General features: G+C 39.9%; 1 protein-coding gene, 2 long non-coding RNA genes, 1 pseudogene and 15 gene segments (V, D, J or C); all 19 read right to left on the bottom strand.

The window, feature by feature from the left end:
- Positions 1-15,026: 15,026 nt before the first annotated feature.
- On the bottom strand, positions 15,027-23,961 carry LOC125261763. The gene is made up of 6 exons (XM_048180324.1): positions 23,640-23,961; positions 21,731-21,969; positions 21,331-21,400; positions 20,445-20,610; positions 17,682-17,803; positions 15,027-15,153 (listed from the first exon to the last, which is right to left on the bottom strand). Exons 1-5 carry the CDS (start codon positions 23,959-23,961, stop codon positions 17,683-17,685), a joined length of 918 nt encoding a protein of 305 aa, XP_048036281.1. The 3' UTR covers positions 15,027-15,153; position 17,682.
- A 65-nt stretch (positions 23,962-24,026) lies between these two features.
- Positions 24,027-31,644, bottom strand: LOC125261777. Of its 2 annotated transcripts, XR_007183429.1 has the most exons (6): positions 31,344-31,644; positions 31,000-31,034; positions 29,865-30,103; positions 29,465-29,534; positions 28,580-28,744; positions 24,027-25,105 (listed from the first exon to the last, which is right to left on the bottom strand). It is a non-coding gene; the product is annotated as an uncharacterized LOC125261777 (long non-coding RNA). The 2 variants fall into 2 exon arrangements; XR_007183430.1 differs by lacking the exon at positions 29,865-30,103 and having other exon boundaries at positions 31,344-31,643.
- Positions 31,645-31,908: 264 nt separating this feature from the next.
- Positions 31,909-32,616, bottom strand: LOC125261776. The segment is given in 2 exon segments: positions 31,909-32,308; positions 32,457-32,616. Coding segments are annotated over 2 exon segments (360 nt in total).
- A 1,439-nt stretch (positions 32,617-34,055) lies between these two features.
- Positions 34,056-35,150, bottom strand: LOC125261762. The segment is given in 2 exon segments: positions 34,056-34,369; positions 35,105-35,150. Coding segments are annotated over 2 exon segments (360 nt in total).
- A 3,225-nt stretch (positions 35,151-38,375) lies between these two features.
- LOC125261775 lies at positions 38,376-39,637 on the bottom strand. The segment is given in 2 exon segments: positions 38,376-38,898; positions 39,008-39,637. Coding segments are annotated over 2 exon segments (357 nt in total).
- A 3,494-nt stretch (positions 39,638-43,131) lies between these two features.
- Positions 43,132-46,107, bottom strand: LOC125261773. 2 transcript variants are annotated; one of them, XR_007183428.1, is made up of 5 exons: positions 45,861-46,107; positions 45,110-45,165; positions 44,744-44,854; positions 44,182-44,281; positions 43,132-44,066 (listed from the first exon to the last, which is right to left on the bottom strand). It is a non-coding gene; the product is annotated as an uncharacterized LOC125261773 (long non-coding RNA). The 2 variants fall into 2 exon arrangements; XR_007183427.1 differs by having other exon boundaries at positions 44,182-44,854.
- Positions 46,108-49,907: 3,800 nt separating this feature from the next.
- LOC125261761 lies at positions 49,908-50,459 on the bottom strand. The segment is given in 2 exon segments: positions 49,908-50,224; positions 50,316-50,459. Coding segments are annotated over 2 exon segments (366 nt in total).
- Positions 50,460-62,098: 11,639 nt separating this feature from the next.
- On the bottom strand, positions 62,099-63,550 carry LOC125261760. The segment is given in 3 exon segments: positions 62,099-62,409; positions 63,353-63,431; positions 63,545-63,550. Coding segments are annotated over 3 exon segments (396 nt in total).
- A 4,476-nt stretch (positions 63,551-68,026) lies between these two features.
- On the bottom strand, positions 68,027-68,534 carry LOC125261759 (annotated as a pseudogene).
- Positions 68,535-77,272: 8,738 nt separating this feature from the next.
- Positions 77,273-77,884, bottom strand: LOC125261765. The segment is given in 2 exon segments: positions 77,273-77,708; positions 77,819-77,884. Coding segments are annotated over 2 exon segments (366 nt in total).
- Positions 77,885-82,304: 4,420 nt separating this feature from the next.
- Positions 82,305-82,983, bottom strand: LOC125261768. The segment is given in 2 exon segments: positions 82,305-82,632; positions 82,745-82,983. Coding segments are annotated over 2 exon segments (351 nt in total).
- Positions 82,984-85,994: 3,011 nt separating this feature from the next.
- Positions 85,995-86,934, bottom strand: LOC125261766. The segment is given in 2 exon segments: positions 85,995-86,365; positions 86,476-86,934. Coding segments are annotated over 2 exon segments (366 nt in total).
- Positions 86,935-91,831: 4,897 nt separating this feature from the next.
- On the bottom strand, positions 91,832-94,113 carry LOC125261767. The segment is given in 3 exon segments: positions 91,832-92,324; positions 92,413-92,508; positions 94,026-94,113. Coding segments are annotated over 2 exon segments (363 nt in total).
- On the bottom strand, positions 94,046-94,653 carry LOC125261770. The segment is given in 2 exon segments: positions 94,046-94,383; positions 94,496-94,653. Coding segments are annotated over 2 exon segments (351 nt in total).
- A 2,891-nt stretch (positions 94,654-97,544) lies between these two features.
- LOC125261758 lies at positions 97,545-98,042 on the bottom strand. The segment is given in 2 exon segments: positions 97,545-97,858; positions 97,949-98,042. Coding segments are annotated over 2 exon segments (360 nt in total).
- Positions 98,043-116,810: 18,768 nt separating this feature from the next.
- Positions 116,811-117,453, bottom strand: LOC125261769. The segment is given in 2 exon segments: positions 116,811-117,157; positions 117,270-117,453. Coding segments are annotated over 2 exon segments (351 nt in total).
- A 754-nt stretch (positions 117,454-118,207) lies between these two features.
- LOC125261764 lies at positions 118,208-119,022 on the bottom strand. The segment is given in 2 exon segments: positions 118,208-118,686; positions 118,780-119,022. Coding segments are annotated over 2 exon segments (366 nt in total).
- A 659-nt stretch (positions 119,023-119,681) lies between these two features.
- Positions 119,682-120,617, bottom strand: LOC125261771. The segment is given in 2 exon segments: positions 119,682-120,094; positions 120,208-120,617. Coding segments are annotated over 2 exon segments (345 nt in total).
- A 9,049-nt stretch (positions 120,618-129,666) lies between these two features.
- Positions 129,667-130,277, bottom strand: LOC125261774. The segment is given in 2 exon segments: positions 129,667-129,997; positions 130,110-130,277. Coding segments are annotated over 2 exon segments (351 nt in total).
- Between the last annotated feature and the right edge of the window lie 5,638 nt (positions 130,278-135,915).

The following is a 135,915-nucleotide window of genomic DNA, read 5'->3' as shown; positions in this document are numbered from 1 at the left end:
AGTGGCTGTGCTCTGGGATAAAAAGCTTGATGCTGTGATAAAACCGATCAGGCTTGATGTTGACTGGTGTATTGGTATACAATATACTTATAAATGTAATAATTTTGTCATTTTAAATGTTTATACTCCATATGAGTCTAGTGAGAATGAGGTTGAATATTTAAATAGAATGGCTTTTATAAATGCTTTCATTCAAGACAATAGCATCTGCAGTGTATATGTTGTTGGGGATATGAATGCTGATATCAATGACAGTAACTCATTATTTGCTAAGCATCTGATCTGCTTCAGTGAAGATAATAACTTCACTCTATCAAGTAGAGTACTGTTGCCTGCAGACAGTTATACATACATAAGTGAAGCCTGGCACTCAACATCATGGCTTGACCATTGTCTTAGTACAGCTGATGGGCATGCAGCCATAGAGAATATGGGTATTAAGTATGGGGTCACAACAACAGATCATATACCTTTGGCCCTCACAATTAACATTGAAGAATTACCATCTACAGTCAGCAATGACAGTGCTACCAGTGGTAATGTGAGTACTAAATTAGACTGGTCAACTCTTTCTGAAGAGGATCTTTTGGCTTATTATACTAATACAGACCATTATCTAAGTAATGTTTATCTGCCCAGAGAAGCTATTATGTGTAAGGATGTCAACTGTCAGATTGAGGAGCACAAGAGTAATCTATGTGGCATGTATGATGATGTTGTGGCTACTCTGTTGGAGGGTGGTAAACCTCTTCAAACACACAGGAGAAACAGGGCCTATAATATTAGACCAGGATGGAATGAGCATGTAGCGCCATATCACACTGAAGCTCGGGAAGCTTACAAGCTTTGGGCCATGGCTGGGAAACCTAGGCAGGGCCCTGAGCTTGAGAATAAAAAGCTTGCCAATGCCAGATATAAGTATGCTGTTCGTTTTATATCTAGAAATGAGCAAGCCATGAGGGCTGACTCTATGGCCAGTAAAATGATGAGCAACAATATTACTGACTTTTGGAAGGAGGTGAGGTCCCTCAATAACTGTAAATCTTCCCTTCCTTGTACTGTTGAAGGAGTCTCTGGAGAAGATAATGTTGTTGAAATATGGAGACAGCACTATAGCTCCCTTTTTAATTGTCTAAAACATGATCCATATGTGGAGGACTCTGCTATTAGTAATGAATCAATAAGTATTCTGACACATGAGGTACTTGGTGCCATATGGAAATTACCTAACAATAAAGCATGTGGTATGGATTCAATAACTGCAGAGCATCTGAAAAATGCCAGTCTTAGGCTTGTTTCCCTCTTAGCAATCAACTTTACTGGTTTGTTGATCCATGGCATACTTCCAGATTCAATGTTATCTATTCTGCTTGTCCCAGTTATTAAGGACAAAGCTGGAAAAGTTGGCTGCCTGGATAATTATAGACCTATAGCATTGGCCAGTATTTTATCCAAGGTAATGGAAAGAATCCTCCTTGATAGAGTGAGTGGGTATATCTCTTCCCTGGATAATCAGTTTGGATTTAAGCCAAACCATGGCACAGACATGTGTATTTATGCTCTCAAGGAAATGGTGAATTTGTATAAGTCAAAAAATTCCACTATTCTCATGTGTTTTATTGATGCCTCCAAAGCATTTGATCGAGTGAATCATAAACAGCTTTTTATTAAGCTAAAACAAAGGGGAGTCCCTGGGTATATTGTGAGGGTTCTTGCCTATTGGTATGCCCACCAGCAGATGCATATCAAATGGGGGGGTAGTATATCTGCCCCCTTTAGAGTATCCAATGGTGTTAGGCAGGGAGGTATCTTGTCCCCTCTTTTATTTAACTTATATATGGATGAACTGTCAAGGAGACTTATGTAATGTAATACTGGCTGTATGATTGGTGGCATGTTGGTGAATCATCTTATGTATGCAGATGACCTTGTTACTTTTAGTCCGAGTAGTGCTGGGCAGCAGGAGCTTCTTAATATATGCTCTGATTATGGGGTGGAATTTGATATAAAATACAATTCCAGCAAAAGTGCTGTTTTAATATGCAGAACGAAACAGGATAAATTGCTTAATTTTCCTGTGTTCATGCTAGCCAATAATTGCCTTGAGGTCTGTAAAAAGATTAAATACCTTGGTCATTGTATTGCAGATGATATGAATGATGATGATGACATATACAGACAGTGTTATAAGTTATATGCACAGGCAAACACCATAGCACGTAAGTTTAGTTACTGTTCTACTCGAGTTAAAGTGGCTCTGTTTAAAGCTTACTGTACACCACTCTATACAGCCCATCTGTGGTCTTCTTACAAAAAATCTAGCATGCAGAAGTTACACGTTGCCTACAATGATGCAATGAGAATTTTACTCAAGGTTCCCAGAGGAGGGAGTGCTAGTCAGATGTTTGTATCTGTAGGAGTAATCACACTGAAAGCACTTTTAAGAAATTTGATGTTTAAATTTATGCAACGTCTGGATGAGTCTACAAACAGTATCATGGTGGCACTCTCAAATCCCTTAGTGAGTTGCTACAGGTACACATCCAGACTGAGAGTGCATTGGCTGAAATGTCTGTATGTATTTTAATTATTGTATTTGCTTTTTTCTTACTGTCTGTTTGTTTGTTTTGTTTGTTTTTATCTGTCTTGTCTTGTGTGGCTTTTGGACATGAGTCTGGCAAATAAATTGATTGAATAAACAATGACAGGACAGCTAATGTTGACTGCTGGAACCAGCTCTGGAAGTCAACAGGTCGAAGAACTACTGAGGAAGTAACTGGGCCAGATGGTGGTTAGACAGGGCAAGGCACAATGATGCAAATAACTTGCTGCACACAGAATAAACTACGCCAGGCAGAAGGAGCAGTAAACCAATACGAGACGTACACGGAACAAAACAAGCAAAACAAGAGACAACAAAAAAAATAGCAAAGAGAAACAAAATAAAAAATAGAAATAAATAATAAACAATAAGTATATATATATATATATATATATATTGAATATATATATACAGAACTAGAGCAAAAACACTTGAACTAGACTAGAATAAAAACATGAACAAAGGGGAAAAATAGAAATATATCAAAAGAAAACAAAAGCTTGTGCTGAACAGGGAATACTAATGCCTGGTTTCACAGACAGGGCTTAGACTAAGCCAGAATTAGGCCTTAGTTCAATTAAGAAATTTAAAGGGTTAGTTCACCAAAAGTGAAAATCATTACTGTCATTTATTACTCACCCTCATGACCACACCTACATTCATCTTCAGAACACAAATTATTTTTAATAAAATCTGGTTGAGGTCATTGCCACAAGATAATTAACTTATGCCCAGAAAGGTAAAGACATTAAAACAGTATGTGAAGTGGTTCAACCTTATTATTATAAAGCGACTCTCTCGAAAAAAAAAAACAAAAAAAAAAAAGCAACTTTATTCAACAATATCTAGTGATGGGTGACTTCAAAACACTGCTTCATGAAGCTTCAAAGCTTTTCTATTCTTTTGTTTCGATGCATTGGTTCGGAGCGTGTATCAAACTGCCAAAGTCACGTGACGTAACAAAGCCTCGTTTACTGAAATTACGTGATTTTGGTGCTCTGAACCACTGATTCGAAACAAAAGATTCGTAAAGCTTCAAAGCTTCATGAAGCAGTGTTTGAAATCGCCATCACTAGATAATGTGGAATAAAGTTACTATTTTGTTATATTTGGCGCAGAAAAAGTATTCTCGTAGCTTTATAATATTAAGGTTGAGCCACATGAACTGTTTTAAATATGTCTTTAGTAGCTTTCTGGGCATTGAAAAGGGGAGTGTTATTGCTGTCAATGCAGGCCACACTGAGCCATTGGATTTTATCAAAAATAATTTGTGTTCTGAAGATTAATGAAGGTCTTATGGGTGTGGAACGACATGAGGGTGAGTAATAAATGACTGAATTTTCATTTTTGGGAGAACTTACCCTTTAAGTTAACTGAAATAAATAATGTTAATTAAATGCAACATAACCCAGTTATGTGGAACCTGCTGACATAAAAAAAAAGTTAAGTAAATCCAACATTTCATTTTTTTGAGTGTACAAACTTTGGTATTTTTTCATAAGCTATACTAAAAGTCTGAAGGGTCTAATATTATGTCAACAAATAAACCTTTTTATTGAAAATGGCGAGCACAATAATACACAGCTGTGTCTTCAGTGTTGAAGTTTTGTCCTGTTAAAATGACTGCATTCAGATGAGAAACTGATCTTATTTTTCAGTGAATCTATGGCACGATTGCTACTGGAAGTGTAGAACCAGCCAATCCATTCCATCGGTTTTCCACTTGAATGTCTGATCCAGTTTGTGTAGCCACCGCCTGAAGCTGAATATCCAGTGATCTTACAGGCGATGGTAAATGTTTCTCCTGGTTTTACTACCATGACAGGAGGCTGATTCAGCTCAATACAGAAAAGACCTACAATCATTAAAGCATTTTTAGTAATACAAATTGAACTTGATTTATTTGTTTTTTGTGTTGAGCTGAAGATACTCACAGGGTGCAGTTGCCAAAACCAGCAGTATGGAAATGCAGTCCATGATTCTGGTTGTATTTTCACTGCACTGTGGCTCTGTAAAACACTAAGAGCCTTTATTACGTCTGTGTGCTCCTGTTTACATGAGAGAAGGGTGGAGATTTGCATTGACGTAAAATGTATCCGTCAATAGTTTGTATGATAATTATTAACAATGATGCAAATTTAGTTGTCTGACATTATATTCTTGATTTATAAAATAAAGTCTCAAAGAGAAGCAAGATACACGTTTATTCATATTTATAGTGTAAATATCTTGCTACTACTGACACATTTTATCCAAAGAAAACATCTAATGTACATATTGACTTTTTAATGTGTATTGTTTGTAGGACCAGAGGAAGTAAGTTATGGAGAAACATGAACATTTAAGGAGATGTTTTGTGAGTCATGTATAACAAAAGATGTTTTGTAAGAGTCATGAGGATAGGTATCAGCAGGACAGTTAGCTGTAAACATATTTATGTATTGCATATATCTATTGCATAATTTGCAAGATCAGTGTATATAGTACACTTTATATATGTATATATATAAAGTGTATATAGTACATTTATATATATATATATATATATATATATATATATATATATATATATACAGTTGTTACTTGTTAAAGAATTATTTGTATATGATCTTAACCATAAAAATGAGTTCTGTTGGTATTGTCATGTATTCAGTCATGTTAAATAATATTTTGACTTAATTAACCAGTTAAACTGCTGTGTATTTTGTTTTTGTACAGAGATGTGTCTTGTTTAGTCACAGTGTGTATCTGGCACAGTAATACACAGCTGTGTCTTCAGTCTGAAAATTATTTCCCTGTAGAAACACTGTGTTTTTGGACGTGTCCTGGGTGAAACTGATCTTGTTTTTTACTGAGTCTGTAGTGCCAGTGCTACCACCATTACAAAGATATCCCAGCCATTCCATTGCTTTTCCAGTGGGTTGACGTATCCAGTTAATGCAATAGCTTGATTCTGAAATCCTGCAGGAGATGGAAAATGATTCTTGAGGTTTCACAACCATAGATGGAGGTTGAGTGAGCTCAACACAGTAAACACCACCTGAAAAGAAAAAAAACAAAACAAAACAAAAAAAACAATTAATTAAATAATGTGTTATTAAATATGTCTTATTTCATTGCTTTCAAGTTTAAATAAGCCATCATTGAAGCTCACAGGATGAAGCTGCTGCCAGCAGGAGTAGAGCTGATGAAAGAATCATGATTTAAGATGATGTGAATTTTTCCTTCTGACCCCCAGGCACGCTTCACTTTAGTACATTGAGCAGATGGAGAATTTGCATAAAGTCATTCAGTTGTCTTGGATGTAAAACATCAATGCTTTTACCATTTAATAATTTAGATGTGATTAATGTATTCTTAAAATACAGATAAGCCTTTGAATCGTTTGGTGTAAAGGCCTGTTTATAGATTCAACAAACAAATTAAGTGTAATACTTGGTATTTAATGAATAAAATGCACATTTGCAATAAAATGCACAATTTTCCATGAAAATTGTCTTCTCTGTTTTTCAATTAATTTACATAGAACAATAAAATATTAGGTACAACATTATATTTAAGCAGAACTGTATATTTCTAAAAAGGCCAAAGATAGGCCTAATCTCAGCCATGCTGATATATAGGAAAAACATATTTTACTTTAATTTTGTTTGTTTGTTTGTTTGTTTTTACTTGTATACAGCAGTTCAATAAATAAGTTAATACTGAGTAACTTACAGTTTAGACAAGATATTGCCAGTTATTTTGTTTTTGCTCTGTCAACACTATAGCAGAACCATTGTGTGCATATCTCAAACCAGCTGTTTTGATGCTGAGGGAATCACTAGTCACTCACTCATGAAGACAGTCACTTGTCGCCACCTACTGGTGTAATAATATAAACTGCAGAAAGTGTCAGAAAAATCTGCAGCACTAATGCACAGACTCACACGCAAACAAGCAGGGTGATACAAATGGTGAAAAGCCTCAGTGATCATGGTCTGTATATCAGCACTTTCAGTCTGTTTGACCAATCAGTTTCGAGAACCAGAACTGGTTGTTTCATAAACACTAGATTTGAGTTGTCCAGCATCAGCAGTATACTGGAGTGAGGAAGTGGTTTTTGTATTGCTTTGACCCTGAACTCAGTCACTGTGCTATAGCACAATAATACACAGCAGTGTCTTCATTATTAAGGCTGTCCATCTGTAGGTTCAGCTGACCTCTGGAGTCATCTCTGGACACTGTGAACCTTCCCTGGACTGACTGGGAATAGAAGATTTGAGAACTGGATACATGGATAAATGCAATCCACTCCAGTCCTTTTCCAGGGATTTCTCTCACAACAGCTGCAGCACAGCAGATGAATAAAAAAATCAGAGGCGGTACAGACCAACCGAAAAGATTCACCAGGTCTTTTTACCACAGCCTGAGACTGAGTGAAGGTCTGACAATGAATATCTGTGGAGCAGAAACAAAATGAAGACACTAAAACATTTCCAGAATCTAAAGCAGACAACAGTAAATGAAACGTAATCCCATGTATGGCATTATTTACTGACCATTTGAAAATAATATTAGCAAGAGTGAGTGAATTAATATTGTCATTGTCAATTAATTTTCCTCCTCAGTAATTGGATCTGTGCTGTCAGCGAATACAGACATCTTACAATTGCAGCTTAAGAAGAGAAAACAACAAAAAAAACCAAAAAACAAAAAAACGTCTCGGTTACGTATGTAACCCTCGTTCCCTGAAGGAGGGAACGGAGACGTACGTCAGTAGTGACCGACGAATCGGGATATCACTTAGAGAGCCCTATCAGCTTCGTGTGAACTAAAACAAGCCAATGGAATTGGCGTGCGATATTTGCATAATGCGCACCGCCCCCGACAGGTGTATATAAATAGGAAGCGGATGCAATCGCACTCTGTTTTTCGCTGAGGAGACAACTGGTGTCCGCACTACAGCGAGGGTACAGGAACTGTGGCGACGGGACGTACGTCTCCGTTCCCTCCTTCAGGGAACGGGGGTTACATACGTAACCGAGACGTTCCCTTTCAGTCGGTCACGTTTGACGTACGTCAGTAGTGACCGACGAATTGGGATCCCAACTAAAGCGCCACAGTTACGAAACCCCTTCCAGTGCCCAGCGCAAGCTCGGCTACCCATAGCACCAGCTGGAACGGTGAAGGAGCGAGCTTACGCCGAGAGAGTTTACTGCTGTCTTACCGAATACCCACTAAGTAAACTAGACTACACTGGGGAAGCGAACCCGATGGGACGCTGCGGAGGCCACTACCTACCCAATGGGGGAGGAGTTTACGTGGAGAATACACATATGGACTGGCCCGGGGGCAGTACGCATATGGGGTCCCTGGGATGGCTCCACCTGGGTAGGGGGAGACTCATCTGACGGGTGACAGCAGAGCTGGCTCTGCTAAGGGAAAGACACGGGCTCGCCGTAGGGAGTTTAGACCCGTGGACAATTACACATATGGGACCGCTCACGTAGAGGAGTCACGACATATGGGCCCCAGCCAACAGACAGCGTCAGCGATGGATGTAGGCCTGGCATCAGACACTCCGCAATGTCCGAGCCGAAGGGGAAGGCGGAGGAACTCGACAGGGTTCGCCAAGCGGGGAACACGACTGGAGCAAAAGTATGCACGTATCCGGCCCAGGGGGCGGGAATGGCATTGCAAGCCGACACTTAGAGCGGGTACAACACGTCTACCGACTAGTGGATGCGAGTACACGTGAAGATACCGGCTCTACACGTAGGCTATAAAACCTAGCGAACGTGTTAGGTGTCGCCCAGCCCGCAGCTCTACAGATATCTGTCAGCGAGGCGCCATGAGCCAGCGCCCAGGAAGAGGCCACCCCTCTGGTGGAGTGGGCTCTCAACCCGAGCGGGCAAGGCACGCCCTGGGATTCATACGCCAAGGCGATGGCATCCACTATCCAGTGGGCCATCCTCTGCTTGGAGACAGCCTTTCCCTTCTGCTGGCCTCCGTAACAGACAAGAGCTGATCTGAGGTCCTGAAGCTTTGCGTTCTGTCTACGTACACACGCAGAGCGCGGACGGGACAGAGCAAAGCTAGGGCTGGGTCTGCCTCCTCCGAGGGCAGCGCTTGCAGGTTCACTACCTGATCTCTGAAGGGAGTGGTAGGAACCTTGGGCACGTATCCAGGCCGGGGTCTCAGGATGACGTGAGAATCACCGGGCCCGAATTCTAGGCACGCTTCGTCGACCGAAAACGCATGCAGGTCCCCTACCCTCTTCAGGGAAGCCAATGCGACCAGAAGGACAGTTTTTAGAGACATTACTTTCAGGTCGACTGATCGCAAGGGCTCAAAGGGATGACCCCGGAGAGCTGAGAGAACCAGGGTCAGATCCCAAGAGGGTACGGAGGAAGGGTGAGGAGGATTCAGTCTCCTTGCCCCCCTCAGGAACCTGACAATCAGATCGTGTTTCCCCAGGGACTTACCCTCAACTGCGTGGTGATGTGCAGCGATAGCGGCAACATACACCTTCAGGGTGGAGGGAGACAGCCTTCGCTCCAACCCTTCTTGCAGGAAGGAAAGCACAGATCTGACCGAGCATGATCGGGGGTCCTCTCGGCGAGAGGCGCACCATTCGACGAACAGGTTCCACTTCAGCGCGTAGAGACTCCTAGTGGAAGGAGCTCTAGCGGAAGTGATGGTGTCTACGACCGCTTGCGGGAGATCACTCAGAACCTCCGCATCCCGTCCAGGGACCACACGTGGAGGTTCCACAGATCGGGACGCGGGTGCCACAGGGTGCCCCGTCTCTGAGTCAGGAGGTCCTTCCTCAGAGGAATCGGCCAGGGAGGGGCTGTCGCGAGGAGGATGAGGTCCGAGAACCAGGTCCGAGTGGGCCAGTACGGAGCCACTAACAAGACCTGCTCCCCGTCCTCCCTGACCTTGCACAGGAGTTGTGCGAGAAGGCTCACTGGGGGAAACGCATATTTGCGTAGACCCTGGGGCCAGCTGTGTGCCAGGGCATCCGTGCCGAGCGTGCCGCCGGTCAGGGAATAGAACCACTGGCAGTGGGCAGTTTCTGGGGAGGCAAACAGGTCTACCTGGGCCTCGCCGAAATGCTGCCAAATCAGCTGAACCGCCTGGGGGTGGAGCCGCCACTCGCCGGCAAGTGGAGGCTGCCGTGACAGCTCGTCGGCCGCACGGTTGAGCACACCTGGGACATGAGTGGCCCGAAGGGACCTCAGATGCTTCTGACTCCACAACAAGAGATGGCGGGCGAGTTGCGACATGCGACGGGAGCGTAGACCACCTTGATGGTTGATGTACGCAACGGCCGCAGTGCTGTCCGAACGGACCAGTACGTGCTTGTCTGACAGCAGCTCCTTGAAGCGGGCCAGAGCAAGACGTACTGCTAGCAACTCGAGGCAATTGATATGCCAATGCAGGTGAGGCCCCGTCCAAAGACCCGACACTGCATGCCCGTTGTACGTGGCCCCCCATCCCGTGGCAGAGGCATCTGTGGAGACCACAGCATGCCTGGACACTTGTTCCAGGGGTACTCCGGCCCGCAGGAACGAAGGGTCCGACCACCGGACAAGGGTGCGACGGCAGCTCGGTGTCACAGGAACACGGAGCGTGCCGCGCTGCCACGCCCATCTCGGGACCCGGCCGCGGAGCCAGTGTTGAAGCGGTCTCATATGGAGCAATCCGAGCGGCGTGACTGCGGCTGCAGATGCCATATGCCCCAGGAGCCTCTGAAAATCTTTCAGTGGAGCCGCTGTCCTGCGCTTGAGCGAGCTCAGGCAGTTCAACACCGACTGGACGCGCGCCTCGGTGAGACGCGCAGTCCGTGCGACCGAGTCTAGCTCGAGACCGAGATAAGAGATCCTCTGCCCGGGGGCGAGTTTGCTCTTGTCCCAGTTGACCCGAAGACCCAACCGGCTGAGGTGAGCTAAAACCATGTCCCTGTGTTCGCACAACTGCTCTCGCGAGCTGGCCAGGATCAGCCAGTCGTCGAGATAGTTGAGAATACGAACGCCCTGTTCCTTGAGGGGAACAATGGCCGCCTCCGCAACCTTCGTAAAGACGCGGGGGACAGGGCCAGCCCGAAGGGTAGGACTTTGTACTGATATGCCCGACCCTCGTACTCAAACCGCAGGAAGGGTCTGTGTCGAGGCAGAATCGAGACATGAAAGTACGCGTCCTTCAGGTCGATTGCTGCAAACCAATCCCGGGGACGGACGCATTCGAAAATGCGCTTCTGCGTGAGCATCTTGAACGGCATCCTGTGAAGATACCGGTTCAGGACGCGCAGATCCAGGATTGGCCGTAGCCCACCGCCCTTTTTCGGTACAATGAAGTAGGGGCTGTAGAACCCCGACTTCATATCGGCTGGAGGGACCGGCTCGATTGCATCCTTCGCCAGTAGGACAGCAATCTCCGCCCGGAGAACAGGTGCACTGTCCAACGACACTTGAGTGAAGTGGACACCCCTGAAAACCGGGGGACGCCGGGCGAACTGAATCGCATAGCCGAGTCTGATAGTGCGAATGAGCCAGCGGGACGGGCTGGGAAGCGTGATCCACGCCTCCAGACTCCGAGCCAGCGGGACCAAAGGCACCACAGACGCACCGGGGGTGGGGCAGCAAGGCAGAGTGGGACCCGACTCGGACGGCATGGGAGCGGCCCGGAGTGAGGTCGGACTCTGCGAGGCAGCAGTGCGTGGGGGAGACGGCGCACGGGACGCGGCCTGCACCATCACACTGCCACCTGCTGGCGGAATGGGAGGGGGCTGCGAGCGGCGAGGCGGGGCCTGGCACACTGGCAGACGCACCCTGTTGTGACCTGGAGTTTGAGGAAACTGCTCTTTTTGTGAAAAGGTGGGTACCGCTGGACTCCGGGGAGCCAGCGGCGGTAGATGGACAGACATCACAAATTCCCCCCGGCCCTCCTCCAGGGGTGGGAGAGAAGGTGGAAAACTCTCCCGAAGAGCAAGAACCTTCCCCTCCAGGTTGCCCGTCTCAGGGCCGTGACTTCTTCTTCCGTTTGCCACCTGGCTTGGCTGAGACGGGCTGGGCACCGCGCCCGCGACCGGCACCCTGCTGTCTGGCTGGTGTAGGCTGCTGCTTTGCCGACTTAGCAGGGGCGGAGGACGACGCAGGCGGGCGCCCTCGGCGACGAGCAGGCTGAGGCTGAGCCACGGGTGGCTGGGTGGAGGCAGCAGCGGACCGCCGTGGCATGACATGTTTGATGGCCTCGGCCTGCTTCTGTGCAGCGGAGAACTGTTGGGCGAAGCTCTCCACTGCGTCGCCGAAAAGGCCGACCGGGGACACGGGGGAATTCAGGAACCGTTGTTTGTCGGCCTCCCGCATGTCCGCCAGGGTCAGCCAGAGATGGCGTTGCTGGACTACCAGGGTAGACATCGCGTGACCAACAGCGCGTGCTGTCACCTTCGTCGCCCAGAGGGCGAGGTCAGTGGCAGCGCGCAGCTCCCCAAGCAGTTGTTGGTCAGGCCCTTCCTGGGGCATCTCCGACAGCGCTTTTGCCTGGTAAACCTGCAAAAGGGCCATCACGTGCAGGGCGGAGGCAGCCTGCCCACAGGAGCTGTAAGCCTTCTCAGTCAGACCGGCTGAGAACTTACAGGCCCGGGACGGGAGGCGCGGCTTACCACGCCAGCCAGTGGCCGTTGGACACAGCTGCATCGCAACGGACCGCTCGACTGGCGGGATCCTCGCGTACCCCATGGCTTCCCCGCCGTCCAGGGAGGAGAAGGCGGACGAGGGACCGGGCCTCGCACGAACACTATAGGGTGTTTGCCAAGACCTGGTCACCTCATCGTGCACTTCCGGGAAGAAAGGCATTGGGGCGGAACGCTGGACCTGACCAGCGCGACCCCCCCCCCAAGTACCAATCATCCAACCGAGATGGGCCGGGGCAGGGTGGAGGGTTCCACTCGAGCCCGACACACAAGGCGGCCCGGGAAAGCACAGCCGTCAACTCGGGATCCGACTCGGGGAACGCTACCGTCCCGGAGGGCGGCAGCGCGTCCGGATCTTCCTCCCCCGAGGACTCTGGCTCACCTTCCGATGCAGAGATCGACATCTGCTCCGCCGCGGGCGCACCAAAGGTAACGGCTGGACAGTCCGTAGAGGGCCCAGCGGAAACCAATGGTGGCACAATGGGTTGCGGTGCTGATGAGGCGGCAGGGGCAAGGGAAGCCCTGACCGTAATCCTCAGGTCGCCCTTCCTATACACCGCCGAACCGTCATTCCGCCCGGGGCCGGAAAAAACGGTCGAACGGGGCATAGGGGAGGGGGCTTTTCAGAGATATCAAATGTTTGGACGTTTCACCATGACAGCTCCCTCTCATTTGTCATTAAATGACTGACATTGACTGAATTACTAAATTCAGCACTCTTATCAGGCATTTTAGGGAGACAAAATAAGTGAATAGGGAAGAAATTATATTTCAATATTCCTATAAAATATTAGATATGATGTTATGATGATAATTGTTGCCAAGTTACTCTCATTATTTATACCTACTTCTTTTTTCATGTTGCCCAAAAATTCAACACATTAATATGCAAATTAGAGGCAATATACATTGTATATGGGAAAATCCATTTTTAGCTATGTTTACACAGATATTGTGTAAAGTAAAATAGTATATCAAAATATTCTAGTCACACACTGTGCAGATGATCAGACACAAACACGATGATGAAGAGAGTATGCTTTAATAAATCCAAACAAGATCTTAACACACACATAACATAGACAATACCCAACCATGAGACGCAAACAGAACTGAACTTAAATAGTGGGAGGATAACGAGATGATTGATTAGTGCACAGCTGAAACTATTGAGTGTCTATGACAACAAACTAATGGTGGGAAATAGTGCAGACAGGAAAACAAAGTCCAAACTGAGTGACACTGTGACATTTCTAATATCTTTCATAGTCAAGATTCTTTGTACAAATCTTTGTGCATAGTTTGGTTCAGGTGGAAGTTTGCTGTTAAAGTCCTGAAAACCCTGATTTGCATTAAACAGCTATTAAATGCAGGCACTAGTATGCATAAAAAATACTTAACATCTTAAAAATATAGTTGTTAAAACGTAAAAATTTACTTAACATCTTTTCCCAGCATTATTCTCATATCTGTTTTACAGAGGACAAGTTATAGAAAAAATAGCCTGGAACCTAAAAATTGACTGGTATAAAAAAAAAAAAAAAACATGTTTACATATGGCATATCATAAAATAATAATAAAAAATAGATTTTTTTTTTTCACCATTTGTTTCTTATAATTTACAAAGCATTACTGAAATTTACAAAACTTTTTTTTTTTTTCTATGGGTCTCATGATGATAATCCACGTAAATCAAAAACATTTACAATGAACAAAAGAAAACAAAAGTTTAGTGAGTGATGCTCAAAACAGGGCTGGCTGGGCTGGGTTTTTGTATTGCTTTGCCCTTGAATAGACCAATTTGGTGTTTGCAAACAGCGATGACGTTTTTTGTGGGCGGAGCCTAGCTGGTTGCAGAAAATGACAGTTGAGCAGTAAAAGTCTATGGAAGCCACGAAATAAAAGAATAAAAAAAGTTAATTTCGAGTTTATATCTCACAATTCTGACTTTTATTTCTCGCAAATCTGAGTTTACATCTCACATTTCTTACAAAGAAAAACAGAATTGTGAGATATACTCGTTATTCTGTCTTTTCTGAATTGTAATTTATCCCGCAATTCTGACTTTTTCCCCTCGGAATTGTGAAATAAACTCACAATTGCGAGTTATAAAGTCCGAACTGGGAGTAATAAACACGCAAATGCAAGAAAAAAAAAGTCAGAATTGTGAAATAAAAAATTATGTTTAAAAGTTATCTATGTAAAATATTATAGGTTTAAATTATTTTAATTATACACTGTTAATTATTTGACTGTAAATTTACAATAAATTGCAGGCTAATAATTGCATGACTTTCACAGTAAGTTACTGTAACATTTTTACAGTAAATTATTGTGAAATGACAGCTGTATACTGTGACTTCACAGTAATTATGACATCGCATTACTGTGATTTAGCGGTAAGCTGCTGTAGAATTAATGTATTTAACTGTGAAATTACAGTTGGTGTCTATGTATTACTGTAATTTAACAGTAAGCAGCTGTAGAATTCATGTATTTAACTGTGAAATTAGTCTATCTATTACTGTAATTTAGCAGTAAGCAGCTGTAGAATTATTGTACATAACTGTGAATGTCTATCTATTACTGTGATTTAGCATAAATGAAGGACCAAACAAAACTGATAAAAACAGTGACATAACTTTTATTTTTTAGAAGTAAAATACAATTTAATTACATGAATAAAACACTGGGCAACAGGGATTGACACTGGGTAACAGGAACGTGTGTCAAAAGAGAAAGGAAGGAGACAGAGAAGAGAGAGTGAGGGAGAGAGATGTAAGAAAAGACAAAAAGGTGGGAATAGAGAGGGTCGCAGGTGTCTCGCTCCTTCCATCGCAGCTGGCACCTGCATAGTGTGGGTTCTATCCACTATATACAAAAGATAAGAAAGACAAAAAGTTTAAGTTACTCTGTGGTGGACTGACTCCCTGTAAGTATGGTGCTCGCATTGTAACACTAATCCTAAAATGTCTACAATTTAAGTAATTTCAACTATTTAAAAAAAATTATGTGAATAGTACTCTTAATTAATATTAAATCAACAAACCAGGACTCTTATCACTCCTGTTACTTTTACCCAGTCCTATTATTTTTCACGTGAGTAACAGGACTGAAAGTAACATGATTGAGGTTAAAAGGTTAGTTCACCCAAAAATGAAAATTCTGTCAGTAATTACAGAGCACAAATTAAGATATTTTTGATGAAATCTGAGAGCTGGATCACTCCTCCATCGGCTTCTAAGGGTTTGAAACTTGCTGGCCCAGAAAAATGTATTAAAGATATCTTTAATATAGTCCAAGTGACTCCAGTAGCTCAATCTTAAGTTTATAAAGCGACGAGAATACTTTGTGCGTAAAAAAAAAAAAAAAAAAAAAAAAAAACTTTATTCCACAATTCATTTCCTTCTCTGTGGGCCTTGAGTTTTTTCTTGTAGTATAACAGCGTAGCGCTTCTGTGTTATACGTCACACGTATGCTCACTATTGGCCGACGCTGGTCATGTGTGTGATGCATGTGACATATTACACAGAAGCGCTACGCTGTTATACTACATGAATTCACCCGAGGCCCAGAGAGAAGGAAAAAAAATAGTGGAATAAAGTCATTATTTTTGGGGGGGTTTTGCGCACAAAAAGTATTCTCGTTGCTTGGTAAACGTAAGATTGAGCCACTGTAGTCACTTGGACTATATTAATGATGTCTTTAATACATTTTCTGGGCCAGCAAGTTTCAATCCCTTAGAAGCCTATGGAGGAGTGAGACAGCTCTCAGATTTAATCAAAAATATTTTAATTTGTGTTCCGAAGATGAACGAAGGTCTTACGGGGTTGGAACAACATGAGGGTGAGTAATTACTGACAGAATTTTCATTTTTGGGTGAACTAACCCTTTAAGTAAAAATTGCATGCTAAATTGCATAGTAATTCAACACAGTAGCAAGTAATGTAAATTTACACTTAAAAATATTGTAAAGTACTGTAAATTTGACGTTTTTTAGACGTCAAGGCATGTTAAATTCAAATAAACGTAAAAACAATTAATTTTACACATTTATTTTGCAGTCTATCTAAACTCTACATTGAATCAGGAGACACTATAGAACACATTAAAGGGATAGTTCACCCCAAAAATCTTTGGAACACAAATTAAGATATTTTAAGAAATCCGAGAGCTTTCTGTATCCTCCATGGACAGCAATTATTTTACTTTCAAGGCCAGGAAAGATTGTTAAAATAGTCCATATGTATACAGTGGTTAAACCTTAATGTTATGAAGTGACGAGAATACTTTTACTGCGCAGAAACAAAACAACACAAAATAGAATACCGACTTGATTCAACAATTTTTTTCCTTTCTGTGCCAGTATCCGATGCGTTTCACGTGATGTGTTCTCGATCATGCATGTGATTGCATTGCGCACAAAAAGTATTCTCGTCGCATCATAACATTGAGGTTGAACCACTGTAGTCATTATTATTTTAACGATGGTTTTACTACCTTTCTCGGACTTGAAAATGGTTATAACATAGTAGTCTATAGGTGGGATCAGAAAGCTCTCAGATTGCTTAAAATTTTCTTAATTTGTGTAGAACAAAATTCTTGTGTTTGGAACATCATGAGGGGATGTAATTAATGACAGATTTTTCAATTTTGGGTGAACTAACCCTTTAATAGCTTCAGTAAACTTCTTACTGCATAACTACATCTAGCTTAAAGGAACACGCCGACTTTTTGGGACTTTAGCTTATTCACCGTATCCCCCAGAGTTAGATAAGTCCATACATACCCTTCTCATCTCCTTGAGTGCCTCTGTTTGACGCACCCACCGCTAGCCTAGCTTAGCACAAAGACTGGAGGTAAACAGCTCCAGCTAGCATACTGCTCTCAATAAGTGACAAAATAACGCCAACATTTTCCTATTTACATGTTGTGATTTGTATAGTCACAGTGTGTACAAATAACAAGGTCATATGAGACAACCATCTTCTAACTGTATACATACTGGGAACTATATTCTCAGAAGGCGAAGCACTGCTACTTCCCCAAGTATATTCTGAGAATATAGTTCCCAGTATGTATACGGTTAGAAGATGGTTAGAGTCACTGTAACTATACAAATCACAACATGTAAATAGGAAAATGTTGGCGTTATTTTGTCACTTATTGGGAGCAGTATGCTAGCTGGAGCCGTTTACCTCCAGTCTTTGTGCTAAGCTAGGCTAGCGGTGGGTGCCTCAGACAGATTTACGGCAAGCACGGAGATGAGAAGGGTATGTATAGACTTATCGAACTCTGGGGGATACGGGGAATAAGATAAAGTCACAAAAAGTCAGCGTGTTCCTTTAACACAGATACTGTGTTTCATTAGTCCGTTCTTAAATTGGAACACAGCTTACATTAGATTGACATCCATTCGAAGTCAATGAGCTTCCTGATAAGAGTGCAGACTTGCTGGTTCATGTGACCTCTCTGCCTCTTAGATTTTGTGCCTGTCTCTGGGTTGATGCCCAAGAAGCACCTACAAACAAAAAGACAGAAGAAACCTGTTAGTTTAATTCAAGTGTGATGAAAAAGGTGTCAGTTCCCAGTCATCACCTTCAGTGGGTCACTGCTTTTGCAGTACAGAGTCAAACTAAAGTTAGCTCAGTTTAAACAAAGGTGTAATTCAGGTGTAAGTACTGTAATTCAGAAAAAAAAATGCATGGAACTGAACTGAAAAACATTTCCATCACAAACACAGTCAAGAATAGACCTTCACCAAAGTAGAGGTGTGTGATTTACCTAGGCAAAGCATTCGCACACAACAATTTACATAATTTACATGTTCCGTTTGCAGAGGATGGAGTAAGAGCCTGTTGCCTCTCCATCTCCCTATGGCTGTTTCTACTTGTACTCTTCCTCCTAGAATTATTACCCGTTCACAGATGATATGATAAACATTTCATTTCTTATATCTTTTTCACAATAAAGCACCCAGTTTTCTAGTTGTTTCTGACTTTTTTTAAGCTTTGTCTCTGGTCTAATCTGGTCTGGTCTCCAGCACAGAAACACAAATTAAGGCCCCGTCCACACTACTGCGTTTTCGTTTAGAAACGGAGAATTAAAACGAATACGATCTCCGTCCACACCAGCGTTTTAGCTGCGTATTAGAATTGATCTCCGTCCACATTAAAACGACTGAAAACGCGGATCACGTGACCATTCACCAACACTGGGCATACGCGTGCCGTTGTAAACACAACTTCATTGATAAAATTAGGGCTGGGCGATATGACGAAATATATCGTCTGGACGATATAAAATGTCTATCGTTTTATATAAGGCTCTATCGTTTAAGCCACGATAAGGCGTTTTACGGCAGAATTTTACGTCAAGATGCACCTCACGGCATGCCCATGCACACAGCAATACATAAACAAACATGGAGGAAGACAGTAGTAGACGCGGTTCAGACCAGGGTAATTCACCCTTCGCAGGGAGCTTGATTGACAGGCGATCTAACCAATCATAATCAGCCATCCGCCATTTTGTCCGACAAAGCAGTGAGGAGAGATCATAGACAGTATATAAACGGAGAGATAGCAGATTAACATGGGAGGATTTGAAATTGAAAAACGGAATGTACTGACGCCTTTACGTGGTTTAAAACAACATTCCTTCTTATTCCATGTTATGTTCATTCATGTTTATTTGATGCTATAAATGAACTAGAAGGAAGAGATGATCAGTTCACGAGCAGCTTTAACTGATGCTGTACAGTGATCTGTCAGACACATTTAAGAGCCACAAAACGGTATGTATCGTTTAAATTTATAAAAAAAATACCAAATTCGAAAGGTGAGACTTTGTTTAATATGTTTAATATCAAAAGTAACTGAAAAGTAACCTGCTCTGTCCTGTCTGTCAGCGTGTTGTCAGTCTCCTCTCTGCTCCGCGATGTATTTTTCACTGCGTGAGAACATGGTGTGTGCGTGAGAGCAGCGTAGCTTGTCGGACATAGCGACAGTAACTAAGGGGGGCGGGTCTTCGCGAAGGGCAACCAACCCAAACCGAGGAGCTTGTACTTAAAAGAGGGGCGACTTCTGTCGCATCTCGCATGCATGGATGTGGTTTGGATATAAGAAGACCGACGTGGACCAGACAACAGTTGTTTGTAAAGTTTGCCGGCTCCCAGTGCCAACAACGGACTCCAACAATACTAATTTATTTTATCACCTGCGCAAGAACCACGAAAAATAATACAGAGAAAGTCAACGAGCAAAAGCAGCGTTGAGTGGTGACGTAAGCGCTCGAAACAAACTCCAGACACAGACGCTGCAATAAATAAACAAATAAATAAAATAAATATTTAGTCCCTACTACCTTTTATTTGTTTTGTATATCATTTCAAACTGCATTTCCAGATTACAATTTTATATTGACTATTCATGAACTGAATTAACACAAAAATTGTTATATCGTCATGTATATCGTTTTCGGGATATCAAATGAGCTATATCGGGATATGAAATTTTGGCCATATTGCCCAGCAGATAAAATAAAATTAGATAAAATTATCCCACCATGCGCTGGTTCTTCCCGGGTTAACCCAAAACCGCCGCTCCATGTGCGGTCAGTACCGCCGCTGCACACAGGAATTGTCACAGATCGCTGAAATGATAGCTTGCCTCTGGCGCATGTAGGCAGTTATAGCATTGTAAAATGCAGAATTTACTTGCACAACAGCTGCTAGCAAAGATATACGCCATGACTGACGACACCCAATCATAGAGCCGAGCGTGAGCCTCTACTACGCCATCGTTTCTAAAGTCCTTCGTTTTGACCCGTCCACACTAAAACGCCCTCCGGAGATTCAAAACGAAAAACGGGTCGGCAGCGTTTCTAAACTTCTCCATTTTGGGTCTCCGTTTTTGCCGTTTTAGTGTGGACGGGAGGTGCAAACGTAGCAAAAGGTCTCCGTTTTTAAACGAAAACGCACTAGTGTGGACGGGGCCTAAGTCTGCAACACACCACTTGTTTGAGGGGGAGAAAGGGGGGTCATCACCGTTTGGCTGCTGTGGTCCTGAGCGGATTGCAAAACACAATACATCCAAACATTCCTTGTTTAACCCAACAAATAAAAAGCAAGCCCTCAAGTACAATATTACTGTAGATATTACCTTTGGATAAATTCCAGAGTACAAGCAGCATCTTCAGCATACTTCAAGTTAAAATTGTAGTAGCTGGAAAAAATAGCAGCCAGACCAGTTGTAAAGTCAAGGTGAGGTCCCATGACCACTTGACCCTCCAACGACAGCATCCATGCCCTTGGTTTCATTATGTCACCTGAAACAAAACCAGATACACTCATCATGGACAACTGTTCAGTAAAGGAATACATTTTTTTTATTTATTTTTAATTAAGAGTAAAAATAGTTGTGGCATATTCTAACTACTGTGTGTTACATTTCTTTAAAAGAAAATGTCAATACATTCCATATGTTGAACAGTAAATAAGTAAATAAAGTTTCAGGTGTACAGTATAATTCACACCACCACATACCTTATCACTTAAAAGTTTCTTTTGGATATTAAAAATCTGTCCTTTTCATAATAGATTATTATTTTTTTTTAAAGCCATGAGAATTGCAATTTACACTTTTTTAAGACCAAGTCGTTCAATTGGGGAGTGATAGCAGATTGTTTATGTTGACTTTTTGTTTACATTTAGATCCTTTAAATGAAATTAATACATGAGCATCATACTCAGAAGACTACTCACTCTCAGGTTATCTTTTTAACAGATTTTTTTGTATATTAAGGGACTATATGGAACTTTGTTTGTGGTGCTCAAAGTGCAAAAATGTTTTTTTGAAAAACTCAACAGCAATGTCTTTTTCCAGAAATCATGACCTGGTTTACTTAAGATAATCCAGACCTTATTGTGAGCAGTTTCATGAAGGAACTATCGGTTGAAAGAAAATAGTTACTACATGAAACTGCTCACAACAAATCTGTGGATGACTTGACAGAATACATTCAAAATGAGGAAGACATCAACATTACCTTGAACAATCAAGCGAGGGGTGCTTGGTAGCATCACAGTCCCTTCTACATCAGTGGCTGTGGCACAAGGCTGCAAAAATAACAGTAGAATAAGATTCAACTGTTAATAATCTGTACCTATAGTAGCTATATTTGTGAACAAATCTTCCCTTGGCCCCCATTGATTTATCTTAGATTAGGCAGTACACATTTGGTAAAGTTTAGAATGTGATCATGACAATGTGACTGGTTTCTTTGGACTGATGAGCGGTTGGCACCTGTATGAATGGTGAAGTGTAGAGTGAATAACTTTTTGTGGTCAGAAAACTAGAAAGATGCAATATAAGTATAGTCCTATTACCATTTACAAAAAACAATAGGCCTAATGCTTATGTTAATGTGAGAGTGAAAATATACTTACATCAACATCAAGCACAATAGCATCCTTGGGCTCTTTGAAGTACGCCATCAGAAGGAGAAGAATGCATGTAGCCTTGTCTGAAGCCTCCGGTTCAAAACAAGCCAAAACATCTTTCACGCCTTGATGACAGTTGACTTCTTGGCAGAACTTCAGAATGGTGTTGAATTTGTTCTCCAGGGCCTCTCGAAACTTCACGAGGATGGAGACATCGGTCAGAAGAGTAAAGTGGGAACATATACCTGAAGATAATGGAGTAGAAGTGCTGCTGAATCTTTGTTGTAGTTATAAACAGGTGCTCTTTGGATGCTTCAGGTACATTGTGTGTGTTGCATGGATGGAATATGGCCTCAAAAACGAGCGAGTGGATTTTTGCCAGTATAGGCTCATTGTTCTCACTCTGCTGTTCAAACAACTTATAACAGTGAATTTTACATAACATGACCCCTTTAACTCATTATTGTAACAAAACAAAAGAAAGATATTGTGGACAATAACCCTACAAACACCATTACCAGATGACGATTAAAAGACAATAATTACAAACGTATATCCTACAGATACAAATCACTGCAATTACTTTGGACTGTCTAGTTATAACCAACATTAATGTACTGGCAAAACACAGATAAGTGCACATTGGTCTAACAGCGGGAAAACTGCCGCGCAAAACATTTATTTTGGCAGTGGAAAATTCCAGAGACAAGATAAAAAAAAAAAAAAAAAAAAAATACATGGACATGCGCACTTCATTTTTCTGTTGACCAGAAAGACAACGGTTGCTCCGTTTCACACACACAGCAGGGAAGAAAATTATAAAGTTACTAATTTTAGATGAATTTAATCCACCTTTGCCCAAATCCACAAACACCATAATTTATCTAGTTGATAATAACTGTCATAATACCCACATTAAGGCCACATCTTACCTTATAACTTTATGTATCGTCGGTCAATGTAGAAGCTGTGGTAAAAGAGAGAACGCTGTTAGAGTAACTAATATAAGCTTTAAGTAAAGCTAAAGTTAAATGTTCGACGGTGTATCTAATCAGACATCTCACAGTTAACTTAATACGGTATAATTAACACTACAACCAACGTCTTTTCATTCAAATTTGCGCGCTTAAACGTCGACGCGAGTCTGCTCCAGCTAAGTTACAAAAACATGACAACAGAACCTACAACTAACGCTAATTTGGTTCATACTTTTAAATTACATGCACTATCATATAAAAAACATCAAATTGATAAAGTTTGACATTTAAACACTTACCGCTGTCTGAATCCACCGAATGGGACCACGTAGATCAGAGAGCTCTGATGACGCTCTGATGACGCTGCCGCAGTTGCCACTCAAAAAAGTCAAAAAAGACGGCATTCACAGTAGTTTCTTGTAAAAGCCCCGCGCCTGCATTATTTTCACAGTAAAAGTCTAAATACGGTATTATATTGTGAATTATCACAGTTAAAGCCTGTGAAGTGGTAATAATGTAATTAACTGTGAAATATTACAGTTATATCTTGTGAAATCCTGGAAAAATTTTACAGTGTAATTATTTCATGCTGTAACTGCTATGTATGTATGTCCTCTGAACTGCATATGTAAATATTATGTAGACTTACTGACATCAAATGCAGTAGACTAATCCTTGCAGGTGTCAGTCCAGTCTAAACGTCTCCGTTTAGCTTCCGTTTTCAACGATGGCAAAAATGAAGACTATATTTTTTGCATTCCGATTCCAACATCCAGAGGCACAACAAAACATTTTTCTCTTATTCTGTGGATCTTGCACATTTTCCTTCAATTGCTACCGCTATTTTTCTGCAACCAGTATGCGCGCGCAGCTGCAAGTGACGTAGTTGTGACGTCTGCTCCAAAGTGGTCTATTCATTCACAGTGACTCTCTAGCACAGTAATAGACAGCAGTGTCTTCAGTCTTGAGGCTGTTCATCTGCAGGTACAGTTGACTGCTGGAGTCATCTCTGGACACTGTGAACCTTCCCTGGACTGACTGGGAATAGTAGATCGGAGAACTGGATGTACCAATAGTTGCAACCCATTCCAGTCCTTTACCGTGACCCTGTCTCACCACACCTGCCCAGTAGCTGCTGAAAGTAAATCCAGAGGCAGTACAGACCAGCCGAAAAGATTCACCAGGCCTTTTTACCACAGCTTGAGACTGAGTGAAGGTCTGACAATGAATATCTGTGGAAGACAGAGGGAAAAAAGACATAAAAGTCTAAATGTAATGATGTAAAACTATATATATATATATATATAAATTTTATTCTCGTCGCATCATAACATTGAGGTTGAACCACTGTAGTCATTATTATTTTAACGATGGTTTTACTACCTTTCTCGGACTTGAAAATGGTTATAACATAGTAGTCTATAGGTGGGATCAGAAAGCTCTCAGATTGCTTAAAATTTTCTTAATTTGTGTAGAACAAAATTCTTGTGTTTGGAACATCATGAGGGGATGTAATTAATGACAGATTTTTCAATTTTGGGTGAACTAACCCTTTAATAGCTTCAGTAAACTTCTTACTGCATAACTACATCTAGCTTAAAGGAACACGCCGACTTTTTGGGACTTTAGCTTATTCACCGTATCCCCCAGAGTTAGATAAGTCCATACATACCCTTCTCATCTCCTTGAGTGCCTCTGTTTGACGCACCCACCGCTAGCCTAGCTTAGCACAAAGACTGGAGGTAAACAGCTCCAGCTAGCATACTGCTCTCAATAAGTGACAAAATAACGCCAACATTTTCCTATTTACATGTTGTGATTTGTATAGTCACAGTGTGTACAAATAACAAGGTCATATGAGACAACCATCTTCTAACTGTATACATACTGGGAACTATATTCTCAGAAGGCGAAGCACTGCTACTTCCCCAAGTATATTCTGAGAATATAGTTCCCAGTATGTATACGGTTAGAAGATGGTTAGAGTCACTGTAACTATACAAATCACAACATGTAAATAGGAAAATGTTGGCGTTATTTTGTCACTTATTGGGAGCAGTATGCTAGCTGGAGCCGTTTACCTCCAGTCTTTGTGCTAAGCTAGGCTAGCGGTGGGTGCCTCAGACAGATTTACGGCAAGCACGGAGATGAGAAGGGTATGTATAGACTTATCGAACTCTGGGGGATACGGGGAATAAGATAAAGTCACAAAAAGTCAGCGTGTTCCTTTAACACAGATACTGTGTTTCATTAGTCCGTTCTTAAATTGGAACACAGCTTACATTAGATTGACATCCATTCGAAGTCAATGAGCTTCCTGATAAGAGTGCAGACTTGCTGGTTCATGTGACCTCTCTGCCTCTTAGATTTTGTGCCTGTCTCTGGGTTGATGCCCAAGAAGCACCTACAAACAAAAAGACAGAAGAAACCTGTTAGTTTAATTCAAGTGTGATGAAAAAGGTGTCAGTTCCCAGTCATCACCTTCAGTGGGTCACTGCTTTTGCAGTACAGAGTCAAACTAAAGTTAGCTCAGTTTAAACAAAGGTGTAATTCAGGTGTAAGTACTGTAATTCAGAAAAAAAAATGCATGGAACTGAACTGAAAAACATTTCCATCACAAACACAGTCAAGAATAGACCTTCACCAAAGTAGAGGTGTGTGATTTACCTAGGCAAAGCATTCGCACACAACAATTTACATAATTTACATGTTCCGTTTGCAGAGGATGGAGTAAGAGCCTGTTGCCTCTCCATCTCCCTATGGCTGTTTCTACTTGTACTCTTCCTCCTAGAATTATTACCCGTTCACAGATGATATGATAAACATTTCATTTCTTATATCTTTTTCACAATAAAGCACCCAGTTTTCTAGTTGTTTCTGACTTTTTTTAAGCTTTGTCTCTGGTCTAATCTGGTCTGGTCTCCAGCACAGAAACACAAATTAAGGCCCCGTCCACACTACTGCGTTTTCGTTTAGAAACGGAGAATTAAAACGAATACGATCTCCGTCCACACCAGCGTTTTAGCTGCGTATTAGAATTGATCTCCGTCCACATTAAAACGACTGAAAACGCGGATCACGTGACCATTCACCAACACTGGGCATACGCGTGCCGTTGTAAACACAACTTCATTGATAAAATTAGGGCTGGGCGATATGACGAAATATATCGTCTGGACGATATAAAATGTCTATCGTTTTATATAAGGCTCTATCGTTTAAGCCACGATAAGGCGTTTTACGGCAGAATTTTACGTCAAGATGCACCTCACGGCATGCCCATGCACACAGCAATACATAAACAAACATGGAGGAAGACAGTAGTAGACGCGGTTCAGACCAGGGTAATTCACCCTTCGCAGGGAGCTTGATTGACAGGCGATCTAACCAATCATAATCAGCCATCCGCCATTTTGTCCGACAAAGCAGTGAGGAGAGATCATAGACAGTATATAAACGGAGAGATAGCAGATTAACATGGGAGGATTTGAAATTGAAAAACGGAATGTACTGACGCCTTTACGTGGTTTAAAACAACATTCCTTCTTATTCCATGTTATGTTCATTCATGTTTATTTGATGCTATAAATGAACTAGAAGGAAGAGATGATCAGTTCACGAGCAGCTTTAACTGATGCTGTACAGTGATCTGTCAGACACATTTAAGAGCCACAAAACGGTATGTATCGTTTAAATTTATAAAAAAAATACCAAATTCGAAAGGTGAGACTTTGTTTAATATGTTTAATATCAAAAGTAACTGAAAAGTAACCTGCTCTGTCCTGTCTGTCAGCGTGTTGTCAGTCTCCTCTCTGCTCCGCGATGTATTTTTCACTGCGTGAGAACATGGTGTGTGCGTGAGAGCAGCGTAGCTTGTCGGACATAGCGACAGTAACTAAGGGGGGCGGGTCTTCGCGAAGGGCAACCAACCCAAACCGAGGAGCTTGTACTTAAAAGAGGGGCGACTTCTGTCGCATCTCGCATGCATGGATGTGGTTTGGATATAAGAAGACCGACGTGGACCAGACAACAGTTGTTTGTAAAGTTTGCCGGCTCCCAGTGCCAACAACGGACTCCAACAATACTAATTTATTTTATCACCTGCGCAAGAACCACGAAAAATAATACAGAGAAAGTCAACGAGCAAAAGCAGCGTTGAGTGGTGACGTAAGCGCTCGAAACAAACTCCAGACACAGACGCTGCAATAAATAAACAAATAAATAAAATAAATATTTAGTCCCTACTACCTTTTATTTGTTTTGTATATCATTTCAAACTGCATTTCCAGATTACAATTTTATATTGACTATTCATGAACTGAATTAACACAAAAATTGTTATATCGTCATGTATATCGTTTTCGGGATATCAAATGAGCTATATCGGGATATGAAATTTTGGCCATATTGCCCAGCAGATAAAATAAAATTAGATAAAATTATCCCACCATGCGCTGGTTCTTCCCAGGTTAACCCAAAACCGCCGCTCCATGTGCGGTCAGTACCGCCGCTGCACACAGGAATTGTCACAGATCGCTGAAATGATAGCTTGCCTCTGGCGCATGTAGGCAGTTATAGCATTGTAAAATGCAGAATTTACTTGCACAACAGCTGCTAGCAAAGATATACGCCATGACTGACGACACCCAATCATAGAGCCGAGCGTGAGCCTCTACTACGCCATCGTTTCTAAAGTCCTTCGTTTTGACCCGTCCACACTAAAACGCCCTCCGGAGATTCAAAACGAAAAACGGGTCGGCAGCGTTTCTAAACTTCTCCATTTTGGGTCTCCGTTTTTGCCGTTTTAGTGTGGACGGGAGGTGCAAACTAGGGCTGTGCTCAGAATATCGATACAACGATACATCGTCATGAACTCCTGACGATGCGCGTATCGATACAGCAGCTGCCGTATCGAGTCTGTCTTGCTTTTAAATCTAGCCAATCACGTGATTCAATTGACGCTAGCAAGCAATGCAAGCACACATTCACGTTTCTGTGAGCTTTCATTCGTAAATAATCAGCTGTTTTGTCGCGAATGTGAACAGGAAATGCGCTCTCGAACGGAGAAACACGCAATCTCCAAATCATCGATCAAAGCGTGCTAACGTTTTAGGACAGGTCGATGGTATATAAATCATGCCCGAACGTTAGCGTTTGTCAATCAAGCCAAACCGTCCATTTAGAAACCGAGAAATTTGGAGGCCGATCTCTCAGGTTGACGCGCGAGCTGGCTTGACTTAAGTTTTCGTGAGGATATAGTTTATGGACTGTTTTGATTTCGGTAATTACATCTAGAAAGGTAAAAGCAGTGATGACATATATAATAGAGATATCTGAAAGCGAAACGAAAGTGATATTGGCCTCGTCCAGTGGGGAGGACGCACGAGAGGAGACCTGCGCATTTAATTGGTATGTGTAGCTATACTGTAATACTGCATTTACAATGCTTATCAGTGGCATGCACTTTGATCGTGAAAGTGAAAGTGCCCTTTGCGGTCACATCACATCATTTAAATCTTGTTAACATTAGTTAATGCACTGTAAACCAGCATGAACAAACAATCAACAACTGTATTTTTTAATAACTAACATTAACAAAGATGAACTAATACAGTATGTATTGCTCATGGTTAGTTCATGTTAATACATTATCTGATGTTTAATAAATGAACCTTATTGTTAAGTGTGTATTGTAAACTCATGTAGCCCATATTTTGTAGACCACGTTAATAAAAACGTATGTGGTTCTAGAACATATTTTGAGTTGATATCCAAAAAAATCATTTTTACAGATGGAAAAAAAACAGGCAGTATAGACATTATTATAATATTATAGCCGATATAATTAACCAACTTAGTTTTCTTACAGTCAACTTACTGTTGCAAGTGAAATTAGTCATTGAGCTTTGTTGATATGCTTCAGTGTCACTATAATTGTCAATTCAAAAAATAGCAGCCAGACCAGTTGTAAAGTCAAGGTGAGGTCCCATGACCACTTGACCCTCCAACGACAGCATCCATGCCCTTGGTTTCATTATGTCACCTGAAACAAAACCAGATACACTCATCATGGACAACTGTTCAGTAAAGGAATACATTTTTTTTATTTATTTTTAATTAAGAGTAAAAATAGTTGTGGCATATTCTAACTACTGTGTGTTACATTTCTTTAAAAGAAAATGTCAATACATTCCATATGTTGAACAGTAAATAAGTAAATAAAGTTTCAGGTGTACAGTATAATTCACACCACCACATACCTTATCACTTAAAAGTTTCTTTTGGATATTAAAAATCTGTCCTTTTCATAATAGATTATTATTTTTTTTTAAAGCCATGAGAATTGCAATTTACACTTTTTTAAGACCAAGTCGTTCAATTGGGGAGTGATAGCAGATTGTTTATGTTGACTTTTTGTTTACATTTAGATCCTTTAAATGAAATTAATACATGAGCATCATACTCAGAAGACTACTCACTCTCAGGTTATCTTTTTAACAGATTTTTTTGTATATTAAGGGACTATATGGAACTTTGTTTGTGGTGCTCAAAGTGCAAAAATGTTTTTTTGAAAAACTCAACAGCAATGTCTTTTTCCAGAAATCATGACCTGGTTTACTTAAGATAATCCAGACCTTATTGTGAGCAGTTTCATGAAGGAACTATCGGTTGAAAGAAAATAGTTACTACATGAAACTGCTCACAACAAATCTGTGGATGACTTGACAGAATACATTCAAAATGAGGAAGACATCAACATTACCTTGAACAATCAAGCGAGGGGTGCTTGGTAGCATCACAGTCCCTTCTACATCAGTGGCTGTGGCACAAGGCTGCAAAAATAACAGTAGAATAAGATTCAACTGTTAATAATCTGTACCTATAGTAGCTATATTTGTGAACAAATCTTCCCTTGGCCCCCATTGATTTATCTTAGATTAGGCAGTACACATTTGGTAAAGTTTAGAATGTGATCATGACAATGTGACTGGTTTCTTTGGACTGATGAGCGGTTGGCACCTGTATGAATGGTGAAGTGTAGAGTGAATAACTTTTTGTGGTCAGAAAACTAGAAAGATGCAATATAAGTATAGTCCCATTACCATTTACAAAAAACAATAGGCCTAATGCTTATGTTAATGTGAGAGTGAAAATATACTTACATCAACATCAAGCACAATAGCATCCTTGGGCTCTTTGAAGTACGCCATCAGAAGGAGAAGAATGCATGTAGCCTTGTCTGAAGCCTCCGGTTGAAAACAAGCCAAAACATCTTTCACGCCTTGATGACAGTTGACTTCTTGGCAGAACTTCAGAATGGTGTTGAATTTGTTCTCCAGGGCCTCTCGAAACTTCACGAGGATGGAGACATCGGTCAGAAGAGTAAAGTGGGAACATATACCTGAAGATAATGGAGTAGAAGTGCTGCTGAATCTTTGTTGTAGTTATAAACAGGTGCTCTTTGGATGCTTCAGGTACATTGTGTGTGTTGCATGGATGGAATATGGCCTCAAAAACGAGCGAGTGGATTTTTGCCAGTATAGGCTCATTGTTCTCACTCTGCTGTTCAAACAACTTATAACAGTGAATTTTACATAACATGACCCCTTTAACTCATTATTGTAACAAAACAAAAGAAAGATATTGTGGACAATAACCCTAAATTACTAAAGACTACTGAACCACATAAAAAGTAATGAACAATATATACACATTAGTTAAAGATAAATGTGAAAATATAGAATCTATTAAGGACTACTCGGGTTTTTAACTTTAAAATGAACAGTGTGTAGTGTAGCTAGAAAGCTACATCACCACCCTGTAGGCTACTGGAAACTAAACTATACGGTTTGTATTTAAGTTGAATATACAAACACCATTACCAGATGATGATTAAAAGACAATAATTACAAACGTATATCCTACAGATACAAATCACTGCAATTACTTTGGACTGTCTAGTTATAACCAACATTAATGTACTGGCAAAACACAGATAAGTGCACATTGGTCTAACAGCGGGAAAACTGCCGCGCAAAACATTTATTTTGGCAGTGGAAAATTCCAGAGACAAGATAAAAAAAAAAAATAAAAAAAAAATACATGGACATGCGCACTTCATTTTTCTGTTGACCAGAAAGACAACGGTTGCTCCGTTTCACACACACAGCAGGGAAGAAAATTATAAAGTTACTAATTTTAGATGAATTTAATCCACCTTTGCCCAAATCCACAAACACCATAATTTATCTAGTTGATAATAACTGTCATAATACCCACATTAAGGCCACATCTTACCTTATAACTTTATGTATCGTCGGTCAATGTAGAAGCTGTGGTAAAAGAGAGAACGCTGTTAGAGTAACTAATATAAGCTTTAAGTAAAGCTAAAGTTAAATGTTCGACGGTGTATCTAATCAGACATCTCACAGTTAACTTAATACGGTATAATTAACACTACAACCAACGTCTTTTCATTCAAATTTGCGCGCTTAAACGTCGACGCGAGTCTGCTCCAGCTAAGTTACAAAAACATGACAACAGAACCTACAACTAACGCTAATTTGGTTCATACTTTTAAATTACATGCACTATCATATAAAAAACATCAAATTGATAAAGTTTGACATTTAAACACTTACCGCTGTCTGAATCCACCGAATGGGACCACGTAGATCAGAGAGCTCTGATGACGCTCTGATGACGCTGCCGCAGTTGCCACTCAAAAAAGTCAAAAAAGACGGCATTCACAGTAGTTTCTTGTAAAAGCCCCGCGCCTGCATTATTTTCACAGTAAAAGTCTAAATACGGTATTATATTGTGAATTATCACAGTTAAAGCCTGTGAAGTGGTAATAATGTAATTAACTGTGAAATATTACAGTTATATCTTGTGAAATCCTGGAAAAATTTTACAGTGTAATTATTTCATGCTGTAACTGCTATGTATGTATGTCCTCTGAACTGCATATGTAAATATTATGTAGACTTACTGTTTACATCAAATTCCTGCTTTAATAGTAGACTAATCCTTGCAGGTGTCGTCAGTCCAGTCTGTGAAACGTCTCCGTTTAGCTTCAAAGGACGTTTTCAACGATGGTTTTCTTTAAAAATGAAGACTATATTTTTTGCATTCCGATTCCAACATCCAGAGGCACAACAAAACATTTTTCTCTTATTCTGTGGATCTTGCACATTTTCCTTCAATTGCTACCGCTATTTTTCTGCAACCAGTATGCGCGCGCAGCTGCAAGTGACGTAGTTGTGACGTCTGCTCCAAAGTGGTCTATTCATTCACAGTGACTCTCTAGCACAGTAATAGACAGCAGTGTCTTCAGTCTTGAGGCTGTTCATCTGCAGGTACAGTTGACTGCTGGAGTCATCTCTGGACACTGTGAACCTTCCCTGGACTGACTGGGAATAGTAGATCGGAGAACTGGATGTACCAATAGTTGCAACCCATTCCAGTCCTTTACCGTGACCCTGTCTCACCACACCTGCCCAGTAGCTGCTGAAAGTAAATCCAGAGGCAGTACAGACCAGCCGAAAAGATTCACCAGGCCTTTTTACCACAGCTTGAGACTGAGTGAAGGTCTGACAATGAATATCTGTGGAAGACAGAGGGAAAAAAGACATAAAAGTCTAAATGTAATGATGTAAAACTATATATATATATATATATAAATTACCTGTTCTAATTTGCTTTCTAAAATTATTTCTACATATATTATTGTTATAATATTGAAATGAACAAACCATGTAAAAATAGTAATAGCAGGAGTGAACTGATCATTGTTGTCATTGCTGATTGATTCTCCTCTACAGGATCCACATACAGTCAGTGAACACAGACACACAGAAATATACAGCACAGTTTTGCATAAACTCCTCCTCCAGTCTGTCAATGCTTGTTTGTACCTATGTGTATGAAAAAACTGACAAAAACAAACAAACAAATAAATAAAAGAAGACCAAGAGCATAATGGTACTAGATAAAAAATAAAATAAAATAAAAAAAGCAAAAACAAAGAAAAACAGATTTGTTGCATAAATGTTTCAGAACACGTTTCATAAATGTTAAATGATTATGGCTATTATTTTTAAAGCATTTTTAGATGGATGAAAAGTGAGTGGATGGATGGAGAGACGGATGGACAGATGGATGGACAGACGGACGGACGGACAAATGGACGGATTGATGGATTAATGTGTTCAGGTTTTTGTACAGAGCTGTGTCTTGTTTAGTCACTGTGTCTCTTGCATAGTAATACACAGCTGTGTCTTCAGTCTGAAAATTATTTCCCTGTAGAAACACTGTGTTTTTGGACGTGTCCTGGGTGAAACTGATCTTGTTTTTTATGGAGTCTTTAATATTATTGCCACCACCACTGCATAGATATCCCAGCCATTCCAGAGCTTTTCCAGTGGGTTGACGTATCCAGTGAATGCAATAGCTTGATTCTGAAATCCTGCAGGAGATGGAAAATGATTCTTGAGGTTTCACAACCATAGATGGAGGTTGAGTGAGCTCAACACAGTAAACACCACCTGAAAACAACAATGGAAGAATGTGTTATTAATTATGACTCAAAACTTATGTTAACAGTTATGAAGTTTATTTCATTCCCTTAGAGTTTAAATAAACATCAGTGAAGCTCACAGGATGAAGCTGCTGCCAGCAGGAGTAGAGCTGATGAGAGGATCATGATTTGAAGTCAACGCAGCTTTATTACTCCTACTGATCCACAAAGCACATACTCCTCTTTTGTATAGAGAGCTAGTAGATAATTTGCATACAGCTCTTCGGTTTTCTAATCTATTGTGGTTGATCATTATTTTTGGTAGAATATAATTGCTTTCCACAAAATAGGACAACATCTGTGACCACATAAGAAGATGAAGTTGCAATTTAGCACTTCAAGACATTTTTTTAACATCTAGGCCTATTTGTTTTAAAGTTGTGTTAAGGTCTAAACTTGTCTGTCAGGTGTCTGATGAAAGTGTTGGTAAAATAAATCTACTGTAGTTAAAGATTATTTTTAGCTAATCCTGTAGCCAACAGGAGAATTATTTAATCAATACTTTCATCACATTCCTGACAGGCAAGTTAAATAAAGTAATATTTGAATAATGTATGAAGTACATTATATATTCTTACATTGCTTAATACATTAAATCAGCAGTCTCAGAGTCGTTTAACCATGAAACAAAAATTCATTGAATGATGCTCAAAAGAGGCAACTAAGATTGCTTGACAAGAGCGCCACCTCTTGTAAAAACAAAAGTACATCTGGAGAATAAGTGAAGTCAACAGGAAAGGAAGAGGTTTTTGTATTGCTTTGACTCTGAACTCATTCACAGTGACTCTCTAGCACAGTAATAGACAGCAGTGTCTTCAGTCTTGAGGCTGTTCATCTGCAGGTACAGTTGACTGCTGGAGTCATCTCTGGACACTGTGAACCTTCCCTGGACTGACTGGGAATAGTAGATCGGAGAACTGGATGTATCAATATATGTAATCCATTCCAGTCCTTTACCGTGACCCTGTCTCACCACAGCAGCCGCGTAGCTGCTGAAAGTAAATCCAGAGGCAGTACAGACCAGCCGAAAAGATTCACCAGGCCTTTTTACCACAGCTTGAGACTGAGTGAAGGTCTGACAATGAATATCTGTGGAAGAGAGAGGAAAAAAGACCAGATGTAAAACTAAAAAAAAAAAAAAAAAAAAAAAAAAACTGTTGTAGTGGGCTTTCTAAAATTATTTCTACATATATTATTGTTATTAGTTAGAAATGAACAGACCATGTAAAAATAGTAATAGCAGGAGTGAACTGATCATTGCTGTCATTGCTGATTGATTCTCCTCTACAGGATCCACATACAGTCAGTGAACACAGACACACAGAAATATACAGCACAGTTTTGCATTAACTCCTCCTCCAGTCTGACAATGCTTGTTTGTACCTATGTGTATAAAAAAACAGACATTTGTAAATATATATATTATACTTTAAAGCATTATTGAATGGATGGATGGATGGATGGATGAGCTGTGTCTTCAGTCTAAAAAAATTCTTTCCCTGTAGAAACACTGTGTTTTTGGACTTGTCCTGGGTGAAACTGAGTCTTTAATTTTACTGCTACCACCACTAGACATCCCAGCCATTTCAGAGCTTTTCCAGTGGGTTGACGTATCCAGTGAATGCAATAGCTTGATTCTGAAATGGAAAATGATTCTTAAGGTTGCACAACCATAGATGGAGGTTGAGTGAGCTTGACACAGTAAACACCACCTGAAAACAACAATAGAAGAATGTGATATTATTAGTTATGCTTCAAAAAAAATTTTTATGTTTTTTTTAATTTTTAATTTAGTGCTTTAAGTAATCCATCAGTGAAGCTCACATGATGAAGCTGCTGCCAGCAGTAGAAGAGCTGATGAGAGGATCATGATTTGGTGATGAAGAATGCTAAACAACAACAATGCTTTTCTCATTAAACTGATTTAATTTAATCATATTTGTCATTAGATTTGGATGACATTTCTATTCTATTCTATTAACACATTTTCTTTTCTTTTTTTCCTGCTTACTCAGAAAATTTTGATTAGATTAGATGTCTGATATTGTACATGCACTTACAACTGGCCTCTTCAGGAATTCATTGTACTTTGGTTTTAATCTATATTTGAAAGCTGTGGATGTTTACTAAGACTACAAATGAACTTAGTCTGACAGTTTGAGTCTGTATACAGAATGTTCTCATTTTAAAGTCACTGAAGTATTAATTATCAACTGTATATATTTATACAACAGTTAGTTCCAGTCCTCAGATGCTGTACAGCCCAACAGCACTGGGACTTTTCATTGTTTGAATCACTCCTCTTATCTGTGCATTAGTAATGAAGATTTTCAAAGACACTTTCTGCAAGTTACTTTTTTTTTCTTTTTAATTCCACCACACAATCAATAGAAGCAAGCATTAGAAGGACGCAGAAGTTTATGAACGACTCTTTGATTCATTTTTGTGAACAGGATGGAGCATCAAAACATATACCAGATTCCCTTACAAGATTCTGTCAGAGAAACTGTGGCAGTTGAAATGAATAACTTCTCAGAGTCAGATAATGGGGGCGTTTCACCTAAAGTCGTCTTTGTGAGGGTGAGATTTAAATGTGTTCAACATCATGTTTTGTAACTGCTTGTGTCTGAGTCTCGCTGCTTTGATATGTTCGTTACAGATAAGTGCAAGCACGTGTTTGGAACAACATGTTAGTCTATTCTCAGATTTACTCGATTAAGTTTTCCTCTATTTTTAAGGCGAGAAACAAGATGAATGAGCAAGACAGCGTGGAAGCTCTGAAGTACAGCTGACGTGCATGTAGGACCAACACAGCGGCCGTGATCGTTGCTCTAACCATCTTATTAGTCTTCATGGGTTCTTGGAGTCTTCCATAAATTATCTGGGCATCCCTCAGCAGTTTCTCATAATTTTGGCACTTCTTTATCCTCTGAAATATCATTTGACAACATTGAATGGCAAAAATCAAAACCACAAAATTCTTATGATCGTAGGTCAGAAAGCAGTGAATACGACTCTTATCAACCTAAAGGCAACATAAATAGAACTCAGAGAAACTCTTACAGTGGAGGGAGATGGAAAGACTGAAGGCAGAAATACAGATGAGGTGCAATTAATCATCTTCAGTTTTATTAAAACATCACAATCATTTTAGTTTGATTAGTGGTATTTCAATTAAAAATGTTTGATCTTTTCAAAAATTATTTTACAATCAGGGTCACTTAATTTGATTCTGATATCATTTGCTGAGAAGACTTCAAATTACCATTTCTTGATTGTACTGTTTTCCATTTATGTTTGAGTATGTTAATAGATTAGCCTGACGTGGTCATACTCAATTCTAGTCAGAATATGAGTCTGATACTGCTCCATTGGGCTTTGATTATGGGGGCGTATTTCAACCGATCCAGGAAAGACCTCAATTGGATAGACCTACAACCAATCAGAGCTACAGAGTAAGTGACGTATGTTGAGCGACGCATAGTTGTCAACAGAACTCTTCTTAGCGACCATCGGGGCCAGCTGATAAATCAAACTTTTGCCGAATCCCGTAGGAAGGACGGCAAAGACATCTTTCCCATCGATAAATGCCTTGATCGCGGTCCTTTGTTCCTCTTTTAAAATTAATGCGCTGTCGATATCTTCTATAACGGACGCGATGGCGGAATCTACACATCTCAGTTCTTCAACAGCCATCATTGTTGTAAACTAATTGACCTTTCGCAAAGACTCGCCCCCCTTAGTTACTGTTGCTTTGTCCGACAAGCCGTGGCGCTGTCACGCCACACAGAGTGGAAAATACATCGCGGAGCAAAGAGGAAACTGACAACACATCGACAGACGAGACAGAGCAGGTTACTTATGATATTAAACAAAGTCCCAGCTTTCAAACTGTGTAGTTATTAAAAAAAATCAAACAATAAAAACCGTTTTGTGGCTCTTTAATGTGTTGTGACCATGATCGTGACAGATTGCTGTAGCGCCTCAGCTCAAGAGGCTCGTGAACCGATCATCTCTTCCTACTAGTCCATTTATAGCATCAAATAAACATGAATGATCATGAGAATGAATGTTGTTTCAAACGCGGAAAGACGTCAATATGCACAATTTTTCCAAGTTTAACTCCACCGATGTTAATCTTCTAACTCCTGACTGCTTTGTCGGACAACAAGGCGGATGCGGCGTTCTGATTGGTTAGATCGCTTGTCAATCAAACTCCCCAAGCGCTCTTTGATGACGCGGTGGTTACGTAACCGCAGATAGCCTGTCCATCATCGATTAAAGCCCGCCCTGGCAATTTGATTGGCTCGGCCTTCTGGGAGCCGAGCATAATTACTCCACAATGGATCGAGTCCAGACCGAACTTCCCGTCCAAAAAATGTTGTGGGCGGGGTTCGGGCTGGCACCCAGGCTATTAATAGATAGCTACTTTAACAAAATGTGTTTGAGTAGTTTCTCATATGCTTTATAGTTAAACTAGTCTTATGAAACTATACATGCAAATTCACTTATTTTCTTAGGCAATAACCAAACACTGTTGTTTCGATATTAGTAATTATTAACATTATTTAAAGTGATACAGTTGCTCAAAATTACCTTGCTAAGAGATAGATATGACCACACATTTATTTTACTTTTTACTTTTTAGTAAATGTAGCCTTTTTTCTATTCTGATATCTAAGGCCTTTCAGATTCAGTTTACTTCTAGGGGTATCCTGGAATAAATACTGAATGTCTTAAATGTAGTCACTGTACAGGCAATAAATATTTTCTTAAGTCGTGCTGTGTTCAGTAAGTAGAAAAGCTGCTCTCAGAAACATCATGAGAATGGATCAATAAATAAATAATTCAGTGATGACATCAGCCATTATATCTATTTTAGACTGTCTGAAGATTGAGTTCTATTTATAATTCATAAAAAGAGACTTCACTATCATGAAATAATGTGTTATCTAGAGAATCCTTCTACTGAGACTCATATTGTATTTACCATGATTTAAGTACATGTGAGAACAGTGCGCCCTCTTGTAAAATGTGTCAAGAATTCACTCATAACACAATTATCAGAAGACAGGATTATGTCAGTGAACTGAGCTTTGAGTGGCAAGTAGAGAAGACAGAAATATGAATGAAATATTTGCGCATTTAAAAATAATAATCTCTATTTAAACTTTTACTAACAAATTTCAAAGGTTAGAACATGTACTGTAATTTTTTGATGATTGAATGTAATCTGGAACTGAAACTATTTGTGTTGTGAGTGACAATGTTGTTTTTGAACAAGGCAGTAACTGCTCTGTGTCACTGTGACTATCTGGCGCAGTAATACACAGCTGTGTCCTCAGTCTGCATATTCTGTCCTTGTAGAGTCACTGTGCTGCTGGAAGTGTCTCTGCTAACTTGATATCTACTTTTCAGTTTATCACTGTAATATGTGTTACCATCACTACATATCATTCCAACCCATTCCAGAGCTTTTCCTGCAGCCTGTCGTATGAAGCCAGTGCAGTAGCTGCTGTCAGTCAATGAATATCCAGAGATCTTACAGGACAGAGTCAAACCCTGACCAGGCCTTAAGACCACAGAATCAGTCTGGGTCAGTTCAACACAGTGGACACCTAAGGGAAAAAACGATGATCTGACATGTTAGATACATGGAAAAAAATTACTATAACCATAAATTCATTTTTATTATGAATTATTTCTGTAAAAACTATGGAGACTTACGAGAGACAGCTGCAAGCAGCAGAAACAACCAGAGTGATGAGGAGACCATGGTTTGAGAAGTGTGAGAGCAAGCTGTTTCTTTTCATCTTAATACTCAAAGAAAAAGGAGGAAGAGGAATATTTGCATACAGCTCTGAATATGCAACCCAGAGTATCTCCATATTTTCAATTTGTATTATGGGGTCTTTTTTTCACATTTCATTCAGAAGACAATGTTGGCAGTAATGATGGGTGTACTATAATGTGTATTCTGTTAAGGGTTCTGAAAGGGAGGACCCAGATGAAGAATGAGTGGGTGTGATGTTTATTAAAGCATGGCACAAGAAAGGGTGAGGCAGGAACAGTCCAAACAGAAGAGCCAACAATAAACAATGACAGGACAGCTAATGTTGACTGCTGGAACCAGCTCTGGAAGTCAACAGGTCGAAGAACTACTGAGGACGTAACTGGGCAAGATAGATCAAATAAAGAACTACACTAATACTGCAACTAGCAAAGTAAAAAATAAAAAGAAACAAAAGAAACAAGACTGCTACCTTGCAGAGAACTAGAGAGAAAAGAAATAAGCAATAAAATCTAAATCAAAAGACAAAACCAAAATTAAGAGAACTAGAGCAAAAAGACTTGAACTAGACAAGTTCTCCCAAAAATGAAAATTATGTCATTAATTACTCAACCTCATGTCGTTCCACAACCATAAGACCTTTGTTCATCTTCAGAACACAAATTAAGATATTGTTGATGAAATCCGATGGCTCAGTGAGGCCTCCATTGCCAGCAAGACAATTAACACTTTCAGATGCCCAGAAAGCTACTAAAGACATATTTAAACAGTTCATGTGACTACAGTGGTTCAACCTTATAGTAATAATTACCTTAAGCAGTTGTAAGGCCCGCCCAATCGGCCCAACAGTGGTTTCCCACAGGACGGGGAAGGTTTCTTGCACGTTCGGTCTTTTCAGCGTGGCAAAGTAGTTTAATTCCAAACAATGTTTTATCTGACTCCATGTTATTATGACCTCGAATTTAGTTTAGAATGTCAATTGATTATTGGTCATTTGTATAATAATTTAGATCTACATTTGAATATTGTATTTAACTCTTTACTCTTATTGTACTCGTTCATTCGGTTCTCAGTGTCGCACAGGGTCCTCGCACTGGCCATTCATTAATTATGCGGGCCCACGATCACAAACTCGCCAGTCTTGGTCACTAGACAGAGGTAATTAACAATACTGTTTAGAATGCCGCTTTCATGCTTGCTCTGTCTAAAAGTATTTGTTTAGTCCCCATAGATCTGTATACACTTGAATTAAAGTAACACTATCTCTAGTTAGAGGTCATAGCCACTACTACAGATAAGCCGACCAATATTACTTCTCTTATAGTAGCTTTAGTTTGGTTATGCCATGGTTTCCCATGTACACTTAGCTAGAGTAACATTACATTAAACAGAGGTAAGGCTCACCCTATTTAGGTTGGTCGATCAACATTTTGTTGTCCTAAATGGAAATTCCCTTTTTAGCCTTTACAGTCTAAGTACACTTGAACTAATGCCAAGCGTTAGTCGGAGCTCTAAAACCACAGTTGGTGTGCCCTATTGCTCCACTCAAAACTGGACTAACCTGACACAGATTTGCAGTAACAATGGATACATCGTAATCTACTGAAGTCAATAATTTCAGAGTAAGTCAGAACAAAATCAACTGTGACAATTTATTAGTCAGGTAAATGTATCATGCCAGTTGCATAATCAATTGAAAGATGATCAATACAAAACATCAAATGCTCAGAAACAGAGTAAGATACATACCTGACATTATAAAAATACACATTGCTGAGTGTCCTCCGCAAAGTATGCAATTCAGTAGACACATGTAACAGCCCAATACCTACAAAAAAGTCTGGGTGTGAAATCTGAAAACCCAACAGTAAGTGAGATATTTTGAATTTTCTCTGCAAATTTTGCAGTTTTTGCCATTTCCAGACTCCTCCTAGAGTTTTAATCAGATCAACATCATATTTGTTCAGTCTAATCTAAAAGCCTTTACAAAATTAAATTTCACTGAAGGGTGTGTCCGTGGAGGCTTGACAAAATTCGATGTTTCGCCATGAAACAGGAAGTTGTTGTAACTCGGGATGCAGTGTTCGATCTGCCCCAAACTTCACATGTTTTATTAAAGTCATGGCCTGAACACATCAACATGCCAATATTCAATTACAGTCAAAACGCCACCTGCGGGCAACAGGAAATGTCATGCTTTACACTATAATTCACTCCCAGGAACACATTTAAAAATGCCATGAAGTACCAAACATGCTACAAACACGTTAAATCATGCAACACTTGGCTTAGTGCTAAAATATGCGATTAACGCCATGAAACAGGAAGTTGTTGTAACTCAGGCATACAATGTCCAATCTGCTCCAAACTTCACACTGTAGTTCTGGCCTGAAGACATCTACATATTTAGTAATAGTCAAAGCGCCACCTGTTGGCAGCAGGAAGTGTGGCACGTCAAAATGACTTTACCATAATTCTCCTGTATTTACACTCTTAAATGCCTGCCCCGCTAGAAATTTTACATTCCCAGAACATTCTCAGAACGTCCACTGGTGTTAAGGACGTTGTCTAGTAACGTTCCCAGAAGGTTCAGAGACGGTCACGATGTGGAGTTCTTTTAAGGTTTGTGGAATGTTATTTGGTGGACCTTCAGGGAACATTCAGGTCGTTCTGGGAATGTTTAGGGGACTATTACTATAGGACGTTCTGATAACTTCCCAAATGTCCTCTTTGTAACGTTCTTGTGCAACCACTTGTGGCTTGTATGTATTTTTTCAAGATGGCGCCAGAATGTTTGGCAAGCCGTCTGTCTCTGTCGCATCTCCTTAGTTTGCTGTTTGCTACCGCTTTCCTTAGCAGTATATTTTGTCAAGATGTCTCTGCTTTGCTTGTTTATGATCGTCATACACTTTTCAACATTCGAATTACTGTTGATATATTGTCTGAAAGACATGACTTGGGAGACCGCTGGACCTCGAAACTTCCTCCTTGGCTGTCGGACATACCGGAGTATCTGCGCCGTTCACCTGCTGTTGTTCTTCCTCGCAAGAAACGTTACAGGAGACGGGGAAAACGCGGAGGTGCGCTGATACGATTCAAGGCTTACCTGGCGTCCACCTGTGTGACGTGTCCTGATGGATGCTACGTTCCTGCTGTTGCCGGGCGTTTGCTGAGGAGGAGAGATCGCTGGTTACATCCTGTTTTTCCTGACTCACAGATTATCTCCGAGGCTCATCCGCTGACGGTGCCATCTTCTCCTAGGTGGGCTCGGATCCACAGAGGTGATGGTGTGGATTTTTTGAACCTGCGCCCGTTAGATTGTGTGGCATCTGCAGCCACAGCCAGTGAGGATCAAACTCTTCGTCTGGCTTTGTTTAATGCTAGATCGCTAGCCAACAAGACTTTTCTTCTCAATGACTTCTTCATTTCTCGGGAGTTGGATCTCATGTTCTTAACGGAAACTTGGCTCCATGATGGCGATCTTACGTCTTTCTCCGAACTTCTTCCTCCCCGATGCAGCTTCCTCAACTCTCCTCGGGTCACAGGTAGAGGTGGAGGGCTAGCGTCTGTGTTTAAGTCTACTTTTCAATGTCGAGAGATACTGTTTGACAGCTGCTCCAGCTTTGAGTTGCAGTTGTTCGAGTTAAATTGCCCAGTGATTGTATTATGTGCGGTGGTGTATCGACCTCCAAAGTTTAACAAGGATTTTATTCAGGACTTTGCTGATTTTGTCCCACATGGAAAAAACCTATATAAACATATATGTTTCAATATAGGTTTTGATATAGGTTTTTAATATATGTGACATATATAAAATTGGCCGTTTTCCTATATTATATGTACATATATGTACATATACGCACATATATGTACATATATGTACACATATATATACACATATATGTACACATATATATACACATATATGTACACATATATATGTGCATACATATACCTATATAGGTACATATATGCACATATATATGCACCTATATGTTCACCTATAATAGTAAAATTAAAATCCATAGCTGCTAGGCAACATAAATAAAAGTCCAAAATGTAGAAATGTACATTATTTATTTACTCAAGATCAATCAAATAGTACAAAACAAAAAATATAGTACAAGAACAAAAATAAGACAAAAAACCTGCTAGGCAACATAAATAAAAGTCCAAAGTATAGAAACTAACATTTTTGTAAGTCCTTCATGATTTCAAAAACAATATAGAAACTGGAACTAAAACCATAAGAAAGGGAGCAAGAGAGAATATTGACTCCGAAATTCTACTCACAGATTGAGTTGTACACTCAATTTACAGTGACAGGAAGTCCGTCTGCATCCTTCAATTTCAAAACAACACACTTCAAAAAGGTCAGTGTCTTTTTCAGTCCTTTAGGATACTGGATTGGATTCGATTCCAAATGCAAAATATACACATAGGAGGAGGTCCAGTGCCATCAAGATGTCCTCACTCTACTCTGTGATTAACTGGCCATCCAACGTGAACAAAATGTGGTCATACTGCATGAGATGATCCTCCCGCAGGCTTTAGGCACTATCTTAGGTGTCAAATAACCAAAATAACCAAATCCTTGAATAACTACAGTGTGGTTCAAAACTGCTGTCTCTGGATCAGTGGCAGCATGAACACCGAATGTTCCGGTAGGAATCTTTGTCAAAGGTTTAATAGACGCAGGCGAATTGTTGTCATTAATAAAGTAGGATGGGTGTTTGAATTGAGATTGCGATCTTTTACGATAAATTGTGCAGCTCTAACATACACATACAAAGTAAATCAAAGGGGTTTCGGACAAGCCAGGTTGATGATGTATATCATACCTAGAAGCAGGGCACAAGCTGATGTAACTTAAGTAAGTTGATTCAAAACTTTAACTCCCTCAATGTCAGCAGATGGTTCATGAAGTTCTCCCCCTCCTTCCAAATAATGAACATCACCATGGTGAGCTGCTCCTCAATCATCTGTCGGGTTATCCTAAAATAGTGAACATAAAAAAAACAAATTTGGTCACCTTTTGCTAGCATAACTACAAAATACACAAATTTAGACTTATTTTTTCTGAAAATAAACCAAAATAGAATATTCTTACGTTCAACTCAGAAAGTACTCCTTGATGAGGTCTTCAGGACTTTCTCTCAGGAAAAAGATAAGGGCCTTCAGGACACACTTCTCAGGTGAATGTTTTCAGTCTGTGATAAAGCAATTGTGATTATTTTTCTTATTTAAAAATAGCAATATGCAATAGCAAAGGACAAGAAAATATAAAAATAATTCGTATTAATGACTGGCCAAATTTGCAATTAATATATTTATGGACAATACCAGCAACAGTTGTGGCGTTGAGGGATCCAAAAAAAAAAAAGAAAAAAAAAAAATTAAAAAAAGAGCTAAAAAAAATAAATTCTTTATTTTTCCAATGCGTTTCAGCACACAGGCCTTCGTCAGTGCTAAAATACTACAGATTTGCAATTAAGAAATGCATCTGAATCAGTCATTGGTTTCATTTAAAATTATGAATTTATAATACATAATTATAAGTCTGAAAATAAAACATGCATCAATTAATAAATTAGCTTTATACCCCAATATATTTAATAATTCTTGATTAAAGGGATATTTCACCGAAAAATGAAAGCTAGCTGTTAATTTACCATCAGGCCATTCAAGTTGACTTTTTTTTTTATTTCTTCAGTAGAACAGTAAATATTTTTAGCTGGAACTGTGATCTTCTGTGATTAATGTAATGTCAATGGTTACTGTCACTGTGAGGATAAAAAATAAAAATAAATACAAAATTAATACAAAACAACAAGAAAAAAAAGTCACATGCATTTGAGATGGCATAAGAGGGAGTTGATGAATGTTTTGGAATGGATAATTCTTAGTCTAAAGTTTGTTAATGAGGATAACATTCAAGTCAATAGACAGCATTAGATGGATTTTATTCAAACATGTCCAACATTGGTAATTCATATTATCTATTAACAATTATAGCCGTTTTTATAGAAATTACTTACCATGTAAAGTTATTGCAAAGTGTCCTTAGTCGTCAAACATTGAAGAGTTTTAGATCCTAAAAGAGGGAGGGGAATCAGTGTTTATAAATGAAAAAAACTTGTTTGCTGCAGACAGTGCAAGTAATTAATAAGTTGTGTAAATACGCAACCGTTTCATTCTACTAAAAAAAAACAGGATAAAAAAACACCTCGCGCTAGTCAAATGAAGTAATGTCTTTACTCACAGACTTTCTTCGTCATTTTGGTCGAACAAACAGATCAATAAATCAGAGCTAACGTGAAAGAGACAAATAAAAGAACTGACAAACATTAATTTAAAAACCTAAACTCAATAATTGTAATGCGAGCATCCCCTCAGCCTCGACTCGAGCGTCTCTCCCGCTCCCCACGCACTTCCTGCCCGCAGCATTTCAAATAGTACACGCTACATACACGGTAGAGACGTTTCTTTTAAAAATTATTTAGAGACATACTTACATGGTCCAAACTGAATACATTTCTTTAGAATAAAACGAGTAAATCCAACATCTTGTATAAAATAGAAAAGTTGAAATCGTAACTAACCGAATTTTTGAATTTGCGCGGCCTGCAGTAACGTTATACTGCAGGCCGCGCAAATTCAAAAATTCGGTTAGATACGATTTCGTTAGTATTCATGTTCACAAACAACGTTAATTAACTCATAAACAGCTAAAACACATGTTCAACCTTTGCATTATCGAGTATATTAATTAAAACATTTCCAACCTACCTTAATTCATCCGAGTCCAGGGGAAATTAATGGCGGCCGAGCAGAAAACTCGAGAAAGGCTCGTGAGTCATGACGTCAGAAAAAAAAACCGTCTGTCACGGGGTCCTTAAAGAGAAATTATCCTTTGGCTGAAAGTGAGATATTTGAGTAGTTGAGTGTACAATATTGAGAGCAATTCGCAGAAAGAAGAAGTAATTAGACTCAAATAGTTATAGCAATCCAACTTACACCCATATTCACTTTTACAGAGGGCTTGGTGACAAAAAGGTTGAGAACCAGGTTATGTTTAGAAAATACACTGTAATTTAATGTTGTTTTTAATCCTTTCCCCACCTAAACTAAGAGAATAAGAGAGTTAGAGAACCTTTAAAGAACTATACAGAGGCTTAACGGGTTCTTTTTATGGCAGCGGTGCTATATAACACCTTAACCACAGCAAGGAACCGCTGAAGAACCATACAGGGGCTTTACAGGTTCTTTATAAGGTAGTGGTGCTATATAGCACCTTAACCACCCAAAGAACCGCTGAAGAACCAATCTTTTTTAGAGTGTAGTTAAATTCCATAACATGCCAATTACATGTGATACCAATTTCACGTGTTCGCACATACATAAGTTCTTGCATAATTTTTTTCGTTAATTCTTAGTTTTTGCCTTGATAATAGAAAATATGAGCTAGGCATCATGTATGACAGTCAAAAATGAGATATGAGCTACAAAATGACCAGATCCTGCCATTAGCTATATAGAAGACATATCTTGTATGTATAGGGCTTATATGTGGATATGAAGAAGCAATACAGGAGACCTATATTTCCTGTATATGCACATATATGCACCTCAATTTTGCCTATATGTGGCATATATACGCATATATGCAGTATATATATATGCATATATGCAGCATATATATTATCATATATGTGCATATATGCAGCATATATGTGCATATACACTGCATATAGGTTTCATATATGCGCATATATCCACATATAGATTCTTTCCATGTGGGGTGGCTGGGATTGCGTTAAAATATGATCGCTTTTTAATTGTTGGTGATTTTAATATACATGTATGCTGCGAATCCAGACCGATGTCTAAGGATTTTATTAATCTTATTGATTCTTTCAATCTTATGCAGTCCGTCACTGGTCCGACACACGAAAAAGGTCATACTTTGGACCTCATACTGTCATATGGCTTAGATGTTGCCATTAGTGAAATATGTGACACCAGTATGTCGGATCATCTACCCATTGTTTTTACTATAGTTGTTCCCTGCCCGGACACTTTGAATGTTGCTCAGCCGCAGTGTGCGTTCTATTAACCCTCTAACTGCCTCACAGTTTTCTGTTGCTTTTAAAGACTCAGTGCTGTACAATCTTTAAGACTGTACTCTTGATGTGGATGAACTCACAAACCTCTTTGACTCTACCTGTACTGAAATACTAGATGTTGTTGCCCCACTAAGGGAAAAACGCACTAAAACGCTATCTGAACCCTGGTTAAATGACCATACCCGCTCTCTCAGACGGGCCTGTAGAACGGCTGAGAGAAAGTGGAAAAAGGACAAACTTCAAGTGTCATTTCAAATTTTAAAGAACACATTACATACTACCAGGGAGCGGTTAAATCCGCTAAAACAAATTTTTTATCTCACCTGGTTGCTAATAATAATCAAGGCCCAGGTTCTTTTTAAAGTGTTTAACTCTCTTGTTAACCCTTTGAAACAGATTGTGTTGTGCCATCCACTTTGTTGTGTGAAAATTTTCTGAAATATTTCATAGAAAAAATTGCTGGCCTGAGTTTGCTCACCTCATTTCTAGTGACCCCTTGGTTCCATCTTTATGCAAAGCTGCCTTCCAACAGTTTGACCCAGTCACTTTACATGTTCTCTCTGACATAGTTACACAGCTCCGCCCTACAAACTGCCTGTTGGATAGTATCCCTGCCCGATTACTCAAAGATGTTTTTAACATTGTTGGTTCCAGTATTTTAAGCTTGGTTAACGCATCTCTCAGCTCAGGGTGTGTTCCCGTAGCTTTTAAACATGCAATCGTGCAACCCCTCTTAAAAAAGAAAAATTTGGATCATTCGGTTTTATCTAATTTTAGACCCATTTCTAAACTCCCATTTTTTATCTAAAGTCTTGGAGAAGGTAGTTTTTAATCAACTGCAATCATTTCTTGATGATTTTTGCATTTATGAAAAGTTCCAGTCTGGTTTTAAACCTCGCCATAGTACTGAAACCGCCCTTCTAAGAGTATATAACGATCTTCTCTTAGCAGTTGATTCAGGAAAATCAGCTGTTTTAGTCCTTTTAGATTTGACTTCTGCCTTCGACACTGTAAACCACTCTATCCTCTTATCCCGACTCGAACAAAGTGTTGGCGTTACGGGTACGGCCCTGAAATGGTTTAAATCATATTTGACAGATAGGAGTTTTTTCTGTCCACCTTGGGAATTGCTCTTCATCTGCTGCACCTCTTTCTTGTGGGGTTCCCCAAGGTTCCATTCTGGGACCAATGCTCTTTTCCCTGTACATGCTGCCCTTAGGGTCCATTTTTAAAAAAAGCATAACATTTCTTTCCACTGTTTTGCAGATGATGTACAAATCTATTTGCCTGTAAAAACCAATGAGAAGAACAATATCCAACCTTTGTTAGACTGTTTGAGTGATCTCAAAATTTGGTTGGATCAAAATTTTTTATGTCTCAATGATAAAAAGACTGAAATTGTTGTGTTTGGTCGTGCGGGACATTTAAGTGATTGTGCAGATGCTCTTGGTACTCTATGTTCCCATATTCGACCTTTTACCAGGAATCTGGGTGTAATTTTTGATAGTGCTTTTAAATCTGATAAACAGATTAGTTCAGTTGTTAAAACTAGCTTCTTCCACTTGAGACTTCTGGCTAAGGTCAAGAAATACATGCTACGTAAAGACTTTGAAAGAGTCATACATGCTTTTATTACATCGCGATTAGACTACTGTAACACTTTGTATGCCGGTTTGGATCAGTCATCACTCCGACGGCTACAGTTAGTACAGAACGCAGCAGCTCGACTTCTAACTGGGACCAAAAAACGTGAACATATTACACCGGTATTGGCCTCACTTCACTGGCTTCCTGTTTGTTTTAGAATTAAATTTAAAATTGCATTAATTGTTTTTAAAAGTTTGAGTGGGTTGTCGCCTTCATATTTGACGGAGCTTCTACATGTCCACACACCTGCCAAGGTACTGAGGTCTTCCGACCAGATGCTCCTCGATGTGCCCGAGATCTAGGCTAAAAAACAAAGGTGACAGAGCATTTGCAGTGGCTGCTCCTAATATATGGAATAGTCTACCAATTTATGTAAGAAAAGCTCAGACTATTGAAACTTTCAAGTCCTTGCTTAAGACGCATTACTATGCTCTGGCTTTCAATTCTAGTTGAGCTTTGATATCTTGACCTGTTGGTTATTTTGTTTGCACTTTGTGTAAAATTATTGTCTGTATAATAATCAGTTTTTTTTTTCTGTTGGATCTTATGAAGCACTTTGGTCAATTACGATGTTTTTAAATGTGCTATATAAATAAATTGAACATTGAACATTGAACCATAAAATAACCAAATTAGAACGTCCCCCTAAACTCATATCAGGAACGTTATTAAATGACCAACAGAGGACCCTGTGGGAACATTCTGTTAATGTCCCAAATGTCCTCTTTGTAACGTTCTTTTTTTGACCATAAAATAACCAAAATGGAACATCCTCCTAAAGTCATATAAGGAACCTTAAACTGCAGCACTTTCATTACCAAAAGAGGACGTTTTAGGAACATCCCGAATCTTCTGTAAAGGTTCGGAATTTTCGTCACCTTTAGAGAACTTTTAGGGAACGTTGGGCAAGGACACGAGAACGTCACCTTCAACGTGGGTGTTGCCCACTGTTCACTGTTTTCTTAAGGCACCCGGGTGGCAGTGGCCTCAGGTGTGAGGGCCCTTTCATCGCTGCTTGCAGCTTTAATTCAAGATGTTTTTGAACAAAGCTGCTTGGTTTGTGTCACTGTGACTCTCTGGCGCAGTAATACACAGCTGTGTCCTCAGTCTGCATATTCTGTCCTTGTAGAATCACTGTGCTGCTGGAAGTGTCTCTGCTAACTTGATATCTACTTTTCAGTTTATCACTGTAATATGTGCTACCATCACTACATATCACTCCGACCCATTCCAGAGCTTTTCCTGCAGCCTGTCGTATCCAGTGAGTGCAGTAGCTGCTGTCAGTCAATGAATATCCAGAGATCTTACAGGACAGAGTCAAAACCTGACCAGGCCTTAAGACCACAGAATCAGTCTGGGTCAGTTCAACACAGTGGACACCTGGAGAAACAAATATGGCCTGACATGTTAGATACATGGAAAAAAAAAAATATATATTTTAATGGTTTCTATAGAAACTATGAAGACTTACGAGAGATAGCTGCTAGCAGCAGAAACAACCAGAGAGATGAGGAGACCATGGTTTGAGAAGTGTGAGAGCAAGCTGTTTCTTTTCCTCTTAATCATCAAATAAAGAGGAGGAGAAAGAATATTTGCATACAGTTCTGCAGATGTCAGTATGTTCAGATGTTCTATATTTTATTCATTCAAAAAGTTTTTTTTTCAAGTCTGTGAATTGTCAATTACAGTGAACAAATGGATTCAGCTGTCATCAGAGCTAATGACCTCTGTATCTGTTAAAAGCAGTGGAAATTATTTCATGTTTTTGGAAGAGAAATAGAGATAATAATGAACTATATGTTAATTCAAATATGAAAATATGCTGTTTGATTTCCGTTTTATCGTGTATTTCCTCGATCCAGATGGACTAGATTTCATTAGTGGTGGGGGAGAGCGGTGGTGACTCTTTCTGCAGGGTAAATCGTTACACCAGTAGGTGGCGACAAGTGACTGTGTTTATGAGTGAATCATTGAGTCGTTCATTCAACCTATTCATTCAAAAACACTGATTCATTCAGGAAGTAAACACCACTATTGTGTGTTGCTCTGAGATGTGGTGGTTAATCCTGTTGTGGCTTCGTTTGAAATATCTTTGTTGATACAGCGAAAATAGGCAAAGTAACTGGCAATTTTGTATCTAAAATGTAAGTTACTCAATTTAACTTAATGTTTATCAGTCTATTGAATAAAAACCACATCTGTGAATACTAATCACAGCTGTTCTGATAGCAACAGCCCTCCTGCTTGTGTAATATGTTAAGTTAGTATTTATATGAGTGTTTTGTTTTTTTTTTTTTTTTTTTTTTTTGATGACAGAGGGAAGCTTACAGTAGCTTATATGTCACTGTGATTTTGATTCAGTAAAATGCAGTTATGAGCCTCTGCAGGTCCAATAATGGCCTAGACCAGAACATAGTGTATCACAGCATAAGCATTATTCTACCAACACAAAAGGACTGTGACTGAGTGAATGCCTGACACTCAATACCTGTGGAAAAAGACACAATATTACATGTTATAAAGATGTTATAATGTTACATTGTTGCAATGATTATACTATGCAGTGATTCACATTGTCAGGAACGGAGGAATCCAAGTTGGCAGGCAGAGGTGAGGATCCAAATGCAGAGGAGTTGTAATGAAACAAACAAAAATGAACATAAAGCAGGAACAAAAACAAGGAAAACAAGGACCACAAGGACCACAAGGACCACAAGGACCACAAGGACCACAAGGACCACAAGGACCACAAGGACCACAAGGACCACAAGGACCACAAGGACCACAAGGACCACAAGGACCACAAGGACCACAAGGACCACAAGGAATAGCAAACACCTGCATACGCATTTACAACAACTGACAGAGAACCAGAGAAACACAAGAGCTATTTATACACAGGTGTAAACAATCTTAACAAGGGGACACACCTGGAGAAGACTAATCAACCGGGAAAACTACAAAACTACATCCATGGCCACAGGAACAGGACACAGGAATGAAGAGAGAAACAATAGGAACTAAGAAAAACATCAACATAAAAGTCCCACAGAGCACAAAACACAGAACCAGATCTGACATAGATGGTAAAACTGCCAGAATTACAAATAAGAAACTTTTTAAACATGGTGTATTTAAGGTTAAACCAGAAAGTCAGACTTTGTTCCTAGAGTTCAGATGTCTGTTTAGGTCATAAAGATTGACACATTCTAATATGAAATTCAGATAAAAAAAAAAAAAAAAAATGAAATAACAAGAAAAGTATGTCTACATTTTTTTAAATGAATGTAAAAAAAGTTTAAAACCACTAAAAAAAAAAAAAAAAAACAATGTAGAAAAATAAAATATAAGAAAATATCAATTCTAGTGATGCATTACTGCCATCTATTGATGTTTGGCCAATACTGTTGTAAGACTCACAGATTAAAGTGCTTCAGTTCATTGACAGACACAGATCTGTGCTGTTGAAACAGTGGCTAAAAACTCAAACACAGGGTCAAAACAAAGACATAAAACTCTTTTAAACTTTCCTTCGAGTGTAAGATGTTGCAATTGTTCATTTATTTGGTATAATTGCTTTCCAAAAAAGAGGACAACATCTGTGACCACATAAACAAATGAAGAAAACACACTAGGATGATACTTTATAGCAGTGGCTCTTAAACTTTTTTCTGCTGGGCCCCCCTTTTGTAGAGAAAAATATTTTCAAGGTAGTGGTGGCGTTTGAAGTAGATTGTCTGCTTTACATTTACCTGGCACTGACATTCATTTATATTTTTACAGGGCTCCTTGCAACACTCAATTCATGCCATCTAGCAGCCTATTATTCCAAGACAACAACTGATTCAACTGATAACAGACAACCCAAGTTGGGTACTGCGAATCATCTTGAGGTAATAAAATATGCCAAATTAATATATTGTTTCATTATGTTCTTATGTGACAAGTATAAGCATAATAAGCAGGGTAATTTGACAGTGGGGTCTTATATCACCCAAGAGGTTTCTTTTGCATAGTGTTGTATTATATCAAGAAATTGCAATTACCCTGCCTCTTTGTTTAAGTTTTGGATGTCTGTTGTTACACATTTGGCCAATGTATTAAATATTACGCATTGCTTACAATATTATTGTTATTTATTTTTGTTTCTTTCTAAGAAATGTATTATACTGTATGGCCAGAGATGTACAGTTACAGTTAGCTTGTACTTGCGAGGCCTTGAGAAAACTGGGAAACTTTGGGAAAGTTATAACGTATGACAATCAAGAAGATAACCTAATGTCTGTGATAAACAACACGAGTATAAAAGACTGATGAGTTGAGTGCCTCTTCGGATACTGATACATCAGTACCCCTGACGCCTAGAAGCCCAGAGCTGAAGACAAGAAACCCCAAACTGAAGATGGGAAGCCCAGAGCTGACTACACCTTTGACTCAAAAGAGTGATTATTGTATTTTATACCTTAATGATGAACTTTTATTTGCCTTTAAATTTTTGTTTACTATAAAAAGAAAAGTAACCAATTAAAAGAAATTTAATTGATTACAAAAGCTGCCAACTGTGGCTTGATTTATAGTGTTTTAAGACTTTGAACAAGAACGTACCACAGAGTAGTCTTCTGACCAAATTGTAAGTAATTTAAAATGCTTATAATTTAGGCCAGACTCGACTTACTTTACCTAACCTGAGAATAATAAATAATTAGGTTAAAGGTGTTAAGATCAAAATACACACCACAAAACAATAGAAATCTGCTAATCATGCTAATTAGCTTTGCTGCGCCTCCCTTTTTATAACAGTTTTACCAAACAAAAAACAAAACAAACAAAACAAACAAACAAATCCACATATAAAACATAAAAAACACACATACTTTTCAAAATTGTACAATCTTCTACTTGGTAAAGCAAACAAAAGTGATGCTCAAAACAGGCAACTAAGACTGCTTAACACAAGCGCCACCGCTTGTAAATACAAAAGTACATCTGGAGAATAAGTGAAGTCAACAGGAAAGGAAGAGGTTTTTGTATTGCTTTGACCCATGAACTCATTCACAGTGACTCTCTAGCACAGTAATAGACAGCAGTGTCTTCAGTCTTGAGGCTGTTCATCTGCAGGTACAGTTGACTGCTGGAGTCATCTCTGGACACTGTGAACCTTCCCTGGACTGACTGAGAATAGCTTATAGGAGAACTGGATGTACCAATATATGCAATCCATTCCAGACCTTTACCGTGACCCTGTCTCACCACAGCTGCTGCGTAGCTGCTGAAAGTAAATCCAGAGGCAGTACAGACCAGCCGAAAAGATTCACCAGGCCTTTTTACCACAGCTTGAGACTGAGTGAACGTCTGACAATGAATATCTGTGGAAGACAGAGGTAAAAAACTCAAGTCAGAAAAAAAAGTCAGAAAGATATAAACTTCCTAAAATTACACATTCATTCATAAATTATTATTTAGGAATGAGTTACAGACCATGTAAAAATAGTAATAGCAGGAGTGAACTGATCATTGCTGTCATTGCTGATTGATTCTCCTCTACAGGATCCACATACAGTCAGTGAACACAGACACACAGAAATATACAACACAGTTTTGCATTAACTCCTCCTCCAGTCTGTCAATGATTGTTACCTTTGTGTATGAAAAACAGAAATTTGTAAATATATATATTGAGCATCACTCTCCATCCAGCATCCAGTCTCTAAAAGAGGTCATTCTTGAAGAATGGAAAAAGACAGATGTTGCAAAATGTTGCCAATTTGATCATTCCATGCCTAGTTGGTGCATCATGGAGGCCATACTGCCCATACAGAGTACACACTGTGCGATTTATAATAGACCTTTATGATTGTTGCTTGTCAGACTGTACGAACATGATCCTTATGTCACACTGGGATCGCAGCCGTCATTTATGTCAGACTGTACGACAGTCAAGACGCGTTAAAAAACGGAAGCGTGCATGAAAACTTGTCCGGATTTTTACTTCATCAATAAACCCACACGTTTCGGTGACTGTGAGCTGTATTTCACGCGGGACTGAAATGGTGGCTAACAAAGAAATCTCTAGCGTTAATTTCTGAACACGGCTTGTTTTGAAAAACGAAGACAATTTGACGTTTGTAGTATGAGAAGTCACAATGCACTGTGCGTCAAATCTGACACTGCCTGAATTTCGTCGGAACTAGTGATCAAAGACTACAGATTTGTAAACCTAGGATTACAGGATCCTAGGATTAGGATTCTCAAAATTGTGTCTCAGACGACCAAATCGTGGCCAAAATCGCACAGTATGAACCCGCCTTTACTCACTGCGTCTGTCTTGCACAGTAATGCACAGCTGTGTCTTCAGTCTGAAAAATTCTTTCCCATGTAGAAACTGTGTTTTTGGACCTGTCCTGGGTGGAAACTGATCTTGTATTTTATGGAGTCTTTTCCTAATAATATTACTGCTACCCATTACAAAGATATTCCTGCCAATCCAGTGTTTCAGTGGGTAATGCAATCGCTTGATTCTGAAATCCTGCAGGAGATGGAAAATGGAAAATGATTCTGATGTTTCACAACCATAGATGGAGGTTAAGTGAGCTCAACACAGAAAACACCTTCCTGAAAACAAAAATGGAAGAATGTGTTGTTATTAGTTATGATTCAAAACATTTTTTTATGTTAAGACTTCTAATTTAGTGCTTTAAGTAAACCATCAGTGAAGCTCACAGGATGCAGCTGCTGCCAGCAGTAGAAGAGCTGATGAGAGGATCATGATTTGGTGATTTCCCCTGATGACCAACATGTCATAGTGTTACCTAGACCTATTAGTCTTACTTGTGTATAGCTTTGTGGCTGTAGCTTAAAAAAGACAAAGTTTTAACATCCAGAATGAAAATTAGGTCATAAAGTCCACAAATGGGTTTCACACCACAAAAGGTTGAGTTTCTGGAAACTCAACCTTTTAAATCACACATTTAGAACATTTAAAACATGCAATGCAGCTTATGGGAAATGTACATAACAGTTTTGCATGAACTCCATAAGGTAGCGGAAATATAAGTGACTGTATTTATGAGTGTGTCATTTACTCAAGACTGAGTGAGAAATTTACTTACATTACTCAAATCTTTTACTCAGTCAATTTGACACAACTGTACAGTAAGTTGCACTGAGGAAAACCAGTCTCAAATGCATTAAATAACATGCATCGCTTTACGCTGTAGCCTTATGAATTAGTTTGAAACATGTCTCGTTTCATGTTTAGGACAAATACAACATTCTGTCATTAAACTCTAGATGGCGCAGGCTAATAGGTCCTTTAACTCAACCTGCTCGTAATCCAACGTTATCTATAGGGCAAAGCTGATTGATTCCCTGCTGTATCAGTGGCCAATAAGCTTTGCGTGCTCAACCTTCAAAATACTTTGGTAGCATTGCCTTAGCAGTGCGGCATGCTTCAGAAACCCTCCACCTTCCCCAGCTTCAACCTGTATAGATCAGCTACAGGTAATTCATGTGCACTATATTGTACAGCAGCAGCATGTCTTACTTGCTCACAGTAGCGTGTCATGTATGTTTTGGCAGTAGCAAGTCCCGTACTTTCTCTGCAGCAGCAATAAAAGCAGCAGCAGCATAGCAGATGTATTCCACCAAGACCAAACATACAACATTGTCATATCCTTTACCATGTCAAACACTCCGAGATTGTCATGACAGAACATGGATTGTGCACTTTTCTTGCAGGATCTCACTCTGTGTCCTTCATGATTTGAGGTCTAAATCACATTATTGGAGCATTAATGTAAGTTTTTATAACACACAAACACACAATCTTCATACTTTGGGTATCAGCTGTTCTTTAGGCAGAAAAAATTACAGTTGTTTGCAGTATGTTGTGAACCTGTTTAATTACTGAGTTCCACCACAGAAATTGATACGTTTGTGGAATAAACCTATTGTTATAATGCATTCTTTTACACATATTTTCCTTTGATGATTTTGTACTCAGATCATGACTATAGTGTTGCTAGTATGGTTTTGTGGCTGTAGCTAAAAGGACACAAAGTTTTATCATCCAGAATGAAAAAGGTCACAAGGTTTTCACACCACAAAAGTGGGAGTTAATGGAAACTAATACCACACACTTGGAGCAACACAAGAGACCACATGCAATAGAAGAGAACACATGAACACAAGCATTAGAAGGACGCAGAAGTTTATGAATGACTCTTTGATTCATTTTTGTGAACAGGATGGAACATCAAAACATATACCAGATTCCCTTACAAGATTCTGACAGAGAAACTGTGGCAGTTGAAATTAATAACTTGTCAGAGTCAGATAATGGGGGCGTTTCACCTAAAGTCGTCTTTGTGAGGGTGAGATTTAAAGGAAAAGACCACATGTGCTGCTCTGTGTTCAACATCATGTTTTGTAACTGCTTGTGTCTGAGTCTCGCTGCTTTGATATGTTCGTTAAGGTTCGTTAAGGTTCGTTAAGGTAAGTGCAAGCACGTGTTTGGAAAAACATGTTAGTCTATTCTCAGATTTACTCAATTAAGTTTTCCTCTATTTTTTTAAGGCGAGAAGCAAGGTGAATGAGGAAGACAGTGTGGAAGCTCAGAAGTACAGCCGGCGTGCATGTAGGACCAACACAGCGGCCGTGATCGTTGCTCTAACCATCTTATTAGTCTTCATGGGTTCTTGGAAGTCTTCCATAATTTATCTGGGCATCCCTCAGCAGTTTCTCATAATTTTGGCACTTCTTTATCCTCTGAAATATCATTTGACAACATTGAATGGCAAAAATCAAAACCACAAAATTCTTATGATCGTAGGTCAGAAAGCAGTGAATACGACTCTTATCAACCTAAAGGCAACATAAATAGAACTCAGAGAAACTCATACAGTGGAGGGAGATGGAAAGACTGAAGGCAGAAATACAAGATGAGGTGCAATTAATCATCTTCAGTTTTATTAAAACATCACAATCATTTTAGTTTGATTAGTGGTATTTCAATTAAAAATGTAGGATATTTTCAAAAATTATTTTACAGTCATCAGGGTCACTTAATTTGATTCTGATATCATTTGCTGAGAAGACTTCAAATTACCATTTCTTGATTGTACTGATTTCCATTTATGTTTGAGTATGTTAATAGATAGCTACTTTAACAAAATGTGTTTTAGTAGTTTCTCATATGCTTTATAGTTAAACTAGTCTTATGAAACTATACATGCAAATTCACTTATTTTCTTAGAGGCAATAACCAAACACAGGTGTTTCCTGAGGGGCAACGCATCAGTAAATGTGATTTTTTTTTTTTTTTTCCATGTCTCTGTTGTTTCGATATTAGTAATTATTAATATTATTTAAAGTGATACATGTTGCTAAAATTTACCTTGCTAAGAGATAGATATGACCACACATTTCTTTTCCTTTTTTTTTTATTTAGTAAATGTAGCCTTTTTTCTATTCTGATATCTAAGGCCTTTCAGATTCAGTTTACTTCTAGGGGTATCCTGGAATAAACACTGAATGCCTTAAATTTAGTCACTGTACAGGCAATAAATATTTTCTTAAGTCGTGCTGTGTTCAGTAAGTAGAAAAGCTGCTCCCAGAAACAGAAATACAACACACACTTTAGTACTTAACAGATCAAACATCAAGTGTGCACTATTCACATTACTCTGGAAAAAGTTAATTAAGCTTTCATAGTCATGAGCTTCATGAGAATGGATCAATAAATAAATAATTCAGTGATGACAGTATCAGCAATTATATCTATTTTAGACTGTCTGAAGATTGCTTATTGGCCACTATTTATAATTCATAAAAAGAGACTTAATGATCATGAAATAATGTGTTAGAAGTAGAACGAGAGATCTAGAGAATCCTTCTACTGAGACTCATATTGTATTTACCATGACTTAAGTACATGTGAGAACAGTGCGCCCTCTTGTAAAATGTGTCAAGAATTCACTTTGTTACACAATTATCAGAAGATAGGATTATGTCAGTGAACTGAGCTTTGAGTGGCAAGTAGAGAAGACAGAAATATGAATGAAATATTTGCGCATTTAAAAAATAAGAATATCTTTTAATTACAAATTTTAAAGGTTAGAAAATTTACTGTCATTTTTTAATTATTGAATGTAATCTGGAACTGAAACTATTTGTGTTGTGAGTGACAATGTTGTTTTTGAACAAGGCAGTAACTGCTCTGTGTCACTGTGACTCTCTGGCGCAGTAATACACAGCTGTGTCCTCAGTCTGCATATTCTGTCCTTGTAGAGTCACTGTGCTGCTGGAAGTGTCTCTGCTAACTTGATATCTACTTTTCAGTTTATCACTGTAATATGTGTTACCGCTACCACATATTCTATCCAATCCATTCCAGAGCTTTTCCTGCAGCCTGTCGTATCCAGTGAGTGCAGTAGCTGCTGTCAGTCAATGAATATCCAGAGATCTTACAGGACAGAGTCAAAACCCTGACCAGGCCTTAAGACCACAGAATCAGTCTGGGTCAGTTCAACACAGTGGACACCTGGAGAAACAAATATGGCCTGACATGTTAAGATACATGGAAATATTTTGTGTAACCATATATCTATTTTAAGGGTTTAGAAACAATGAAGACTTACGAGAGACAGCTGCAAGCAGCAGAAACAACCAGAAGAGATGAAGGAGACCATGGTTTGAGAAGTGTGAGAGCAAGCTGTTTCTTTTCCTCTTAATCATCAAATAAAGAGGAGGAGAAAGAATTATTTGCATACAGTTCTGCAGATGTCACTGTTCAAATTGTTCTATATTTTATTCATTCAATAAAGTTCCTCATCCTCACAGTCTGTGAATTGTCAATTAGAACAAATTGATTCAACTGTCATCAGAGCTAATGACCTCTGTATCTGTTAAAAGCAGTTTGTTTATGTGGAAATTATTTCGTGTTTTTGGAAGAGAAATAGAGATAATAATGAACTATATGTTAATTCAAATATGAAAATATGCTGTTTGATTTCCGTTTTATCGTGTATTTCCTCGATCCAGATGGACTAGTTTTCATTAGTGGTGGGGGAGAGCGGTGACTCTTTCTGCAGGGTAAATCGTTACACCAGTAGGTGGCGACAAGTGACTGTGTTTATGAGTGAATCATTGAGTCGTTCATTCAACCTATTTCGTTCAAAAACACTGATTCATTCAGGAAGTAAACACCTCTATTGTGTGTTGCTCTGAGGTGCGGTGGTTAATTCTGTTGTGGCTTCATTTGGAAATATCTTCAGTGATACAGCAAAAATAGTTACTCAACTAAACTTAATGTTTATCAAACTATTGTATAAAAAGCACATCTGTGATTACTAATAACAACAGCCCTCCTGCTTGTGTAATATTGTTTAGTTAGTATTTATATGAACGTGTTTTTGTTTGTTTTTTGATGACAGAGGGAAGCTGACAGTAGACTATATGTCACTGTGATTTTGATTCAGTAAAATGCAGTTATGAGCCTCTGCAGGTCAAATAATGGCCTAGACCAGAACATAGTGTATCACAGCATAAGCATAATTCACACAAAATAGGGGCAGGACTGTACTGGAAACAATGGAATATTTAAATGCCCACTTTTTTCATTACCATCTTAAAATGTTAGAACGAGTTTTTCTAGTTGATTATTTTTATGCAATACAATGCAGCTGATAAGTTAATATTTATCATCTGTTTCATGTGAATGAGGAAGTGGTTTTTGTATTGCTTTGACCTCTGAACTCATTCACAGTGACTCTTCTAGCACAGTAATAGACAGCAGTGTCTTCAGTCTTGAGGCTGTTCATCTGCAGGTACAGTTGACTGCTGGAGTCATCTCTGGACACTGTGAACCTTCCCTGGACTGACTGGGAATAGCTAGATCGGAGAACTGGATGTGCTGATGTATGCAATCCACTCCAGTCCTTTTCCAGGACTCTGTCTGATCCAATGTAGATAGAGACTGCTGAATGTAAATCCAGTTATTGTACATGTAAGTTTATGAGACTCTCCTGGTTTTTTAACCACTGTTTCAGACTGAGTGAATGTCTGACATTCAGTACCTGTGGAAAAAGAAACAATATTGAAATGTTAGAAACATGTTATAATGTTACATTGTTGCACTCTTAATGATTATCTTATGCAGTGACTCACATGGTAAAACGGCCAGAATTACAAATACAAGAATCTTCTTAAACATGGTGTATTTAAGTTATAAACCAGAAAGAAAGACTTTGTTCCTAAGAGTTCAGATGTCTGTTCAGATCACAAAGATTGACACATTTAAAGAAGGAAGGCTGATTTGCATATATTAAAATCAGAGAAGCTGATGGTAATGAAAGACTGACGTATGTTTGGTCCAGATTTAGATTTTAATGGTTAATGTTATGAGATCTTCATAAACAGACCGTTGTTTTTGTATTATTAGAGATAAAAGTCATTTTTGTGTATTGTATTACATTTAATTTTAACTTCTTTAATGGGATTTTAATGTAATTGCTTCTAATTATAATATGAAATTCAGATATGAATATTATAAAATATATTACAAGAAAAGTATGTCTACGTTTTTTAAATAACACAACCTTGAAAGTTTAAAACCACTAAAAAACAATTGTAGAAAAATAAAATATAAGACAATATCAATTCAAGTGATACATTACTGCCATCTATTGGTGTTTGGCCAATACTGTTGTAAGACTCAGATTAAAGTGCTTCAGTTCATTGACAGACACAGATCTGTGCTGTTGAAACAGTGGCATTTTGAATTTTGTCTATTAACATAAAATTATTATTTTTCTACTCCACACAAAAACAGAATAAGCACTTCAGTTCATTGGCTGACACAGATCTGTGGATGAGACCCTTAATGCTGCTCAAACAGTGGCTGAAAACTCCAATCGCTCCTCTGAGACTTTATAACCTGGAGGCGATGAAAGAAAAGTGATGTAAGAGGTGATGCATTTTATTGACATTCTATTAAAACAAACTCTATTCATTTTATAACTTATTACTTTCTTAGTTTTTTAATGATAATTATTTTTGCAAATTCTTATGTTTTATTTGTTGTTTTTCTAACTGATTCAGTGCACATTAATTTGAATGTCATCAAATGAATATCAGCTGTGAATGATAAACATTTAATGGATTATTGGTTGTGAAAACTTTTGAGGACAAAACAAGATAAATACCCTAATGTGTGAATATAATGATGTTTTTGTACAGGGAGGCTTTTGGTGTCTGTCACTGTGTCTGTCTTGCACAATAATACACAGCTGTGTCTTGAGCTTGCATATTATTTCCCTGCAGTGTTATTGTGTTACTGGAGGTGTCTCGGGTGATGCTGAATTTGCTTTTCAGTGAATCCTTGTAGGCTAAGTCTCCATCATACCAGATCAATCCAATCCACTCCAGAGCTTTTCCTGCAGGCTGACGAATCCAGGCCTGTACTAGTTCACTAGTAACTGAATATGAGACTTTACAGTTGATAGTTAGAGTGGCATCAGGACGGACAGTCAGAGACTCAGGCTGAGTGAGTTCATATGAATGAATACCTGTACCAAATCAAATAATAGCTGTTAGTAAAATAGCATGAAGTTTAAAGATGGTTAAACAAGCTTTTTAGCAACAAAATGATGCATCACACAGAAAAGTAGACTAAACTTACAGGATACTACTGCCAGAAGCAACACTAAAGATGAAGAGATCATGGTGTGTTTCACAGCACAGTTTGTTCTTCTCTCCCTCTAGTGATCAGATGAATGTATAAACTGACTCATGTCTGGCTGTTTAAATATGCAACAGAAGATTTACATAAACACACTGAGCTACTAAACCAACTCTACATGCTAAAAAATATTTATGTTATGGTTCATATCATTGATTGCTCTCATTAGAGAATTTTATGACATCAAGTTTGTTTTTTGTCAGGATTTTTTTTCTGGACATTTTATATAATTTTCTTCTCCATCTACTTTAATTATTTTTCAGGGGTTGATATAACTTATATTGGAAAACTGGAAAGCAACAAAAGCAGTAGGTCAGTGATCACGAAAAGTCTAAAGGCCTCGATTTTGCCTGTAATAATGAAGCAAACTTGTGTTTGCGTCTAGCCCTCAAGGTTATGATTATCGACACAATCCTCGTCAGAAAGGCAAAGGGCGAGGTGTTGCTGTAATTTATAGTAATATTTACAGTATTAGTCAAAAGTCTTTCAAATACAATTCCTTCGAAGTGATGGTAATTTATGTAATGTTATATAAGTTGACATTTGTGCTGGCTACTGTATACAGGTGTCACAGACATCCCAGGCTCTACCATCACCCAACCACAGCACACTTCGTCACCCGAGTTCTAATCACACACACCTGCATCCCATCAGCACAGTCATCAACAGCAGCACAAAAGGCACACGCACTCACACAGTCACTGTCCGGTCTCGTTGGCATATAGTCTTACCAAAATGCTCACCTCAAGGACTCCTTCCAAGATACTTACCTGTCTCCAGCGTTGTTCCTCGTCTCGTGTGAGTTCCTCTGTGTCTTCTCAGCTCCAGTCCATCACCAGCCTGCGATATCTGCAAGAGAAAAGACAAGTATCACTCCAGTATCCATACCTGCCACCTGTCATATCTGCCTTCACTTACCTGGACTCTGTTTGAGCTCCTGGTTGTTCAATAAACTATCTTACCTGCATTCCAGTGTCTCTGTCCCCTTCTGTATTGTAACAACAGGCCACCAGGACACCATACAGACTTTATCAAAGAATTTGCTGATTTTCTATCGGAGTTAGTACTAGCTCCAGATAAAGTCCTTGTTGTTGGTGATTTTAATATCCATGTAGATAATGAAAAAGACGCACTGGGATTGGAATTTACAGACATTCTAAAATCTATTGGTGTTGTTCACCAATAGTTGTAACTCCATTGTACTTTATGTAATCTGTAACTTTATGTGATCTAATATTGTCACATGGAATCGATATTGATGCCATTGAAATTCTGCAGCAGAGTGACGATATCTCAGATCATTATCTAGTCTTCGTGTATACTGCATTTAGTCAAGGCTGCAAAACTGCCTCCCTGCCATAAATATGGTAGAACCATCACTTCTACCACTAAAGATCGCTTTATAAATAATCTTCCTTGATCAGTTTCATCACCTTAGCATACCAGACAGCTTAGAAGACCTCGATGTTGCATCAGAAACTATTGCCTCTGTCTTTTCCAGCCATTAGATAGTTGCTCCTTTGCGCTAAAAAAGATAAGGCTTAATCCAACGCCATGGTACAATGACCACACTCGGGCCCTAAAGGTAGCAGCCAGAAAAATGGAGCGCAGCTGGAAGAAAACAAAACTAGAAGTATTTCACATTTCGTGGAGAGAGAGAATGATTGAGTACAGAAAGGCCTTAAAACTGCTAGATTTGCCTATTTTTCAAAACTTTTAGAAGAAAATAAACACAACCCTAGGTATTTATTTGATACAGTGGCTAAATTAACAAGAAATAAAGCTTCAACTTCTGATGTTTCCAAACAGCACAGCAGTAATGACTTTATGAACTTCTTTACTTGCAAGGTTGACAATATTAGAGAGAAAATTATAACCTGCAACCGTCTACTACAGTATCGCACCAGATAGTGCATTGTAGTGTTCCTGAGGAAAAATTCAATTCATTCACTGCTTTAGGAGAGGAAGAATTGTCTAAACTTGTTAATTCATCAAAATCAAAAATGTATGTTAACCCTATACAACTAAGCTATTGAAAGAGATGCTCCAGAGGTCATAGATCCTCTTTTATTTGTTAATATTCATTTTTAAGCTGGCTATTATTAAACCTCTTATTAAAAAACCACAACTCGATCCTAGAGAATTAGTCAATTACAGGCTGATCTCAAATCTTACTTTTCTGTCAAAAAATAGAAAAGCAGTTTCATCACAACTATGTTCTTTTTAGAAAGAAATAATATCTGTGAGGTTTCAGTCAGGATTTAACCGTACATAGTACTGAGACTGCTCTCATTAGAGTTTTTTGATTTGCTCGTATCATCAGATCGTGGTTGTATCTCTCTATTAGTGTTATGATCTTAGTCCTGCATTTGACACTATGATCACAAATTCTTTTAAATAGACTTGAAAATATGTTGGCATTAGTGGAATTGCATTGTCATGGTTCAAATCATACTTATTGACCGACAGTTTGTATATAAATGAAGAGAGTCATTTCAAGTTATATCATTCAAATGGATACCGCAAGGCTATACCAGGAATTGCTTTTCACTCTGCATGCTACCTTGGGAGATATCTAGGAAGCATGGCTAGTTTTCAGTATCTGATGATACTGCTCCATATTTCTTCACGCCCAGAAACTTACCAACCAAAATGAACGGAATGCATAGCTGTAAAAAAGTGACCAGTAATTTCTACCTAAATTCAGAAAAAACAGAGATTCTAATTTTTGGACAAAAAACTTCTTCAATTAACCTAGAATACTGTTAACACTTGATGGCTGCTCTGTTGCTTTAGTTAGGACCTGGGTGTGCTCTTTGAGGAAGAATTGTCTAAACTTCTTAAATCATCAAAATCAACAACATGTATGTTAGACCCTATACCAACTAAGCTATTGAAAGAGATGCTTCCAAAGGTCATAGATCCTCTTCTTAATATCGCACCTAAACTTGGAACAATCTTCCTATCATTGGGAAGCAGACACACTCTGTCAGTTTAAATCTTAAAAACGCATCTCTTTAACTTGGCATACACATAAGACATTATCAATTTATACTTTCAAATCCGTTAAAGGATTGTTAGGCTGCATAAATTAGGTCAGCCGGAACTGGGAACACTTCCTTAACACCAATGTACTCGTTACATCAGAAAAAGAATGGCATCTATACTAATATTAGTCAGTCTGACGAGGTTTAGTAGTCAACCGGATCCGGGCCGTATCCAGGTGAGACCGAGGACCTACGCCTTGGCACAACCACAACACAGCCCTGAAGTATCAGCAGAGATCGAGTCAACTATCATCCACTGTGAAGGCCTCATCGACACGACAGCCAGTGGCACAGTTCCTCAACAAACCGTCCATACCGGCGTGATGAATACGATCCTCAACTGGATGGAACTGGAATAAATACTTTGAAAGTTGCAATCCCATTGGACTTATGATAGCTACCTGAATCCTAACAAAGCACTGTTCGGCAGGGGAGAACTGGCCCCCCGACTAAGCCTGGTTTCTCCCAAGGTTTTTTTTCTCCATTTTAACACCTGATGTCACCTGTTGGAGTTTGGGTTCCTTGCCGCTGTTGCCTTTTGGCTTGCTTAGTTGGGGACACTTGACATTTGACTTGACATTTGATATTCAACAGTGCTTTGATCTGCCTGCATTGACAACATTTTCTTTAAGAGCTGCTGTGCAGCCAAAATTATATACAAGTTATCACTGTAAAGCTGCGTTTACACAATCTGCATTGTAAAAAGTGCTATATAAATAAAGGTGACTTGACTGACTTGATTTGACTTGATAAACACAGGAGCTACAATAATCCAAAACCATGTAAATCAAAAACATTTACAATACCAGACAATGAACTAAAGAAAACTCAGGGCTTACTCAGGGCTTATATCCATGTGGAATAATCAGGGAGAACAGAAACAGGTGTGATGAACTAATAAACAACCTAAGAGACTGACTAGGGAACTAAGGGTACATTTACACAACAACTATGTACTGAAAACAGAACATTTTTCCTTTGCGTTTTTCACATATAGATGACAAAAACGGTTAAAACGGTCCCTTTTCCCACAGATCCGCAAAATCAATTAAAAATGCTGTATGCCAGGCCAGTAGTTGGCAATGTCACTTTGTAAAGAAAAACTATGCACCTGTAGACTGAACATATAATTTGCATGTGCATGACATCACCATTTTCAAAAATTTGCGTTATTGTTTTCAAAAACTTGCACTTTCAAATGCATTTTCAAAAGTTTACGTTTTCAGGCCCTTAGAACTCCTTTGTCATGTAATTAAACTGCAAAAAAACATTTAAAACATCTATGGCCTGTTGCATGAAGCTAGTTGAACACACTCTGAGTTTCAGAGTTGACAAATCCAGATAAATCCAACCTGGTTTAGATCAGGATCAGCTGTTGCACAACGCTCAGTATAAACTTTCTCTGTCAACTCAGGTTTAATCCAGAGTTTGCAAAGTGCATGCACCTGAAAGTGTGACACGTGCGACAAACAGCCAATCACATGGAACAAGGAGAATGTCAGTTTGATTTACTTCAGAGAGCCGCGCAATTCATGTCTCTTCCGAAGATTAAGAGATTGTTATGAAAAATATGAAATTAAACACATTTACAAAGCAGGAATAAACACTGATGCAGTGAAAGTTTGAGAAGGCAGCTGAAAGAAAATATCTGACTATATCAATGCATGTGAATCAAACAAATAGAACAAATAATTAATATAGTTTCACAAAGAGCTCAAAAGAATAGGCTACATGTAAGCTTAATCTGTTTAAAAGTTATATATATTATGCATGTATTATATTTATTTTAATTTAAAAGTTTAGTATAATATAATAGGCCTAATTATATGAATATGTCATATGAATTATTCATAGTTTTAATTTATTTAATATAAATATAATGAATAATTAGCAGAAAAAGATGAGCAATTTTGTCTCTAAAATGTTTTCAACGTTTTGAACCCCGCTAAAAACCAATCCACCTTCATGAGCCCGAAAAAACGGAGTTTGCTCAAACTTATCTTGAACTTACCTGGGTAGAAACTGAAACCGGCTTTGTGCAACAGGCCACTGGTTTTAGTTTAAAACAGTGTCATGTAAATGGCTCCAAGGAAAACAGGAACACAGAATATAAACAGAAAAAGAGCATACATGTGACACACAAAGTTGAGAACAGAATTAATGATGAAGCTACTCTAAGGGTGCTGCTGTACTATTAAGAATTGTTTGTGTTTCTTCAGACTTTCACATTTGTATAGTCTGTTTATTGGTAAAGAAAACAAAGGTTTATGGAGTGATGCTTAAAATAGTCAACTGCTTGACACAAGCGCCACCTCTTGGAAAAACAAATGTACATCTGGAGCATAAGTGAAGTCAACAGTAAAAGGATAAGGTTTTTGTATTGCTTTGACCCTGAACTCATTCACAGTAATAGACAGCAGTGTCTTCAGTCTTGAGGCTGTTTATCTGCAGGTACAGTTGACTGCTGGAGTCATCTCTGGACACTGTGAACCTTCCCTGGACTGACTGGGAATAGTAGATATAAGTACTGGATGTGCTGATAGTTGATCGGAGAACTGGATGTGCCAATAGTTGCAACCCATTCCAGTCCTTTACCTCCTTTGTCTCACCACAGATGGCCAGGAGCTGCTGAAAGTAAATCCAGAGGCAGTACAGACCAGTCGGAAAGATTCACCAGGTCTTTTTACCACAGCTTGAGACTGAGTGAAGGTCTGACAATGAATATCTGTGGAAGAGAAAGACAAAAAGACTAAAAAGTGTAGATGTAAAGATGTAAATTTATATAAAAATACCTGTTGTAGGGGGCTTTCTAATATTAATTATACATATATTATTGTTATTATTTAGAAATGAACAAACCATGTAAAAATAGTAATAGCAGGAGTGAACAGATCATTGCTGTCATTGCTGATTGATTCTCCTCTACAGGATCCACATACAGTCAGTGAACACAGACACAGAAATATACAGCACAGTTTTGCATTAACTCCTCCTCCAGTCTGTCAATGCTTGTTTGTACCTATGTGTATGAAAAACAGAAATTTGTATAAATAAATAAAAGAAAACCATTATGCATAATGGAAGACCGTAATGGTACTGGATAAACAGATTTGTTGCATAAATGTTTCACAACATATTTCAAAAAGTTTAAATGATTATGGCTAAATTATGTTCCCTTTCGTGGGAACTATCGACGCTACGTCGGATGACGTGATGGGAACCTTCTGTCTTTTGTGTTCGTGAAGCACCTCTGTATCCAACCAATGAAAAGACGTGACGTCAGAGGCGGGTGACGTCACGGATCAGGAAGCTATAAAGCACACCTGAACACAAAGCACGCCAGCTTCTGTTGTCTTCAGCAAGCGCTCTCTGTATCTTGTCTGTCTTATTTATTGTTGTCTGTCTGATATATATATATATATTCACACAGTGATCTCTTCGTCCGAGGACAAGAGTTTCAAAGCACAAAAATAAGACAAAAGCATTATGGCGGAAAAGCAGCAGCAGTTTAAAAAGTGTACTCCTCCTTGTCCACGCTACATAGTGACAGGAGATTCACACGACATGTGTGTGAAATGCCTGGGGGTTGAGCATGCACAGGCGGCTCTCGAGGGAGCCGTCTGTGTACACTGCGATCGGCTCACCCTCAGAGTGCTGCGATCTCGCCGGGCGCTCTTTGAGGAGGGCGCCGAGGCGAGTGTTCCCCGCGGGTCTGGTCCCGCTGCTGCCGAGGCACAGCGAAGGCTGCGCTCGTGGGGTTCACAGATGGATCTAGCAGAGGGGGAAGAGACGGGCGCTGCCCTATCGCTTCCCTTACCTGCTAGACCCAGTGTCTCTCCTTTGGTGGCGGAAGCACGCGTAGCGGTTTCTTCCCCCCGAAGAGAGGCACCGATGCTTAACATATCTTCCTCCGAGGAGGTTGATGTGGAGAGCGTCGATGAGGAACCGCCATCCTCATCCCCTGCTTATGAGGAGCTATTAGAGGTAGTGACCAGGGCAGTAGAAAAGTTAAAAATCGACTGGCCCGCGGAGAAAGCTGAAAATAAACCAAAAAGTAAGCTTGATGAAAGGTTTCTTCCCGCGCGGTCACTACCTCAGCGCCGGGGTCTGCCGTTTTTTCCCGACCTCCACACCGAGGTGTCGAGGTCGTGGAAGCGGCCAGTACAATACAGACTGTACAGCCCACAGACATCACTATATAGCAATATAGTTGGGCTGAAACGTCACGGCTATGGGGCGATGCCTCGGGTCGAGGAGACGCTCGCGAGCCATCTCTCACCCGAGTCCACATCGTCCCTTAAGACCCCGACGCTGCCCACCAAGCCCCTAAAGACAACTTCCAGCTTGGTGGGCAAGGCTTATTCGGCGGCAGGTCAGGCGGCGGCATGCCTTCACACTATGTCTATCTTACAGGCATACCAAGCCGACCTGCTGGGGGAAATTGATGACACTGGGGAAGCGTCCTTTGAGGCTATTCATGAGCTCAGAAAGGCAACAGATTTAGCTCTCCGGGCCACCAAGGAGACGGCCAAATCCATCGGCCGCTCTATGGCAGCCCTGGTGGCCACGGAGAGGCATCTCTGGCTCAACCTCTCAGACATCAAGGAGAGAGATAAAAACGTTCTCATGGATGCGCCGCTGTCTCCTGATGGCCTGTTCGGCGACGCAGTGTCAACTGTCGTCGACAGGTTTCAGGAGACACGAAAGCAGACAGCGGCATTCTCAAAAATTATTCCCCGCCGCTCTCATCCCCCGAGGCTGCTGGGCGGGAGCAGCCTCGGCCGACAGCCAGCTCCTCAGCACACAGGGTGCAACAAAAAGCCAGTGTCGCCTCCCGTGCTCCCCCACAAAGATCTGGGGGGCCGGGGCGGGTGGCACAGGCGAAGCCTTCCGGAGGTAGGACGGATCTGAGGACCGTCATTATCTCCCGGAAGGCTTCAAACAAGAGGTCCTGACCTTTATAGTGCAGGATCTCTCGAGGGCAGCCCCCTCCGGGGGGATTCGGATATCGGGTCCCTCCCAGTGCCCTCAGGGGACCGTCCCGTCAACCCTGCCACCCAGCGTGCGTCAGGGCACAGCGGTCTCCGCCGATCCTCCGAGGAGGGTCGGCCAGCACGTGATTCGCCTGTCTGCCGGTGCGCCGCGTCAGATGGATGAGCCAAGTGCTCAAAAAACACCAGAGACCAGTCTCGAGAGACTGGTTCCCTTAGTAGAATATTTGGAAGAGTGGAAAAATCTCCCGAATGTTTCGAAGTGGGTGCTGCTCATGGTAGAACAGGGCTACAGAATTCAGTTCGGTTCACGACCGCCCAAGTTCAATGGGGTGCTTCCTACGGTGGTAACCCCAGAGCAGTCTCTGGTGATGGAGAAAGAAGTAACGACGCTTTTGCAAAAAGGGGCTATAGAAAGGGTTTCCCCTCCCAGCAAAATGTCGGGCTTTTACAGCTGCTACTTCATTGTTCCGAAGGATGGAGGGTTGCGTCCGATCATAGATTTACGTGTGTTAAATCGATCAGTAAGGAAGTTGAAGTTCAAAATGCTTACACTCAGACAGATCATCCCTCAGATCAGGTCCGAGGACTGGTTTGTAGCGATAGATCTGAAAGACGCATACTTTCATGTATCCATCCATCCTTCACACAGGAAGTTCCTCAGGTTTGCTTTCGGGGGCGAAGCTTACCAATACAGGGTTCTTCCGTTCGGCCTATCCCTCTCACCCCGCACGTTCACGAAGTGCGTGGATGAAGCGCTGGCTCCGCTGAGACTCCAGGGCATCCGCGTGCTGAACTATATCGACGATTGGTTGATACTAGCTCAAACAGAACAATTGGCAGTTCAACATCGAGATGTTGTTCTGTCGCACATGAAAAGGCTTGGGCTGAGGCTCAACGCCAAAAAGAGTGTGCTGGTCCCGAGTCAGGTTGCAAACTACTTAGGTGTAATCTGGGATTCCACCACGATGCAGGCGCAGTTGTCCCCTGCTCGTGTGAGTTCCATTCTCGGGGCCGTTAAAGGGGTGAAATTAGGCCAGTCACTCACTGTAAAACAGTTTCAGAGACTGTTGGGTCTGATGGCAGCTGCGTCCAACGTCATTACTTTTGGCCTCCTGCACATGAGACCCTTACAGTGGTGGCTCAGGACCAAGGGGTTTTCCCCGAGGGGAAATCCTTTTCGCATGATCAAAGTCACGCGGCGATGCCTTCGTGCTCTGGTCATGTGGAAGAAGCCTTGGTTCCTAACCCAGGGACCCGTGCTGGGGACTTCTGGTCGTTGTGTAATGCTTACGACAGATGCTTCCCTCACGGGCTGGGGGGCGATCATGAGTGGTCGCTCGGCTCAGGGTCTTTGGGAGGACCATCAGCTCTCCTGGCACATAAATCGGCTGGAGATGATGGCGGTGTTTCTTGCACTGAAACACTTCCTCCCAGACCTGAGAGATCACCATGTGTTGGTCCGTACGGACAACACTGCGGTGGTCTCGTACATCAACCATATTATCAAAATTGGCCAGTCGCATCCTCCTCTGGTCCCAGGGAAAGCTCCTCTCGCTGAGAGCAGCTTATATCCCCGGGCGGTTGAATGTGGGAGTGGACGCCCTGTCGAGGCAGGGCGCGAGACCGGGGGAATGGAAACTCCACACCGAGGTGGTGGAGTTGATATGGAAAACTTTCGGTCGAGCTCAAGTCGATCTATTTGCCACAGAGGAGTCAGCTCAGTGCCCTCTGTGGTATTCACTTCAGCACCCAGCACCTCTAGGGCTGGATGCCATGCTACAGACGTGGCCGAGGCTGCGTCTGTATGCTTTCCCCCCAGTTTCAATGCTCCCGGGAGTTCTGGAGAAGGTTCGCCAGGAGAAGGTCGACCTAATATTGGTGGCCCCTTACTGGCCGACCAGAGTATGGTTTTCGGACATAATGTCTCTACTTCACGGCTCTCCCTTAGAGCTTCCTCTCAGGCAGGATTTCCTGTCTCAAGCGGGCGGCACGATTCTCCATCCCCGCCCAGAAATGTGGAAACTGTGGGCCTGGCCCCTGAGGGGGCAAGGCTCATAGAAACTGGTCTCTCAACCGAGGTTGTGGAGACCATCCTTCACTCCAGAGCTCCCTCCACGAGGAAGTTGTACTTACATAAATGGAAACTGTTCTCTATGTGGTGTGAACAGCATAATTTGGACCCGGTCCATTCTTCTGTCTCTGACGTGCTTCAGTTCCTTCAGGAAAAGTTCTCGGAAGGTTTAACCCCTTCCACGCTGAAAGTATATGTGGCCGCTATTTCGGCTCATCATATCCCTGTAGGGGGCTCCTCGCTGGGTCGAGACCCCCTAGTAGTACGCTTCCTCCGTGGGGCACTCAGGTTGAGACCTGTGGTGCGCATGAAGACCCCGACCTGGGACCTCGCTATTGTGCTCCAAGGGCTGGCTGAGGCTCCCTTCGAGCCGATAGAGGAGGTGTCAGATAAGTTCTTGACACTCAAAATCTTTCCATCTTTCTTCTGGCTGTCTCTTCCCTGAAGAGAATCGGTGATTTACAAGCGCTGTCAGTCGCTCCATCTTGTCTTGAGTTTGCGCCAGGTATGGTGAAAGCCTTTTTGCATACCAGGCCTGGCTATGTTCCAAAGGTTCCAACGAGGGTCCCAGGTCCCATTGTACTGGAGGCTTTCTGCCCGCCTCCTTTTGCGAGTTTGGATCAGGAAAGGAAGAATCTGCTTTGCCCTGTAAGAGCATTAGATGCTTATGTCCACAGAGCTGCCCTGTGGAGGAAAACAGAACAATTGTTTGTATGTTACGGGTCCCCTAAGAGGGGGGCCCAGCATCTAAACAGCGGATGAGCAAGTGGGTGGTCGAGGCCATCTCACTTGCGTATGAGACGGTGGGGTGCCCGTGTCCTCTGATGGTGCGTGCTCACTCCACGAGAGGTATGGCCACGTCCAGAGCTCTCCTATCTGGTGTCTCTATGGACGACATCTGTGGTGCGGCTGGATGGTCATCCCAGCACACTTTTATCAGATTTTACAATCTTCACCTTAACATCACTCCGGGGGCCAGGGTGCTACAAGATAGCAGCCAGGCACTTGGAGACACGGCATAGTTGGGATTGCGTTCCCATCACGTCATCCGACGTAGCGTCGATAGTTCCCACGAAAGGGAACGTCTCGGGTTACGAGTGTAACCCCTGTTCCCTGAGTAAGGGAACGAGACGCTACGTCGTGTGGCCGTATCTCCTGCATACCTGGTGCGCTTGCTTCAGACATTTTACAGAAGCTGGCGTGCTTTGTGTTCAGGTGTGCTTTATAGCTTCCTGATCCGTGACGTCACCCGCCTCTGACGTCACGTCTTTTCATTGGTTGGATACAGAGGTGCTTCACGAACACAAAAGACAGAAGGTTCCCATCACGTCATCCGACGTAGCGTCTCGTTCCCTTACTCAGGGAACAGGGGTTACACTCGTAACCCGAGACGTTTTTAAAGCATTTTTGGATGGATGGATGGATGGATGGATGGATGGATGGATGATGGATGGATGGATGGATGGATGGGCTGTCACAATCCTGGATTTGTCTGGATTTTATTTTAAAATGTATTCACAGTTCCCATTTTTTCTGTGGTCCCTTCCTGTGTTTGGTCCTTGGCTGTATCCAAAAACCTAGGCAGCTGACTTGTTACTTCACTGCCTTATCAGGCAATGACTTGTAAGGCAGCGTTTGAAGGCACCTCACAAAACTGATTTCAGACAGACTTCTGAGGCAGCAACAGCAAAATAGAGAGCTTTGATAAGAACTAAACAAATACACTGCTCAAAAAAATTAAAGGAACACTTTTTAATCGCAAAAATAACATCAAGTCAGTTAAACTCCTGGGATATTGATCTAGTCAGTTAAGTAGCAGAGGGGGTTTCAGCTGCTTTGGTTTTAATGAAATTAACAACAGGTGCACTAGATGGGCAACAATGAGACGACCCCCAAAACAGGAATGGTTTTACAGGTGGAGGCCACTGACATTTTTTTCCCTACTCATCTTTTCTGACTGTTTTTCACTAGTTTTGCATTTGGTTAGGGTGTCACTACTGGTAGCATGAGGAGATACCTGGACCCTACAGAGGTTGCACAGGCAGTCCAACTCCTCCAGGGTGGCACATCAATATGTGCCATTGCCAGAAGTTTTGCTGTGTCTCCCAGCACAGTCTCAGGAGCATGTCAGTCTTAACCCATCAGCAGGACCGGTATCTGCTCCTTTGTGCAAGGAGGAACAGGATGAGCACTGCCAGAGCCCTACAAAATGACCTCCAGCAGGCCACTGGTGTGAATGTCTCTGACCAAACAATCAGAAACAGACTTCATGTGGTTGGCCTGAAGGTCCGATGTCCTCTAGTGGGCCCTGTGCTCACTGCCTGGCACTGTGGAGCTCGATTGGCATTTTCCATTGAACACCAGAATTGGCAGGTCCGCCACTGGTGACCTGTGCTTTTCACAGATGAGAGCAGGTTCACCCTGAGCATGTGACAGACATGAAAGGGTCTGGAGATGCCGCGGAGAACATTATGCTGCCTGTAACATCGTTCATCGTGACCGGATTGGTGGTAAAACAATAAAACAACATCTAAAACTCTGTTAATTCTCAATAAGAACTTCAGTAGATGTGTGACAGAAATAAAGTCAGTCTGGTTAGTAATAAGTGAAGTGGGTAATGCTGTTTGTGGAGTTGTTTAATCAGATCTTGAGAGATTTAATATCTTCTTTTAACTTAAGTTGATTTAATCTTTTTCTGTTCTTGTTTCTCTTTCCTTCAGTGATTCCTGAGGGTATAGGTTGTGATTTGGAACACAGCCTCTGAGTGTTGACTTTGAGCGCTGTGTTAGGGTTCAGAAAGAAGAAGATTAAATTTGCAGGGTAATTCACAATTTATTAGGGAACAGATCAAGGAATAACAAAACAGCAGCAAGGGCGACTGGATAATGTCCACAGTCAATGACGGCCGATAGCAAGACACAGTCCATGGAACTTAAATGCCCAACCAAGAGCAGTCTGCAGCTCAGGAGGTCAAGGATGATGGCAAACGAGACAGGGGAGCAATGGGCAGAGATGGCAGGTGGAGCTGGGAAGCCAGAAGATGAGCACAATCCAGCAGCCAGGGAAACAGGGAGAATGGAGAGAAAAAATAAAAAAGGAAAAAGTAAAAGAAAAACTAAACTGACTATTCTGAAGGCAAAAAACCACGAAAGAAAAGAAATAAATAGACAATAGACAGTTGAACGCATGACGCAAACACCACAACAACATGTACATGGCAAACGAACACAAACAACATACACCGAAGCGCGTGACCAGACAAACAAGACAGCCATGCATTCTGGACGAACAGCGGTACAAACAAACACAAGGTAGATCAAACCGCCGTCCTGACACGCTGTTAATTTACGGTATATTCCTGTAGGCTACTTTCTTGAAAACGTCAAATATTACCCAGAATGCATTTTCTACAGTATATTACTGTTTTAATAGAAAACAGCATGTTACTGTCAAAATTTCTACAGCAATTTTTACAGTGTGTTCTTTAGGTAGAAAAAATTACAGTTGTTTGTATGTTGTTAACCTGCACTTACTCTGGAAAAAGAAGTTAATGGTTAATTAAGCTTTCATAGTCATGAGCTTCATGAGAATGGATCAATAAATAACAATTCAGTGATGACAGTATCAGCAATTATATCTATTTTAGACTGTCTGAAGATTGAGTTCTATTTATAATTCATAAAAAGAGACTTAACTATCATGAAATAATGTGTTAGAAGTAGAACGAGAGATCTAGAGAATCCTTCTACTGAGACTCATATTGTATTTACCATGATTTAAGTACATGTGAGAACAGTGCGCCCTCTTGTAAAATGTGTCAAGAATTCACTTGTTACACAATTATCAGGAGGCAGGATTATAACATATAACTAAGTAACATGAACTTAATAATTGTCAACATGAATGCAACTATTTAAGTTGATCCAACATATTGTTTTAAGTAAGGTGAAGACACTTTTTAGACATAATAAAACTGCATTTCTAAGTAACATGATCTTACCAAGCACCGCTTGTCACCATGATGGTAACTCTCCAAAAACCCACATTAACACATTAACTCTTCTAAATTAGCATAACAAAACCCTAATTATTGCTAAATCTCCCTTACCATTAATCTTGTGCAAAAAACATTATATAACACTTAATTTTAGCATTTACTCTCACTTTCAAGTGCCATGGGCAAAGCATGATGGAAAATATAAATCCCAGCCCTGTTAAAAGAAGTGTTCATACAACTCAAAACAATGAAAAACATTTACACGTCATCAGAATGTATTTTACATTAACAGAACTTAAAATTAAATACATTTTTGATTAACTGAAAATGTTAAACTGTGACAAGTCATGATAGTATATCGAATTAATAGGCATAATTTGTGTGTCATCCAAGCTCAATAAAATAACAATTACAAGTAAAAAGTCTAACAGCATTTCAGAACTTGATTTTTTATTTCACAACAATATATATATTTAAGTAATGACTAAAGGTCCCCTGAATTAGTTTTTAGAGTGTAGAGAAGACAGAAATATGAATGAAATATTTGCGCATTTAAAAAATAAGAATATCTTTTAATTACAAATTTTAAAGGTTAGAAAATTTACTGTCATTTTTTGATTATTGAATGTAATCTGGAACTGAAACTATTTGTGTTGTGAGTGACAATGTTGTTTTTGAACAAGGCAGTAACTGCTCTGTGTCACTGTGACTCTCTGGCGCAGTAATACACAGCTGTGTCCTCAGTCTGCATATTCTGTCCTTGTAGACTCACTGTGCTGCTGGAAGTGTCTCTGCTAACTTGATATCTACTTTTCAGTTTTTCACTGTAATATGTGTTACCATCACCACATATTCTTCCAATCCATTCCAGAGCTTTTCCTGCAGCCTGTCGTATCCAGTTAGTGCAGTAGCTGCTGTCAGTCACTGTATATCCAGAGATCTTACAGGACAGTGTCAAAACCTGACCAGGCCTTAAGACCACAGAATCAGTCTGGGTCAGTTCAACACAGTGGACACCTGGAGAAACAAATATGGACTGACATGTTAGATACATGGAAATATTTTCTAGAACCATAAATAGGTAATTTTTATTATGAATTATTTCTGTAAAAACTATGGAGACTTACGAGAGACAGCTGCAAGCAGCAGAAACAACCAGAGAGATGAGGAGACCATGGTTTGAGAAGTGTGAGAGCAAGCTGTTTCTTTTCCTCTTAATACTCAAAGAAAAAGGAGGAAAAGGGATATTTGCATACAGCTCTGCATATGCAACCCAGAAAATATGTATCTACATATTTTTATAAATGATTTTGTATTATGTTTTTTTTTTTCTGTTTTATTTACATTTCTTTCAGAAGACAATGTTGGAAGTAATGATGGGTGTGCTGTGCTTATTAGGAAATTACATTTTAATATTGTCTGTGATATGTACAGTTGGCTACACTCTCAGAAAAAAGGTATGGCACTGTCACTGGGGCAGACAAAATTGAAAAGGTACCTTTGTACCCTATTTGCTTACCCCTAAATGGTAAATATTAGTACCTTAAAAGTACATATTAATGTCTTTTCACTTTTGTCCCTTAGAGAATACTGCCCCAGTGACAGCGCCAAACCTTTTCTTCTGACAGTGTATAGAACAAATTTTAATGATAAATTCATTCTTGATAAATTTTGTTGTTGTTTTCAATATATTCACTCAAGATCATTCAGGGCACCCATTAATAAATTCTGGAGGCAGAATTAAATAATAATATATCATGAAATAGAGATACGTACTAGTTAAACACATCAGGAGAAAAAATAAGAATGGAATGTCTGCCATTTCAAATGATGCAGGAAGACCAACTGCTACAGTGTCACTGAATACTGCTGGTAGAAATACTATTATGTCATTTACATTTGGGTGGAGCTTTAAAATCTGATACTATATTAAGATCTAATGGCACTGTTGATGAGTCTCTACCAACACAATCCCTTCTGCATTTCTATTATATTTGTGTTAAGAATGTTACAATGTAAATGAATAAACTTGAATGAAAATGTTCAAAAGTTCCAAAGAAAATGTTTTAAATGTCAGTAGTTTTTGTGTGTGTTTTATGTTTCCACTCAGAATAAGAAGTATAACAGAATAAACACTTCAGTTCATTGCCTGACACAGATCTGTGGATGAGCCCGTTAGTGCTGCTCAATCAGTGTCTGAAATCTCCAGTCGCTAATCTGAGACAACAGTAACACTGGGTCAAAACAAGCTCAAAACTGAACTTTACTGACCAACAGACTTTATAACCTGATGAAAGCAAAGAGATGCAAGAGGTGATGGATTTTTATTGACTTTCTATTGACAAATAATGCTTTATTAGTTTTTGTTAATGGTGGTTATTTTAGCTAATTATGTGTTTTATTGCAAGTAACTATAAACACCCTAGCAACCACCTAGCAACACCGTAGTGACCACCCCAGGTACCTTAGCAACTGCCTAGCAACACCCTAGCAACCACCCAGGTTACCATAGCAACAGCCTAGCAACCACCCAGAACACCCTAGCAACCGCCTAGCAACACCATAGTGACCACCCCAGGTACCTTAGCAACTGCCTAGCAACACCATAGCAGCCACTTTAAAAAAGCTAAAGTAACTTATAGCAAGCAAAATTTTCTGAGTGATACCAGTCCACAGTCTGACTTGTGATGCAGCCTGGAATCATGATCACACCATGTTGGTTTGTTTGGCCAGAAGAGGACTGGTCCCCCAACTGAGCCTGCTTTCTTTTTTCTCTTTCTGTTTTTTTTTCAGTCACCGATGTTTGGGTTTCTTGCCACTGTCGCCTCTGGCTTGCTTAGTTGGGGACACGTAATATTCAGCAATATTTTTGACTGTTCTGACACTATTGGATGAGAACTGAGCTGAGCTGGATGATGAGCTGAGCTGGCTGTTTTCTCCAGAGCTGATATATAGCTGAACTGAACTCATTTCATATTTCATGATCTTTACACAGTTATTGAACAGAACTGAATCAACACTGAACTGTCTTCAGCTGAACAATGACACTATTTTCTTTTTAGAGCTGCTTTACAGCAGAATTTAACTTTAACCACTTTTCCAGGGTCGGTCCGAATGTTTCTCATTGCACAAACGTTCCATTCCGTGCCAATCCAGGCCAGCTGGTACGGTTACAGTTTCATTTTCCACTGCGGAGCTGATAACGGCCGCTCTTTGAAGTGTAATATAAAAGCATCAGTCATTGCCTTGGTAACGCAACAGTTTACTGATGATATGAGATGTAAATAACTATCGCGTTATGGAGGATAATCAAATGTTTCTTTTAACTTTATTATTAATTTGTGTTTACGTCATGCAAGTAGAGCGCTAGCCAGCTACAGAGAGAAGCCAGACAACAGACGAGTGACCAATCCTGAGTGGCGACGTCACATCATGGATACTACCAGCACAATTCAGCTTAGACAACCGTGCCAAGGACTGCCGGAAAAAAAAACATTCACAGTATAAGTTAAATTAATTCGATATTACACATAATTTGGTAGTAAAATTTAAAGTGTTGCACATGTAATTGGTGCAAGGATGAGTATATGTATTTTATAAAAATACACTTGATTAGAAACATCACCATTGCTAAATTGTGTTGTCTGTTGCATAGGGACCGACACTTAGAAGCAGGCACGTGCACACATAGACATAAAAGGGGGCTTGAGCCCCTGCCCTTTTTCTTCCTCGAGAGAAAGTGCCCTTTTTTTCTGGATTTTTTTTTTTTTTTTAATAAATGAATAAATATTCCTGTTTGCGCACAGCTTTCCTGTCAAAAATATATTTACTGAATAATAATTTAAAAAAATAATAAATACTATATATCAGGTCGGCTTTGTTGAGTTCAGATACCCTCCCTCAGCAACACGCCATTCATTCCCGCATGCGCGCACGCGCCCCGCCCCACCTCATGTTTGCTGCTGGCTGAAAACTTGTGACAACTATTCCCGGGAAAATACAACTGCTGTCTGGCGATGAGAAGCGAAAAAGAAAAAAGCCCTAGATGGATCCATCCCGTGCATTTCTTTCAGGTAGCCTATGCATGTTCACAAACATGTGAAATTTATGAAACTATTTAGCCTAAGGGTGAGATTATTTATACGTTTAACGCCGCGTTAATAGTTTGACCACCAGCAACGCATCTGCCTGATTTGATACTAATGTAATTTATGTCATTTTATAATTTTAATTATTGTAATGTGCTATGCATTGCGTTTTGAACCATGTTAAAGATATAGGACTGTCAATGCCAGACGAGGAGCATCTATGAACCACATTATTAGACAGTTTTCTAAGGATGCACAAATTATTAAAACTATTTAAAAATCATAATACAGCATTACATAATGCTATTCTTAAATATATGCTTACACAGGAGAATACATCAATAAAAGTGGCTGTAGTATTTCTATCAAAAAAAAAATGTCGAAAAAGTGGCCGAATATTATTATTTAACTAATAATATATTTTTAATTATGGTTGTTGGCTTTGATCTTGGATTTGATCGTGCTGTGCTGTGTAACAACAAAAATCAGCAGGCTTTTGGCGCCCTCTGCAGGCATTTGTTATAATATATAATGTATTTATAACATTTCAGGGGAAAAAACTCTTGATGTGTTTAAATATGCAGATTAGCTTGTTTTGGGTAATTAGAAGAAATCTACAGATGCAAACAGATGGATGGTAGTAGGCTTAAAACAAACTCCATCTAAATGTGTAGGGTTAGGGTTAAGTTTTCTTTCCATTAGAGTAAAAGTAATGGAAGCAAAAATGGACCAAAATCTTAAAATTGTCCACTACATGGAAGAAGTATTCCAATAACACCAAAATAATTAAAACGATTTACTGATTTGTGCAAAATAAACAAATTATTACTGAAACTATGTCCCTTTCCTTGGTGCAGTCATTTATTCTAAATATATAGCTAGGCTACTTGAAAATAGTAGTGTAGAAAACATGCACATTGTGGCATAGTTTCCTTTGCTGTTGCCTGCTCTTGTGATAAACCTAGTCAGTACTAAAGAAGAACATGGTCTCTGTGTGAACTGATTATTTTGTAGAAATCAAATCAAAAACAATTCCGTGAGTGTGAGGGAATTAAAATAAATTGGTAAGGAAGTCAGAGTTGTCTTAATATATTTAAGGGTTTATTATTATTTTTTAAATAAATAATTATGAGAAGTGCCCTTTTTTCCACTTGAGCCCCTGCCCTCCAAAATGTCTGTGCACGTCCCTGCTTAGAAGTTTACTTAAATGTGCAATGTATTATGTGTTAAATGTACAAAAAGTGCAAATATCGCTCTGTAAAAACTTTACTTACAATTTTTCAGCACTATGTTGTAATTGTGTCTTACTGAATCAAAAGGTCTACACAACCAACACTTTCACCAAATATAGGAAAGAAGTCATGTAAGTAGACAAGTGGTCAAGTGGAAAGACAGCATTTGTGGGTATTGGAAGAAGAATATGCAATTTCCGATGCAGCCAGTGGGTAAGAAAATACATCGAGGGGGTGATCCAATTTTTATAGAAAAATAATTTGTAATGATGATGATAAAGATGTTTTTGTACAGGGAGGCTGTTTGTGTCTGTCACTGTGATTCTCTGGCACAATAATACACAGCTGTGTCTTGAGCTTGCATATTATTTCCCTGCAGTGTTATTGTGTTACTGGAGGTGTCTCTGGTGATGCTGAACTTGCTTTTCAGTGAATCCTTGTAGTCTAAGTCTCCATCACTCCAGATCACTCCAATCCATTCCAGAGCTTTTCCTGCAGGCTGACGAATCCAGGCTGTACTAGAACTAGTAACTGAATATGAGACTTTACAGTTGATAGTTAGAGTGGCATCAGGACGGACAGTCAGAGACTCAGGCTGAGTGAGTTCATATGAATGAATACCTGTATCAAATCAAATAATAGCTGTTAGTAAAATAGCATGAAGTTTAAAGATGGTTAACAAGTTTTTTAGCTACAAAATGATGTATCACACAGAAAAGTAGACTAAACTTACAGGATACTACTGCCAGAAGCAACACTAAAGATGAAGAGATCATGGTGTGTTTCACAGCACAGTTTGTTCTTCTCTCCCTCTAGTGATCAGATGAATGTATAAACTGACTCATGTCTGCTGTTTAAATATGCAACAGAAGATTTACATAAACACACAGAGCTAATAATCAACTCCACAAGCTCAAACAACAAGAATATTGGGATTACATGAAGAGGCATCATCACACTGTCCTGAACTTTTAGTTATTATTGATATGAAGTTCATTAGCAGAAAATGTAAACAGTTTATTGTGACTGTAAGTGATTCAAACTCAAAATGTAAAATGTATTCTTCGATTGAATTTGCCCTGATCAGAGCATTTATGCCAATTAAAGTTATACATTAAATATGTCTTGTTCTTTTTTATTGCATATATTAATTATATTTGTGTTATTATTTTATTGATGTTACATCTGACAGCAACAACAGCAGTAATAATGTATGTTTCTGTTGGGTCATCATCAGAAGCATTTGCTTTTCTCACCTGTTCAGTGAATTGAAATAAATATTAAGTTTTAAAATTAGCATGCAGATTGTCTGATCTGGTTTCTTCAATATACTTGTAACAGTGCCTGTCTTGTTATTGAATAAACTTAGCTAACAATGTTGAATATTAATAATCAGCATAAGCGCACTAGCTGTCCTGACAGCTGCTAAAAAGACGATTGCGTTGAGATGAAAACCTCTTCATTCACTTTCTGTTAAACGATTCTTACATATATTTTTTTTATTTGATTTTTCTCCTGCTTGAGTTCTTTTGACTTCTTTCTTGTGATTTTGAAATGCTTTGTAATGTTTTGTTGTTTTCTGTTCTTTTCTTTTCTTTCTTCTTTTAAAAATGAAGCAAGAAACATTAATCCTATACAATACCTCTGATCTGCTGGACTCGCCTTTGGAGAAGAGCTTTTGTTGATTTTGTACTCAGAAAATGTAAGTATTACTACTAAAGATAAGATTATTGAACTGCATTGCTAGCACACACCAACACTTACACACAATAATAATGATAAATGCTGACCAATACTTAATTATATTACTTTTTTTAATGAAAATTATGTTTTTGCAGTCAAGCAATGAATTAATGCATGATTAATAAAATAATTATATGTTATTTACTGACAACAATAGGAAACATAAATGAGTAAAAGAATGAATATAAGTAACCATCACAATACATAAATAAATATACAATTCAACAACACATGAAACTAAGCTTTTTTTTTTTTTTTAACTTATTGTTATCTCAACATAGCTGTGCCAATTCTGCAGATGAAGCAGCTGACCACCGCGAACACCTTCGCCTGTCTTTGCCATCCAAGAAGATGTGCGGGACAATCTGGCTGGCGCTGTGTCTTCTCCAATCATCTGTGTGCTCTCCATGAGCATTACTACCTATAAAACATTTAAACAGATTAAAACGTTTTACAATTCATGTCAGCATTCTGTTTCTTGCCATATTTCATTTAATATTTGTACAATTAAATGCTAATTTCTGTTGTAGCATTATTACTTTAGTGGTGTGGTGGCCTAAACCACTGAACTGGTAAGCAGAAGGTTGCTGGTTTGATCTCCGTATCCGTCACCGTCCTTGAGCAAGACTCCAGGTTACTCCACATTGATCATCCCTGTAATAAGAGCACTGTAAGTCACTTTGGATAAAAGCATAAATGTAAATGTGATTTTTGTAAATCCTTTTTTCTTAGTGTCTTGGGCACAAACACTCAATAAAGCTACTTATTTCTTAAAGTTTACGTTTTCATGGTACTACTATAATATAAATACATACATACATTTCATACAGTTTCTATTTGTGGGCATAAAGGCTTAGTTCACCCAAACATATAAATTCAGTCATTATTTACTCGCCTTCAGGCTGTTCAATCCCTGCTCATTTCTTTTTCCCTTTTTTTCCCCACAAATGCTGCCGTCACCTTGCCTTGCAGGTCCTGCTCCACCACAAAAGCTCTGCAGAAAACATACAGACATCAAGAATAAGAAAAGTGCTGTAATATAATTTACAATAATTAAAATAAACTACAACTTAAGTTTTAAATTGATTGATTTTTATTCATTTCTGTAGTATCCTCACTCAAAGCCGTTGATGGCAGCATTCCTTCATCAGCCTCTCTCCACCGGATAAACACACATGTGATCATTTGTCCCTGTAACATCCAGACAAGACTCAAGCTTCCTCTGAGATTTATGTGCTCAATTTACATGTTGAGGTAGTTGATGATGTGTTAACTCACTTTTTATCCAACACAAATGTTCCTTAATTTATCAACAGTACTAACAGACAAATAAAATAGATAACTTATGTCTAGCTACTTGTACATTTGTTTTTTTGTTTTTTTTACATTACTTGCATTCATGTAATGTAAGCAGTGTTGACAACAGTGAATTCTACATAATAGTACACACACATCACTCAGATGTCTATTTCATGTTGTGATGTGCTCATCATCTGCAATATTTATTGAATATTTTCCTGTCAGGTGTTAAATAAACATTTAGAAACCGACTTTATGATGTATATGGTTTAGATTTCATGTAAATCCACTTTGGAGACGAACGTGTGCTTACTGAAGCTCCCCTGTTAGCTGTACATAATAAAACATGTTTGTAAGTTTTAAAAATAGCCATATGTTTTAAATTAACCAAGGAAAAAAATAAAAAGGCCATTTCATTAATCCTACAATATCTCTGATCACAAAGGCAGACAGTGCCCTCTATTGTAATATCAGCAGTATTCTCATTAAAAGTAATTTCTAGATAAACTCTAAAAATAAACTTTACTGAGACTGCACACAGCAAAAAGAAAGAAAGAAAGAAAGAAAGAAAGAAAGAAAGAAAGAAAGAAAGAAAGAAAGAGCCAGTTAGCCAGGTCATATTTCATTAGAAGTTACGACAGGAAGAACATTTTTAGAAATAAATATATAAATAAATAACAATTGTGGCTTCTAATGAACTAGTTGCATTTAAGTTAAAAATGTTATTTCATCTAAATGAACCCACTTGACTGTCTTAGGTTACAGCAGGGTTACACCAACAGAGAAAGGTCTGCAGCTCATTTCTCAAACATTTGTTTGGCTGGAAAACACTGATGTTTCACACTTGTACAATATAAAAAATAAATAAATTATGTCATTCAAAAAAAAAAGAAAAAAAAAAACATTTGAAAAGTTATTTTTGTATTCCTATATGGGGACTTTCTCTTATTCTTTTCATTCAAGATGTTTTTGAACAAAGCTGCTTGTGCTCTGTGTCACTGTGACTCTCTGGCGCAGTAATACACAGCTGTGTCCTCAGTCTGCATATTCTGTCCTTGTAGAGTCACTGTGCTGCTGGAAGTGTCTCTGCTAACTTGATATCTACTTTTTAATTTATCACTGTAATATGTGCTACCATCACCACATATCTCTCCGACCCATTCCAGAGCTTTTCCTGCAGCCTGTCGTATGAAGCCAGTGCAGTAGCTGCTGTCAGTCAATGAATATCCAGAGATCTTACAGGACAGAGTCAAAACCTGACCAGGCCTTAAGACCACAGAATCAGTCTGGGTCAGTTCAACACAGTGGACACCTGGAGAAACAAATACGGACTGACATGTTAGATACATGGAAAACTTTTGTATAAAAATATTTATAAAAAACATTATTCTAAATTATTTCTATAAAAGTATGAAGACTTACGAGAGACAGCTGCTAGCAGCAGAAACAGCAAGAGAGATGAGGAGACCATGGTGTGAGAAATGAGAGAGCAATCTGCTTCTTTTCATCTAAATACTAAAATAAAGAGGAAGAGGAATATTTGCATAGAGTTCAGAGCAAAACTTAGCATGCAGCAATCAGGTTGCAGAATGAAAATCTGTCACAAATGTTTCATACCAAAAAGAGTGAGTTGATGAAAACTATTGGCACACATTAAGGGAACAGAAGCACAAAGGAACATGCATGCAATAAAAGAAAGCAGATGCTTATTAATGACACCTGCTGATTATTAAATATACACATAGTCTAATTTTTGCTCTTCACATCACCAAACAACATTATGCTACTAGTGTATTAAGAGAGACAGCAGCCAATGAGGATTCTCTCTGATGTTTAGTGAAACGCTGCTGCTGTATCTGAAATCGCATACGGTAACACTTTATTTCGTTGGTTCACTTTAGACATTATACTGACTATAAGTAACTTTGACAGCTTATTCTACTAACCCTAACACCTAACCCTAAACTATCAGTTTACTAACAGTCTACTAATATTTTAATGAGAGTTAGTTGATATGTAGTTGCAAAGTTACTTAGATAGTAGAGTGTCTAAAGTTTACAAAGTAAAGCGTGACCTTCTCATATTTCCCTACTATATAATAGTTAAAAAAACAGTGTGTGAAAAGTGTAATATGTCTAAACTGACAGTAGTCATAAAAAGTAGACAAAAGTATCCGGATGACCTACAAAATTCTGAGGTGCACATCCAGTGGACTCTTTACTATCCCATGAAGCCACAGGAGAGGATTTGTGAACGCCAGTGAATTGACCAACTCACGCTGGTAGGTCACATGACAATGACAACATGGCAAATGTAGTACGTCTGGATTGCATTCATTCTGCACACAATCAAACATACAGAATTTACTTTTTTAACATTTGTAAAGTAATTACTTGTTCAAAACAAGTACCTACTCAGAGGGCCTGCAACGTTTTCTCACACTACCAATTCATACATGTTTTACGAGGTGGCTAATTCGTACGAATTCATACAACCTCACTCATACGACCTCCCTCATACGAATTCATATGATTTGTATAAACCCCAGTGATGGGTAAGATTAGGGGTGGGGTTAGGGGTAGATAATTCATACGAATTCATATGATTTGTATAAACCCCAGTGACGGGTAAGATTAGGGGCGGGGTTAGGGGTAGGTAATTCATACGAATTCATATGATTTGTATAAACCCCAGTGATGGGTAAGATTAGGGGCGGGGTTAGGGGTAGGTAATTCATACGAATTCATATGATTTGTATAAACCCAGTGATGGGTAAGATTAGGGGCGGGGTTAGGGGTAGATAATTCGTACGAATTTATATGAATTTGGCAAATCGTAAAATATGTACAAATTTGCAAAAAATCCTCAACAAAGACCACCAGAATCAGTCAAGTCTTCTGTACAGACCTCTATGGCCAGCTTCGACTCCTGCCCTCCATACTGTATGTCAGTGTGATGTATCCCAAACTAAATTTTCTGAGTGATACCAGTCCACAGTCTGACTTGTGATGCAGCCTGGAATCATGATCACACCATGTTGGTTTGTTTGGCCAGAAGAGGACTGGTCCCCCAACTGAGCCTGCTTTCTTTTTTCTCTTTCTGTTTTTTTTCTGTCACCGATGGAGTTTGGGTTCCTTGCCACTGTCGCCTCTGGCTTGCTTAGTTGGGGACACGTAATATTCAGCAATATTTTTGACTGTTCTGACACTATTGGATGAGAACTGAGCTGGATGATGAGCTGAGCTGGCTGTTTTCTCCAGCGCTGATATATAGCTGAACTGATCTCATTTCATATTTCATGATCTTTACACAGTTATTGAACAGAACTGAATCAACACTGAACTGTCTTCAGCTGAACAATGACACTATTTTCTTTTTAGAGCTGCTTTACAGCAGAATTTAACTTTAACCACTTTTCCAGGGTCGGTCCGAATGTTTCTCATTGCACAAACGTTCCATTCCGTGCCAATCCAGGCCAGCTGGTACGGTTACAGTTTCATTTTCCACCGCGGGGCTGATAACGGCCACTCTTTGAAGTGTAATATAAAAGCATCAGTCGTTGCCTTGGTAACGCAACAGTTTACTGATGATATGAGATGTAAATAACTATTGTGTTATGGAGGATAATCAAAAGTTTCTTTTAACTTTATTATTAATTTGTGTTTACGTCATGCAAGTAGAGCGCTAGCCAGCTACAGAGAGAAGCCAGACAACAGACGAGTGACAAATCCTGAGTGGCGACATCACATCATGGATTCTACCAGCACAATAGAGTGCCTCAGGGATGACGCATTTTTGTAGGCAAAATCCGGAAGCATTTTAGGAATTCCGGTTCCAACGCCATAAAGTCTATGGGTTTTTTGAATGGGTTTTTGCTAAATCGCCTGAAATAAGTTCTGTAGTTAACAAAGCCTCTAAATACTTTCACGTTTTGATCTATGACATAAAACACACCAGTTATAACCCACTTGTGATTTTTTTAAACTTTTACTATGTCTTAAAAACGGCGGTTGCTAACAAATTGCTAAAAGGGACTACTTTCTTTGGCGGGGACTTTAGACGTCATTTAAACGGGACATTTGGACAGCATTTCTCATGAAAAAGTGGATAAGTATTAATAACAGTGCAGATCATAATCAGCAAACATGTTTATAAATAAAGTTGTTTTTTAAAATACAGTTTGAGGAAGCTTGGTGGTGACGACGTTGATCCGCGACTATGGTGTGCTGTAGTCCGTTTATAGCCTACTGTTAGCCTTTTATATCTGATGACTTTATTTAGGCTTCAAAATCTATAAATGTTGTGTTCACTTGTAAAGATTATCTTGATAGACAAAACGTGTAAGTGTCATAACCCTTTGTTAAACACAGAGCTTATTTTCTGCGATTTTCCAAAAGTCTATGGGAAAAATGCATAGGCTTTCAACCGAGGGACCCCGTGCGCCGCTAACTTCCGGGGCTGCGTTCCACTCCAGTTTTAGACACGCACTCGCGAACTTCCCTACACACTTCCCCTCGGGGGAATCCCTGCCGCCATTTTGAAGTGCGTTCCACTTCGTGAAGTGGACGAGGGAAGTTTACATGGACAGACCCTCGCTCCCTCGATTTTAAGCGAGTCTACTTCACATGTAGACTTCAGGCAGCTCCATAACCCACAATGCAACACGATTATGACGTCACCGCATATCGCGTTTAATTTACCCTACCACAAACAATTCTATGATATATTAATTATTTTTTTAAACATTTAAAACACACATATATACATATAGAATGCTGTATTAAACAAATTTGTAAGAGGAAAAAATAAATAATAAATCAGCTCGATTGCGGATTCCAAGTGATCAAGGGCTTAGGACGTTCCAGTTCAGCCCATTGCAAAGGTTCCGCCAGAAGTGGCCACTCATGCAACGTAAGCAATGACGTACATCCGAGTCAACGAGACCGAGGGAAGTTAGCGAGGGAAGGGCATTTAAAAACCGAACTGGAACGCAGCCTAGGTTGGCCTACAAAAACGCGTCATCCCTGGGGCACTCTATTCAGCTTAGACAACCATGCCAAGGACTGCCGGAAAAAAAACTTTCACAGTATAAGTTAAATTAATTAGATATTACACATAATTTGGTAGTCAAATGTAAAGTGTTGCACATGTAATTGGTGCAAGGATGAGTATATATATTTTATAAAATATACTTAATTAAAATCATCACCATTACTAAATTGTGCTGTCTGTTGCATAGGGACCGACACTTAGAAGTTTACTTAAATGTACAATGTATTATGTGTTAAATGTACAAAAAGTGCAAATATAGCTCTGTAAAAACTTTACTTACAATTTTACAGCACTATGTTGTAATTGTGTCTTACTGAATCAAAAGGTCTACACAACCAACACTTTCACCAAATATAGGATAGAAGTCATGTAAGTAGACAAGTGGTCAAGTGGAAAGACAGCATTTGTGGGTATTGGAAGAAGAATATGCAATTTCCGATGCAGCCAGTGGGTAAGAACATACATTGAGGAGGTGATCCAATTTTTATAGAAAAATAATTTGTAATGATGATGATGATAAAGATGTTTTTGTACAGGGAGGCTGTTTGTGTCTGTCACTGTGATTCTCTGGCACAATAATACACAGCTGTGTCTTGAGCTTGCATATTATTTCCCTGCAGTGTTATTGTGTTACTGGAGGTGTCTCTGGTGATGCTGAACTTGCTTTTCAGTGAATCCTTGTAGGCTAAGCCTCCACCAGAGCTGATCCTGCCAATCCATTCCAGAGCTTTTCCTGCAGGCTGACGAATCCAGGCTGTATAATAGCTAGTAACTGAATATGAGACTTTACAGTTGATAGTTAGAGTGGCATCAGGACGGACAGTCAGAGACTCAGGCTGAGTGAGTTCATATGAATGAATACCTGTATCAAATCAAATAATAGCTGTTAGTAAAATAGCATGAAGTTTAAAGAAGGTTAAACAAGCTTTTTAGCTACAAAATGATGCATCACACAGAAAAGTAGACTAAACTTACAGGATACTACTGCCAGAAGCAACACTAAAGATGAAGAGATCATGGTGTGTTTCACAGCACAGTTTGTTCTTCTCTCCCTCTAGTGATCAGATGAATGTATAAACTGACTCATGTCTGCTGTTTAAATATGCAACAGAAGATTTACATAAACACACAGAGCTGATAATCAACTCCGCATGCTAAAAAATATTTATGTTACGGTTCATATCATTTATTTCTCTCATAGAGAATTTTATGACATCAAGCTTATGTTTTGTCAACATTTTTTCTCTACAGCACATTTTACATATCTCCATCTACTTTAATTATTTTAATTCAGGGGTTGATAAAACTAATATTGGCTTATTGGAAAGCAACAAAAGCAGTAGGTCAGTAATCTGGTTCTGTTGGACCTGCATCTGAAAGTCTAAAGGCCTCGATTTTGCCTGTAATAATGAAGCAAAACTTGTGAACTCAGAAAATAAAAAACACTTGAAACAACTCTTGCATTTTTATATTCAGAGGATTTTTTCTTTTTATTCAAGATGTTTTAGAACTGCTTGTTGTTTATTACTGTTTTCACAGTAAGATGCTGATATTCATTATTATATTTTGCCCTTGTAGAGTCACTTTCACTTGTAGACTCCTGGAAGAGTCTCTGGTTAATTGAAACATATTTTTAGTTTGTCACTGTAAAATGTGTAGCCATTACCACAAATCTACATATCAAAAATATGTGTTGTGTTAAAGGAGTCAGATATGCATTTGTGCATGTGTTATAAATTTAACAGTAATATAATAGGCTTTAATAATGATGTGACAGATGGTATATCTTCTCATTGGACTGTATTTTGTGGATTTTTTATTCTCTGCTGCCACCTGTTGAACTCTAGTGACAAGAGATGAAACACTCAAGTGGTTTTTGTTCAGCCGTTCAAGAACTTTGTGTCACTGTGTTTGTTTTGCGCAGTAATATGTGGCTGAGTCTTCTGTTGTCAGGCCCGACAGTTTCAGATATACCATATTCTTTGAATTATCTCTGGTGATTTCAGTTCGTCTGTTGAAGGCTTCAGCATAGTCATGGCTGTTACCATTACTATAAACACGACCAATCCACACGAGAGGTTTTCCAGCTTGTTGTCTGATCCAGTGCATGCTACAGCAGCTAAAGCTGAACCCGGATCCTCTACAGGACAGAGTCAGAGTTTCTCCAGGCTTTTTCTCAACTGTGCTTTCAATGGACTCCATACTTTGACATTTTAAACCTAAAAGGAAGATTGAAACGACTGATTTCATTTGAAACATATATGTATTAGAACTGACAATAGAAATGTGTTTCATGAGGAAACTCACGGTGTACGCTGAATGAGAGCAGCAGTAAGCAGAGTGAACTCTTCATCTTGAAAGTGGTGATGTGACGCTCCAGATCCAATCAGAAGCACATAAATACTGAACAAACATACAGGAGTGTTTGATTTGCATTGGAGGGTCACAAGATACAATCATGACTGAAGGACTAAACTACACTGTAAAAAATTACCGTGATTTTAACAGTAAAAGACTGTAAAAATGCTGCGGTGAAAAACTGTTAATTGGTTTACAGAAAGTTTCCGTACTATATACAGTGAATAACTGTAATAGATCTACCGGTACATTTAATGTAATTTTACGGTAAAATACCATTAAATTCACAGTTTTTGAAAGTGAAAAATAACAATTCATTGTAAAATTTAGTGAAAAACCGTAAATTGACATTCCCACAATTCCCTGCGTGACACTTCACATTTGATATATTTTTGTTGAAATAACTCTGTTTCTTCTTAGTTTTTCTCATTTTTTTCTAATCAGTTATGTACATTAGGGTTTTATGTTACATCTAATGTTGTTAAATTAATGTTTATTGCATTTTTAAAATTTCATGCATGTTACCATGATGGTGTTTAGTGTGTGTGTGAATGACACTGTGTGCACCTTCTTTATGTTAGTGTTGTCCTTCTCAGCTTGTGGAAAAGCTGCTTGTGATGAACTTTGATTCATCATGTGACTCTCATCACCACTGTGTTTGGTGACTGTCAGTGTATTATAAAGGTACAAAACAGATATTAGTACTTCATTAGAATATATACTTCATTTAAGAATATATTGCGATGTAAATTGAATGAAGTGTGTGGCTGTTTTAATTAATTTGGTGATATATGATTAATGTTATTGTTTTTACCTTATCTGTTTGGAATTTGTTATGTGTTTTGTAATTATGTGAAAATTTTAATACGGCCATCTTGGCCAGGACTCCCTGGAAGAAGAGATTTCTTTTTATCTCAATGGGACCTTCCTGGAAAAATAAAGGTTAAATAAAAAAAAATAAATAAAATTAGGTTGGTAAATTAACATTATATCAGTTAATGAAATATGTTATTTTTCCGTAAATTTTACTGGGATTTTTTTTACAGTGTATTTAAGAACAGTATGACGTGAATGTGAATATGTACCTTTCTGTTCACTGTTATATGTCACAATACACAATAAGAAAAGTTTTTCTGCATTTTATTTTTTGTTTGTTGATCACACGTGCTCATGCTGTTTGCAGTCAACTAGATAACATGATATTTATTCATGCTGCTTGAAAACTGAATCAACAGAAAAGAGAATAAAAAAAAATATTCTCGTGTGGGAACTGGTGCATGTTAATTTTATATTTCTAAATAATTATTAGTGCTGCTCAATCAGTGGCTGAAATCTCCAATCGCTCCTCTGAGACAACAGTAACACTGGGTCAAAACAAGCTCAAAACTGAACTTTACTGACCAACAGACTTTATAACCTGATGAAAGCAAAGAGATGCAAGAGGTGATGGATTTTATTGATGGATGGAGAGAATTTTAATGTCATCAGATGAATATCAGCTGTGAATGATGAACATTTTATGAAAATTGGTTTTGAACTTTTGAGGACAAAACGATCAATACCCTAATGTGAATATGATGATGTTTTTGTACAGGGAGGCTGTTTGCGTCTGTCACTGTGATTCTCTGGCACAATAATACACAGCTGTGTCTTGAGCTTGCATATTATTTCCCTGCAGTGTTATTGTGTTACTGGAGGTGTCTCTGGTGATGCTGAACTTGCTTTTCAGTGAATCCTTGTAGTATAAGCTTCCACCACCCCAGATCACTCCAATCCATTCCAGAGCTTTTCCTGCAGGCTGACGAATCCAGCCTGTACCATAACTAGTAACTGAATATGAGACTTTACAGTTGATAGTTAGAGTGGCATCAGGACGGACAGTCAGAGACTCAGGCTGAGTGAGTTCATATGAATGAATACCTGTATCAAATCAAATAATAGCTGTTAGTAAAATAGCATGAAGTTTAAAGATGGTTAACAAGCTTTTTAGCAACAAAATGATGCATCACACAGAAAAGTAGACTAAACTTACAGGATACTACTGCCAGAAGCAACACTAAAGATGAAGAGATCATGGTGTGTTTCACAGCACAGTTTGTTCTTCTCTCCCTCTAGTGATCAGATGAATGTATAAACTGACTCATGTCTGCTGTTTAAATATGCAACAGAAGATTTACATAAACACACAGAGCTAATAATCAACTCCACAAGCTCAAACAACAAGAATATTTGGATTACATGAAGAGGCATCATCACACTGTCCTGAACTTTTAGTTATTACTGATATGAAGTTCATTAGCAGAAAATGTAAACAGTTTATTGTGACTATAAGTGATTCAAACTATCAAAATGTAAAATTAAGTATTCTTTGATTGAACTGGTCGTGATCAGAGCATTTATGTTTAAACATATGTCTTAGAGATTTTGTATTATTTATTGCATATATTAATTATATTTGTGTTATTATTTTATTGATGTTACATCTGACAGAAACAACATCAGTAATAATGTATGTTTCTGTTGGGTCATCATCAGAAAGACTTGCTTTTCTCACCTGTTCAGTGAATTTAAATAAATTTTAAGTTTTAAAATTAACATGCAGATTGTCTGATCTGGTTTCAGCAATGGACTTGTAATGGTGCCTGTCTTGTTATTGAATAAACTTAGCTAACAATCAGTGGCGTAGCGTCTGGGCATGCAGGGTATGCACATGCATATGGGCACATATCTATTATTGACCGGTATTCACATTTCTGTCATTATAAATTGGCTTTCTGAAACTTATGCATGCAGTAATGTAAGTAGTACAGAATTTTAAACGGCTACGTCTGCACATTTTAATATACTGCACAAGATGTGAATAAATGTAACTGGTACACTCCCTGGGGTGGATACTTATTATTCAACAAAATAAAACATGATGGAAATATATTTAGAGAAGAAACTTGTAGTAAATTTATTAAGCATGTGCATTAAAAAAGTCTGTGACAGAATAATTCATTCATAACTGGAATAATCTTCAAACTCATCGCATCTATGATCGTTCTGAAATTCCAAAGCCCGAGTCAAATCGGTGGAATTCAAACTTGGACTATGTTGAAAAGCCGTTTTTTTCAAAGTCATAATGATGGAGGAGCCCGGTAACACTTTAGAATACTGATCCTTCATAAATGAATAACTACACAGGAACAAATGAATAATGCATTATTAACACTCTAGTAACTACTATTAACTAACAAGAAACTCTGATGAATGAATTAGTAAGTAATAGTGCTAAACACAGCTGCTAAAAAGATGATTGCGTTGAGATGAAAACCTCCTCATTCACTTTCTGTTAAACGATTCTTACATTTTTGGATGTGATTTTTCTAGAACTGTCTCCTGCTCGAGTTCTTTTGACTTTTGAAATGCTTTGTAATATTTTGTTGTTCTTTTCTTTTCTTTCTTCTTTTAAAAATGAAGCAAGAAACATTAATCCTATGCAATATCTCTGATCTGCTGGACTGGCCATCACAAAGGCAGACAGTGCCCTCTATTGTAATATCAGCAGTATTCTCATTAAAGATTAATAACTTTACTGTGACTGCACACAGCAAAAGAAAAAAAAGAAAAAAGAAAAGGGGGGGGGGGGGGGGTTACAGCAGCAAAGAAAGGTCTGCAGCTCATTTCTCAAATATTTGTTTGGCTGTAAAACACTTATATTTATTGCTGGAAGTGTCTCTGGTAATTTGAAATCTACTTTTCAGGTTATTACAGTAATATGTGTCACCGCTATAACATATTCTTCCATTCCAGAGCTTTTCCTGCAGCCTGTCATATGAAGTCAGTGCAGTAGCTGCTGTCAGTCATTGAATATCCAGAGATCTTACAGGACAGAGTCAAAACCTGACCAGGCCTTAAGACCACAGAATCAGTCTGGGTCAGTTCAACACAGTGGACACCTGGAGAAACAAATATGGCCTGACATGTTAGAGAAATTAAAACATTTTTTTATAACCATGTTTAAGAATTTTTTATTATGAAGTATTTCTATAGAAACAATGGAGACATGACCGTAGGAACAACCAGAGAGATGAGGAGACCATAGTTTGAGAAGTGTGAGAGCAAGCTGTTTCTTTTCCTCTTAATCATCAAATAAAGAGGAGGAGAAAGATTATTTGCATACAGTTCTGCACATGTCAGTATGTTCAAATGTTCTATATTTTACTCATTCAAAAAGTCTGTGAATTGTCAATTACAGTGAACAAATGGATTCAGCTGTCATCAGAGCTAATGACCTCTGTATCTGTTAAAAGCAGTTGATTTCATGTTTTTGAAAGAGAAATAAAGACAATAATTATATTAGCTAAATCAAATTATACAAAAATATGGTGTTCTTTTTTCGGAAATTTGATTTCCGTTTTGTCATGTATTTCCTCGATCCAGATGGACTAGTTTTCATTAGTGGTGGGGGAGAGCGGTGACTCTTTCTGCAGGGTAAATCGTTACACCAGTAGGTGGCGACAAGTGACTGTGTTTATGAGTGAATCATTGAGTCATTCATTCAACCTATTCGTATGTTTCTTAATATTATATCTTATTCCTAATGTTTATCAAACTATTGTATAAAAATCAATATCACAATTGTGACTTTGTTCTGAATTGGCCTATAATCACGTCTGTGATTACTAATTACAGCTGTGCTGATAGCAACAGCCCTTCTGCTTGTGTAATATTGTAGTTAGTATTTATATGAGCGTGTTTGTTTTTTGATGACAGAGGGAAGCTTACAGTAGCCTATATGTCACTGTGATTTTGATTCAGTAAAATGCAGTCATGAGCCTCTGCAGGTCAAATAATGGCCTAGACCAGAATAGTGTATCACAGCATAAGCATAATTCACACAAAATAGGGGCAGGACTGTACTGGAAACAATGGAAATTTAAAATTGCCCACTTTTTTCATTACCACCTTAAAATGTTAGAACGAGTTTTTCTAACTGATTATTTGTATGTGATGCAATGCAGCTGATAAGTTAATATTTATCATCTGTTTATGTGAATGAGGAAGTGGTTTTTGTATTGCTTTGACCCTTAAGTCATTCACAGTGACTCTCCAGCACAGTAATAGACAGCAGTGTCTTCAGTCTTGAGGCTGTTCATCTGCAGGTACAGTTGACTGCTGGAGTCATCTCTGGACACTGTGAACCTTCCCTGGACTGACTGGGAATAGTAGATCGGAGAACTGGATGTGCTGATGTATGCAATCCACTCCAGTCCTTTTCCAGGACTCTGTCTGATCCAATGTAGATATAGACTGCTGAATGTAAATCCAGTTATTGTACATGTAAGTTTATGAGACTCTCCTGGTTTTTTAACCACTGTTTCAGACTGAGTGAATGTCTGACATTCAGTACCTGTGGAAAAAGAAACAATATTAAATGTTAGAAACATGTTATAATGTTACATTGTTGCACTCTTAATGATTATCCTATGCAGTGACTCACATGGTAAAACTGCCAGAATTACAAATACAAGAATCTTCTTAAACATGGTGTATTTAAGTTTAAACCAGAAAGAAAGACTTTGTTCCTAGAGTTCAGATGTCTGTTCAGATCACAAAGATTGACACATTTAAAGAAGGAAGCTGATTTGCATATATTCAAATCAGAGAACTGATGGTAAGAAAGACTGATGTATGTTTGGTCCAGATTTAGATTTTAATGGCTAATGTTTGAGATCTTCATAAACAGACTGTTATTTTTCTATTATTAGAGATAAAAGTCATTTTTGTGTATTGTATTATTTTTCATTTTTCATTCTTTCTCTGGATTTTAATGTAATTGACTTTAATTATAATATGACAAACCCCATTTCTAGAAAAGTTGGGATATTTTGTAAAATACAGTAAAATCAAGATTCTGTGATTTGTTAATTTTCTTGAACATTTATTTAACTGACGAAAGTACAAAGAAAAGTTGGTCAGTGAAACATTGAAAATCATTGAAAAGTGTATTTTGTAAATATAAACAAATTTTGATTTTGATGGCTGCAACACACTCCAAAAAAGTTGGGACAGAGGCAAAATAATAGAGAAAAGGTTATAGAATATCAGAGTTAAACAATTTTGAAACAGTCCACAATAAGCAGGTGAATTGGTAATACGTGAGGGGATCGTAATTGGGTATAAATTTGGCACTTTGTGCCAAATTTCATGACAGAATTGTCAGACAAATCAAAAATCACATTTCTTAATTCAAGATTGCAAAGTATTTATGTCTTTCGCCATCTACCATGTATAACATTGTGAAAAGATTCAGGGAATCCAGAGAAATCTCAGTCCGCATTGGGTCAGGCAAGAGACCTCTGTTAAATGTGCGTGACCTTCAAGCTCTCAGATGGCACTGCATGAGAAACCGTAATGCTGCTGTGTTAGAAATAGCCACATGGGCTCGGGAGTACTTTGGAAAACCATCGTCACTTAACACAGTCTGCCGCTGCATCAGGAAATGCAACTTGAATCTCTGTTATGCAAGGAGAAATCTATACATCAGGGGCCTCATTTATAAAACTTTGCGTAGATTTCATCCTAAAAGTGTACGTACGCGCAAAAGCTAGATTCTGCGTACGCACAAAAAAAATCTGATTTATAAAACCATGCGTACGCCAGATCCTGCGCACAAATCCCTTTATAAATCCCAGTCAGCGGAAGATTGTGCGTACGTGCATCTCCACCCTGTCTCCTCCCCGAAATCACCATATATGGAGCTTACAACGCCTAGTTTTACTATGCATAACCTCATCTGCATATCATTTCCATACATGTTCCCATCCACGTGACATCCACGGTTAACACCGTCAAAGGTACAAGACATTGGAAAATATTAGATATGGACTATAAATGCAATTTGTGCCACACATTATGTTGATAAAGATAATCCAATATCCTCTTTGTTTTAGAATAAATATATCAAAATATCCATAAAAACAAAATTGTATAAAATACTTCAGATAAAGGTTTTAGAATAGAGATGATTCATTCATTTCCACTGGCCAGATAGTATTTGAATAGTTTTAAACAATTCAAATCAAATTTATGCAGTTTTGCTGATAAGGTGAACATATCTTTTAGGAAGTTTATAGGCTATTATTTATAGGCACTTATTTATTGCAGTGTAAATACAATTGTCTGAAACGGCGCGTCACTGACAAAGTATTTTTAAAAGAAAACATGCAAATCGTACTCGGTTACTAACGTAACCTCGGTTCCCTGAGATACGGAACGAGTACTGCGTATGGGGAAAAGTCTCCCTTTTTCACTGAAGCCTTTTCAATAACGCAGTGTAACTGCATCGTCATTGGTTCACTCATGAGAAGTTGTTGAACCAATGGCGGCGCGGCATAGCTGCGCGGCCTATGACGACAAAGCGCGCGAATATTCCCGCCGAAAGGGGCGGAGTTTAGTGCTATATAAGCGGGCGTTTCGCCATAGGATTTCAGGCCAATCGACTGAAGCGACGACCTTGAAGCCGCAGCCTCGTGGCACGGCAAGTAACGCAGTACTCGTTCCGTATCTCAGGGAACCGAGGTTACGTTAGTAACCGAGTACGTTCCCTTTCGATACTTCACTCGTACTGCGTATGGGGAACGAATTCAACCGCGCCGTGCCACGGCAGGGAACGACTGGACATGTTTGGGACGCCTAGGGGGGTCCACGAAACTAATGAGAAGGCCGAAGCCGTCGAACCCATAGTTACACTACAAGAGGAGATTACTCCTGAACCGGTTTGAGGCGGGGCTCGAAGAGGCCGCTGCATCACACCGATAGGACCCGAGCTTGTAAAGTCGGAACGTCCAACTGGTAAAATCTGACAAAGGTGGACGGCGAGGACCAGCCGGCCGCCTCACAGATGTCTTTGATAGAAACTCCACTGGACCAGGCCCATGAACAGGCCATACTCCTAGTGGAGTGAGCTCTAACTCCTATGGGGCATTCTGAACCCATGGAGGAGTAACAAAGAGCTATGGCGTCGACAATCCAACGCGAGAGGCATTGCTTTGAGACCGGAGACCCTTTGGTGCGGCCGCCAAAGCAAACAAAGAGCTGATCTGATAGCCGAAAGGGCTGTGATCGCTCTACATCAGTTCTCAATGCCCTAACAGAGCAGAGCAACTCCAGCTCTTGCTCTTCTGACGAGACAGGGAGCGCAGAGAGGGAGATGACCTGTGCTCTGAACAGGGTCGAGAGCACCTTGGGGACGTAGCCATGCCTGGGTTTCAATACGACTTTAGAGTCGTTGGGCCCAAATTCAAGGCAAGCAGGGCTCACAGAGAGGGCCTGCAGATCGCCGACACGTTTTACCGATGCTAAAGCCAGTAGCAGAGCGGTCTTAAGCGTCAGGGGCTTGAGGTCAGCTGAGCACAGCGGCTCAAAGGGATGCCCTTTGAGAGCCCTAAGGACCATAGATAGGTCCCAGGTGGGAACAGTGAGGGGGCGAGGAGGATTCAATCACCTAGCACCCCTCAAGAAACGCACCACTAGGCCGTTTCTCCCCACCGACTGGCCAGCGATAGGAGAGTGAAACGCTGCGATGGCTGCTACGTAAACTTTGAGCGTTGAAGGGGCTCGCCCTGAATTCAAACGCTCTTGGAGAAAGGACAGTATCAGAGATACGTCACACTCCGCTGGATCTATGTTGCGTGCAGAGCACCAATCAACAAAGATTGACCATTTCTGGGCATAGAGACGTCTCGTAGACGGAGCTCTCGCCTGAGAGATGGTGTTCAACACGTCCCCGGGAGGTTAACCGGCTCCCGTCGAGGGACCATAAGTGCAGAGCCCAAAGTTCTGGCTGTGGGTGCCAAATTGTCCTGTTCGCCTGAGAGAGAAGGTCTCGTCTCAGAGGAATGGGCCACGGGGCTCTCGTGGAGAGCCTGAACAGCTCTGAGGACCAAACCTGGCTCCTCCAGAGCGGGGCCACCAGGAGGACTCTGTGCTCGTCTTTCTTGATACGTCTGATAACCTGAGGAATCAGAGCGATCGGGGGAAATGCGTAAAGAAGGGTGCTGGGCCAATGGTGGGCCAGCGCATCGTCCTTCCTCGAGAAATAAGTTGGGCAATGAGAATTGTCTTCTAAGGCGAAGAGGTCGACCTCTGCCTTCCCGAAGAATTCCCATATTGTGAGAACCGTCTGGGGGTGGAGACCTCCCTGGTGATTTATGTATGACACCACCGTCATGCTGTCCGATTGGACTAGGACGTGGCGTCCCGTCAGGTGAGCCTGAAAGAAGTGAAGGGCACGTATCACTGCCAGCATCTCTAGGCAGTTGATATGAAGATGGCTCTCCTCGTGTGACCACGAGCCGAAGGCCGGTCTGCCCTCGCAAAGAGCGCCCCAACCCGAGTTGGATGCGTCCGTCGAGAGCACCGTCCTTCGCGACGCCGCCTGAAGGGGTACGCCACGCTTGAACCACTCGGGGTTCAACCAGGGCTTCAGGGCTGATAGACAGGCCTGATTGACCTTGAGACAGAAGCGGCCATGCCGCCAGACATGGGGGGGAACCCGAAACTTCAGCCAGTACTGCAGAGGCCGCATCCGAAGAAGGCCGAGCTGTAGAACTGGGGAGGCGGAAGCCATCAGCCCTAATAACCTCTGGAAGGACTTCAGAGGAAGGTAGGCTTTGTTTGTGACGGAAGCCGCGAGCTGCTGAATGGCCAGAGCGCACTCTGGCGAGACTACTGCCGTCATGCGGACAGAGTCGAAAACCGCTCACAGGAACGAAATGCGTTGGCTGGGAAGCAGCGAGCTCTTGGATAGGTTGACCCTGAGTCCCAGGCATTCTAGATGGCTGAGGAGCACAGATCTGTGAAGTTCTAGCTCTGCTCGCGAGTGGGCCAGAATGAGCCAATCGTCGAGATAATTCCCATCTCAAGAACCGCCTGTGGTGGGGGGCTATCTGGATGTGAAAGTAGGCATCTTTCAGGTCCAGTGAGCAGAACCAGTCCTCGTGACAAATCTGTGCGAGGATCTGCTTCAGCATCAGCATCTTGAACTTCCGTCTCACGAGGGAGTGGTTCAGGATCCTGAGATCTAAGATGGGTCTGAAACCGCCATCTTTCTTGGGGACCAGAAAGTAACGGCTGTAAAAGCCTGACTCGCTCTCTGGAGGAGAGACTATTTCTATAGCCCCTTTCCTGAGCAGCGCCAAGACTTCGGTTCGGAGAACGTGAGCGTTGTCCGAAATCACCGAAGTTTGAAGCACCCCGCCGAAGCGTGGGGGTCTTTGGGCGAACTGGAGCGAGTAGCCCTGACTTATGATCCCTAGGACCCACTTTGACAGCCCGGGGATGGCCCGCCAAGCCTCGACCCGGGTGGCAAGAGGTTGAATGACATCGGCTGACAGCCCGCCTGAGGGGGGGCTGTACACCGAGGGGAGTGGAAGAGGAAATTTGCCCTTTATTAGAAAAGGTAAAAATGTGTTCGTCGTGAAAACGGCGGTTTGTGTGGGCGCAACATTTGTGGGCCCATCTGTAACACTGAGCATCATTCCCACGCCCGGATGTGAACGAGGCGGAGGGGAAACTGCGCAAAGGAGCTTTGGGGGTGGTCCGGCCGCAGCGAGACATTCCCCCGTCCTCTTCCTTCCTCTTAAATCAGGATGACTTGGGCGTCACAGGGTCCAGCGCAATCTTGGGCCGGGGTCCCTGGCGTCTCGGGAAGGAGCGTCTGGCAGAGTGAGAGCGCTGGCGTTGCTCCTTTGGCGGTGCTGCCTGGGAGGCAGAGGGGGCATGCTTGCTCTGCTGTGCCGGCGCAGGCCTGGGTCGGCTTGAAGCAGATGCGGAGCTGGAGCGTTTTGGCAGGAAGTGTCTCTTCGCCTGAGACGACTTCTGCGCTGCGGTGAATCGCTCGGTGAGACCCTCTACCGATGGCCCAAAGAGACCAGAAGGCGAGACAGGGGCGTCTAAAAAGGCCATCTTATCCGCATCCTTGATCTCAGTCAAGTTGAGCCATAAGTGGCGCTCTAAAACCACCAGGCTGGCCATGGACCTTCCAATGGCCTGGGCTGTGGCCTTCGTGGCTCGCAGGGCTAGGTCAGTGGCGCTGCGGAGGTCCCTGAAGGCGGGTGCATCAAAGCCGGACTCGTCCATAGAGCGGAGAAGCTTGGCTTGAAACACTTGGAAAATGGCCATAGTGTGGAGAGCCGAGGCAGCTTGGCCTGCGGAGGCGTAGGCTCGCGATGCCAGGGTGGAGGTAGTCCTGCAGGGCTTTGAAGGAAGGGCCCTCTTAGATTTTCAGCCCACAGCCGTGGGAGGACAGAGGTGAGCTGCCACTGCTTCATCCAGGGGCGGCGGGTGCTTGTAGCCCTTTTCTTCAGCGCCGTCCACAGTCGTGAGGGCTGAACGGTGCGTGGTGTGCAGGCGGGCAGAGTAAGGAGCGCGCCATGACTTGGTCAGCTCCTCGTGTACCTCGGGGAAGAACGGGGCAGCACGTTGACGAGGGGCCTGGCGTCTTCCCGGCAGGAACCACTCATCTAGGCGGCTCCGTGACGGCTCTTCCGGCGGAGCCCAATCCAGGTCTAGCTCCTCCACAGCTTTTGAGAGGACGCGGAGAAGTTCGCCGTCCATGCCCGAGCCGTGTTCAATGGGCTCCAGCGGAGACGGGGGGCGGGGTCGTCCTTCTGCTTCGGAAGCCGCGAGAGACATGGATTCATCTAGCGGCTCTTCATCCGATCCACCGAATGAGACGAGGTCACTTGCATGTACTGAGGGACGCTGCTCAGGGTGGGAGAATCTGACGGGCGACCGTTCTCTGGTGGGAGAGGGCGAGGCACGAGGGGGCTGGGCCAACGTGAGCTCGCTCAACTCCGGGCGCTGGGACGCTCTACCCCGCTGTCTCTTCCTCGCAGGCTCGCGGCGGGAAGGGGACGGGAGGGCGCGAGCAGCAGGACTGCCTCCGGCAAAGAAAGCAACCCGCGAGCGCAGAGAGGCCAGACTCATGCACTCGCAGTGCGGGCATGAAGCGTCGGTGAGCGCGGCTTCCGCATGGGGCTTACCCAGGCATCCAACGCACTCATCGTGTCCATCGTTGTCCTGCAGAGGGGCTCTGCAGGTGTCACAGGAGTGACATGGCATTTGAAGCAACGCCGGCTCCGTGAAAACGGCGATTGGGGGGGCTCTTTTAGAGCGGCGAGGATCGCGGAAGCTCTTTTAGAGCGGACAAATCCGCTAGGAATGCTCTTAGAGCGGTATAGAACCGCGAGGAAAACGCTCTCAGAGGGGGCACCGGATGGCGGCAGGAGACGGCTGAGGCGGCGGCCGGAACAGGAAGCAGGCGGCGGGCATCTTGAAGATGGCGCTCGGGGCAGTAGTCCACGAGGGTGCCGGCGCTGTAGTAGTCCGGCGGCTCAGCTGGGTCTGGGGCCTCTTCAACGGCGACGAGAGCTGCTTCTTCCAGGCGGCGAGCTTCTTCGACTTCAGCGCGGAGATCAGCGAAGAGATGTGTAGTCGTCGCTGAAGGAGAAAGGACTGAAATCCTATAGCGAAACGCCCGCTTATATAGCACTAAACCCCGCCCCGTTCGGCGGGAATATTTGCGCGCTTTGTCGCCATAGGCCGCGCAGCTATGCCGCGCCGCCATTGGTTCAACAACTTCTCATGAGTGAACCAATGACGATGCAGTTACACTGCGTTATTGAAAAGGCTTCAGTGACGGGGAAAAAGGGAGACTTTTCCCCATACGCAGTATGAGTGAAGTATCGAAAGGGAACTTACCGTTTTCCTCAAATGATATCCTTCAAATGGTAATTATTTGAAGATCCTTCACATGAACACCTCCTGCAGCTGTGGTTGTACAGTAAGATATTATTGGACCTATTCAAACTGGACAACGGACTGTTCAACCACCGAATCCAGCAGTGTCTTCCATAATATCGAAGTTAAGTGTGCATCACTGATCGTCATTCTCGAAAAAATATTTTGTCATAACATCTGCAGTGTGGTTTAAAGAGGAATTATTGTGCTTCCAGCGCTCCTCGCTGTCATTAAAACAGCGTGTCACTGGAAAAGTGATCGAAAGTAGCACATCTACTATCTCAATTCATATCACTTTTGTCTCCCCTGGGGGGGAGCATCCATTATGATGATATGTTATATACGCACATAGCTTTTTATAGCCCATTCATTAAAAAAAATTAGTAAATTCAAAGTATTTGCACCTGGTTAAGAATGCTGATAATGATAATTCAGGTTGATGCAATTTGATTTATTGGGTGATGTAATAGGATAATTTAGAAGTTTTTCATTTTAAATAGTTATTGCTATTTGGGCCAGTTGGTGTCGCCAAAACACATACTCTTCTAAAAGACTGCGTACGCACGGTCAAGAGCATCCTTACGGGGTGCACTTATTTACGCCAAGTTTATTTTTTATATCCCGATATGTGCGTGGAAAAATGCAAGTTTCAACTTGTTTTCGGAAAAAACGGACATTGAGTTCTCAGTCCCAAAGACGAAAGGGACCATCCAGACTTTCATCAGCGACTTCTGCAAAATCAAATATCTGTCTTGGTATGGAGGTGCATCAGTGCAAACAGTATGGGTGACTATATGTGTGAAGGAATCATTCCCTAGTGAAAAAAAAGTATACTAAGTATACTTGCAGCAAGACATATTATTAGTATATTTCAAGTGTGTTAATGATTAGTTCATTTAAAGTGTGCTATTTTGAAACAACTAATTTTGTACTAAGTATATTTAAGTTGAAATTAAGTAGTATTAAAATACAACTTTAAGTACATTTAGTATACTTATGTGTGCTAAATTGGAACAACTTCAAGTATACTTAGTACACTTTAAGTATATGTCTGTGTAGGGACTAATTACATGCTTGATTAGTGATATTAAAGTGTACTTAATTTGTGTTATAATTATACTTTATTTGTGTTAAAAGTATATTTTTTTGTTATAATATACGTTATATTATAAGTATACTTTATTTCTGTTATAAGTATACTTTTATTTGTGTTATAAGTATACTTTATTTCTGTTATGAGTACACTTTGTGTTATAAGTACACTTTATTTGTGATTTAAGTACATTACAAAATAATTACGAGTGTCTTCCGAACACACAAGCAATATACACTGAATATATTATTTTACAGGTAATAGTATATACTGTATGCTCAGTACCTTTGGCTTATTCCAAATATTAAACATTACACACTTTGCAGTCAATAACAATACACTTTGTTATTACTTATACTTTGTATAATATAGTCAACATTTGAAGCGGATCAAAACCTTTAATCAAAGTTGTCCTAACTTTTTTGATCCACTTCAAATGTTGACTACTGTACTTTGAATTACATAATCTCACACAATGCAGTTGTGCTACTATTTAAATACAGTTTAACACATTTTCCCAAAGTTGAATGCATTTGTTTTCAAGGCTATTAAAATAAATAAAATGTAACAACATCACTAATGAAGAGACATATTTCATTGACAAATCCAATAGTTTTTATTTAAACTTAGATTCAGCAAAACTTACCATGTTTTTCATTAAAAAAAAAAAAAATATTGGACCATGGTGACCCTCTATACACAAATACAAATGACACATTATATTCCATTTTCTGATGAGCTTCTCATTGTGTCTGATGGCACAATGATGACCGCAGAGACTCGTGAAGAACAGCATCTGTTGACAGAATATTACCAAAGATATAAGACAGCATGTTCAACTCTTTATTCACGTTTACAATAGTCTATCTGAATCCTATATTGAACCAATAATATTTCTGAACAGTAAATGAGGATTAGCAGCAGGGAACTGTATCAGAATGGCATGTCGATATTGTTTTCGGTACATAGTCAAGAATAAAACACTTTATGAATTAATATCGTACAGAATACGGGCCGATTTGACCAATCATATGAATGTTTTGGTGCTGCATACAAACATGTGCCATAAAACACCACACAAAAACTCAAAAAGGAGATATCAAGCCGAAATATCACTCTACGTTTGTTAAAGAAAATAAAATAAAAAATTTTAACTGGTAGACTACAACTCACCTCCCAATAGCAACTGCGGTCACGCCATCTGCGCTTCGGAGAAACGCGGTCACGCCATCTATGCTTTAAAATGTATTGCGCGTCTACATGAGGTTGCGTGGTAGGTGTTTTGTGTCGGTAAAAATATTTTTAAAATTCATTAAAAAAATAAATAAAATCAAACTGTTTACTGCAAACTTCACATGATTCTTGTTATACATGTTACCAAGAACCACTGTGGTGATTTTCATGTTCTTTTACTGTTTTATTATTTAATAATTACATGCCAAAGTTATGACATATATGGTTTATGTTGCTATACAGACACATTTTAAAAATTCATAAAAATATGAAATCAATTTGTTTTCTGCAAACTCCACCTTATTCTTGTTCTACATCTCCCCAAGAACCACTGTGGTGATTTTCATGTTCTTTTACTGTTTTATTATTTAATAATTACATGCCAAAGTTATGACAAATATGGTTTGCTATACAGACACATTTAAAAATTAATAAAAATATGAAATCAATTTGTTTTCTGCAAACTCCACCTGATTCTTGTTCTACATCTCCCCAAGAACCACTGTGGTGATTTTCATGTTCTTTTACTGTTTTATTATTTAATAATTACATGCCAAAGTTATGACAAATATGGTTTGCTATACAGACACATTTAAAAATTAATAAAAATATGAAATCAATTTGTTTTCTGCAAACTCCACCTGATTCTTGTTCTACATCTCCACAAGAACCACTGTGGTGATTTTCATGTTCTTTTACTGTTTTATTATTTAATAATTACATGCCAAAGTTATGACAAATATGGTTTGCTATACAGACACATTTGAAAATTAATAAAAATATGAAATCAATTTGTTTTCTGCAAACTCCACCTGATTCTTGTTCTACATCTCCCCAAGAACCACTGTGGTGATTTTCATGTTCTTTTACTGTTTTATTATTTAATAATTACATGCCAAAGTTATGACAAATATGGTTTGCTATACAGACACATTTAAAAATTAATAAAAATATGAAATCAATTTGTTTTCTGCAAACTCCACCTGATTCTTGTTCTACATCTCCCCAAGAACCACTGTGATGATTTTCATGTTCTTTTACTGTTTTATTATTTAATAATTACATGCCAATTGCCAAATTTATGACAAATATGGTTTGCTATACAGACACATTTTAAAAATTCAAAAAATATGAAATAAATTTGTTTTCTGCAAACTTCACATGATTCTTGTTCTACATCTCCCCAAGAACCACTGTGATGATTTTCATGTTGTTTAACTTTTTCATTGTATAGTACTACCTCGCCATACAGACATGATCTCTGACATCTGTATGGAAAAGATATTTCATTATGACCCCTTTCAAGTCAACAAAACATATTGTACTGTCACCCCAAAAATGTATAGAGGAATTTATATATATATATATATATATATATATATATATATATATATATATATATATATGGTAACACTTTAGAATAACTCACACTATGAAGCATTAAGAGTTAGTAAATAGTTAATTCATAATTTATAAAGCATTAATGAACATTAGTAAGCAGGTTTTTTTCAAATACACCTATAAATGCTTTGTTCTTGATTTATAATCATATCTATAATGAGTTTAATAATTGTATTTTCATACTTTATGAATGATCAATTTATCACTTCTGAAGTATTACATTATACACGAACCAGTTATTTAGGAATTGTCAGTGATTCATAAGATCATTTATAAAGTGTAAGTAAATGATTAATAAACAATTTAAATTAATTTATGCATCTTACATTTACATTTATGCATCTTACATTTATGCATATATAGTAATAGTTACTCAGTGTGTTAATAAATGCTTTATTAACACATATTTTCTAACTGTAATTCATGATTAATTCAGGTAGTTATTAAACATTTAGAAGTGTTCAGTTAACTATTTTTGTGAGCTCAAAGTGAGAACTATTTATGCCCCGTAAAGCTTTACAAAGGAGATTTAAAGGATACATGAACATATTTATTTCAACGGGGGAAAAAAATGAAACTTTACGATGCGTAACTTGATATAAAATTAAAAGTAAACCTCTGCAATTTCACAGAAAATAAAAATCCCTGTACTCCTCCAGAAAACATAACTGTACAGTAAAATGAAACTAAGCCTATGCAATCTGATATAAAAATTACTTAAAGTGTAAACGTTGCTGAATAAAGATTTACCAGTGCCAACACTGGATTACAGGAGTGCCAAAATACAACAAATAATGTTTTTATAAAACAATAATAATGTAATAAAATATTTCACAGTGTCAAAACTACCTCAGTAGTAACTTTAAAACATTAGAGAACAGCAGCGCAGAAGATCACTGAGCCTTTAAATCTCCTTTGTAAGAACATGAAAATCACCACAGTGGTTCTTGGGGAGATGTAGAACAAGAATCAGGTGGAGTTTGCAGAAAACAAATTGATTTCATATTTTTATGAATTTTTAAAATGTGTCTGTATAGCAACGTAAACCATATTTGTCATAACTTTGGCATGTAATTATTAAATAATAAAACAGTAAAAGAACATGAAAATCACCACAGTGGTTCTTGGGGAGATGTAGAACAAGAATCAGGTGGAATTTGCAGAAAACAAATTGATTTCATATTTTTATGAATTTTTAAAATGTGTCTGTATAGCAACGTAAACCATATTTGTCATAACTTTGGCATGTAATTATTAAATAATAAAACAGTAAAAGAACATGAAAATCACCACAGTGGTTCTTGGGGAGATGTAGAACAAGAATCAGGTGGAATTTGCAGAAAACAAATTGATTTCACATTTTTAAGAATTTTTAAAATGTGTCTGTATAGCAATGTAAACCATATTTGTCATAACTTTGGCATGTAATTATTAAATAATAAAACAGTAAAAGAACATGAAAATCACCACAGTGGTTCTTGGGGAGATGTAGAACAAGAATCAGGTGGAGTTTGCAGAAAACAAACTGATTTCATATTTTTATGAATTTTAAAATGTGTCTGTATAGCAACGTAAACCATATTTGTCATAACTTTGGCATGTAATTATTAAATAATAAAACAGTAAAAGAACATGAAAATCACCACAGTGGTTCTTGGGGAGATGTAGAACAAGAATCAGGTGGAATTTGCAGAAAACAAATTGATTTCATATTTTTATGAATTTTTAAAATGTGTCTGTATAGCAACGTAAACCATATTTGTCATAACTTTGGCATGTAATTATTAAATAATAAAACAGTAAAAGAACATGAAAATCACCACAGTGGTTCTTGGGGAGATGTAGAACAAGAATCAGGTGGAATTTGCAGAAAACAAATTGATTTCACATTTTATGAATTTTTAAAATGTGTCTGTATAGCAACGTAAACCATATTTGTCATAACTTTGGCATGTAATTATTAAATAATAAAACAGTAAAAGAACATGAAAATCACCACAGTGGTTCTTGGGAACATGTATAACAAGAATCATGTGAAGTTTGCAGTAAACAGTTTGATTTTATTTATTTTTTAATGAATTTTAAAAATATTTTTACCGACACAAAACACCTACCACGCAACCTCATGTAGACGCGCAATACATTTTAAAGCATAGATGGCGTGACCGCGTTTCTCCGAAGCGCAGATGGCGTGACCGCAGTCAATAACGCACTTTTCTCCGGTTCTTTCAGGATCGCGTAGGCCATTAGATTAGCCGGTTGTCGTCGCCATCACGGTCAGTCTGCGATGTCACTTGATTGAACTGGTCAGAATCCCCAAGATTGAGCGATGTATTGCGCTTTCAGTGTTTTATTAAATAAATTATACATTGCGACATAATACTTCACCTGACTGACCGAGCGAGGGGATTCAGACGACGACCGTGACGTCAGCAGCTCTGGGGTCTCATTTATAAAACTTTGCGTAGATTTCATCCTAAAAGTGTACGTACGCGCAAAAGCTAGATTCTGCGTACGCACAAAAAAAATCTGATTTATAAAACCATGCGTACGCCAGATCCTGCGCACAAATCTCTTTATAAATCCCAGTCAGTGGAAGATTGTGCTATACATGCATCTCCACCCTGTCTCCTCCCCGAAATCACCATATATGGAGCTTATGACGCCTAGTTTTACTATGCATAACCTCATCTGCATATCATTTCCATACACGTTCCCATCCATGTGACACCATTGTTAACATTTGTGCCATACATATTACATTGCTAAAAATCATCCAATATTCTTATGTTTTAGAATAAATATATCAAAATATGCATAAAAACAAAATTGTATTAAATGCTTAAGATAAAGATTTTAGAATAGAGTCGATTCATTCATTTCCACTGGCCAAATAGTATTTTAATTGTTTTAAATAATTCGAATCAAATTTATGCAGTTTTGCTGATAAGGTGAACATGTCTTTTAGGAAGTTTATAGGCTATATTTTTTAGTGTAAACGGATATGCCTACTTAATTATTGCAGTGTAAATACAATTGTCTTTCTCGGCGCTTCACTTAAGTATTTTAAAAAGGAAACGTGCAAATCTTACCGTTTTCCTCAAATTATATCCTTCAAATGGTAATTGTTTTAAGATCCTTCACACGACATCAACACCTCCTGCAGCTGCGGTTATACAGTAAGATATTATTGGACCTATTCAAACTGGACAACGGACCGTTCGACCACCGAATCCAGCAGTGTCTTCCATAATATCGAAGTTAAGTGTGCATCACTGATCGTCATTCTCGAAAAAATATTTTGTCATAACATCTTAAGTTTAGTTTAAAGAGGAATTATTGTGCTCCCAGCGCTTTCATTAAAGCAGCGTGTCACTGGAAAAGTGATCGAAAGTAGCACATCTACTATCTCAATTCATATCACTTTTGTCTCCAGAATGTGCGTACGCACGGCCAGGCCTGGACTGGTAATCTGGCATACCGGGCAAATGCCCGGTGGGCCGACGCACTTGAGGGCGGGGCCGCTATATGATATGATTTTTTTTAATAAACATAAAATTGGCCAACGACCGGCCCATAAAGCAGGGACAGCGGCCCATTGGTTCATTTTCCATACTGACACTGGGCTGGCCCAATCACATCTCTTAACAGACGCCACCCCGTCCCCTCTGTTTCGCCAGAACATCTATGGATTAGGAGGATGGAGAAACAAAAGCGCAAGTGCAAGGGGGGTGCGGAGAAGTTGCGGGCAAAAAAATAAAAACTTTTTTGGGGTTGATGCCTCAACGTGCAAAAATTACTGGCATGTTTAGTGCGGTTACTGTAGTTTCAGTTTCCAAACCTACAGTACCTGACGTGCAAAAACAGGTGAACATAGAAGAACATGGAGGAGACACCTGTAAGGCAGAGGAGCAGCAGGTGTCTGACAGTGAAGCCAATGAGGGACAGAGTAAGCAGGAGAGTATAATAGAAGCGGTAAGCAGGGTAGTTACATGATTAACAGCGAGGGACTCATGATGCGACGACGACGACGATGATGCTTAAATGAATGAATATTATAAGACGACATAATCGTCGTCGTTATTATAAAGTCAGACTGTCACCTACTGCACTGGTCACTCAGTCAGCTAAAGTCAAATAGCACAGCAAAAGTTATTTTGCACTGTTTTTTGTAGCTAGCAGTGCCCTTGTAGCTATCAGAGTTCACTTATGCAGTAACGGCCCTTCTCATAGAAAAACCTGAAATGATGCAATTTGATTTTTCAAAAAAAAAAATTCAGGTTATTATTATAATGTAATATTACTGATGATGCGTTTATTTCACAACGAGACTATAAGTGTCTATTTATAGCTGTTAGTCGTGATGATGGTCTACTAGATCTCACTTTTCAGCTATAAAAAGTTATGTTTTGTAGCTCTTGTACCCGATTACTCTGGTATGAACACTTGGTTGTTTATGGCAAGTGAATAACATGAATATCATTTTATTAGGACGTTTTTTTGTGAGTAATTTGGTAGTATAGTTTTCTTTTTCATTGTTTTAATGGGGAGTATCTAAACAATGAGAGGTAAATGTTTGACACTTAAACAGGGGTTTGTGCTCTTTAAAACAAAGTATATTTGTAATTGTAAATTATAGTTTTTCTGCTCTGTTTCATTGAAAAAAAAAAAAAATCTTTATAGAATTATCAGTATTCTACATCCACGTTCTAAGGGTTAACTAGCTTTTATATCATGGAGCACATTGTCCATCTAGAAATCCTACTCTTACTAAGTGTATTTTTAATAACTCTACCAATTAATTGTAATACTCTGGTGGGTGGTGTCCGACCGATTGTGGTGGGCCGGTCTGAGCAAAAATGCCAGGGCCATTTTTTTGTCCCAGTCCAGCCCTGCGCACGGCTCAAAGTTTGCTTAAAGGTGCGCACATTCTCCCGTCAAGTTTTTTTTTTTATAGGTCACATCCTTTGCGTGGGAACTGGCGTACGCACGTTTCCAGCCCCGTTTTGTGCGTACGCACGCTTTATAAATGAGACCCCTGATTGGCTAAAGGCAGTGAGCAACAAAATCTGATTGGTTACAGACCAAGTTAAAGAGACATTTGAATTCCGATAAGTTTAACCACTCGACATATTTTTTCGCATTACTTGTGCTACTGGTGTGTTGTTTAATATAGATTTGTGTGTACGATTGTAAAATGATTCTGCCAGTGTAAACTTAATAAACATTTACACATATTTGGAAATTGTATAGACTACACTGCATATACTAAATGGGCTTGTAATGCATTCATACTGAAATAAATAGCACAAGTAATATAATGAATTCCAAGGATGAAGAAGTAAACTTAAAAAATATACTCAAATTTAACATTAGATACACTACAACTTCAGGATATTAAATAATGTATTTTTTAAATATACTTTCAGTGCATTGTTACAATGATCATTTTCAGCACACTGTTAAAATATACCTCAAATATATTTTTATAAAGTGCAAATAAATACACTTTTAAAAAATAAACTGAACTTACACTTCAAGTATATTTTTCTAAAATATATTTTTTTGAAAATATACTAAAGTACAATTATTTTAAAGTGTGTTAAAAGTTGCATTGTGAAAATATGATATTAACCCTTTCGATCGTGAGTTTAAAATATTCTAACTGTCCCCCCAGAGTGAGTTTTTTTAAGGCGACCGTTATTTTAGAACGTTTGCCTTTAATGTTTCCATGGCGACGCGTCTTGCGTGTCACGAGCGCTGAACGCAGCAACAATAACACTGTATGACAGATGGATCGCTATTATTTAGTTTTTCCTTTTATATTTAAAATATTCGCAAAATTGCTTACCATGTCATCAACTATATGATATTCCGATTCTCAAATATGTGTAAGTGAGTGTGCTTTGTCGTTTTAAAACCTTTATAAATGATCTTTATCTTGATCTATAATGCGAGATGGGCGCCGCCATCTTAGTTTGCGCTGCAGTTTACAGAGTCCTGTCAGTCAGATTTACAGCAGGTGAATTCATCAATTTCTCCCGAAATATATGCAAGTAAGTGGCTGGTGAACTGGAAGAATAATAGAGTAAAGTTTATAGTTACTTAGGCCCATTATGTGCGTCTGATATGAATAAATGTCGGCAAATTATATTTGTTATTGCTGCTTCCACTGATGTCGGACATCAGTGTGTATTTTATAAAACTCTTAATGTATTGTTTTAATGGTGCTTATGCATATTTAAATGTCTGAAACCTTAAAAGAAACATTATGTGGCTGAAAACGCTGCATAGCTGTGATATATGACAAGAGCTGCGCGCGTCAGTCTCGCAGCCAGAGCGCGAAAGCACAGTTTGAATCTGGCAGTTATGTGACGTCGCTGAACGTTCGAAATCCCATATGTGGTACCGTACGCCCAGGGGCACTGAAATAAAAATCCCATATGTGGGACCGTACCGCTCAAAGGGCTAATATACTTTTTATATATTTAATGATAGTACATTTTTTGTTAGTATATTTGCAGTGTACTATAGAAAAAGGGAATATATTTAAAATACAATAAAGTATACTTTTTTTTCACTAGGGTTGACATGGAGGCGTATACTGGGATTGTACAGAGACATAAACTGCCATAAAGATGGCATCTTTCCTGGGAAGCAAGACAATGCCAGGCTTCATTCTGCACATGCTAAAACAGAGAGGTTTCTAGACGCTCTACACCGTAGAGGGGATATGCTTGACTGTCTGTCTGCAGTCCAGATCTGACTCCTGTTGAAAATATATGGCCCATCATGAAAAGGAGAATCAGACAAGGATGACCACTGACTGTTGAGCAGCTGTCTTGTGTCAGGCGAGATTGGGCAAAAACTTCACTTGCAAAACTTCAACAATTAGTATCCTCAGTTCCCAAACAATTAAAAAGTGTAAATAAAAGAAAAGGTGATGTGACACAATGGTAAACATGCCTCTGTCCCAACTTTTTTGGAGTGTGTTGCAGCCTTCAAAATCAAAATTTGTTTATATTTACAAAATACACTTAAGTTGGTCAGTGAAAACATTGAACATCTTTTCTTTGTACTTTTGTTGGTTAAATAAAGGTTAAAGAGAATTAACAAATCACAGATTCTTGATTTTATTGCATGTAGTCTACATTTTTTAAATAACACAATATTGAAAGTTTAAAACCACTAAAAAACAATGTAGAAAAATAAATTATAAGACAATATCAGTTCAAGTGATGCATTACTGCCTTCTATTGGTGTTTGGCCAATACTGTTGTAAGACTCACAGATTAAAGTGCTTCAGTTCATTGACAGACACAGATCTGTGCTGTTGAAACAGTGGCTAAAAACTCAAACACAGGGTCAAAACAAAGACATAAAAATCTAAACTTTCCTTCGAGTCTGGTTAGGCAATCTTAAAGAAAGCAAAGCCACTGTTGTGAGACACATAGAAGAGATTACTGATTTTATTGACTTCTTCACGAGTTTATGTGCCCATATAATCTTAGCGTAAGTGGTAAACAGATTTGGCTTGCTGTCTGCTATAGAGGGGCTCGGAAAGAATATCCTACTCGAGCTCCGATTGCTCCCCTATAACAGGCAAAAATAAGTACAAAAGGAGGAGAAGGGGAGGAGGAGGGATGCCAAAAGAAACTAACAACAGGAAGAGGTAAGATGCCGGTTTTATAATTGGAAGATTAGATGGGCGTACTCCTCCCGAAATTACGTTTATTAACTTCACCTATTCAAACATATAATACTTCATCTGTAAATCTGTTGTTATAAAACTTTTGAGGAAAAAACATGATGAATACTCTAATTTGTACAATTAGATGATGTTTTTGTACAGGGAGGCTGTTTGCGTCTGTCACTGTGATTCTCTGGCACAATAATACACAGCTGTGTCTTGAGCTTGCATATTATTTCCCTGCAGAGTTATTGTGTTACTGGAGGTGTCTCTGGTGATGCTGAACTTGTTTTTCAGTGAATCCTTGTAGTATAAGCTTCCAGCAGAGCTGATCAATCCAATCCATTCCAGAGCTTTTCCTGCAGGCTGACGAATCCAGGCTGTACCAGAACTAGTAACTGAATATGAGACTTTACAGTTGATAGTTAGAGTGGCATCAGGACGGACAGTCAGAGACTCAGGCTGAGTGAGTTCATATGAATGAATACCTGTATCAAATCAAATAATAGCTGTTAGTAAAATAGCATGAAGTTTAAAGATGGTTAACAAGCTTTTTAGCTACAAAATGATGTATCACACAGAAAAGTAGACTAAACTTACAGGATACTACTGCCAGAAGCAACACTAAAGATGAAGAGATCATGGTGTGTTTCACAGCACAGTTTGTTCTTCTCTCCCTCTAGTGATCAGATGAATGTATAAACTGACTCATGTCTGCTGTTTAAATATGCAACAGAAGATTTACATAAACACACAGAGCTAATAATCAACTCCACAAGCTCAAACAAGAAGAATATTGGGATTACATGAAGAGAGACATCATCACACTGTCCTGAACTTTTAGTTATTATTGATATGGTTGAAGTTCATTAGCAGAAAATGTAAACAGTTTATTGTGACTGTAAGTGATTCAAACTATCAAAATGTAAAATGAAGTATTCTTTGACTGAATATTTTCAGTATCACACTGAATCATGCAGTACTTAAATGTAATGAGGGAAAAATCAGATTTGAAAGAATGAAGCTTTTTTAATTTTGTCTTGCTTATATTATTATTATTATTATTATTATTATCATCATTATTATTATTATGGTTGGTACATTTCTGTTGGACCAACATCAGAAGCACTTGCTTTTATCTCTTGTTCACTGAATTGCAATACATTTTAAGTTTTAAAATTAGCTATATGTTTCATTGCTTAAAAATGAAGCCAGAAAAAAAAAAAAAAAAAAAAAAAGCTAAAAATGCCATTTCATTAATCTTACAATATCTCTGATCTGCTGAACTGGGCGTCACAAAGGCAGACAGTGCCCTCTATTGTAATATCAGCAATATTCTCATTAAAGATTAATAACTTTACTGTGACTGCACACAGCTAAATAAATATATAAATAAATAACAATTGTGGCTTCTAATGAACTAGTTGCATTTAAGTCAAAAATATGATTTAATCTAATTGAACCCACTTGTCTGTCTTAGGTTACAGCAGGGTTACACCAACAGAGAAAGGTCTGCAGCTCATTTCTCAAATTTTTGTTTGGCTGGAAAACACTGATGTTTCACACTTTTGCAATATAAATAAATAATCAGAAAAAAAAAAAAAAAAAAAAGTTATAAAAAAAGTTATATTCCTATATGGAGACTTTCTCTTATTCTTTTCATTCAAGATGTTTTTGAACAAAGCTGCTTGTGGTTTGTGTCACTGTGACTCTCTGGCGCAGTAATACACAGCTGTGTCCTCAGTCTGCATATTCTGTCCTTGTAGAGTCACTGTGCTGCTGGAAGTGTCTCTGCTAACTTGATATCTACTTTTTAATTTGTCGCTGTAATATGTGTCACCACTATAACATATTCTTCCAATCCATTCCAGAGCTTTTCCTGCAGCCTGTCGTATCCAGTGAGTGCAGTAGCTGCTGTCAGTCAATGAATATCCAGAGATCTTACAGGACAGAGTCAAAACCTGACCAGGCCTTAAGACCACAGAATCAGTCTGGGTCAGTTCAACACAGTGGACACCTGGAGAAACAAATATGGACTGACATGTTATTAAAACATTTTCTTTAACCATATATTTTTTATCTTAAGGGTTTCTAAACAATGGAGACTTACGAGAGACAGCTGCAAGCAGCAGAAACAACCAGAGAGATGAGGAGACCATGGTTTGAGAAGTGTGAGAGCAAGCTGTTTCTTCCTCTTAATCATCAAATAAGTAGGAAGAGAAAGATTATTTGCATACAGTTCTGCAGATGCAACCCAGAAAATATGTATCTACATATTTTTATTTATGATTTTGTTTTATTTAAATTTCTTTCAGAGGACAATGTTGCTAGTAATGGTGCTATTAGGAAATTACATTTTAATATTGTATGTGATATGAACAGTAAACACATTTTTAATTCATGATTAATTAATTATTAAAATGTAATTATTAATTAATTAATTTTGTTGTTGTTTTCAATATATTCACTCAAGATCATTCAGGGCATATATGACTCAGTGATAAGGGCATTTAAATAGTTTTTATTCTTATATAGCTTATGTATTTTATCCTTCAGCAGAAGGTGTGTCTGTTTCTTTGGATCAAAGTTATAATGTGCTCCAGAGTCATCTGCTGTTTGTTTTTGTTTTGTCTTGCCCATTTTCTACTTGCCCAGTTTCTACTTCACCCATACAAACAGAATAAACACTTCAGTTCATTGCCTGACACAGATCTGTGGATGAACCCGTTAGTGCTGCTCAATCAGTGTCTGAAATCTCCAGTCGCTCCTCTGAGACAACAGTAACACTGGGTCAAAACAAGCTCAAAACTGAACTTTACTGACCAACAGACTTTATAACCTGATGAAAGCAAAGAGATGCAAGAGGTGATGGATTTTATTGACTTTCTATTGACAAATAATGCTTTATTAGTTTTTGTTAATGGTGGTTATTTTAGCTAATTATGTATTTTATTTATTAGGTAATTGTTGTTGTTGTACATACATTTTAATGTCACCAGATGAATATCAGCTGTGAATGATGAACATTTTATGAAAATTGGTTTTGAACTTTTGAGGACAAAATGATAAATACCCTAATGTGAATATGATGATGTTTTTGTACAGGGAGGCTGTTTGCGTCTGTCACTGTGTGGCACAATAATACACAGCTGTGTCTTGAGCTTGCATATTATTTCCCTGCAGTGTTATTGTGTTACTGGAGGTGTCTCTGGTGATGCTGAACTTGCTTTTCAGTGAATCCTTGTAGTATAAGCTTCCATCATACCAGATCACTCCAATCCATTCCAGAGCTTTTCCTGCAGGCTGACGAATCCAGGCTGTACTAGAACTAGTAACTGAATATGAGACTTTACAGTTGATAGTTAGAGTGGCATCAGGACGGACAGTCAGAGACTCAGGCTGAGTGAGTTCATATGAATGAATACCTGTATCAAATCAAATAATACCTGTTAGTAAAATAGCATGAAGTTTAAAGATGGTTAACAAGCTTTTTTAGCAACAAAATGATGTATCACACAGAAAAGTAGACTAAACTTACAGGATACTACTGCCAGAAGCAACACTAAAGATGAAGAGATCATGGTGTGTTTCACTGCACAGTTTGTTCTTCTCTCCCTCTAGTGATCAGATAAATGTATAAACTGACTCATGTCTGCTGTTTAAATATGCAACAGAAGATTTACATAAACACACAGAGCTAATAATCAACTCCACAAGCTCAAACAAGAAGAATATTTGGATTACATGAAGAGGCATCATCACACTGTCCTGAACTTTTAGTTATTAATTTGATGATGTCAGTCATTTTTGATATGGTTGAAGTTCATTAGCAGAAAATGTAAACAGTTTATTGTGACTGTAAGTGATTCAAACTCAAAATGTAAAATGTATTCTTCGATTGAATTTGCCCTGATCAGAGCATTTATGCCAATTAAAGTTTATACATTAAATATGTCTTGTTCTTTTTTTTTTCTTTAAAGATTTTATAGTATTTATTGCATATATTAATTATATTTGTGTTATTATTTTATTGATGTTACATCTGACAGAAACAACAGCAGTAATAATGTATGTTTCTGTTGGGCCATCATCAGAAACACTTGCTTTTCTCACCTTTTCAGTGAATTGAAATAAATATTAAGTTTTAAAATTAGCATGCAGATTATCTGATCTGGTTTCAGCAACGGACCTGTAACGGTGCCTGTCTTGTTATTGAATAAACTAAACTAATAATCTTGAATATTAATAATCAGCATAAGCGCACAGTTCTAGCTTTCTGTTAAACGTTGGATTCTTACATTTTTGGATGTGATTTTTCTAGAACTGTCTCCTGCTCGAGTTCTTTTGACTTTTGAAATGCTTTGTAATATTTTGTTGTTCTTTTCTTTTGTTTCATCTATTATATAATGAAGCAAGAAACATTAATCCTATGCAATATCTCTGATCTGCTGGACTGAGAATCACAAAGGCAGACAGTGCCCTCTATTGTAATATCAGCTGTATTCTCATTAAAGATGAATAACATTACTGTGACTGCACACAGCAAAAGAAAAAAAGGAAAAAGAAAGGGGGGGGGGGGGGGGGGGGCATAACTTTGTTGTTACAGCAGCAAAGAAAGGTCTGCAGCTCATTTCTCAAATATTTGTTTGGCTGTAAAATACTGATATTTATTGCTGGAAGTGTCTCTGGTAATTTGAAATCTACTTTTCAGGTTATTACAGTAATATGTGTCACCATCACCACATATATCTCGGACCCATTCCAGAGCTTTTCCCTTTTACTGCAGCCTATTTTAGCAACTTAGATATGCTGAATGTAAATCCAGTTATTGTACATGTAAGTTTATGAGACTCTCCTGGTTTTTTAACCACTGTTTCAGACTGAGTGAATGTCTGACATTCAGTACCTGTGGAAAAAGAAACAATATTAAATGTTAGAAACATGTTATAATGTTACATTGTTGCACTCTTAATGATTATCTTATGCAGTGACTCACATAAAACGGCCAGAATTACAAATACAAGAATCTTCTTAAACATGGTGTATTTAAGTTTAAACCAGAAAGACCGACTTTGTTCCTAGAGTTCAGATGTCTGTTCAGATCACAAAGTTTGACACGTTTAAAGAAGGAAGGTGATTTGCATATATTAAAATCAGAGAACTGATGGTAAGAAAGACTGACGTATGTTTGGTCCAGATTTAGATTTTAATGGCTAATGTTTGAGATCTTCATAAACAGACCTTTTTTTTTTTTTTTTTTTTTTTATATTATTAGAGATAAAAGTCATTTTTGTGTATTGTATTATTTTTCATTTTTCATTCTTTAATGGATTTTAATGTAATTGATTTTAATTATAATATGAAATCCAGATATGACTACAAACCCCATTTCCAGAAAAGTTGGGATATTTTGTAACATACAGTAAAATCAAGATTCTGTGATTTGTTAATTTTCTTGAACATTTATTTAACAGACGAAAGTACAAAGAAAAGTTGGTCTTAAGTGTATTTTGCAAATATAAATCTTAAGTGTATTTTGTAAATATGAACAAATTTTGATTTTGATGGTTGCAACACACTCCAAAAAAGTTGGGACAGAGGCAAAATAATAGAGAAAAGGTTATAGAATATCAGAGTTAAACAATTTTGAAACAGTCCACAATAAGCAGGTGAATTGGTAATAGGTGAGGGGATCGTGATTGGGTATAAAAGGAGCATCTCAGTCTTTGCAAGCAAAGATGGGTCATGGCTCACCACTTTGTGCCAAATTTCATGACAGAATTGTCAGACAAATCAAAAATCACATTTCTTAATGCAAGATTGCAAAGTATTTAAGTCTTTCGCCATCTGCATGCATAATATTGTGAAAAGATTCAGGGAATCCAGAGAAATCTCAGTCCGCGTTGGGTCAGGCAAGAGACCTCTGTTAAATGTGTGTGACCTTCAAGCTCTCAGATGGCACTGCATGAGAAACCGTCATGCTGCTTTATTAGAAATAGCCACATGGGCTCGGGAGTACTTTGGAAAACCACTGTCACTTAACACAGTCTGCCGCTGCATCAGGAAATGCAACTTGAATCTCTGTTACGCAAGGAGAAATCTATACATCAGTTCTATACAGAGATGACACCAAGTTCTCTGGGCCTGAGCTCATCTCAGATGGTCCAAAAACAGTGGAAATGTGTGCTGTGGTCAGATGAGTCCAAGTTTCAACTTGTTTTTGGAAAAAACGGACATTGAGTTCTCAGTCCCAAAGACGAAAGGGACCATCCAGACTTTCATCAGCGACTTGTGCAAAATCAAACATCTGTCTTGGTATGGAGGTGCATCAGTGCAAACAGTATGGGTGACTATATGTGTGAAGGAATCATTGACATGGAGGCGTATACTGGGATTGTACAGAGACATAAGCTGCCATTAAGATGACATCTTTCCTGGGAAGCAAGACAATGCCAGGCTTCATTCTGCACATGCTAAAACAGAGAGGTTTCTAGACGCTCTACACCGTAGAGGGGATATGCTTGACTGTCTGTCTGCAGTCCAGATCTGACTCCTGTTGAAAATATATGGCCCATCATGAAAAGGAGAATCAGACAAGGATGACCACAGACTGTTGAGCAGCTGTCTTGTATCGGGCGGGATTGGGCAAAAACTTCACTTGCAAAACTTCAACAATTAGTATCCTCAGTTCCCAAACAATTAAAAAGTGTAAATAAAAGAAAAGGTGATGTGACACAATGGTAAACATGCCTCTGTCCCAACTTTTTTGGAGTGTGTTGCAGCCTTCAAAATCTAAATTTGTTTATATTTACAAAATACACTTAAGTTGGTCAGTGAAAACATTGAACATCATTTCTTTGTACTTTTGTTGGTTAAATAAAGGTTAAAGAGAATTAACAAACCACAGATTCTTGATTTTATTGCATGTAGTCTACATTTTTTAAATAACACAATATTGAAAGTTTAAAACCACTAAAAAAACAATGTAGAAAAATAAATTATAAGACAATATCAATTCAAGTGATGCATTACTGGCATCTATTGGTGTTTGGCCAATACTGTTGTAAAACTCAGATTAAAGTGCTTCAGTTCATTGACAGACACAGATCTGTGCTGTTGAAACAGTGGCTAAAAACTCAAACACAGGGTCAAAACAAAGACATAGAAATCTTTTAAACTTTCCTTCTAGTCTGGTTAGGCAATCTTAAAGAAAGCAAAGCCACTGTTGTGAGACACATAAGAGATTACTGATTTTATTGACTTCTTCACGAGTTTGTGTGCCCATATAATCTTAGCGTAAGTGGTAAACAGATTTGGCTTGCTGTCTGCTATAGAGGGGCTCGGAAAGAATATCCTACTCGAGCTCCGATTGCTCCCCTATAACAGGCAAAAATAAGTACAAAAGGAGGAGAAGGGGAGGAGGAGGGATGCCAAAAGAAACTAACAACAGGAAGAGGTAAGATGCCGGTTCCCTTTCATGGGAACATCGACGCTGCGTAAGCGCTTTGGGAACGCCTCTGCGTGTTACGTCTTGAAGCACTCGTGAAATCGAACCAATAGTGTGACGGGACGTCAGAGCGGGTGACGTCACGGACCAGGAAACTATAAAGCACCCTTGAGAACAAAGAACGCCAGCTTCTGAAGTCTTCAGCAGCGCTCTGTGTTATCGTGTGTCTTATTTGGTGTTGTCTGTCCCTTTATATCTACACAGCAAACAAAATATCTCTTCGTCTGAGGACAAGAGTATTTTAGTCACCAAAGCACATATAATATATATATATATATATATATATATATATATATATATATATATATATTGTGAGACACAAATGGCGAGTTCAAGCAAGCAACAGTTTGTTAAGTGCGTTCATTCCTGCCCTCGCTTCATCACGGGCGGGGATACACACGAGATGTGCGTTGCTTGTTTGGGAGTGGAGCATGCAGCCCTCCCTCTCGAGGGAGCTGTCTGTGTACATTGTGAAAAACTGACGCTCCGTACACTCCGCTCACGCCGCGCGTTCTTTGACAAGCATAAAGAGGGCGCCGCGGCGAGTGTTCCCCGGGGTTCGGGTCCCGCTGCTGCCGAGGCACAGCGGCGGCTTCAGTCCTGGGGTTCACAGATGGATCTGGCGGAGGGGCTAGAGACGGGTCCTGCCCTATCTCGGCCTTCACCCGCCAGACCCAGTGTCTCTCCCCTGGCTGCGGAAGCACGCGTTGCGGTTTCTTCCCCCAGGGTAGAGACACCTGCACCGGCGCTTCACTTATCCAGCTCCGATGAGATGGATGTAGCGAGCGTCGGGGCTGGAGAGGAGGACCCGCCATCCTCATCTCCAGCTCATGAGGAGCTTTTAGATGTTGCGACTCGGGCGGTGGCAAAGTTAAAAATTGAATGGCCAGAAGAAAGACCAGAAGCGCAAACAAAAAGCAAACTGGATGAGCGCTTTCTCCCCGCCCGATCACAGCCTCAGCCCCTGGGATTGCCGTTTTTCCACGATCTCCACACCGAGGTGTCGAGATCGTGGCACAAGCCAGCACAATTTCGTGTTTACAACCCACAAACCACTCTATATAGTAATATAGTAGGAGGTAAACAGCACGGTTATGGGGCGATGCCTCAGGTCGAGGAGACGCTCACGAGCTATCTCTCGCCTGAGACAGCATCGTCCCTAAAATCCCCGACTTTGCCCACCAGACCCCTGCGTACAACATCAGCGCTGGTGGGCAGGGCTTATGCCTCAGCAGGTCAGGCGGCCTCATGTCTCCACACTATGGCCATCCTCCAGGCATATCAAGCCGACCTGCTGGGGGAGATAGACGAGAGTGGCGAGGCGACTTTTGAAACTATCCAAGAGCTCAGGATGGCTACCGACTTATCTCTCCGGGCCACCAAGGAGACGGCAAAATCAATAGGCCGCTCTATGGCAGCCCTGGTGGCCACGGAGAGACATTTATGGCTCAACTTATCAGATATAAAAGAGCGAGATAAGTCTGTGCTTCTAGATGCACCTGTGTCTCCCCTGGGCCTCTTCGGCGACTCGGTTACATCTGTCGTCGAGAGGTTCCAGGAGGCAAAAAGACAGTCGGCGGCCTTCCAAAAGTTCCTCCCTCGCCGCTCTGCCGAGGCTGCTGAGCGGGAGCAGCCTCGGCCGTCTACAAGCTCCTCTACTGCGCATAGAGCGCAACAGAAACAAAGTGTTGCCACCCGTGCTCCCCCGCAAAGATCTTGGCGACCGGGGAGGGCAACGCAAGCGAAGCCTTCCAAGGGTAAGACAGATCTGCGGACTGTCATTATCGCGAGGAAGGCTTCGAAGAAGTCCTGACGTCAGGGGTTCAGGACTTCTGAGGGCAGCCCCCTCCGGAGAGGGTCTTGTAAAATTAAAATCTATAATACTAACCCCTCTTCGGCGCCCTCAGGGGGCCGTTCTGCCAACCCCGCCGTCTCGTGCGTTACGGGGCGCAGCGGTCCCCATCGACCCTCTGAGGAGGGCCGGTCAGCGCTTGATTCGACTTCTCCCTGCCGGTGCGCCGCTCCAGGGCGTCGAGCCAAGTGCTCAAAAAACACCAGAGACCAGCCTCGAGAGGTTGGTTCCCTTAGTAGAATTTCTGGAAGAGTGGAAACGTCTTCCCAATATTTCTCAGTGGGTACTGCAGATGATAGAAAAGGGTTACAAAATACAATTCGGGTCTCGCCCGCCCCAGTTCAACGGGGTCCTCCCTACAGTGGTGGGCCCCCAGCAGTCTCTGGTCATGGAACAAGAAGTTATGACACTTTTGCAAAAAGGAGCTATAAAGAGGGTTCCTCCTCCCGGCAAACAGTCAGGGTTTTACAGCCGCTACTTCATAGTTCCGAAGAAGGATGGAGGATTGCGTCCTATTCTAGATTTACGCATGTTAAATCGCTCAGTACAAAAGCTCAAATTCAAGATGCTTACACTCAGACAGATCACCACACAGATCAGGTCCGAGGACTGGTTCGTGACAATAGATCTGAAAGACGCGTACTTTCATGTGTCAATCCATCCTTCACATTGGAAGTTCCTCAGGTTCGCTTTCGGGGCGAAGCTTACCAATACAAGGTTCTTCCGTTCGGCCTATCTCTTTCACCCCGCACCTTCACAAAGTGCGTGGATGCGGCTCTGGCTCCGCTGAGACTCCAGGGCATCCGCGTGCTGAATTATATCGACGACTGGTTGATTCTGGCTCAATCAGGGCAACAGGCAGTTCAACATCGAGATGTAGTTCTGTCACACATGAGAAGGTTAGGGTTGAGACTCAATACCAAGAAGAGTGTGCTTCTTCCAGCTCAAACTACCAGCTATCTAGGGGTAGTTTGGAATTCCACGACAATGCAGGCACATCTGTCTCCTGCCCGGGTGAATTCTATTCTCTCAACCGTGAAAGGGGTGAAATTAGGCCAGTCACTCACTGTAAAACAGTTTCAGAAACTGTTAGGTCTGATGGCAGCCGCTTCCAACGTGATACCTTTTGGTCTGCTGCACATGAGACCGTTACAGTGGTGGCTCAGAACCAGGGGGTTTTCTCCGAGGGGAAATCCTTTTCGCACAATCAAGGTCACGCGGCGATGCCTTCGCGCCTTGGCAGTGTGGAAGAAACCCTGGTTTCTGTCCCAAGGTCCTGTGTTGGGGGCTCCTTGTCGTCGCAAAATGCTAACGACGGATGCGTCTCTCACAGGCTGGGGGGCGATCATGAGTGGTCGCTCAGCTCAGGGTCTTTGGGGGGACCATCATCGTTCCTGGCATATAAATCAGCTGGAGATGATGGCGGTATTTCGAGCACTCAAATACTTCCTCCCAGACCTAAGGGGCCATCACGTGTTAGTTCGTACAGACAACATGTCGGTGGTCTCCTATATCAACCATCAGGGGGGTCTGAGGTCTTGCCAGTTGTGCAAATTATCACATCAGATCCTCCTATGGTCCCAGGGGAAATTTCTCTCTCTGAGAGCAGCTTATATCCCGGGACATCAAAATGTGGGGGCAGACATCCTGTCGAGGCAGGGGCCGAGGCCCGGGGAATGGAGGCTCCACCCGAGGTGGTGGAGCTGATATGGAAGAATTTCGGTCACGCAGAAGTCGACCTGTTTGCCTCGAAAGAGACGTCTCATTGCCCGTTGTGGTATTCTTTGACCCATCTGGGCCCCTCTGGGGCTGGATGCTATGGTACAGACGTGGCCGAGGCTGCGTCTGTACGCTTTTCCCCCGATCGCTCTGCTCCCCGGAGTTCTGGAGAGGGTTCGACGGGACGGGGTCCGTCTAATATTGGTAGCCCCGTTCTGGCCGACCCGGATATGGTTCACGGATCTAGTATCCCTCTTAGAAGGCTCCCCCATGGAGATTCCGATCAGGCAGGACCTTCTGTCTCAAGCGGGCGGCTCAATAGTTCACTCCCGCCCGGAGATATGGAAACTGTGGGCCTGGCCCCTGAGGGGGCCGAGCTCATAGAATCCGGTCTCTCAACCGAGGTTGTAGAGACCATTCTCCACTCCAGAGCTCCATCCACGAGAAAACTTTATGCGTATAAGTGGAAGCTGTTTGCTACTTGGTGTAGCCGACTACAGGTGGATCCGTTCCACTTCTCCATCAGTCATGTACTGCAATTTCTCCAGGGAAAATTCTCGGATGGTTTAACCCCTTCTACATTGAAGGTATATATTGCAGCGATTTCTGCTTATCACGCTAAAATAGAAGGCGTTTCTGTGGGTAGAAACCCTTTAGTCATACGTTTTCTCCATGGTACTCAGAGGCTGAGGCCTGTGGTACGCACAAAAACTCCGTCCTGGGACCTTGCCATTGTGTTGGAAGGGTTAGGGTGTCTGAGAAGTTTCTCACTTTGAAAACCATATTTCTTCTGGCCATAACATCTCTCAAAAGAATTGGAGATTTACAAGCATTATCGGTTGCTCCTTCATGTCTAGACTTTGCACCTGGAATGGTCAAAGTTTTTCTGCATCCTAGACCTGGGTATATTCCCAAGGTCCCTACAAGTGTCCCGGGGCCGATTATGCTGCAGGCCTTTTGTCCTCCACCTTTGCAAATGCGGATCAGGAAAAACTAAATCTGCTCTGCCCAGTGAGGGCTTTAGACGCTTACGTCCACAGAGCTGCCCTGTGGCGAAAATCTGAACAATTATTTGTATGTTACGGATCTCCTAACAAAGGAGGTCCGGCGTCCAAGCAGAGAATGAGTAAGTGGGTGGTCGAGGCCATCTCGCTTGCCTATGGGTCTTCCGGGCAGCCTTCTCCGTTAGCTGTCCAGGCACATTCCACCAGGGGTATGGCTGCCTCAAAGGCTTTGATGTCGGGGGTTCCCCTCAGTGACATATGTGAGGCTGCTGGGTGGTCGTCTCAGCATACCTTTATTAGGTTTTATAACCTTGATTTGGGCTCCACTCCAGGATCCTCAGTATTGTCGTCCTGAAAGATAACAGACATGCATTTGGTCTTATGGCCTAGTTGGGATAGCGTTCCCAAAGCGCTTACGCAGCGTCGATGTTCCCATGAAAGGGAACGTCTCGGGTTACGTCTGTAACCCTGGTTCCCTGAATAAGGGAACGAGACGCTGCGTAGCTTAGCCATACTCCCAGCACGCCTGTGAGCGTCTGCTTCATCCCTATTTCAGAAGCTGGCGTTCTTTGTTCTCAAGGGTGCTTTATAGTTTCCTGGTCCGTGACGTCACCCGCTCTGACGTCCCGTCACACTATTGGTTCGATTTCACGAGTGCTTCAAGACGTAACACGCAGAGGCGTTCCCAAAGCGCTTACGCAGCGTCTCGTTCCCTTATTCAGGGAACCAGGGTTACAGACGTAACCCGAGACGTTTTATAATTGGAAGATTAGATGGGCGTACTCCTCCCGAAATTACGTTTATTAACTTCACCTATTCAAACATATAATACTTCATCTGTAAATATGTTGTTATAAAACTTTTGAGGAAAAAAACATGATAAATACCCTAATATGTACAATTAGATGATTTTTGTACAGGGAGGCTGTTTGCGTCTGTCACTGTGATTCTCTGGCACAATAATACACAGCTGTGTCTTGAGCTTGCATATTATTTCCCTGTAGTGTTATTGTGTTACTGGAGGTGTCTCTGGTGATGCTGAACTTGCTTTCCAGTGAATCCTTGTAGGCTAAGCCTCCATAATTCCAGATCATTCCAATCCACTCCAGAGCTTTTCCTGCAGGCTGACGAATCCAGGCTGTATGTTCACTAGTAACTGAATATGAGACTTTACAGTTGATAGTTAGAGTGGCATCAGGACGGACAGTCAGAGACTCAGGCTGAGTGAGTTCATATGAATGAATACCTGTATCAAATCAAATAATAGCTGTTAGTAAAATAGCATGAAGTTTAAAGAAGGTTAACAAGCTTTTTAGCTACAAAATGATGTATCACACAGAAAAGTAAACTAAACTTACAGGATACTACTGCCAGAAGCAACACTAAAGATGAAGAGATCATGGTGTGTTTCACAGCACAGTTTGTTCTTCTCTCCCTCTAGTGATCAGATGAATGTATAAACTGACTCATGTCTGCTGTTTAAATATGCAACAGAAGATTTACATAAACACACAGAGCTAATGATCAACTTTACATGCTAAAAAATATTTATGTTACGGTTCATATCATTTATTTCTCTCATAGAGAATTTTATGACATCAAGCTTATGTTTTGTCAACATTTTTTCTCTACTGCACATTTTACATATCTCCATCTACTTTAATTATTTTAATTCAGGGGTTGATAAAACTAATATTGGCTTATTGGAAAGCAACAAAAGCAGTAGGTCAGTAATCTGGTTCTGTTGGACCTGCATCTGAAAGTCTAAAGGCCTCGATTTTGCCTGTAATAATGAAGCAAAACTTGTGAACTCAGAAAATAAAAAACACTTGAAACAACTCTTGCATTTTTATATTGAGAGGATTTTTCTTTTCATTCAAGATGTTTTAGAACTGCTTGTTGTTTATTACTGTATTCACAGTAAGATGCTGATATTCATTATTATATTTTGCCCTTGTAGAGTCACTTTCACTTGTAGACTCCTGGAAGAGTCTCTGGTTAATTGAAACATATTTTTAGTTTGTCACTGTAAAATGTGTAGCCATTACCACAAATCTACATATCAAAAATATGTGTTGTGTTAAAGCAGTCAGATATACCTTTGTGCTGTGTGATGTTAGAGCTTTTATAGTGTATTGTAAATTTAACTGTAATATAATAGGCTTTAATAATGATGTGACAGATGGTATATCTTCTCATTGGACTGTATTTTGTGGATTTTTTATTCTCTGCTGCTACCTGTTGAACTCTAGTGACAAGAGATGAAACACTCAAGTGGTTTTTGTTCAGCCGTGCAAGAACTTTGTGTCTCTGTGTTTGTTTTGCGCAGTAATATGTGGCTGAGTCTTCTGTTGTCAGGCCCAGTGTTGGTCACATTGCTTTAAAAAAGTAACTAGTTATAGTTACTAGTTACTTCTCACAAATAGTAACGGAGTTAGTAACTGAGTTACATCATTATAAAAGTAACTAATTACCAGGGAAAATAACTATTGCGTTACTTAAAAAAAAAATAAAAAAAAAATATGCCAAATAAATTAAATGCCCCCAATATTACATATAAGTCTAAGAATAAATTATTCTTGATGCGACTCCTGACTCATGATCCGCTCTTGCTCACGACATGAAATTTCTCTGTACTGTGTTGGTAGCCATTAAAGAAAACGTAGTTTCATATTTATGTTTAAATAGTCCTATGTTATATTTTAAATCCATTTATTCGATTATGAAAAGTTAGTGAACAGCATGAGTAAGATGCATCATAAGATATCACAAATATATCGGGAGACATGGAGTGGGTCAGATAAGATTTTTACCACTTCATTAAGTTTTGCTTTGTAGAAAGCCTTTCTTTAAAGTGAATTTCGTTTTGTAAAAATTGTATCTTAATTTTAATCAATGTTTCATCTACCAATTGCTTTGATTTAATATATAACAAGCAAATATAGCAGACAATAAAATCATGACATGGAGGCGCGGGCGCGATCACTGGCGCGTGAACTGGAGCGCGTCTTAAATGAACCGAAACTCAGAGGCTGCTTGCCTCGCAGACATGAGAAATATATCTATAGAATGTTTGAAATATCTACTTTAACGAAAATGAAGTTATTAAAAACGAAAAGAAAGAGGCTACTCTGATTATGTAGCCTAATCCGAATGAAATGTGCATCATCTCTCTATGCGCGTCCATATGAGCAGATGATCAGCAATGAGAATCAGCAATGTCAACTTCATCTTTGCAGCCGACACTGATTCAGAAAAACATTACTTTATTAATAAACAATTAAAATGTCTCCTTACTGTTTTTGTCACACTCATAATCATTACTTTTGCCGGTTCTTTATGGCAATTATGCGTGCCATTGAGTGCTATATAGCCTATGTAAACGCTCCTTATTATGGTTTTATTCTCTCCAGTATTTAAGAAATTAAATTAATATAAATGTGATTAGTCAACTAATAGCTTAAATGAACAACTACTAGTCGACTAGAAAAAAACTCATTTCACATATTTTCGATCAAGCATCAAAAAGGGTATTCTGGTTTGAGCTCGCGCTTCGCGCGCATGCTCTGACAGACACACACACAGCGCATCGTACATTATTATCAGTTTAAAATTATATTTGTGTATGACTTACCGCAGCACACACCAGAGAAAAAAACTTTGCAGGTCCTATGGCTGAGAGAGAGCCTACTCGGATGAAAACCGCTTCAGTGAGCTCAATTATAGTAACGCTGCATTTTTTTGTCAGTAACGGTAACGGCGTTGTAACGGGAGAAAAAGTAATTCGTTTGATTACTCGTTACTGAAAAAAGTAAAGGCGTTAGTAACGCCGTTTATTTATAACGCCGTTATTCCCATCACTGGTCAGGCCCGACAGTTTCAGATATACCATATTCTTTGAATTATCTTTGAATTCTTTGAAAAATCGATGCATACCAGATCCATCGGTCCATTGCTTGAAATGTGATGTAAAGGCGCTGCCCTATGACAGGGGGTTTTCCGGGTGACGCATTCTCCACAGTTCTTTACATACCGCTCAACATCACCTGCCAGTTTCGGCCAAAAGAACCTACTCCTCAACAAGTCTGTAGTTCTTTCAATACCAAGGTGTCCGAGCTCATCATGGGTGGCCTTCAACACCACTTCTTTGAACACGCTGGGCAAGACAAGTTGAGTGAGTTCTTCACCGGAGGGCCGCTTGCTTAAGCGATGGAGTAGCCCATCTTTCATCATCAGCTTCCCCATCTCTTTTTTTAGACGAGAGTGCTCTGAACAAGATCCATTCTCTTCCGGCCATTTGCCATATTTAACAGCTTGTATGGCAGATTTGATGGCGGCATCATCCTCCTGAGCTGCAATCAGTTCCTGTTTTGACATCTGCCCCAATGATTTCAACTCCAGGTGAGTTGGGAAAGCATAAATATCAGGCACACAATCAGGCGAAGCTCCCAACTGATCTATATACCTCTGTGGACCCCCCACTAAACTCGGAATGCAGATTCGTTTGCAGATGGATCTCACACCAGGCTGTGGTATGGTCTCCCATTCCTCCGAATCCTCTTCAGGCATATTCCTAGAGAGCAGGTCGGCATCTATGTTGTGTCTGCCTGGTCGGTACTGGACATCAAAATCATAGGTGGATAAGGCAGAGAGCCATCTGTGCCCCACAGCACTGAGCTTGGCAGTCGATAACACGTATGTAAGCGGGTTATTGTCCGTCCGGACCGTAAATCTGACCCCATACAAATAATCGTGGAATTTATCCACAACTGCCCATTTAAGGGCCAGAAACTCCAGCTGGTGAATGGGGTAGTTCCGCTCAGATGTCTTTAGTTTCCTGCTAGCAAAGGCGACTGGTCTCAGACCCTCACTGTGTTCCTGATATAGAACAGCACCCAGCCCTCTCAAGCTAGAGTCTACATGCAGGACATACGGCTTGTTGGGATCCGCAAAGGCCAACACAGGTGCATGAGTAAGGCAGTGGATAATCTTGTGTAAAGCCTCTGTGCAGGACTGGTCCCATCTCTCACCAAAGGGCTCGGACTCTTTGAGGTAAGTCTTTGTGTGGTCTTTCTCAGTCTTCTTGCCCCGCTGGGTCGGAGCATAGCCTTTTGTGAGTTCAGACAATGGCCTGACTATTGCTGCATAATTGGCGATGAAACTGCGGTAGTAGCCACAAAATCACAAAAAAGATTGAAGAGCCTTCAGATGTGTAGGCTGTGGCCAACTTGTAACTGCCTCGATCTTGTCTGGGTCAGGCGATACTCCATTGGCCGACACAATATGTCCAAGGTATTTTACCTTTGGGAGGCAGAATTGACATTTGTCGAATGAGATCTTCAATCCAACCTCTGCCAGGCGATCAAGGACTTTAAGAAGTCTCTCTTCGTGCTCTTCTAAAGTTCGGCCAAATACAATCAAGTCATCGAGGTAGACAAGGACTTCGAGCAGATTCATGTCACCCACAGCCTTCTCCATCAATCTCTGGAACGTGGCTGGGGCTCCAGTTATTCCCTGCGGCATCCTCTCAAACTGGAAAAAACCCAGTGGGCAGATGAATGCAGTCTTTTCCTTGTCTTCCTCGGCCATGGCGATTTGGTAATAACCGCTCCGCAGATCAAGAACGGAGAACCACTTGCTTCCGGTCATTGAATCCAGCACATCATCAATACAAGGTGTTGTGTACTGATCTGGGATTGTTCGGCTGTTTAACAATCGGTAGTCGATGCACATTCTCACAGCTCCATTCTTTTTGCGAACGATTACAATGGGGGATGCATAGGGACTACGAGACTCCTTAATTATCCCTGCCTGCAACAGTTCTTGGAGGTGTTTTCTCACATCTTCCAGGTCAGCTGGAGCCAGGCGACGAGAGCGCTCCCTGAACGGCCGTGGATCTGACATCCGGATTGTGTGCTCTACTCCCTTTGCCAATCCAACATCCTATTCCCGTAACGAGAACACCTGGGACCTTATGGATAGCTTTTGACGGAGTCTCTCTTTCCACTCCTCTGAGACAGGCGAGTCTCCGAAGTTGATCAAGTTCGCATCGAACTCTGTGTCAGCTGTCTTGGAAGGAGAAAGAGAAATGACTGCATCTGTCAGATACATATGCCCGATAACTGTTCCAACTGGTATGGCTGTCTCTGTCAAGGACTCATTTTGGATCAAGATTCTGAAATGATTGACGTTCACCTCTTCGCTGGGCACCACCATGGGCTGAAATAGCACACCAGCTGGGAGTGGAGCTACAGGAGACACATCAACCATCAAGATTTCTTTGTCAACCGGGAGCTGGTACTCAACTCTACAGACTGCAGTACAGTCACCACCAGGGGCAGAGTCAGTGGGCCAGGGCCTTGCCAACACACACAGCCAATATCACCCTCCTCTTCCAGGGCTGTAGCTGTGCTAGGCGCTGTTAGATTGTTGTCTCTGTAACATGCTTGTATCCCCAGTGTCTGCGTGATGTCAACGCCATGGTTCTTACACTGCTGTACGAGATGTCGGATGTGACTGGCATTGGTCCCCACAATGATAGGAGTCTGGTCTGCAGTTCGGGGCTGGGGGCAGATAAGAGCGAGAACTGTCACCATCTGGTCAGTACCTGCAACCTTGGCTGGATATTCAATGTCGACCACTACATACCCACGGTATGGATAACTGATCTCAGAATCGCTTAATCCCCACAGGGCTAAACCAGACATGGGGCGTATTGGGACATCAGACAGGTAAGTTTGATACCAAGACTCAAAGATAATGGTCACCTGTGAGCCACTATCCAGCAAGGCATCACAGCTATATCCATTTACTTTCACAGGTACTATGCTGGGTGGACCAATCAAACCTTCAGGGAGGCCAGCCGGCTCTGAGGAGGTAACAATACTTTTCTTGACCTCACAGTTAGCTACATAGGTGGTGGTATCCCCAGACTGCTGTCTGTCTTTTGTCACCTTCAAAGCATGAATTAGCTTTCTGATAACTTTGGCTTGATTCTCAGGGTTTCGGCATTTTGTGGCAAAATGTCCGCTCTCACCACACCTATAGCAGAAATTCTCTTCTGACCTTTTAGGGGCTCCCTTTGGGGAGTTTGGAACCTGTTTAGAAGCCTCCATGGTTGAAACAGTGACTGCAGCATCATGCTCCGGCATCTTGTTGCTAGTT

The sequence above is a fragment of the Megalobrama amblycephala genome, unplaced genomic scaffold (assembly GCF_018812025.1).
Source record: "Megalobrama amblycephala isolate DHTTF-2021 unplaced genomic scaffold, ASM1881202v1 scaffold481, whole genome shotgun sequence".
Lineage (NCBI taxonomy): Eukaryota > Metazoa > Chordata > Actinopteri > Cypriniformes > Xenocyprididae > Megalobrama > Megalobrama amblycephala.
This window is presented reverse-complemented; position numbering and strand designations above follow the sequence as displayed.

Bases quoted from the DNA above. Each gene is read 5' to 3' on its own strand.
- LOC125261763 (XM_048180324.1), bottom strand. From the start codon at position 23,961: ATGTCTTTTTTCCCTCTGTCTTCCACAGATATTCATTGTCAGACCTTC. The intron at 21,401-21,730 runs GTAAGTATATTT...TTATTTTTGCAG, and splicing joins CTATTGTGCTTGATGTTGAT to CCTTGTGCCACAGCCACTGA. The intron at 17,804-20,444 runs GTAATATCTACA...TTTTGTTTGTAG, and splicing joins ACTCTGGAATTTATCCAAAG to GTGCTTCTTGGGCATCAACC.